We start from the raw sequence: 144,179 nt of genomic DNA, 5'->3' as shown, positions 1-144,179 counted from the left end.
AATAAGATCTCTTGAAGATGTTACTTCAGTTACAGTGATGTGGCCTAATTGCATCAGGTTGGACTTTTCTCAGGATTACTGAATCCTTTACAAATAGAATGAAATTTATACAGAGAGAGATAGAAGCCATGGGGAGCAGCCAGAGGCTAGGAATCAATGGAACCCAGAAGAGAATGTAAAAGAATGCTATCGTGCATTGCCATGAAAAATGCTAAGACCCCCAAAGACTGCCAGCCTACCAGAAGATATGAACCCTGGGAGGAAGCAAGCCTTCTAGTCTCTGAAACCATTAGCCAATAAATCCCTGTTGTTAAGCCAACCCATTGTATATTATTTGTTTAAACAGCCAGAAAACTAAAACACCAAGTTTCTTCTTTCTTGCTACTTCCTGTATTTCTGAATGTTATCTGAGATCCAAAGCAACTAGACATTGTTCATAGTTTCAAAAAGGTTCACTTGTCTTTCTAGACCTGACCCATCTATCTATCCTTCCCCATTTCTGTCTCCTGCAAGATACTTTCAAAACAGACTACTTTTGCTAATGTTCAGGTCAACTTGAAAACTTAATATGTTCTTGACCACTACTGGTTTATGCCTGGTAAAAATCTTTCCTCATATATGATTCTCATTTGCCAAGACTTGCATAATTCTTTTCTGTTCTGTCTTTCTTCACTGTTTTTTATTTCTTCTTTTTTTTGAGAAAATTGTTTTGCTTTTTCCTTTATCTATGGGTTTCACTGAAAACAGATGTTTGACTATATTTGGAACACGTTTATGGTAAGCAGTTTCAAATATACATTTCCTTCCAAAATTAATTTGTATAAATTATGCTTCCAAGACCATTTCATTTAAACTGTTCTTAAATCCTTTGTAGAATGAGGTAGAATCTAAATATTAATTCAAATTTAATTATTTTCAAAAACATACAAATGCATACTGCTTTTGATAATGGTGGTTTAGGTGTTTATCCTGAACTTCTCACTGAGGACAAATTGAAAATCAAAAAGAAAAAATCTGATTTAATGTCTCAAAGAACTAAAATGGTATTGAAGAATAAATGGGTCAGATTCCAGTAGACTAAAGGCCCAGGGATGTCTGTCCCAATCTGGGCTGTTTCTCATCCCCTCACCTGCCAGGTTGACTCTGGCAAATGGCTGAGAAGTGAAGAGGCTGAACAGTGCTTTAGACATCCTATATTACATAGGAGGACAGATGTTGGAATCCATTACAAACAAAGTGAGATGCTGATGAACGCTTCAATGTTTAGGTTAAGAACTGAAGGAGAAGCACTCTCAGAATAAATCAAAAGTAGATAATCCTTTGCTGGGGCAACTTGTGCTTTTCCATAGCTCAATCCCTAAAATTGTATTAAAGTGATCCCAGATTGCTATCATCCTCAAGTACCTGCCAGATGAAATATAAATCTTTTCAAATTATTTCTAAAACAAAGACATGAAAGGATATGAACCAAAAACTAGAAGAAGCAACAGACAATAGAAATACACTCCCAAGGAATTCAGACACTGACATATTTATTAGCTTACCATATTCAAGGACATAAAAGAAAATATTGATAATTCTAGTTGAGAATTACAGCATAAATATATAGCAAAAGGAACTTCTAGAACATAAAAACTAAATCATCTGTTTAACAACAGATAATTTGTAGCCAAAAAAAAAAAAAAAAAAAAAAAACAGAACTAGATAATTGAAAGAAAATATCTAAATAATGAAGATAAAAAGACAGAAAATGCTGGAGAGAAAATTAGTATTGAAAAGGAGAGAAAAAAAGGCAAAGACTATGTTTGAAGAGAAAACAGCTGAAAATTTTCCAAAAGTGTTGAAAGAGATATTAAGCCAGAGATTCAAGAAGGATCCCCTTTCCCTAAAAATGAAAAGAAATCCTATACAGGATCAGCAGGGAAAAAGTACTGGAAATGTAAAGACAAAGATAAAAATATTTAAAACAACTAAAGGAGGGGAAAATGTTAAAGTTATAAGGAGTTACTCAAAAACAAAAAGAAAAGCAACCCATTTTTTTTAAAAAAGGCAAAGGATTTGAATAGTCATTACTCCAAAGAAGATATGAAAATGATTAAAAAGCACAGGAAAAGATTTGAAACATTGTTCACTATTAGGGAAATGCAAATCATTACTATAATAATATACACATCACAGCACTAGGAAGACTATTAAAATAAATCATTAAAAAAGGAACATAAGTAACGGCTTGGATGTTAAATGTCTAAATAGGGAAGTGTAAGTCCTTCAATTTTGTTTTTCTTTTTGATTATTGTTTTGGCTATTCAAGACCCCTTGCAATATGAATTTGAGGATCAGCTTTCATATTTCTGCAAAGATGTTCACTGGAATTTTTATAGGGATTGCACTGAATCTCTAGATCACTTTGGGGAGTATTACCATCTTAACAACATTAAGTCCTCCAAGCCATGAACATGGGATATCTTCCATTCAATTAGATCTTCTTTAATTTCTTTCAGCAATGTTTTGTAATTTTCAGTGTACATTATTTTCACTTCCTTGGTTAAATTTATTCCTAAATATGTTATTCTTTTAGAAGCTATTATAAATGGAATTGTTGCCTTAATTTTCTTTTCAGATTGTTCATTGATGGTCTGTAGTAACACTACTGATTTTTGTATACTGATATTGTACCCTGAACCTTGGCCAAATTCATCTATAGTTCTATAACTTCTTGTGGATTCTTTTAGATTTTCTAAATGTAGAATTATGTCATCTGAAATTAAAGATAATTTTCCATGCCTTGTCCTTCTTTTTCTTGCCTAACTGCTCTGGCAAGGGCTTCCAGTACAATGTTGAATAGCAGTAGTAAAAACCAGCATCCTCACCTTGTTCCTGATCTTAGGGAAAAAGCTTTCAGTCTTTCAAAATTGTGTATGATTTTAGCTGAATGTTTTTGGTAAATGAACTTCTCATGTTAAGGAGATTACCTTTTATTCTAATTTGCTGAGTATTTTTGTAACAGAGTGTTATAAATGTTTTTCTGAATCTATTGAGGTAATCATCTGTTTCTTCATTCCTTAATTCTGTTAATAGTATATTGCATCAATTTGTTGTCTTATGTTGAAACACCCTTGCATTCCTAGGATAAATCCTACTTGGTCATGGTGTACAATGCTTTAATGTGCTATTGTGTTGTTTACTAGCATTTTGTTGAAGATTTTCTACATTCATAACACAATTTGTTCTGTGGTTTTCTTTTCTTATGGTGTCTTTGGCTTTGATATGAGATAATGCTGGTCATGTAGAATGTGTTAAGAATTGTTTCCTCCTCCTCTATTTTTTGGAAGAAATTTAGTTCTATTTTTGTTAATTCTTCTTTAAGTAATTGGTAGCATTCACCTTGGAAGCCATTTGATCCTGGACCTTTCTTTTTCAAGAGGTTTTGAAGACTGATTCAAGGTCTTTATTTGTTTCAGGTCTGTTGAGATTTTCAGTCTCCTCCTGTTTCAGTTTGGTGATTTCTGTGTTTCTAGACATTTGCCCATTCATCTAGACTATCTAATTTGTTGCTGTACAATTGTGCATAGTATTTTCTTATAATCCTTTTAATTTCTGTAAATTTGGTAGTAATGCCCAAATTTTATTTTCTGATTTTATTTATTTACCTCTACCCTCTTTTTTCTTGGTAGGTCTATCTAAAAGATTTTCAGATTTGTTGATCTTTCAAATAAACTACTTTTGATTTATTTGATTCTTTTTATTATTCTTTTATTCTTTGTTTCATTTATTTCTGCTCTAATGTTCATTATTTCCATCCTTCTGGCTTTGCAATTAACTTTCTATTCTTTTTCTAATTCCTTAAAGTGTAAAGTTAGGTTGTTTTTTTGGGCTCATTTTTCTTTTTCAATGTAGGCATTTGCAGTGATAAATTTCCTTTTGAGCTCTGCTTTCACCACATAGTATATGTTTTGGTATGTTGTATTTTTGTTTTCATTTGACTCAAAGTATTTCCTAATTTCTCTAATGAGTTCTTCTTTGACACATGGGTTTCCCATATATCTACTGACAGTCTCTTCAGAGAAATCTAGACTTTTTCTAACAATTGACTCAAAATTCTACTAGCCTTTACCCAATACATAGCTAGTTATACATTTTTAGGTATTTTCATTTGCAGCACCCCACTTTCTAGTGCTGTTTTAGTTCCCTAGGCTTTTAAGCAAATACAAATGCAATGGGTCAGCTTAAGTAATGGGAATTTAATAGCTTGCAGTGTTAAGGCTAAATGAGAGTCCAAATCAAATCATCATCAAGGTGATGCTTTCTTCCTGAAGACTGGTGTTTGGGGGCTGGCTGCCATCAATCCCTGGCCCTTGGCTCCTCCATCACATAGCAATACACATGGTGGCCTCCCTTGGCCTCTCTGTTCTCTTCAGGGTCCCACTGAATTTCAGCTTATTGCTCCCTGTGGCTTTCTCTCTCTTTATCTGAATTTCATTTTGCCTATACAGTACTCCAATAATAGGATTGAGACACATCCTGATCAATGTGGGCCCCACCTTAACTGAAGTAACTTCATCAAAATTCACACTCACAAGAATGGATTAAGTTTAAGAACATGTTTTACTGAGGTATATTCAGTTCCAAACCACCACAGGTATCAAATACTAAAACTCTTTTAGTTTGCCGTGCTGCTATAACAAATACCATATGCTGCTCTCTTGCTCCCAAGTGGTAGATAACAATTAGTTGACTGAATGGCCCCATGAGCCTATACTGATTTAAATTAATTACTAACAATTAATAATTTAAAGTTTGATATTTATGTAGTTTGAAAGCACACCCCCACACACATATTATTAATTTCTGAAGGAAATATAGAAACCGTCACTGAAAAAACCTGACAGACAACATCTTAATCAAGTAATCAATCAGAATGCATGAGTAATGGAAAAAAAATGAAAGCTTATGACACTTGATGGGATGCAATGAGTAGACTACAAAATTGTTTCTGTCATACTCATACTAAAGGTAGGTAATCTGAATCTAACCACAAGTAAACATCAAATAAATCTAAATGGAGGGACATTCTATAAAATAACTACTTTTTAGAAGTGCCTATAATTTCAAGTGTGTCAAGATCATGAAATTCTAGGAAAAACTAATGTTAATTAAACTGGGGTTTTAATTAACAAATGCAGACTGCTGAATACAAGCTACAAACCCCCAACAAGCAGGCAGAGGCTTTTAGTAATGACTGATCTTAAAAAAACAGAAAATTCAGCTGACCTGGGATGGGCAGCCCAGAAGGGCAGGTGTTACCTCTGACTGATAAGTGAATCTGGGGAGCGATGTACTGGCTCCAAAAGGGAGCTTTATCTCCTTTTTCCTCTATCTCAACATGAGGGGTTCAGAAGAGAGAAAGCTGCAGCCATTTTTAGTTCCCAGCACCCTGACCCAGACAGGTGTGGAGATAACAGAGTTGGAGAGACAACAATTCAAATGTAGATGAAAACTCCCAAGGGGCTTTATCTTCTCTAACAGTAAGGAGATGGAGACGAGCTTTCTCTTCAGAACCAGAACCCAGAGCCTGGGGAAAAACAGCCAAAACAGAAACTGAAGTGGCCTCCTTACACCAGTTGGAAGCAACAGGCTAACAGGCACCACCTGCTAGGCAGGTTAGGAAAAGCACAGTGACTGGAAATCTCACAGGAAGGTCTGTCATTCCTCTAAGGTACACCCTGAATATAACCCCATTCTGAGACCTGAACTCATTCTGGTCTGGGAAAATCTGTCTGGGGTAACCAAGGAAACAAGATGCTTAGACAACAGAAAACTACATTCTCTACTAGGAAAAATGAAGATATGGCCCAATCAAAGGAACAAACTTACACCTCAGTCAGATACAGTTGAGATATTGTTTCACTTTAATGAAACAATCTATTAAAGATTTTCAAAGAAATATGCTAAATGAAATAAAAAAACCAAATCAATGCATTCAGGGAAGATATAACAAAAGAGACAAAGGCTATAAAGAAAACACTGGGCAAACATAAGGTTGAAATTGAATGTTTGAAAAAACAACTGGCAGAATATATGGAAATGAAAGGCGCAATGCAAGAGATGAAAAACACAGTGGAGACATACAACAGCAGATCTTAAGGGGCAGAAGAAAACACTCAGGAACTGGAGAAAAAGACACCTGAAATTCTACACACAAAAGAACAGATAGGGAAAAGAATGGAAAAACATGAGCAACATCTCAGGGAATTGAAGGATAACAGAAAATGCATGAATGTACATGTGATGGGTGTCCCAGAAGGAGAAAAGAGGGAAAAGGGGCAGAAGCAATCATAGAGGAAATAATCAATGAAAATTTCCCATCTCCTATGAGAGACATAAAATTACAAATCTAAGACATGCAGCACACCCCAAACAGAATAGATCTAAATAGGCCTAGCCAAGACACTTAATAATCAGATTATCAAACTTCAAAGACAAAGAGAGTATCCTGAAAGCAGCAAGAGAAAAGTGATCCATCATAGACAAAGGAAGCTTGATAAGACTAGTGCAGATTTCTCAGAAGAAACCATGGAGGCAAGAAGGAAGTGTTGTGATATATTTAAGATACTAGTAGAGAAAAACCACAAACCAAGAATCCTATATCCAGCAAAACCATCCTTCAAATATGAGGGAGAGTTTAAAATATTCTCTGACAAACAGACACTGAGAGAGTTTGTGAACAAGATACTTGTGCTACAGGAAATACTAAAGGGAGCACTACAGGCAGAAAAGAAAAGACAGGAGTGAGAGGTTTGTAAAACAATTTGGGTGATGTTAGCACAACAATGTAAGTACACTGAACAAAGATGACTGTGAGTATGGTTGAAAGAGGAAGGTTAGGAGCATATGGGACACCAGAAGGAAAGAGGAAAGATAAAGACTGGGACTTTATAACTCAATGAAACCTAAAGTGCTCAACAGTTGTGATAAAATGTACAAATATGTTTTTGCATGAGGGAAAAAAAATGAATGTCAACCTTGCAAGGTGTTAAAAATAGGGTGGTAATGGGGAAAAATATAATCAATGCAAAGTAGAGACTATAGCTAACAGAAATTTGTATTACGCTTCCTTTAATGTAACAAAGGCAATATACTAAAGCTAAATGCCTATAAGAGTGGTACGTAAGGGAGAGGTATGGGACTCTTGGCATTGGCGATGTTGTCTGACTCTTATTCTACTTTAGTTTAATTCTATCTTTCTTTGCATTGCTTTTTAGCTGCCATGTTTTTATCCTTTTCTTTTTCTTTTGTCTCTCTATCTTCTTTGACTCTTCCTCCTTTTTTGTGTAAGAAATAGAGATGTCCTTATATAGACAGTGGTGATGGTGGTGAATACATAAATATGTAACTATACAGGGGACCATTGATTGTTTACTTAGGATGGAAAGTATGGTGGGTTAACAAAACCATCTTAAAAAAAAAGTTGATGAAGAAATCTTGAGGGCACTACACTGAGTGAAATAAGAAAAACACATGACAAATATTGCATGGTCTCACTGATATGAACTAATTTTAATACGTAAACACATAAGACATGAAATATAAGTTAACAGGATATGGGATGACGCTAAAGAATGGGGAGCGGTTGCTTATCGTGAGCAGAATGTTTAATTAGGGTGAACCTAAGTGTTTGGAAGTGGACAGAGGTGATGGTAGCACATTATTGTGAAAATAACTAATGGTGCTGAATGGTGTGTGAATGTGGTTCAAAGGATAAGCCCAGAGTCACATATGTCACCAGAAGGAAGGTTGAAGATAACAGATGGGAATGTATAAAACAGTAAATCTTATGGTGGATGATGTCTGTCGTTAACTTTTCAGACATTAGAAATATCTTTCATAAATTAGAACAAATGTATGACGACACTATAGCTAGAAGCTAATAATAGAGGTGTATATAGGGAAAAAATACAGCTATTGCTAACTATGTACTACAGTTAATGGTATTTTAACATTCTTTCATCCACAGTAACAAATGTACTATACCAATACTATGAGGTGATAATGGGGGGAGGTGGATAGGGATAGGGGAGGAAATCAGTTTTCTTTTTTCTCTTTATTTCTTTTCTGGAGTAATGAAAATGTTCTGAAAATTGGGAAAAAAATTAATTGTGGTGATGGATGCACAGCCGTATGATGGTACCACGGGCAACTGATTGTGCTCTTTGGATCTTTGGATAGTTGTATGGTATGTGAATGATCTCAATATATATATATATATATATATATATATATATATATATTTGCTTATATTTAAAAAAGGAATGATATACACAAACTATGACTCTGAACTGGCAAAATTTGAATGCCTTCTTAGAGTTGGTTGGAAGTAATGTATCAATATTAATTTCCAGATTTTGTCAATTGTGTTGTGATTATGTATAAAAATGTTTTACTGTAAGAAATACAAGGGGAAATCTTTAGGGCTGAAGGAGCATCATAGCAATTTACTTTTAAGTGGTTCAGAAAAAAATAAAGTTATTTGTATTTACTTGAAATTTTTCTGGGAAGCTGCAAATGGTTGTAAATAAAATAAATAAATAAATAAATAAATAAATAAATAAATAAATAAATATTACTAAGTCAGGCAAATAGTGATGACTAGTTTAAACACTTCTAATATATCATTTAGCATAGTCCCTATATTATATCTTAGTATGACAACCAAATACAGAGACAAAATGTGTGGATGGTATACGTAGGATACTATATTTAAAAACACTTCTTCAAAGTTTTCATTTAAAAGAACAGCTCAAAAAGTAAATTCAAGTTTTGCTCATATCAGTAGAATCTGATTATTTCTGCATGTAATGTGGTTAAGTTACATTACTAATTAATAGGATTAATTTCTTTCATATGGATACCACATGATGCTAGACTCTGTGCTAAGTGCTTTTCCTCAGAAAGCTTAAATAGCATAAAGGCAGGAAAAGTTTACATATAGTTCTTGTCTTTTGGCATTGTCACAAATATTGTTTCATTGAATTCTTTAAAAATTCCTGAAAATAAAAAACACATTTAGTTCCTTATTACAGATAATAAGTTGTAGGTTTTCCTTAAAATTGGCAAATAAAGTCAGGACCTAAAATGTGAGCTTTTTTAACTCTTGATTTGTTGGTCTTTCATTGGTTCAGCCAAACAATTAATATGATTTACCTGCACTCCAAAGCAAAGCACTTTGTTCATTTCTCCAGCATTAATAATGATAACTGTGGTGGAATGACTTTTTTACCCTAGTTTGGACAGGTTTTTGGTCTTGGTCCACATTCTGGTAAATAAGATCTCTTCAAGATGTTACTTCAGTTAAGGTACAGCCTAACTGAATCAGGTGGGGCTTTAATGGGGATTATTGGAAGTTAATTAACTTGGGGGATTAATTGGGACTTCTTTATAAACAGAGTGAAAGTCAGAAGGAGAGAGAAGCCACAGGGAGTAGCCAGAAACTGGAAGTCAAGGGAACTCAAAAGAGAAAGAAGAAGCTGTTATCATGTGCAGTGCCATGTGATGGAAGGCCAAGGAGCCCCAGCAATTGCAGCCATCCAGAAGATACTGACCCCAGGAGAAGCAACCCTTCTAGCTTCTGAAGTTGTGAGCCAATAAATTTCTGTTGTTAAACCATCCATGTTCTATGGTGTTTATTTTAGCAGCCAGAAAACCAAACCACTAACATTTGTAGAATACTTATTACTCACTAATCATGGAGTAACTGGAAAACCTCAGTCTCCTCATGGAGACAAATTCTGTCCCATGGCAGAGAAAACAGACCAGAGCACAAACTTTCTGTTGGCAGGGAAATATATTAAGAGAACCCAAATGGATTGAGCTTATCATGATCAATTTCTCATCTCAAACTCACCAATATGATAAGTCACTTTCTGTATCATTTGGAAGAATCACTGAGACTCCTAAAGTTCCAATAATGTAGCATTAACAAGGGTGTAGGACTTTTATTGTCTGAATATTAATATTTATCTATCATCTATCATCTATCAAACTCATATTTTTTCTATTTGCCTGACCTTGTACGTACTTCCAAATACTTACGAATTTGCAAATTGACCAGTAGCAGTTATGGCAAAAAACTTAGAATAATACTAATAGATTCTAAACTCTTCAAAGTCAAGGTATATCCCCAGGACCTGTACCTTCCTTTACCTATAGTAAATGTTTAATACATATTTGCTGACACAATATGTGATGGATGAACAAATGGACAGAAAAACTATATTCTGCCTATCTATTGCTGCATAGCAAAACACTTCAAAACTTAGCATTTTATTATGCTCACAGGTTTTGTTAGTGAGTATTTGGACAGGGCACTGAAGGTATGGTTTGTCTCTGATTCACAATACCTGGGGATTCCTGTGGGAAGACACAAATACTGGAGGCTGGTATAACCTGGAAGTTTCTTCACTTGCATGTCCAGCTTCTAGGCTGGGGTGACTTGAAAACTAAGCTGAGCTGGAACTGTTCAGCAGAGCATACACTCAGCTTCTCCATGTGGCATGGGCTTCTCACAGTACCACAGCAGGGTTCTGAGAGCTAATACCCAGAAGGTGAGTATTTGAAACAAACCAGATGGAGGATGCATGGCTTTTTCTGATCTAGGCTCAGAAATCAAACAGTAACACTTCCATTTTACTTTATTAGTCAAAGCAGTCACAAGGCCACCTGGATTCAAGATAAGGGAAATTAGTCTCTTCCTCTTGAGGAGGCATGGCCAGGTTACATCATAGAAGAGCATGTGGGATGGAAGATATTATTGTGGCCATCTTTGGAAAATACAATCTGCCACAGAAATTTTAAAAGTTAATAAATAATATGATATAATTTTACATAACAGTAGTGGGTGTCTCAAAGAATAATCATGGGTTGTATTTAGAGAAGAAATTCAGGGAAATCATTTCAGGAGAAGATACATGTAAACAGAGACATAGGTGATTAACAGGAATAGATAGCGCAACATTCTGGAAGAAGTACCTTCTAAAAGAGGAAATAGTTAGTGTAAAGACCCTAAAATGAGAAAACTCAGTCTGGTTGAGGAAGAGAAGGAAAGTGAAAGTGTCTGTAGAATAATGATAAAGAAAAAAGTAGGAAAGAAGGTGGCAGGAACTTTAACATTAAAAAAAGCCCACTAAATAATGATAAAACCTATGGACTTTATTATATTTTTAATCAAAAGTCATAGAATCCAAGTAACAGAGGTGGGTGACATGAAAAATGGGTTTAATGAAGGAGAAGGTAAGAATAGACCAAAAGGAGTCAGGGCAAGATGGCAGCATAGAAGGGTGTGGAATTTAGTTAGTCCTCTACAACAACTAGTAAATAGCCAGAAACAACTAGTAAATAGTCTGGAACAACTGTTAAGGGACATCTGTGACTGGACACACATTGTACACCAGTCTGGAATGGATGGAATGGCAGCACAGAACTATAAATACACCTCCCAACACTATGGAGCTGGTGCCCCTCCCAGATTAGCATGGTAGGCTGAGCTGAAACAATTCACTGTGGAAAAAAGCAGGCTACCTGGAGTGAGGGAAAGTAACTCAACCAAGCTTGAATTGCAGTTTTAATTAACAAATTTGGACTACTGAATACACGCTACAAGCACAGATAAACCCAGAACAAGCAGGAAGGGGACCCTGAGGTCTCTCCTGACAGAGAGGAAGCAGGGCTGACTGAAAAAATGATAAATCAAAACAGAGGCTTTTGGAAATGACTGAGCTCAGAATACTGCAAAATGGCTGTGTCCCAAGAAAAGGGGCACAGAGAATCAGGTACAAACATTAGTCAACCAGTGAAACTGGGGGGGTGGGGGGGCTGGGGACTGGCTCTGAAAAAGGGTTTTTCTTTTTCCTTTTTTTTTCTTTCATTCTAATTAGCTCATTAGAGAAAGCCTCAAGCATTTTCAATTGTCAGCTCTGAGCCAGGCAAGAGTCAGAGAGACAAAGGAGAAAATCAAATGTAGGAGATAACTCCCTAAAGGGTGTATCTTCCATGAGAAAAGGGGGCAGAGCCCAGCTCAAATGGCTGCCCTCCCTCAGAGAATTCAGATCCCAGGGCCTGGGGGTAATGGGAATAAAAAACAGAAACAATTTAAGTTTGACTTCTGACATCCTCAGGCCCTGGTCAGGACAGGGTCCCCTGAAAATTAAAGGTACCTCACTTCTTTACACCAGTGGGGAGCTGTGGGCTAAGTGCCACTTACTGGGAAGGATAGGAAAAGCACAAAGTCTAGAGGCCTAGCATGAAAGTCTGACAACCTTCTGGGTCTCAAACTCAGGGAAACTTGATATTGATTACACCTTCCTCCTGAGACCTGGGTCCATATTGTCTGGGAAGATCTGATTGGGGTAATCAAGGAAACCAGATGTCTAGACAAAAAAAATTACAAGTCACATTAGGAAAAGTGAAGATATAGCACAAAGAAACAAACTTACACTTTAAATGAGATACAGAAATTGAAACAACTAATTAAAGACCTTCAAACAAATATGCTAAATCAATCCAAAAATCAAATCAATGAGTTGAGGAAAGATATAGCCAAACAGATGTGGGATATAAAGAAGACATTGGACAAATACAAGGAAGAACTTGAAAGTTTGAAAAAAACAATTGGCAGAACTTATGGGAATGAAGGCACAATACAAGATATGAAAAACACAATGGAGCCATACAACAGCAGATTTCAAGAGGCAGGAGTAAAGATTCGTGAACTAGAAAACAGGACATCTGGAATCCTACACACAAAAGAACAGACAGAGAAAAGATTGGAAAAAAATATGAGCACGGTCTCAGGGAACTGGATGACAACATGAAGCACATGAATGTACATGTCATGAGTGTCCCAGAAGGAGAAGAGAAGAGAAAAGAGGCAGAAATAATAATGGAGGAAATAATCACTGGAAATTTCCCATCTCTTATGAAAGACATAAAATTACAGATCCAAGAATAGTTCCAAATAAATAAACCTATGTCAAGACACTTAATAATTAGATTATCAAATATCAAAGACATAGAGAGAATCCTGAAGGCAACAAGAGAAAAGTGATCCACCACATAAAGGGAAGCTTGATAAGACCATGTTCTTATTTCTCAGTAGAAACCATGGAGGAGGGAAGGCAGTAGTATGATATATTTAAGATACTCAATGAGAAAAACTGACAACCAAGAATTGTATATCTGACAAAACTGACCTTCAAAAATAAGGGAGGTCTATCTCTGCATTCTCAATTCAATTCCATTGATCAATATGTCTATCTTTGTACCAGTACCATGCTGTTTTGACTATTGTGGCTTTTTTAATAAGCTTCAAAGTCAGGGAGTGTAAGTCCTCCCACTTTTTTTTCTTTTTTGGAATGATTTTAGCAATTTGAGGCATCTTCCTTTCCCAAATAAATTTGAAAACTAGCTTTTCCAAGTCTGCAATATAGGAACCTTTACAATAAGCCTTCCCTGATAACTGATGCTATCAGACTCAATTCTCACAGTTTTCACATTATAGTTAGTCTTTATTAGTGAGGCATTATCGTTTTCATGACCATACAAATTCAATTATATAGTGTGTTACAAAAAATATAGATTTTGCACCTAATATACATCTCTTCCTTTGGTCTCACACAGAAGTTGAAGTTTTAAAAACACTGTCAATATTGTCCTTAACCCTTTAGTCTGATTTACCTTAGTCGTAACCAAGTCCATTTTGTTCTTACCTCTAATTGAAGTCTGATCTCTATTTTTAGACTCTCTAACATTTGCTGTATGGGGTAATGCTGACATTCATAACTGCCGAACTCTGGCTCTAAGTCTCAGGTGTCACACAGATACCCAAAGTTCCAGGGACTGACCAGGTTATACACAAACAACTCAGCATCTCAGAATTTAGAAATAGCCATTACAAATCAGGAATAGATGTAACTGCTTTAGGTGCTTATACGGTCAGTTTATTCAAACAACATAATTACAGGAATGTTGAATAGGGAGTCAAATCTGGTTGGTTTGTAAAGATTAGTGTGAAGCCCCAGGACATCACAGAGAAATCTGGGATGATGATAAAAATGTATTTGCAAAGCCCTATTGAGGAATTGGGGTAAAACATGGAAATATTAACTTTCCCTACCTGGGGAATTAATGATAGTCCCACAAGCATTGGGGGGCTACCAATATAGAAGGCTGAGCAGCCATCAATCTTGGGGCTTGTCCTTATGAAGCTTGTTACCACAAAGGAGAGGCTAATCCTACTTAAAATAGTGCCTAAGTGTCACCCCTAGAGAACCTCTTCTGTTGCTCAGATGTGGTCCCTCTCTCCAAACCAACTCTGCAGGTAAACTTGCTGCCCTCCCCACTACATGGGACATGACTTCCAGATTTGTAAATCTCCCTGGCCACATGGTACATGATTCATGCAGATGAGGTTGGCCCTGGCATCATAGAATTGAGAAATCCTTCCTGAACCACAAGGGGGAAGAGAAATGAAACAAAATGAAGTTTTCTGTGGCTGACAGACCTCAAATAGAGTTGACAGGTAGTTCTGGAGGTTATCTTATGCATTATATAGATTTCCCTTTTTAGTTTTTAGTTTATTGGAATAGCTAAAAGGAAATACCCGAAACTGTTAACTGCAACCCTGTAGCCTTTTTCCTTGGAGATGATTGTGTAATTATATAGCTTACACTATGTGATCGTGTGATTATGAAAAGTTTGTGGCTCCTACCCCCTTTATACAGTGTATGGACAGATGAATAGAAAAATGAGGACAAAAAGTAAATGCATAATAGGGATGGATGGGGGGTATGGGATGTTTTTAGTGTTCTTTTTACTTTAAATTTTATTCATTTTGTGTGTGGGTGTGGTAATGAAAAGTTAAAAAATTTGTGGATGAATGCGCAACTATATGTGCTGTGAACAATTGATTGTATACTGTGAATGACTGTATGGTATGTAACTATATCTCAATAAAACTGAATTAAAAAAAGAATAGTCCAAATGAAGATGTATATTTTTCATAGAGATGAGAGAATTTGTAAATTAATTGGAAGTGGCTTTAGAGAGAAAAGGAAGAATCAAGATGATTCCACAGTTTTGGGTAAGAGTTACTGGGTGAATTGTGCCATTAATTGTGAGACTGGGGGAATAGGAAACTTTGGGTAGGAAAGAAAGTAAGAGTTCTCTTTTGGATGGGTTAATTTGGACATACTCCTTTAAATATCCAACATTGCACAGGCAGTTGGATGTATCAGGAAGATTATTAGGGGAAGAATAAAAGTATGGTTTTCTTCAGTACCTAGTATACATGACTCCAAAATACATTAGCATCATGTAATGATTCACATTAAACCATTTATAATTCAGGAAAAATAACTTAGAAACATGGTCTTAGTTAAATGTTTATAATGTTTTCTACTAGAAGTTCATAAGGTTAGTTTTTCCTACTTAGTCCTGATCTCTCTCTAACAAATAAGAAATTACAAGATAAAAAAAAAATGTAGGCCATTGTGGGACTGTATTATTTAACACCAGATTCAGCCCCTTACAACATTTAAATTATTAACAGTATCATCAAAGTCAATATCCAGAGACTATATTCTACTCGCAACCTCATTTCAGTATTCAGCTCAATCCTACAAAAATGCTTCCAGCACAAAATGAACAGCCTAGATTAACTTTCTCCCAGGCCCCAAATCATCCCTTCCTGTGATCTCTAGCGTGTGTAAGAGAAGAGTGTTTGAGGTTGAGAATCTGTGTGCTTGCCACAGAGCATCTCGTAGTCAGTTAAATGACCCTGGAGAACCTGCCTCTTCCCTTCCAGAGGCACCTGGGCAGCAAGTTTTTCTTATGTACACTTCTCCCTTTCAGAAAGCAAACGAAAGAATGAAGAGTTACCTTGAGTGTTTTATTCCCAAACCAGATTTCTGTGCAAAAAAAAAAAAAAAAATTCTTCAGAGAATATCCTTCTTTACTCTAAAGATAGTGGAAAACAACATCAGAAAAAAGTGAAAACATCTGGTAAACAAAGATTCTTAAGATATTAATAAAGTCAGATTCAGTAATTCCCAGTAGTACAGAAACAATCTTTAGCAGTTTTAATTACATAGGTGTTATATTTTGATATTGTAGGTAATTTTTCACTGGAAAGGCAACTGAATGCAGTGGTTGTGAGCACAACAGACCCTGGAGTCAGGCACGCTGGGTTTGAATGCTGACTGTACCACCTCACAGCTATAAGACCTTGGCCGGTTTTTCAATTCTGTATGCCTCTGTTTCCATATTTGTAAAATTATCACTTTAATAAAAGCTTCCTCATAGGATTATTCGGAGTACTGAATAATTAAATAATTTAATAGAAGTAAAGCTAAGGCTATATATTAAAGCCTGTATATTAGCTGTTATTAATTCTCCTTCCCAAATTTATCCCTTAATTTCATCTCACTCAATAAAATAGCACTCATTGTAGTTTTAAATGATCAGTGTAGTTCCTGTAGCCTTCAAGATCAAGAATTCCTCAATTAGAGGCACAGAATAATTATATTTACTGTTGACAATGTAAATATATAGAATATTGGAGCAGATTAGGAAACAATATTTTTCTTTAGAAAAATAACAGTAGTCATTTTGCTACCTATTTCCCTGTAACGTGTTATACAACTATCAATCATTCAGTTCTCATAATGACCTTATAAGACATGTATTATTTACCTCATTTTATAAATAGTTTCAAGATGATAAATATTTGCCCTAAGTCACATAGACGGCAAATATGGGGTTGGGATTTGACTCCAAAATCCATGGCTGAATATGGCAGTAATAATGACAAAATATAAATGAAAGAAAATCACTTTATTTATTGCTATAATACAGTTTCTAGAATTATAGAAAATCAGTTGCTCACTTGGTTTGCAAATATGGAGATTATTTTTGATTTCATTTATTAAAGGAGAAAACTTAAGGTGAATGTAAGATAGAAAACAGTGTATTGCAGGACAAATGGCTCGAACTGAGGAACCAGTGACTTACTACTTATAAGAACTTGAGAATCATTCTTTTAAACATTAATTGGCTCAACTTTCTCAAATTTAAAGTAGGCATTTTTTTTATCTTTTAAAATGAAGTAAAATTCATATAACATAAAATTAACCATTAACCATTTTAAAGTGTGTAATGTGGTAGCATTTATTGCATTAACAATGCTGTATAGCCATCACCTCTATCTGGTTTTAAAATGTTTTCATTACCCCAAAAGGAAATCCCATATCCTCAATGCCCTATTCTCTTTATGTCTCTATGTATTTATTTATTTTGAATGTTTCATATAAATGAAATCATAGAGACATAGTTTTAAAAACTATCCTATATATGTACATGATGACACAGAAAGAGGAGTGAATGGATGTTTTACACTTTGATCCTGGATTTCTGTAAAACAGTTCTTTTAAAGAAAAGGTTGTGTTTAAGAAAATGGGCTTTGGATTAGATAATTTATATAAAGTCAACCACCTCTATCAGAAAACTTCTCTCTGTCTGATAAAATGTTAAGTTCTTTATGTTCATCTCAGAATTTTCACTGAAAACATGCAGGATATTATTTTCCCCATTTTCTCAAAAAGAAACTGAGGTTCATAGAAGCTGAATATCCAATGTAGAGAACTGATATACTGTAGAGCCAGGATTTAGTCTCAAGACTGTCAGAATCCACATTATTTCAACTACACTCATGGTGTCCTACTGCTGCTACTTAAAAAAGCATGAAGATTAACTTAATTTGAGATAATGCTATTGAAAAAATGAGGGTGTCCTTTAGAGGAAGAATCCTGAACAGGAACCCACTATTGTTTCACGGATAAACACATTGTTACATGTTGGAAATATCTATAAATATGCTGACTGTTCACAGCGTTTTCATTCCAATTGCTACTGTCCTTGTCATTTTCTTTTAGTAGTACTGAGCATAATCCTTTTGTCTGTTTATTTGCCATCTAAGGAAATTCCCTAAAATTCAATCTGCCGCATTTAGAAGACAATACAAAGACGGGCTATCAGATAAAGGTAAATAATGAAAGACTTGAACCCAGTCCCTGAAGTGGAAAAACTCCACATGAGCTATCATATGTATTTTGATCCTTCACGTATCTATTTACTCTGATGATAGCTAAGTCTGGTGTTCTCAGAGACATGACAATATGGTTAAGAGGATGTCATAGGTTTTCTAGTTTACAGAGATTTCTCCTCTCCATGCATGAGGGATTTTTTCTCCAACAATGATGACCGTATTCCTATTACTTAAAAAATTTACTGTCCTCTCACACAGAGGCAAAGGAAATGCAGAATGTTTTGGGGATTTTTAATAAGAAAAAGCAAACTTCTATTTATAAATTTGAAACAAAAATTATTGTTAACTACAGAATTAACTATTTTTGATTTGACCAACATTAGCAAAAATTCTTCTAAGAACCTATGTCATCTGTTAAACTTAGTAAGTCCTAGATCTTTTTTTTTCTAAAAGGAACCTCCGGGAATTTTGCACATATCCAATCTCATCTGACTACCTAAGTCCAAGACCACATTAAGCTTTTGAACAGTAAGTTAAATACCTCTGACAGTTAAAGTCAGAGTAAGAGAACCTAACTTTGGCCTTCTTGTTTGATACCAGAGCATCACATCCTTTAATCTGAGAGAAGATAAAGGATGTGAATGTTCTTGATAACTCTGTAAAGGTAAATCCCCAAAGTCACCTTAGAGATGGGTATGGAATTCCACGTACTTTCTCTATTTTGTTGGTCTTCTTTTCACGCTATCAGTTTTATACAAAGTGACTTCTCTTCAAATTCTCCACTTTATAACAAACTAATTTCCTCTCCCCTCTATTGTGTCCAAAACTAATGTTTGATATCTTTGAATGGTGAAAAATACTTTTAAAGTATTCGGCAAGTACTAAGATGTCAATCTTTTTAAAATTTGCATTGAAGTATGGAAGTTTTAAAACATTTAGAAATGTAATACATGTGCTTCTTTCTCATTTTCATTTTTTTTAATCCTAGAACTATCATCTTCATTTTTTTTTCTGAATGAAAAAGTACCCTCAATAGGGAAAAAGAGAAGAAAACGTATAACAGATAACTCATGGCAGGCAAAACCACACGGCTTCTCAAATGCCTCCCAGCCATGTCACTCTTCTTGCCTCTGTCTATTGCCTTCTCATGATGCCCTCCATTGTCCATCCACCCACCTTTCTTATCAGGTAGATACATATATCTTATGCCTGACCACTTAGGGAAAATTATGAATCTTGTCAACAATTGTCCCTTCTATGACCAATGTTTTTATCAGTAGCTTTCATTCAACTTTCAGGGGGGAAAAACTAACAGATCAGTCTAATTTGTTGCAAACTATTAAAAAATTTTATCTGTATTTCAAAACTCTAATCAACAATACTTAATGAGTTCTCAAAGCTACTTAGAAAAAAATTGAAAGCAAGGAAGAAAAGTTTGTCTTTATTGCTCCTCTGTCTTTCCACCTTTTTAGAAACAGAGCAATAGACAGAGAGTTTGAGAGAGAGAGGTTAAGAGTTACAATCTGCTGTCTTAATCCCAACTGCCTTGTTTGCGCTGTCTTAATCCCAACTGCCTTGTTTGCGCTGTCTTAATCCCAACTGCCTTGTTTGAGAGCACCAGTGAGTGGCAGGATCAAGCTGAGCAACTCTATGCACCTGGACAGATGAGGTAGCCAGAGGGAGTCATGTAATCATCATGGATAGTTGGATTGAAACTAGTCTAAGTTGCTGATACTTCTTAAGATGGTATTTGAATAGCTTCTGTGTTAGGGTTTACCAGAAAAACAGAACAAACAGAAGATACATATTGAGAGAGTTTATTTATGAAGATCTCTCTCTCTTTCTCTCTCTCTCTCTCTCTCTTCTATCTATATAAAGAGATATTTTAGGAATGGCTCATGCAAACATGGGGAATGGCAAATCAAAATCCCATAGTTCAACCTGACAATTGGAAACTCTAATGAAGTTGAACTACCCAGGAGAAGCTTGCTATCTGAGGTAGAGGCAGGAATTCTTCTTTGTAATTTCTGAAATCCCCTGTTCTGGCTTTAAGACATCCAACTGGTTGGATGAGGAGACTCCCCTCATTGCTGAGGTCAATCCCCTTTGTTGATTACAGATGCAATCAACCATAGATGTAAGCAATTGACTATAAAAGCAAATTCATCTGTGAAATAACCTCACAGTACTAATCGGGCCAGTGCTTTCTTGACCAAATGACTGGACACCATAACCTAACAAAGTTGACATGAAACTTAACCATCCCAGCTTGCATGGTTTTATCTTCTTCTACGTGTGTAGTTTGGATTTATGAAATGTCCTCCAGAAGCCTAAACACTCAGTCCCATATATGCGATTTTCTGCCCTGGAGGATCCCCTATAACCATCTTACTTGTATGGCTCAACATTGATAGGTGATTCTTAGTAAGAATAGCAGATATTTTTTCTCCGGGCACTAGCTCATGTCCCAGTTTATTATTAACATATTTAGCTGATATGCCATTATCATAGATAGTTTACAAAGAGGGAGACAGAGGGGGTTGGGATGGAAGGAAAGAAGGAAGGAAAGAAGGAAGGAAGGAAAAAAAAGAGTAGTTATAGTATATAGTCAAAGATGTCTATATCTGATTAATTCAAGGCCTCTCAATTTTGTAACTAAATACACACAATAATCCATACTCCTAAGTATAGAGGGAGCCCGACAACAAATAAGGTTATCCTCTCAAACTCCTCCCTAGCACAATATATTATTTTCCTAATTATATCAGTCATAAGGGACAGAATCTACTCTATATGGTCAAATAAAAATGGATTTATTTTAGGAATAAAATTGTCCACCACACTTACAGAAAGAGGTGAAACAAACTCTGGTATACACTTTCAGGGTTGACTCTCAAAACCATAATGCTGGGCCAGAAACCTAAAGAGGCTTCTAGCTCTGTGTCAATAAAGCTGCCATAATTAAGTAGCAATTTGCTGCCAGCTCCTGATGGATACCACTTCCATCATATTGAACTATAGCAAAAATTGGCATCCTGCTTCCTGACCCCCTCCATGTCATTTAATTCTCAAATTCAAGTTTCATACAAACTCACCTAATATGCAGAAACTAAACCATATTCAGAACTCTAGTTGAAAGGAGTCTGGGAAACAGAGTGTAGAGCTTTCTAGCCTCTGCTAGAAATGGATCAGAAGACATGCTGAACAATGTATCTTCCATACCATGTGTTTGCAAAGTTATTTGAAGTGATACAATCAAAAGCTTAGAATTCCAAACCACATAGCAAATGTTGATGAGACATTTTTGTGCAGACAAGTCTTTTCTTGTAGACAAGTCTTTGGATGGTAAGCAAACTTCTGCCTTCTTTAAAAACAATTTCTGTGTTGATTTAAAATAAATACAGCATAGTCCCTGCGGCTGATCAGTGAATGTTTTAGACAGTCACCCCAGGGATAACTGTTTTACTTCCATAGCAACAATTTAAAAAATATCCCTGTGTCAAGCTCAGTTATTCAGGGTTCTAGAGAAGGCAAAGGTGGTAAAGACTGTGCTTCTGCCTGTGTGTAGTCTTATTTACAATAGTGTGTGTTTGTGTGCATGTGTATAAAACACAAAAGATTTGTATGGTACATCTAAACAAGATATAATGGTCCTCAGAACACATCCATAACGTTCTACATTATAGAGCTACTCCAGCTTTGCTGTATTTCAGAAGGTTGCAAGAAGCAATTGCTAACATGGTGCCAGCAACAAATACAGGCCTTTGGATATAAAATTCCAGGGCTTGTTTCTCTGATCCAGAGAATGTAGCTGAGCTATGTATACCCTTCTGTATATAATGATTACACTGAATTTAATAATCATGTTTCAAATCAGAAAATGCTGTTTAATTGAAAAGAAGAATCTGTCTGAAAATTCTGTCAATGCATGCCCACCAATGACATTTGTCAATTGGGATCTTTTGCAAGTAAAAATTTCCGTGATGATGACTCTCCAGCAGCCATGATAGAACTATGCAACGTAGCCATTTCTAGGATGAAGGCTGTCCTTAATTTTGTGCATTAAAAATCTCATTTTGTCAGAAAAACAATTCATTAATTTAATCAAATATAATTACTACAAGACCACTACCTAAATACTGGCAAATGCTATCAATAAAGAAATGAATATGATACAACTCTGCCTTGAGTCCAGCAGTCTAGACATGTAAGATATTTAACAACTACCATAAAATGTCAGCACTGCCTTATGGGAAAATATAGGATTGTGTGTGTGTGTTTGTGGGTGTGAAAAGCTGGCAATTTTATTGGGTTCCTTTACCTTTAAAAATCTATTACTTGAGGGGGCGGGGCAAGATGGCGGAGTGGTGAGGTACAGAATTTCGCCTCTCCCCTAGAGCAGCTGGCAAATTACCCAAGAACTATATGAAACAGTGTTTTCAGGGTGTCCAGTAACCAGTCACACATTGGACGCAAGTTTAGAATTGGAGGAAAAGCTGAGATCGCAGGGAACATTGTCAGTTCCCTGGACCAGGGGTCTGGCGCCCGTCCCCACCCAGACCTCACAGACTGTCTTGCTGCTGGCTCCCTGAAAGAGGGGGAAAAAAAAAAACAAAAAACAGCAATCTGCTGAGGGCAAGAAGGGGGGCTCAACCTAGCCTCAGCTGCAGAATTGATTAACAAATTAACTAATTTTGGGAGCTGGGGGTGCTAAAGAAGGGCTGGGCTCTGAGGGGGTGGCACATAAAAGCCCAGACTTATTTCCAGGTTCCAAAAAAGCCATTTCTTTTCCCCTACATTTTGTCCCTTCTGGCTTCTCACTGACTCCTTATCTTTTTGCATTTCAATAGCCCCCAGCAGGGCTGGAATTGAAGCTGTTGGAGAGTAATTATCAGTCAATAGCTCAAAGCACATCTTTAATTCTCTGTTCTGACACTGACAAAACTTCCAGGCTGGGGAAAGACTTTTAAAAGGGGCTCCTTTTTTTTTTTTTTTTCTTTTCTATTTTTTTAAATCTAAAGTAACATATGTGGTTATTTTCTATCAGAAAGCCCAGGTTGAGGGACTAGGCTGGTCTTGGGGGGAGACAGAGTACCCACAGCATCTTTGAGTTCCGGATTCACTTCTGAAGAAGGTCTCCACCCCCGTCTTTAATTGGCAACTCAGACTGACCAAAGAATCTAGCTGGAGAAGCCCCAAAGAGGAGAGGGGAGAAGGGAATAGTGCCCCTGAGAGATAACTGGAGTTCTGAGGATTGGGAGGGTGGAGGGAGGTCCAGATCAATTTGGCAGTCCTCTTTCTGGGAACTCAGACCCCAGGGGCTGGAATTCAGATCCTGGCTTCAGTCAGCCATGTCCCTGACAGGATCAGAGTCACCAGGAGAACTAAAGTCTCCATACCTCCTTACACTGGTGGGGTAGCTGCAGGCTGGAAAGCACCACATGCTGGACAGGAGAGGAAAACACCAATTCTAAAGGCCTCATAGGAGGGTCTCATTCTCAGGAAAACCCCACACCCTCCCAATGAGACCTGGGCCTCTCTAGACTGGGAAAATCTGACTGGGGTTGACCATATCTGAGGAGACCCTCTCACAAAAAGGCTATAGAGGCAGGGCAAGAAACAGAAAAAAAAAGAGGTGAAAAATTCTGATCAACTAAATAGAACCTAAGTTAGAGGTCTAGAATAAGTTGAACTGAATAACAGAGGCCAGAGAACAAAGCCAACCAACAAGAAACACCTAGGTAAAAGATAGAAAACAAGCTCCAGAATAAACTAATCAAGAAAATCAGATGCTTAGAACAACTTAAGATAACAAGCCATACCAGGAAACATGAAAATATGGACCAGCCAAAGGAAAAAACTAATAGCTCAACTGAGATACAGAAGTTGAGGCAACTAATGCTAAATCAATTCAGTGAACTGAAGGAAGATATAGTGAAAGAGATGAAGGATATAAAAAAGACACTGGATGACCATAAAGAAGAATTTGTAAACTTGAAAAAACAAATGGCAGAACTCATAGGAATGAAAGCCACAATGGAGAAGATGAAAAACACAATGGAGGGACATAACAGTAGATTTGAACAGGAAGAAGAAAGGATCAGTGAACTGGAAGACAAGACATTTGAATTCATATACACAACAGAACACATGGTGAAAAAAATGGACAAATACGAGCAGGGTCTTAGGGAGCTGAGTGACAACATGAAATGCACAAATATTTGTGTTATGGGTATCCTAGAGGAGAAGAGAGGGAAAAAGGGGCAGAAAGAGTAATAGAAGAAATATTCACTGAAAATTTCCAACTCATAAAAGACAGAAAATTAGAGATTCAAGAAGTACAGCGTACCCCAAACAGAATAGATCCCAATAGACCTACTCTGAGACACTTACTGATCAGATTGTCCAATGTGAAAGACAAAGAGAGGATTCTGAAAGCAGCAAGAGAAAAGCAATCCAACACAGACAAGGGAAGGTTGATAAGACTATGTACAGATTTCTCCACAGAAACCATGGAGGCAAGAAGACAGTGGCATGATATATTTAAGATACTGAAAGACAAAAACTGCCAACCAATATTTCTATATCTGGCAAAACTTTCCTTCAAAAATGAGGGAGAGATTAAAATATTTTCAGACAAACAGACACTGAGAGAGATTGTGAATAAGAGACCAGCACTACAAGAAATACTAAAGGGAATGCTACAGGCTGATAGGAAAAGACAGGAGAGAGAGAGTTGGAGAAGAGTGCGGAAATGAAGATAATCAGGAAAGGTAAAAGGAGAGAGAGGAAAAAATAATATATGACATATAAATTCCAAAAGACAAAATGGTAGTAGAAAGTACTGCCTGTACAGTAATAACACTAAATGTAAATGGATTAAACTCCCCAATAAAGACACAGACTGGCAGAATGGATTAAAAAACAGGACCCATCCATATGCTGTCCACAAGAAACTCACTTTAGACACAAGGACAAAAATAGACTGAAAATGAAATGTGGGAAAAAGTTATTTCATGCAAATAACAACCAGAAAAAAGTGGGAGTAGCTATATTAATATCAGACAAATTAGACTTCAAAAGTAAAACAATTAAAAGAGACAAAGAAAGACACTATATATTAATAAAAGGGTCAATTCATCAAGAAAACATAGCAATCATAAATATTTATGCACCAAGCCAGAATGCCCCAAAATTCATGGAGCAAACACTGACATCACTGAAAAGAGAAGTAGACACCTCTACAATAATAGTTGGAGACTTCAATACACCACTCTCATCAATGGATAGAACATCTAGACAGAGGATCACTAAAGAAACAGAGATGTTGAATTGCAGGATAAATGAACCAGACTTGACAGACATTTATAGAACATTACATCTGATAACAGCAGGATAAACTTTTTCTCAAGTGCTCATGGAACGTTCTCTAGGATAGACCACAGGTTAGGTCACCAAGCAAGTCTCAACAAATTTAAAAATATTGATATTATACAAAACACTTTCTCAGACCATAATGGAATAAGTTGGAAATAAATAAAAGGCAGAAGTTCATAAAATTCACAAACATAAAGGGGCTAAACAACACCCTTTTAGAAATCCAGTGGGTAAAGGATAAAATTACAAGAGAAATTAGTAAATACATTGAGGCAAATGGCAATGAAAACACAACTTATCAAAACTTATGGGCTCCAGCAAAGGCAGTGCTGAGAGGGAAATTTATTGCCCTAAATGCCTATATTAAAAGAGAAGAGAGAGCAAAAACTGAAGAGTTAACTGTTCACCTAGAGGAATTAGAGAAAGAACAGCAAACTACCCCAAAGCAAACAGAAGGGAAGAAATAACAAAGATTAGAGCTGAAATAAATGCAATTTAGAACAGGAAAACAACAGAGAGAATTAAGAAAACCAGAAGTTGGTTCTTTGAGAAAATCAATAAAATTGATGGACTGCTGGCTAGGCTAACAAAAAAAAAAAAAAAGAGAGAGAGAGAGAGAGCAGATGCAAATAAATGCAATCAGAAATGGGAAAGGAAATATAACTACTGATCCTGCAGAAATTAAGGAGATAATGAGAAGATACTATGAGCAACTATATGCTATTAAACTAGACAACTTCGATGAAATGGACAACTTCCTAGAAAAGCATAAACAGCCAACACTGACTCAAGAAGAAATAGATGACCTCAACAAACCAATCACAAGTAAAGAGAATGAGCCAGTCATCAAAAAGCTGTCAAAAAGGAAAAACCAAGGACTAGATGGTTTCACATGTGAATTCTACCAAGCATTCAAGAAAGAATTAGTACCAATCCTGCTCAAACTCTTCCAAAAAAATTGAAGAAGAGGGAAAGCTACCTAATTCATTCTACGAAGCCAACATCACCCTAATAGCAAAATCAGACAAAGATGCTACAAAAAAAGAAAATTATAGACCAATTTCTTTAATGAATAGAGATGCAAAAATCCTCAACAAAATACTCATAAATGAAATCCAGCAACACATTAAAGAATTATACACCACAACCAGGTGGGATTTATTCCAGTTATGCAAGGCTGTTTCAACACAAGAAAATCAATTAATGTAATATATCACATCAATAAATCAAAAAGAAGAACCACATGATCATCTCGATCAATGCAGAAAAGGCATTTGACAAAATTCAACATCATTTCCTGATGAAAACACTTCAAAGGTTAGGAATAGAAGGGAACTTTTTCAATATGATAAAGGTGATATATGAAAAACCCACAGCTAACATCATACTCAATGTGGAGAGACTGAAAGCTTTTCCTCTAAGATCGGGAACAAGACAGGGATGCACCCTATCACCATTGTTATTCAACATTGTGCTGAAAGTTCTAGCTAGAGCAATTAGACAAGAAAAAGAAATAAAAGGCATCCAAATTGGAGAGGAAGAAGTAAAACTTTCACTATTTGCAGATGACATGATTTTATATGTAGGAAATCCAGAAAAATCTGCAGAAAAGCTACTAGAACTAGTCAATGAATACAGCAAAGTGGCAGGCTACAAGATCAACATGCAAAAATCTGTAGTGTTCCCATACACAAGTAATGTGCAACAAGAGGAGGAAATCAAGAAAAAAAATCCCATTTACAATAGCAACCAAAAGAATCAAGTATTTAGGAATAAACTTAACCAAGGACATGAAAGAACTTTACACAGAAAAAAATATAAGAAACTGATAAAAGAAATTGAACAAGACCTAAAAAAAAAATGGAAGAACATACCATGTTCATGGATTGGAAGACTAAATATAGTTAAGATGGCTATTTTACATAAACTAATTTATAATTCAATACAATACCAATTCAAATCCCAACAACTTACTTTACAGAATTAGAAAAACCAATAACCAAATTTATTTGGAAGGGCAAGTTGCCCCAAATAGCCAAAAATATTTTGAGAAAGAGGAACAAAGTGGGAGGTCTCACACTACCTGACTTTGAAGCATATTACAAAGCTACAGTGCTCAAAACAGCATGGTACTGGCATAAGGACAGATATACCAACCAATGGAATCGAATTGAATGTTCAGAAGTAGACCCTCACATCTACAGACAACTGATCTTTGATAAGGCAGACAAGCCATAGCAACTGGGAAAGAGCAGCCTCTTCAATAAATGGTGTTTGGAGAACTGGATATCCATTTCCAAAAGAACAAAAGAGGATGCCTATCTCACATCTTATACAAAAATTAACTTGAAATGGATCAAATACCTAAACATTAGCATCAAGACCATGAAACTCTTAGAAGAAAATGTAGGGCAATATCTTAAAGATCTTGTGACAGGACATGGTTTCTTAGACCTCACACCCAAGGCATGAGCAACCAAAGAACAAATAGACAAATGGGATCTCCTCAAAGTTAAACACTTTTGTACATCAAAGGACTTTGTCAGAAAAGTAAAAAGGTAACCTACACAATGGGAGATGATATTTGGAAACCACATCTCAGATAAGGATTTAATATCCCGAATATATAAAGGAATCCTACAACTCAATAACAGAAAGACAAACAATCCAATTTAAAAATGAGCAAAAGCCACGGACAGACATTTTTCTGAAGAGGAAATACAAATGGCTCAAAAACATATTAAAAAATGCTCAACTTCACTGGCTATTAAGGAAATGCAAATCAAAACCACAATGAGATATCATCTCACACCTACCAGAATGGCCATTATCCAAAAAACAGAAAATGACAAGTTCTGGAGAGGATGTGAAGAAAGAGGCATACTTATTCATTTTGGTGGGAATGTAGAATGGTGCAACCACTCTGGAAGACAGTGTGGAGGTTCCTCAGGAAGCTAAATATAGATTTGCTGTATGACCCAGCTATTCCATTGCTAGGTATATACTCAGAGTAACTGAAACTTAAGACACAAACAGACATTTGTAAACCGATGTTTATTGCAGCATTATTCACGATTGCCAAGAGATGGAAACAGCCCAAATGTCCATCAATGGATGAGTGGATAAACAAACTGTGGTATATACACATGATGGAATACTATGCAGCTGTAAGACAGAACAAAGACATGGATCATATAATAACATGGATGAACCTTGAGGATATTATGTTGAGTGAAGTTAGCCAGAAACAAAAGGACAGATTCTGTATCGTCTCACTAATATGAACAGACATTAATGAACAGACTTTGGGAGTTAAAAGCTGACAACACAGGTGACCAAAAGATAGAAAGAGGGTAGAGATCAGGCATTTGATGCTGAAGGACTACGGAATGTTTAGCAGGATTGATTGTATAGATCCAGAAATAGATAGCACAATACTGTGTGATGGTAGCACAGTATTGTAAGTACACCAAACAAAGATGTCTGTGAGTAAAGCTGAAAGAGGTGGGATAGGAGAATGTATAGCACCAGAGGTAAAGATAGATGATAAAGACTGGGACTGTATAACTTGGCAAAAACTGTAGTGGCCAATGACTGTTACTAAATATACAAATATAAAAATGTTTTTGCATGTGGGAGAATAAATGAATGTCAACCATGTAGACTGCTGAAAAAGGGATTGTATTTGGGAAAAAACATCAAAGCAAACTGGAGTCTATGGTCAACAGTAACATTGTAATATACCTCCATTAAATGTAACAAAGGCAATATGCCAATGCTAAGTGTATATGAGAGGGGGATATAGCGGAGGAATATGGGATTCTTGGTAGTGGTGTTATTTCCTGTCCTTACTATTGTATTGTATGACATGTTATTTTTCTTTTTATCATCTTTTTTATTATTGCTAAAAAAAAAATTTTTTTTCTTGTAGTAATCAATATGTTCAAGTGCTGATTGTGATGATAAATGTACAACTTTATGATGATACCATGAACAACTGATTGTATACTGTGGATAAATGTATGGTATGTGAATAGAACTCTATGAAATTGTAGGAAAAAATATATAGGAGTAAAAGTGTTGGAGAAAACATGGTGAGAGGGATGTACCTATCTACTGTTGATGAGCAGGTAGAATGGTGTAGCTTTTCTGAAGGTCAGAGTGGTGGTTGCACAAATAGTTAAGTATGTGGGGACCACAAGGTCCTGCAACCTCATTCTGGGGTATGTCATTTGAAGATCTGAGAGCAGAGACATGAATGGACATTTGCAAACTGGTGTTCATGGAGGCAGTAATCATGATTTGCAATGGGTGGAGGTGACCTAAGGGTACGTAGACTGAGGAACAGAATGGTGAATTGTGGTGTACGCATACAATGGAATATTGAGCAAGTATGAGAAGGAGTATAGCTGTGAGACACACAATGAGGTGAATGGATCCTGTACACAGTATTTCAGTGAAGTACGCCAGAAATAAAGGCAAACACTATAATGCCTCACCAATATGGACTAACTACAATGTGTAAACTCAGAATTGAATCTTAGAACATAGCCTAACATGGACATGGTTATTGTAATAGTCCCTAGATTGTAAGCTCTTACAGCAGTCAAATCTATTCCTGAATTTTAATGCATATCTCTAAGCTTTGAGATGCTGATCTCTTAGTGTATAACCTGATTGGTCTCTGGAACATTGGGTATCTGTGCGACACCTGAAACTCAGAGCTAGAGCTTGGCAGATACGAATGTCAGTATTAGTGCATATAGCAACTGTTTAAAAAAAGCTGAAAAAGAGCCCAGACTTCAATTAGTGATATGAATGAAGCAGATCTGGTTAAGACTAGGGCAAACCGGGCCAAAGGGTATAGGTTGAAACTGACTGTGTTTTAAAACTTCAACTTCCATGTGAGACCAAGGGAAGAGATGTCTATTTGGTGCAGGATCTATACTTTCTAAACAGTATACCTCTACAGTCAGTTTGTTCAAACACCACAATTACATGGAACTTTGAATAGGAAGTGAGATATGGTAGGTTAGTATAGGTTAGAGTGAAATAGTGACACATCCCAAAGTAATTTGGGCAGAGAACAAAACAGCCCCACCCCCACCCCCAAGGAGCTGGGGGGGGAAGGTGCAGAAGTGTTGGACTTCCTCACCTGGGACTGGTGTTGATGTTGTCACAAACACTGAGTCTGGCAGTTTGATGTGCTGAGCCCTCTATTGTGGGACTTGCCCTTATGAAGGTCATTACTGCAAAAGAGAGAGTAAACTTGCACATAATTGTGCCTAAGAGTCTCCCCCTGAGTACCTCTTTGTTGCTCAGATGTGGCCCTCTCTCTCTCTCTAAATGAGCCACCTCAGCAGGGGAGCTCACTGCCCTCCCCACTACGTGGGACCTGACCCCCAGGGGTGTAAACCTCCCTGGCAACACAGGATATGACTCCGGGGATGAATCCAGACCCAACATCATGGGACTGAGAATATCTTCTTGACCAAAACGGGGATGTAAAATGAGAAGAAATAAAGTTTCAGTGGCTGAGAGATATCAAATGGAGTTGAGAAGTCTCTCTGGTGGACACTCTTATGCACTATATAGATAACACCTCTTAGGTTTTAATGTATTGGAATAGCTAGAAGTAAATAACCTGAAACTACCAAACTCCAACCCAGTAGTCTGGACTCCTATAGACGACTGTATAACAATGTAGATTACAAGGGGTGACAGTATGATTGTGAAAACCTTGTGGATCACACTCCCTTTATCTTGTATATGGATGGATGAGTAGAAAAATGGGGACAAAAACTAAATGCCAAAAGGATGGGATGGAGGGGATGATTTGATTGTTCTTTTTTTACTTTTATTTTTTATTCTTATTCTGATTCTTTCTGATGTAAGGAAAATGTTCAGAAATAGATTGTGGTGATAAATGCATAACTATATAATCATCCTGTGAACAGCTGACTGTATACCATGGATGATTGCATGGTATGTGAATATATTTCAATAACTGCATTAAAAAAAAATCTATTACTTGGTCAAGGCTAATTTCTGGGTTCCATATTTTTTGCAGAGAAATTAAGGTAAACATTTTTATGTGGTCCTCTGTTACCTACTTTGTACTGCAGGAATTATATAACAAGGAATATTAGAGTAGTATTTCACCCATTATGGTATAATAACTGTCAGCACGGAAAAAAAATTCAGATCACTTTCACAAATTCAAACTAACAGGCACACCTAAAAACTATGTTTCTGCTTCATGTACATGCTCAGGGTCAGAGTTTTATACAGTAGGTAAATTCCCTCTCCACCTTGGAGACTGCTTTTCACAAAACCAAAAAGCAACATAAATAGAAGGAAACATGCAGGAATTTTCTAATCCTTCCAGCCATTTTTTTGAACCCTTAACACTTTTCTATCCCTAAGTACACCATGTACAAATACACAAAGAATGACTGACCTTGGTATTTAAAGGCCTTCTAATTAGTACAAAACATGTGATTATTTAAGTAAGCTGCTCTTTTTGATTGTGGGAGCAACTGTTGGCATGAAACACATGGGAGATAGGGCTAGGAAAGCCAAATTCCTCGGTCTATTAGAGTAGTCAAAATAAATCTGGTCTTACAAGTTGTTGAAGATGTCACAGACAGATAGAATTGGGTTGGTTCATGAGGCTTTGAGTAATGTTGCTTTTAAAAATAACCCCCTGTAGGCTGTTGAATTTCTTTAAGTAGCCGACACAAGGACTTGCACAAAGTAGGGGTCTAACAATTATTTTCCAATTGACTAGATTCATTCCCGGTCCAGAAAAGCAAAGATAAAGAGGATTATTTAACTTCATTGGAAAAACTTGGAAGTTTCTCTTATTTTAGTCTAAATAGGGAAATGACCTCTATGTTTACAAAAATTTGAAAGACTGTAGCAGTGAAGACTAGATCCCTCTCCCTCAAACTTCTTTCTTTTCCTCATTCTTAGCAATAAACTCTGTTAGCCGAATAAATGCCCAACCCAAATAAACTACATTTCCCAGTCTCCTGTGCCACTGATTACGGCCATGCATCCACATGCCAGTCAGTGGGATAGAATAAGAAGTGATATAAACAATTTCAAGAAGTATTTTGAAAGAGAAGGTGTAGGTAAGCTCTTCTTTGCTTTTTCCTTTGGGCTGCCTGGAATACAGGATGAATGGAACTTGAGAAAACTTTGTTCAAGAGAAGGAAGCATGCTGAGAAATATTGAAGGAACATAGGTCTTTTTTTTCTTTAAACTTTTAAAAAAACATTTTAATTATAGAGCGTATTAATCATATAAAATAATAGACAAAATAGTATTGTAAACATCATGTGTAACACTCACCAATGTACCCACCTATTCCTACCTCTCATTATTTGGAAGCAAATCCTAGACATCATAGGTGTTTTTTTGTTTGTTTGTTTGTTTTTAATTCAGTTTTATTGAGATATATTCATATACCATATAATCATCCATTGTGTACAATCAACTGTTCACAGTACCATCATATAGTTGTGTGTTCCCACCCCAATCTATTTTTGAACATTTTCTTAACACCAGAAAGAATCAGAATAAGAATAAAAAATAAAACTAAAAAAGAACATCCAAATCATCCCCCCCACCTCACCCTATTTTTCATGTAGATTTTGTCCTCATTTTTCTACTCACCCATCCATATACTGGATAAAGGGAGTGCAATCCACAGAGTTTTCACAATCACACTGTCACCTCTTGTAATCTACATTGTTATGCAATTGTCTTCAAGAGTCAAGGCTACTGGCTTGGAGTTTGGTAGCTTCAGGTATTTACTTCTAACTATTCCAATACATTAAAACCTAAAACTTGTTATCTATATAGTGTGTAAGAATGTCCACCAGAGTGACCTCTTGACTCCATTTGAAATCTCTCAGCCACTGAAGCTTTATTTCATTTCATTTTGCCTCCCCCTTTGGGTCAAGGAGATGGAACATAGGTTCTTAATAATGGTGGTGATACTATACTAGTACTAAACTCCTTATCTTTGGCCTTATTTTGCATAATTATTGCCCCATTTCATTTTTTATTTTTTCTTTTAAGATATATAAACCTTTTTAGGTATAATTTACATGCTATGAACCACAGCCATTTTAAACAAACAGTTTGATATGTTCTGACAAATGTTTACACTGCTGCTACTAACACTGAAATAAAGATATGGACAGTTACAATCACTCCCAAAAGTTTCATTGTGCTCTTTTGCATTCGGTCCTACAGCCTCTCCTGACAGACTTCAACCCCAAGCAACAACTTGTAAGGTTTTCCTCAAAGGTTATTGGTATTTATTTGCTAGAATTTTACGTAAAAGGATAAAGCAGTATATATTCTCGTTTGTCTCCTTTCACTCAGCATCATGCAGTTGCATGCATCAATAGTTCTTGGATGCTTCAGTTGAATATTTATTGCTGCTAAAGAGTATTTCATTGTATGGCTACACAGCAGTTTATCAATTCCTCCACTGACAAGCTAGTTGAATCTAGTTTTTAGCTATTTTAAATAAGCATACTGTGAATATTCTATGTACAAGTTTTGAGTAGACCTATGTTTTGTTTTTTCTTATCCAAGTAGGCGTGAAGTTGGTGGTTCATCTGGTCACTGTGTGCTTAATTTTTAAAGATCCTGCTAAATTGTTTTCTTAGGTGACTGTATTGTTTTGCATTCCATTAGCCATGTGTGCGTCACACTTGTTCCATATCCTTGCCAAAATTTGGAATTGTTAGTCTTTTTAATTTTAGCCATTCTAATGGTATCTCATTCTTGTATCAATTTAGCTATGCTAGTGGTTTCTCATTGTGATTTCCAATTGATTTCCTTGAGGACTAATGATGTTGAACATCCTTTCATATGTTTAGTGGCCCCTCATATATCTTCTTAGGTTAAGTTTTATTTTTCCCATTTTAAAAATTTATTATATTTCTTTATATTATTAGGTTGTAAAAGTCATTTGCTCTTTACGTAAATCTTTTTCAATTCTATGTAACACAAATATTTTCTCTAAACCTCTCTTTTTCAATTCTATGTAACACAAATATTTTCTCTAAACCTGTAACCTAACTTTATATTCACTTAACAGTATATTTCAAAGATAAATGTTTAATTTTGATGAAGTTTCATTTACCAATTTTTGTCATTTTTATGATTTGTGCTTTTTGCATCCTATGTAAGAAATCTTTGCCTACCACAAGGTTGCAAAATTTTTCTTCTTTATTTCCTTTTACAAATTTTAGCTTTTACATTTCTATCATTATTTTTATGCAATTTTACTGAGATAGATTCACATATCATACAATCATCCAAAGTGTAAAATCAGTTGTTCACAGTATCATCATATAGTTTTGTATTCATCACCACAATCAATTTTTTGAACATTTTCCTTACTCCAAAAAAAAAAAGAATAAAGAATAAAAATAAAAATAAAAGTAAAAAAGAGCACCTAAAACAACTCATACTTCTCCCACCTCCATTCTTCATTTACTTTTTGTCCCCCTTTTTTCTACTCATCAGTCCATACACAGGATAAAGGGAGTGGGAGGCACAATGTTTTCACAACCACACAGTCACACTATGTAAGCTATATAGTTCTACATTCTTCTTAAAGAATCAAGGCTACTGGGTTGCAGTTCAATAGTTTCAGGTATTTCTTTCTAGCTCTTCTAATACACTAAAAACTAAAAAGGAATATCACCATAATGCATACAAATAACCTCCAGAATGACCTCTTGACTCCATTTGAAATTTCTCAGCCACTGAAACTTTATTTTGCTTAATTTCTCTTCATCCTTTTGGTCCAAAATGCTTTCTCAATCCTACAATGCGTTTTCCGGGCTCATCCCCAGGAGTCATGTTCCACCTTGCCAGGGAGATTTGCACGCCTGGGAGTCATGTCCCATGTAGGGGGAGGGGAGTGACTCTACCTGCAGATGTGGCTTAGAGAAAGAGACCACATCTGAGCAATGAAAGAGGTTCTCTGGGAGTGACCCTTAGGCACAATTATAAGTAGGCTTAGCCTCTCCTTCGTACTAACAAGCTTCATAAGGGCAAGCCCCAAGATCAAGGGCTTGGCCTATTAAATAGTTAGTCCCAATGCTTGCAAGAATATCAGGAATTCCTCAGGTGGGGAAGTTTAATCTTTCCACATTTTTCCCCAGTCTTTGAAGGGTGCTTTGCAAATACTTTTAATTCTCTGCCCAAATTACTCTGGGATTTATTGGGGTTTCATGCTAACCTATACAAACCAACCAGCTCTCACCCCCTATTCAAGGTTCCATGTAATTATGGTGTTTGAATAAAGTGACCATACCAGTTAAATTATATAGCATGCTATAGAAAACACAGATTTTCCACCAAATAAACATCTCTTCCCTTGGTCTCACAAAGAAGTTGAAGTTTTAAAACACAGCCAATGTCATCCTTTTCCCTTTAGTCTGGTTTACCTTAGTCCTAACCAAGTCCATTTCATTCATATCTCTAATTGAAGTCTGATCTCTTTTTTAGCTTCTTTAACAGTTGCTGTATGGGGTAATGCTGACATTCATTGCTGCCAAAATTGGACTGTGAGTCTCAGGTGTCACACAGATACCTGAAGTTCCATGGACTGAACAGGTTATACACCAAGAGCTCAGCATCTCAGAATTTAGCAATAACCATTACAACGCATAAATAGTTGTGACTGCTGTGAGAGCTTACAATCTAGGAACCTTTACCATAAACCTTCCCCTGATAACCTATGCTCTCAGATTCAATTCTCAGAGTTTGCACATTTTAGTTAGTCGATGTTAGCAAGGTGTTATAATGTTTGTTTTTTGGATTCTGGCTTAGTTCACTCAACATACTATCTTCAAGGTCCATTCACTTAGCTGCATACCTCAAACTTCATTCCTTTTTGCTGCCATTCAGTATTCCGTTGTTTGTATACACCACAGTTCACCATTCCATTTACCAGTTGATGTTCCCTTAGGTCACCTCCTTCCATTGCAAATTGTGAATACTGCCACCATAAACACCAGTGCGTAATTTCCATTCCTGTCCCTGCTCTCAGTTCTTCCAAATATATACCCAATAACAGGGTTGCAGGGCCATATGGCAACCCTATATTTGGCCCCCTGTGAAACCACCACACTGCCCTCCAGATGGGTGGCACCATTCTATTTCTCCACCAACAGTCAACAGGTACCTTCCTCCCCCCACATTTTCTTCAGCACTTGTATCCTCTGTTTATTTTTCAAACAGTTTTATTAACACACCATACAATCCATCCTAAGTCAACAATGAATGATTCCCAGTATAATCACATAATTATGCATTCACCACCACAATCTAAATAAGGACATTTCCATTTTTGCACAAAGAGGAAGAGGAGATTAAAAAAAGAATAAAAATATAAAAGATAGAAGAAAAATAAAATACAATGAAAAGGTCAGACAACACAATCACCAAGAATCCCATATCACTCCCTTATATCCCCCTCTTATAGACATTTAGCTTTGGTATATTGCCTTTGTTACAATTAATGGAAGCATCTTACAATGTTACCATTAATTACAGACTCTAGTTTGCACAGATTGTATTTTTCCCCTATACTATCCAATTTTTTGACAACTTTCAATGTTGACATTCATTTTTTCTCCCTCATTTAAAACATTTTTATATTTGTACATTTAATCATCATCACTGACCACTCTAAGAGTGGCTAGGTTATACAATCTCAGGCTTCTATCTTTTCTTCTCATGTCATACATGCCCCTAGCCTTCCTCTTTCAACTGTGTTCACACTTATCTTTGTTTAGAGTGCTTACAACATTGTGCTACCATCACACACTATTATGCTATCCATTTTTGGTTCTATACATTCAATCCTATTGAACCTTCTGTACTCCTTCAGCATCAAATGCCCAATTTCTAACCTCTTTCTGTCTCCTGATAGCCTGTGTTCTCAAATTTAACTCTCAAATTCTGCTCATCGGTGTCAGCTCATATTATTGAGCCCATACAGTATCCATCCTTTTGATTCTGGCTAATTTCACTCAACATAATGTCTACTATCTATCATTTTGTCTTTTTGGTTTTATATGTCATATATTATTTTATTTTTATTTTTCTTCTCTCTCTCTCTTTTTAACCTTACTGATATTCTTCATTTCTTCTCCAAACCTCTCTCTCCCGTATTTTCCTGTCTGCTTGTAGTGCTCCCTTTAGTATTTCTTATAGAGTAGTCATCTTGTTCACAAACTCTCTCAGTGTCTGTTTGTCTGAAAATATTTTAAACTCTCCCTCATTTTTGAAAGATAGTTTTTCCAGATACAGAATTCTTGGTTGGCAGTTTTTTTCTTTCAGTATCTTAAATATATCATACCACTGCCTTCTCATTCCATGTTTCCTCCTGAGAAATCCACACATAATCTTACCGAGCTTCCCTTGCATGCAATGGATTGCTTTTCTTTTGCTGCTTTCAGAATTCTCTCTTTGTCTTTGACACTTGGTAATCTGATTATTAAGTGTCTTGAAATTGGCCTACTCAGATACATTCTGCTTAGGGTACACTTTGCTTCTTGGATCTTTAATTTTATGTATATCATAAGAGATGGGTAATTTTCAATGATTATTATTTCCTCCATTGTTTCTGCCCCTTTTCCCTTCTCTTATCCATCTGGGCACCCATGACATATATATTCACTTTCCTCTTATTGTTATTCAGTTTCCTGAGATGATGCTGGTACTTTTCCATTCTTTTCCCTGTGCATAGGATTTCAGGTGTCCTCTCCTCTAGTTTCTGAATCTTTTCTTCTGCCTCTGCAAATCTGCTATTGTATGACTCCATTGTGTTTTTCATCTCTTCTCTTGTGCCTCTCATTCCTGTAAGTTCTGCCACTTGTTTTTCAAACTTTTGAGTTCTTCCTTATGTTCACCTAATGTTTTTATATCCTTCATCTCTTTGGCTATATCTTCCCTCAACTCATTGATTTAATTTTTTAAGTGATTTAGTATATTTTAATATCTTTTATTAGTTGTCTCAACTCCTGTATCTCATTTGAAATGTAAGTTTGTTCCTTTGATTAGGCAATGTCTTCATTTTTTCTAGTATGACTCATAATTCTTTGTTGTCTAGGTATCTGGTTTCCTTGACTACCCCAGTCAGATTTTCCCAGATCAGACAGACCAGGTCTCAGGAGGAGAGTTTATTCATATCAGATTTCCCTGAGGTTGAGACCCAGAAGATTGTCAGACTTTCCCGTGAGGCCTCTAAATGTTGTGCTTTTCCTATTCTGCCCAACAGGTGGTGCTTGTCAGCCTGCAGCTCCCCATCACCTAAAGAGGTGTGGTGCCTTTAATTCCCAGCAGACCCTGTCCCTGCCAGGGTCCAAAGGTGTCAGAAGCCAAGTTTAATCTGTTTCTGTTTTTATTTTTTCCCCTAAATTCTCTGAGGAGGGTCATACACTTGAGCTGAGCCCTGCTACCCCCTTTCCTTAGGAAAGATAAGTTCTTTAGGGAATTATCTCCTACACTTGACTTCTTCCCTTGACTCTGAGTATCTTAACTCCATCCTTGCCTGGGTCAGTGCTGACTATTGAAAATGCCTGAGGCTTTCTCTGAGCTACTTAGAATGAGAGGAAAAAGGAAAAAAGAAAGAAATCCCCTTTTCAGATCCTGTCCCCAGCCCCACAGTTCACCAGTCAAGAAGCAGAGTTGGTTCCAAGTTCTATGTGCCCCTTTTCTTGGGACACAGCCTTTTCCAGTATTCTGAACTCAGCTAACTCCAAAAGCTTCTGTTTTTATTTATTCATGTATTTTTTTTTTTCCGTCAGCTCCACCTCCTCTCTGTTGGGAGAAATCTCTGGGTTCCTTTTGTGCTTTCTCCAGGTTTATCTATGCTCATAGCTTGTATTCATTTGTCCAAATTTGTTAATTAAGACCACAGCTGGAGCTTGGTTGAGATACTTTCCCCATTGAATTGCTCTGACATCTTTTTCAAAAATTATTTGACCCACTCATATATGAGTGGGATTATTTCTGGACTTTCTTTCCCATTGATCTACATGTACACCGTTCTGTAAATACTGCAATGACTTCATGTCAAACTACTATGTACTGTAGCTTTATGGTAAGTGTTAGTGTTAGTTCACCAAGATGGTTCTTTTGTTTCCAACATTGCTTTTGCTATTCTAGGTTATTTGCATTTCCATATGAATTTTGGTTTTCTTGTCAATTTCCTCTAGAAATGCTTGTAAATATTTTGATTACCACTTTATCTAAAGACCAAATTTTTGGGAAAATGATATGATAAAGATATTGTTTCTCTCAATCCAAGAATGGAAGAGAATGTTTCCATTTGTATGGGTCTTTAATTCTTTTAGCAGTATTTTGTAGTTATCAGTTTATTAGGTTCTGTGCATATTTTGCTAAATACATCCCTAAGTATTTCATGATCATAAATCCTACTATACATGGAAATGTATTCTTAAATTTCCTTTTATAGATTTTAATTCTAGTGAATAGACACAGAATTATTTCCATATATTGATCTTGTATCCTGTGATTTAGCTAAACTCAGTAATTAATTCAAGTAGCTTTTTTTTGTAGATTACTTAACATCTTCTAGGTATGAGCTCATGTTTATCTACAGCTAAAGACAGTTTTATTGCTACTCTACAATTTGAAATCCTTTTCTATAGTTTTATTTCCTTGTTGCATTGACTTGAATTTCCAGTACAGTTTTGAAAATAAGTTGATGAGAATGAACATGCTTAGCTTGTTCCTGATATTAGCAAAATTATTCATTTTTCATAAGTAACAATTATTACAGCTATGAATTCTTTTGTTGATGTTTTTAACAAGCTGAGGCTATATACTTCTATTTCTAATTTACTGAGAGTTTATCAGGAAAGTATGTTGAATTTTTTCAAAATTTCTGTGTATCTCCTGAGATGATCATCTAGCTTTCTGCATATTCTGTAAATATGGCAGATTACATTGATTTATTTTTCTCTTGTTAAAGTAGTATTTTATTCTTTTATCAGGATTTATTATCCTTTTTATATGTTATTGAATTCAACTTGTTAATATTTTATTAAGGATTTTTTATGTCTGTGTTCATGAGAAATATTGGTTTACTCTTTTCTTTCCCTTGTTTTGAATGTCCTTGGCTATTTTTTTATTAGATTAATACCAGCCTCATTAAATAAGTTGTGGAGCATTTTCTTCTCCTACATAGTCTCAAAGAGCTTATGTAGCATTGCTGCTATTTCTTCCTTAAAGTCTTAATACAACTCATCAGCAAGGCCATTTGAACTTGGATTTTCCTTTTTGGCAAAAATTTCTGTAACAAATGCAATTATCTCTATTCATATATTATTCCTTATCTCAATTTTAGTCACTTGTGATTTTTCTAATAATTGTCCATTTCATCAAAATTTATTGACATAGTGCTGTTTATAATATTTTCTTTTTATGTCTTTAATATTTCTAGGATGTGAAGTAGTATTTCCTTTTCTAATACTGGTATTGGTAATTTGATTCTTTTACATTTTATTATTTATCAGTATACCTAGAAACTTTTTAACCTTATTGATCTTTTCAAAAAACAGGTTTATTTTCATTTATTTTTCCTTGTGATTATCTATTTTCTCTTTCACCAATTTGCACTCTCATCTTCATTTATTTTCTTCTACATACTTGAAATTTAATTTACTTTTTTGTTATTTCTAACACCCATTTATGGAAGCTCAGATAATTGACTTTAGATTCTTCTTTTTTCTAATAAAAGAGTTTAAATTTAAAAGTTTCCTCTCAATAGTGCGTTAGCTTCATCTCAAAAAGTTTATACATGATTATTTCATTATTATTCAATTCAAGATATTTTGACTCATGGATTATTTTGCAGTAATTTGTTTAATTTCTAGTGTATATATATAATTATGCATATATAATATGATATATATTAATATATATTTAGATATATATCTAAATATATATATTAGATATATATAATTATATATAATTAATATAAATATAATTATAGATGTTTAATTCTAGTGAAGAGACAGAATTATTTTTGTATATTGATCTTATATCCTGTGATTTAGCTAAACTCTAATTAATTCAAGTAGCTTTTTTTGTAGATTATTTAACATCTTCATATAAGCATGTTCATTCTCATCAACTTATTTTCAAAACTGTACTGGAAATTCAAGTCAATGCAATAAGGAAATAAAACTATAGAAAAGGATTTCAAATTGTAAAGTAGTAATAAAACTGTCTTTAGCTGTAGAAAAACATGAGCTCATACCTAGAAGATGTTAGGTAATCTACCAAAAAAAGCTACTTGAATTAATTACTGAGTTTAACTAAATCACAGCATGTAAGATCAATATACAAAATAATTCTGTCTGTCACTAGAATTAAACATCTATATTATATACATATTAATTATGTATAATTATGTATATATCTTTAATTTATGACTTACTGTTTTTGGTTTCTAATTTAGTTTTGTTGTTCTTGAAGAAATTACAATAAATGAATTCAAACTTTTGAAACCTATTGAGATTGCATGTATTTCCTAACAGTGTCTATCTTGGTGAACTTTCCACATGAACTTGAGCAAAAATATGTTTACTGCAGCTGTTAGTTCTAATGTTCATAAATATCAATTTAAGTAGGTCAAGTTGGTTGACTGTATCATTGTAGATGTTGTGAATCTTTACTATTTTTGCCTAGATGTTCTATCAGTTACTGAGAGAGTTATGTTAAGTTTTCCAACCATGATTGTGTTTTTGTCTATTTCTGCCATTATTTTCTCAAGTTTTGGTTTATGTATTTTAAAACTATGTTATTAGGTAAGTCTACATTGATAATTGTTATATCTTCCTGATATGTTGAACCTTTATCATTATTAAATGTCACTTTTGTCTAATACTCCTTTCCTTGAAGACTACTTTTGGATTTTTCTCTCGCTTACCATCTGTAAAGCATGAAATTTTCCCTTTTCTTTACAGTCAAACTATTTGTGCCTTTGAATTTAAAATGCGTATCTTGTAGATAGCACATATGTGGTTCTCACTTTTTTTATCCAATCAGACAGTCTTTGTTTTTTGATCAGAGTCTTCAGTTCATTTACATTATTTTAAATATGTCTATGGCTGCATTTATGTCTAACATTTTGTTTTTGTGTTTCATTTAACCCATTTATTGTCTTTGTTGTTAGTGTTCTTCCATTCCCCCCTTTTCCTGCCTTTTTATGCTAATTAACATTATATTATACTATCTGGTTTCAACTACTGATTTTATACTTATATCTCTTTTTGTTTTTTTAGTAGTTGGTCTAGGGCAGCAGTTCTCCAAGTGTGGTTTTCAGGCTGCTGGGGTCCTGTGATTATTTCATGGTGTCCATGAAGTCAAAAGTATTTTCATAATAATGCTAATATGTTATTATCATTTTTCACTGTGTCAAAATTTGCATAGAAGTTGCAACAGCAAAGGTGGTAAAAATTGCTTGCTCTTTGGAATGAATCAAGGCTATTGCACATAACTCTGCTTGTAGTCATTTTATCCTTCATTACCACGATCTCACTGGAAAATAAAGCCAGTTTCACTTATGGTACTTCACAAAGCCAAAAGTTATTATTATATTAAATCTCCATCCTTAATTTTTTTCTCATTATTCTTCGTGAAAAATAGAAAGTATACAACAAATTTGTTTGTAATAGCCACAAATTGTAATCAGTCCAGATGTCCTTTTATAAGTAAATGATTAAACAAACCATGGTACATAAATATGATGGAAAACTACTAAACAATGTGAAGGAATGAATTATGCATATACATGGCAAATTGAATGACTCTCCTCGGAATTACATTAAGAAGCCAATCCCTAAAAGTTTATGATTCTATTTACATAACATTTTTAAATAACAAAATTTTAGAAATAAAAAACAGACTAGTGATTGCCAAATATTAGTGATGTAGGGGTATTTGGAAGGGAAATGGGTGTGATTATAACATTTCAATAAGAGGGATTCCTTTGTTGATAGTACTATTCATTATCTTGATTATCTAGACACATGATAAAATTTTGCAGAACTTAATGCACCTACACAACACAAATACAAACACAAACATAAAACACAGAAATGAGTACATGTAAAACAGAGGAAATCTTAATAAGGTCACTGGATTGTATCAATTTCAAAATCCTGATTGCGATATTTATTATATTTTTATAAAATGTTACCACTGGGGGAAATTGGGTAAAAGCAACATGAGAACTGGCTGTATTTTTTCTCTTACAACTGCATGTAAATATACAACTATCTCCACAAAAATTTTAGTTAAAAATATGAAGTATACATAAAGCATTTTTCCTGCATACAAATACATGATGTTTGTCTTCAGGAATAGTACTTGTATGGATATTTGAATTGCAAGCTTAGCTAGACACTTTTTTCCCACAAAACCCCATTTTTTACTTAAAATAATGAATGTTCATAATTTTGGTTATTCAAGTTAGGGTGTTTAACAGTCATTTACTAAAAAATGGATAATGTAAATGTGTCACTTCAAGGAAAATAAGTTATAGCATTTATTGCTAAAGATAAAGTTTTAGCTTCCACATGAAAATTAGATTTTGGAAAATGTATACCTGCCACTATGAAATTAACAGCTTTCCATTATTTAGGGATTTTACTGATGAGATCAATGGTGATATTAGTGCCTGTGGTTTTCTGATACAGTATAATAAAATGCGTCAATATTTGGAAAATTTGCATCACTCAATGACCCAATATTTTGCAGCTCACCAATATATAATGCTACAAAATCATGCATGGGTAAACTATTCATCCAGGGTACAAGATAGACCAATGGATTTTTAAAATTTCCTTGTTGTGGTTTCTATTTGACTTTGCAATAGGGCCTTAAGACACTATCACTTAGTGGTTTGTATCAAAGAACAGCCAAAATTATTTGAAAAGGGCTATTAAATTAGTCTTCACTTTCTAACTTTTTCTCTATGTGAGGCAAAATTTTCTTCATATGGTTCAAACAAAAAAAAAAAAACTGTTTGTAACAGCCTGAATGAAGTAGCACTTTTGAAAATCCAAGTGTCTTCTCTATTAAGAAAATTAGGAAAATGTAAACAATGCCATCTTACTATTTTTGTTTGTTGTAGAAACCTTAGTTACTCCTCATTTAAAAACTGTATTTTTATGTTAGCAAGTTATTTTATTATTATTCTTATTTTGAAGTGAATTGATAAGTAAATGTGCTTTAAATTTCTCAGTTTTAGTTTTAAATTTCTCAGGTAAATTTTATAGATTTAATCCACATAAATCCTTTTGCAGTTTCTCAATACTATTTAAGAGGGTAAATAGATCCTGAAGACAAAATGTATGAAAATGACTGGTCAAGATATTGGGATTATGTTTTATGATTATTACATTTTTATCCAGGCTCATGGTGTTACAGAGCCCAGGGTGCCCTTATTATTCATTCAACAGTTACTGAGTTGAAGGAACTTCCTGTGTCTAGAACTAACAAGTAAAGAAAACAGAAGCAAATCTGCCTGCAAACAGATTGTAGCTTGGGAAAAGAAAAACACATAAATAATTGTAATATTATAAAATAACTGATAAAATGAAATTTAAAAAGCAGTAATTCTGTCTAAGAATAATGGAAAGTTTTCTCATAGAACTTAGCATTTGATCTAAAATATGAAGGATATAGGGAGTTTACATCATCAACCAAAAGAGGCACTGTTAGATACAGTATATTCTTTTTATCATACTCACAAGCACACAATGTACAGCTGAATATGTGGGGTTTCTCTTTTATTTCCCACATTCATCATCCTCTCCATGGGTATCATAATTAATTCTGTTACAATTTTTAAATTGTGAATATTTTTTCTTATGCCAAGATACTTTGTTAATGCTTTAGAAATCACAAATCCACTCAAAGACAGTTTTGATGAGTTGGTGTGCAGCTGGCTAATATCACCCATTACACGTTGAGAAGGTGACATATTCTACATTCCAGGAATATTTATATTCTTAAAATCTGTGATACATCCTTCTTTCTTCAATTCAGTGTAAACTGTCTACTCTCTTAAATCCAAATATCTACCCAAAGAAAACATTTTTAAAATCAAAATTATTCTAACTTCCGAGATAATCTTTGGAGCCTTATTCTTCAAATAGATCTGTCTTTTTTCATATGGCTTGACAATAAAAGTTTTATGCATCTATTTCCAAATAACACTTTTTGGGGGTGATCAGATTTTCCCACGCTTCTCCCTCTTATCACACACCACACTCAGCAAGTGTTCTGCAATTTGTTCCTAAAGCAAATATAAGTCTTTGGACAGTAATTTAGAAAAAGTTTTAAATTATTTTACTATCTAACCCAAAACAGGCCAATACTTTTGCAAAGTGCTATGAATTAATTACTAGAAAAAATAGAATGCATCTAGATTATACAACAATGTCAAATTGCTATAAAAGTTTCTAAATGCTTACTTTAAATGTCAGTACCTAACTGATTGGCAAAACTTACAATGAGTAGCGCTAACTTGTGAATGGCCGCAAAATATAGTAAAAAAAAAAAAAAAAAAAAAAAAAAAAAAAAAAAAAAAACAGCTTTAGTCCCCATAATCTGTGCCATGTAGTGATTTTTTTCTAAAAGAGCTTTCATCTGGCATCCTGTCATATGGTCTGACTGTAACCAAAATTATCACTGAATTTGTTACTGTCCATCTGAAAGAGATGGTGTTAAATCAATCCAATTTCATCTTATAATTAGACTGCACTTTGAGGCTTGTTTTTATCTTCTGAGTGCTTGAGGAGTCTGTGGGAAATAATCATATATTTAGAAAATCAATGTGTGTATGGTTTGACTCTCATACTTATTAAGCATAGAGTAGTATTTTGCAGGGATATTTTATGATCACAGTATGGGAAACATTTCATTAAGCTATGTTTGCATTAATTTAGCAGTTAATGGCATCTCAAATCAAAATGCTAGATGAGCTGAGACCTCAAAGTTCCTTTTTCTCCCCCCATTAGCAATGACCTCTCCATTTCCTTTCTATAAACATTCACTACAGGAAAGTGTGTTCTCATTAAAATAAATATATCTTCCCCTCGGTTTCCAAGTTGGGATATGGAGGTTTATGAAAATAATTAATTTGGAATAATTCCCATAGTTCCTGTTACCATTGCACATTACTCAATGAAATGAAATCCTCTTCATTTCTGTAATGTGCAACCTCAAACCAAAATTGTTAGACGTTTCCTACCGTAAGTGCCTTAAAAACACTAGTGACAAATAACTTTACAGTTACAATTCAAAGTCCAGAGGTGACCTCAAAATGGCCATAAATTTTCAGTTCTGACCCAGGCACCTGGGCAAAATCCAGAGTAAATTTCTCATTTCAGTTACTATTAAGTAGTGAGTGTTTTGCCACCTTTGAATGAATTACAGGCATTCACTTGAAATTGCACAGACTAACCAAAGTGAAGATCAATTCTACTTCTCTAAGCTCCAAATTGTGATATGTACCCAATATCACCAACAAACCTTTGAAGAGCAAAAGCCAGAAGGGATAGTTTCAGTTTCTCATGTTTTACTTTTCCAAGGACTTATGACATGCAAAGCCTGAATATTATCACACATGGTTAGCTGATGCTAAATTTTAAGGTATGGAGTGGGGGTTGTCCTTGGTTCATTGATATGTTCTGTAGAATGTGCCTAGTATTTATGCACTAACTCCAGTACAGTTCATCTGCATGTGACTTAATATTTTGATATATTCTTTTCAATATGGGTAGGTTTAACTGCATTTCTTAGTGTGCATAGTTCTTTCAACAAATATTTATTGAGTGCCTAATTTGTACCAGGGACTGGAGACAAAACAGTGAACAAAAAAATGATAATGCTCCCTAAAGTGCTGCAGTAACAAATACCACAGACTAGTGGACACAAACAAAAGGAATTTATTATCTCACATTTTTTGGAGACTAGAAGGCTAAAATCATGCTTTATCTGAAATCTGTAGGGTTGTGGTGATAGCTTGCTGACAGTCCATACGCAATCACTTATGCTGTCCTACTCTGTGTCCAAATTCCTTCTGTTTATTAGGACTCCAGTCATGCTGGATTAAAGTCCACCATTGTTCAACTTTGTCTCACCTTAACTGATAACATCTTCCAAGATCCTTTAACAAATGGATCTATATCCACAGGACTGGGTGACAGGATTTGAACACGTCCTCGTAGGGAACATGATTCAATCCGTAACACCAGCACTCCCAATGGAGTTTGCTTTCTAGAAAAGATAATACACATATCAAACAAAGCAATATGTACTAAGGAGATAAATAATACAGTGAAGGAGAAATCATTGTGCTGGGTGTGAGGGGATATTTAAGCCATAAACATGTACAATTTTGAAATTCTGTTGACTATTCCCTCTTTATACTTGACCTGTCTCCAGTTTGTCCCGTCACTCTCAGACTTGGATGAAAATTTGCAATGGTCTTGGGACCTGTTTTCCTGAGCAGCCACCTAATGGTGGCTGAAAATATATGCCCCTTCTTGCCAAATTCAACTTTCTCTTCTCTTCTCACTTGAACCCACTCTAGAGTTAAACTCCCACCATTCTACCCACACCACTCTTGCCAGAAAGTCACAGTGGAAGTGGAAAATTAATGATGGAAACAGTAGGAAATAGTTGGAATTCATAACTCTCCTTTTCTGAAAGTCTCTGAAAATAAGATAAATTCTTGTCATTATGTGCTAATTAAGGAATTAGCCCCTGTGAAGATGAAAAGGTAACACGTGAATTCTAGTCTTTGCATAAAATAGACCAAGGCACAAATGAAGAAAAATTATTTTATTAATCATTCAGTTCACACAGCATTCATGCATCCAACTTCAATGACCATTCAAGTCTCATATTTTATTAGTCATTATACCTTCAAAAGGAAGGAATTCATTTCTGATACATTAAATCAGTAAGGCAAGAACATGTTATTTACTGGGTGATAAGCAGATAGTCAAATAATATGTGTAAAATAAAAAAGGATAGTAAATCAGGAATAATAGTAATAAAAATAGCTTATACTTACTGTTTCTAAATGTCAAGCATATATATTATATATATGAATATGTGTGTATATATACAAATAAATATACACACATGCACATATTTATATATATATGTATGCATGTGTGTGTGTATATGTATATATATATATATATATATATATATATATATATATATATATGTCCTCATGGTAAAACTTTTGAGGATTGCCACCATTTTGTACATGAAGTCACTGAGGCACAGAGAAGTCACATAGCCAGTAAGAGACATTATTTGTAAATTAATTGATGTTTCCTCTCAAGTCTCCATTTCGATTTAACATTTCTAAAGTACATAAAAGTATTTTACAATGTTACACCCTAACAACTACTAAATAGAATGGAGCATTGCTATCTTTTGCTAATTGAGAACAGTGCAATAGAATAAATTTAAATCCATTTCCAAAGGAATGTTGCATGTTAAAATCTTGTTCTTGTGTTCATATTTAGATTTGCTAACATTTTGATTACAATTTTCAAACTTGGCCTAACTGTATATTAATTGTTTTAATCACTGCAACTTCAAGTTATATGAACTACGTGTCCATAATTAAGCAATATAACATGACAAGCAGTTCCTTTCAGGATGATTATAGGATATTATAATTCCATAATAAACTCCAATGATGTTCTATCTTAATTATACACATTAATAGATTCTGTACACATTTAATTATCTGCTACATTGCTACTCCCATAACTTTTAAACAGTTCTGCTTGAATATAATCAGTACTCAAACATAAATTCATTAATGGGGCATAACGAACAACTTATCTCCATACTTTAGGATGGAAACCACACACTTATATATACAATTTCTCATAGCTATACCAGCATTTAAATGATTAAATCTTATAGATACCTAAAGACACATGTTTATATGGGTTTAAAAGATAAATTCTCTTCTACTTCAGCAATCTGTCAAATATTTAAGTTGGATTGTGAAGGAAATAATTATGTATAAATAATAAAATGTATTTTATTTGCCTTTTTTTTCTGAGAATTGTCTACTTATTTGGGCTATAAAGCCTGCATTAAAAGGTTTATTTATTTATTTAATTTATTTGTTTGTTTGTTTATTTATTTATTTTTGTGGAGAAGAAAAGAATTTATTCACGATCTTGCAAGAACAGGCACCCAACCAAAATGGGGGAGGGTGGGAAGGTTGGCACACAGAACAACAGACCCAGCAGTATTTATTCCCTACACCTAAAAGCAAGTCCCTCCCCTGTTTCTCCATCGGCTGGATACTTCCGAGGTTACGTTCTATTTGACAAGCCTAACTAGCCCACACAAATTTGAAACATGCAACCTGCCCAAATTGGAAACATTTGAAAAAAAAGTCTCCTGTGCAAACTTGGAACATTTGAAACAAGTCTCCACCCCTCTTTTCTTTGTTCTTAAACTGCAGAGCCAGTCTGAGATAGTTTGGTAACAACTTATGAAGCTGTGTAAGGAACATCTACCCCCTCCCCCAGTCTTCACCTTGCAAAGACAGTGGGCGGATAAACAGGAGGACCGGCCATCGATTACAGCTTGGCTTCTTGACCCTCTGCCATTCCCCTGAGCTGCCCCCACCCTGTGTGAAAGCTAAACTTAATCTAATTCTCACACCATCAAAATACACCAGACAGGAATAGGCAAGCATTTTTCTTCATTCTTTAGACTCCCTTCTAATTTTTATCAAATCATGTACTATTTAGGTAATTTTTTTTCAAAACCACATTCCCTGCAAACTAAATTTATTATTATTATTTTTAGAATTTTTATAGTTTTGTTTATTCAAGTTAGATCTCAGAGTTATCTAGAATTAACACAGAGATGTGATCAAACATGGATCTAATTTTATTTTACTCGTAAAAACCCACCATGAGGACAAATACAAGGAAGTAGAATTTTTATAGACATAGCACAGCCTCCTTGCTCATAATTCCAGATTCATGAAAAATCTTGTAGTAGGAGAATTTGGGGTAGGGTAATTTATGATTAAGGACTTTAAGGCCTTTTCAAAGAAATTGTCTAAAAAGGTTTATTTAATTGTAGAAGATATTTGTCCTAAAAATTTTGACTGTAGCAAGTTTTAAAAAACTTTCATGTTAAAAATCTTTTTCATTGTCATAAATTCTCCTTAGACATTAATTCTCTATAAAACATATCCAGAAACTTATATCAAGCTTTCAGATCTCTCTAGTAAGAGAAATTTTAAAAGATGAAATCTTTATTTCACTAAATACATTTTTCAAAGTTAGAATGATAGACCTCTTTCCTTTTAAAATCATTTCTCATTCCCCTCTCCTATTCCAAATATTCATCAGTCCCATAAAGTTTTTGTTGTTAAAAATGTGACATAGCAACATTATTCACAATATCCGAATGGTGGAAGTAACCCAAGTGTCCATTGACAGATGAATGGATAAATGAAATGTGGTATGTCTACATAAGGGAATATATTTATTCATAAACAGGAACAAAGTGCTGATGTATGGTATAACTTGAATGAACCTTGAAAACATTATGCAAAGTAAAATAATCCAGATACAAATGGACAAATACTGTATGATTCCATTTATATTAAATATCTAGAATAAGCAAATGAGTAGAGACAGATAGTAGAATAGAGGCTACTAGGGGCTGGGGGCTAGGGAGTAATTGCTTAATTGGTAAAGACTGTCTACTTGGGGTGTTGAATGTTTCAGTAACTGGAAAGTGGTAATGGTAGCACAATGTTATGAAAGTAAATAATGCCACTGAATTGTACACTTAAAATGGTAAATTTTGTTTTATATATATGTTACCATGATAAAAAATGGAAAATATTCAACTTTGGGGTTTTCCTTCCCCATTTTCACTGCCATATTAGTAGTTCAAATTTTTCAAAAGTTTCTTTTACAATTTATTGTTTGCAGTAATCTGGGAGCAAAGGACCATTGGGCACCGTTGGCCTTCCTTCTTGTTGATGCCTTAATTTGGACAGTTTCATTGCCTTTGAACTATAAATTTGTAACCTAATAATCCCCCTTTATAAAAGCCAATCCATTTCTTGTATTTTGCATAATGGCAGCTGTAGCCAACTGGAACAACTTTCATGAAATTTAACAAAGGCAATATAGAAAAGCTAAATGTCAATAGGAGGGGAATATAAGGGAAGAATATGGGATACTTGGTGTTATTGTTGCTTCTCCTTTTTATTTTATATTTTGTTTTTTTAAGTTTTTTCCTCTTCTTCTTTCTTTGCAGAAGAAATGGAAATGTCATCATATAGATTGTGGTGGTGAATACATAACTATGTGATTATACCAGGAACCATTGATTGTTTTCTTAGGATGGATTGTACAGTGTATGAATATAACTGTGTAAAAAATAAACAGAAAGATACAAGTGCTGGAGAAAATGTGCAAGGAGAGATGTACCTATTTACTGTTGGTAGGGAAGAATAATGGTGCAGCCCGTCTGGAAAGCAGTGTGGTGGCTCCACAAGAAGCCAAGTATAGGGTTTCCATATGATCGACAACCCTGTTATTAAATATGTACTTGGAAAGACTGAGAACAGGGACATGAATGGACATTTGCACACTAGTATTTATGGCAGCAGTATTCATAGTTTGCAATGGATGGAGGTGGCCTAAGGATACATAGATTGATGGAAGGAATGGCAAACTGTGGTGTATGCATACAATGGAATATTGTGTGGCTGCAAGAAGGAATGAAGTTGAAAGGCATGCAACTAGATGAATGAAACTTGAGGACAGTAAATTCAGTGAAATAAGCCAGAAATGAAGACTAATATTATAATGACTCACTAATATAGAATAAGTATAATGTGCATACTCTGAGAATTGAATTCAAGAGCATAGGCTATCAGGGGAAGTCTTATTGTAAAGTGTCCTAGATTTTAAGCTCTTACAGCAGTCACATCTATTCCTGAGTTTTAAAACATTTCTAAATTCTGAGATGCTGGGCTTTTTGTGTAGAACCTGGTCATTCCTTGGAAATTTAGGTATCTGTGTGACACCTGAGACAGAGAGCTAGAGTTCTGCAGCTATGAAAGTCAGTATTACCCTATACAGCAACTGTTAAAAAAGCTGAAAAAGAGTTCAGACTTCAATTAAAAATATGAATGAAGCTGATCTGGTTAGAACTATGGCAAATCAGACTAAAGGATAAAGGATAATATTAACATTGTTTTAAAACTTCGATTTCTGCATAAGACCAAAGGAAGAGATGTTTATTTGGTGCAAAATTTTTGTCTTCTGTATCACACCATCTAATTTAAGTTGTATGTTCAGTTCATTTGAACACCATAATTACATGGAACTTTGAATAAGGTGTGAGATTTTGCTGGTTTGCACAGGTTAGTGTGATACCCCAATTCATCCCAGAGTAATTTTGGCAGAGAATACAAAGCATTTTCAATGTCCACTTGAGGGACTGGGGAATTCCTGATATTCTCACAAGCATCAGGGACTAACAATTTAATAGGCAAAGCCCTCAGTGTTGGGGCTTGCCCTTATGAAACATATTCCTGCAAAGGAGAAGCTATTCCTACATATAATTATGCCTAAGAATCACCTGAAGTGAACCTCTTTTGTTGCTCAGATGTGGCATGTCTCTCTAAGCTAACTCTGCAGGTAAACTCACTGCCTTCCCCCTATGTGGGACATGATTCCCAGGGATATAAGTCTCCCTGGCAACTTAGGACATGACTCCTGGGGATAAGCCTGGACTTGGTGTCATGGGATTGAGAAAGCCTTCTTGGATAAAAGGAGAAAGAGAAATGAAACAAAATAGAGTTTCAGAGGGTAAGAGATTTCAAGTAGAGTTGAGAGCTCATTCTGGAGGTTTTTCTTAGGCATTATATTGATATCCCTTTGTAGTTTTTAATGTATTGAAATAGCTAGAAGGAAATTCCTGAAACTGTTGAAGTGTACTTCGGTAGCCTTGATTCTCAAAGATAATTGTATTACTACGTAACTCATAAGGTGTGACTGGGTAATTGTGAAAATCTTGCAACTGACACTCCCTTTATCCAGTGTATGGACAGATAAATAAGAAAACAAAGATAGTAAATAAATCAGTAATGTGGTGGGTTAGGGGTAAGAGATATTTTGGGTGTTCATTTTTTATTTTCGCTCTTTTTTTTTTTTGAGTAATGAGAATGTTCAAAAATTGTGGTGATGAATGCAAGACTATAAACCATTCATTGTACATTTTGGATGATTATCTGGTATGTTAATATATCTCAAAATTGCATTAAAAAGTGTCCTTTATTATGTTTAAAGGCTCTTAATTTAAATTCTGTGTTGTTTTATATAAAGATCACAAGTCCTGCGTTTTTATTGTTTCCATTTGTTTGGTATGGCTTGCTCACTTTACTTTTTTGTAAAGTGCTATCAAAACTTTATAATCAATCTACATGAGTATAAAGTTTAAGAGGGAATAGAATAAAAGTACTTTACACATGCACATACATAAGCAACTTTATTGAAATATAATTCACATCCCATCCTTTTAAAGTACAATTCAGTGTTTTTAGTAAATTCAAAAATTAAATTATGCAATCAACATAAACATTAATTCCACAGTATTTTATCCCCCTAGAAAGAAATCCATACCCATCAGCAGTCACTTCTCATTCCCTCCACCTCCTAGACCCTTTCAACTACTAATCTGTTTCCTATCTCTGTGGATTTGCCTGTTCTGGACATTTCACATTAAAAGAAATTTACAACATGTGGCCTTTTGTGTCTGCCTTCTTTCATTCAGCATAATATATTCAAGGTTCACCCATGTCGTAGTTGTAGTATATACCAATAGTTCATTTGTTTTAATGGCTGAATATTATTTCACTGTACACATATACCACTTTGTTTTTTAAACATTCATCAGTTTACGGACATTTAGTTTATATCCACTTTTAGGCTATTATGAACAACATTCATGTGCAAGTTTTTGATTGGTCATGTGTATTAAATTTTCTTGGGTATGTCCTAGGAGTGGAATTCCTGGGTCATATGACTTATCAAGGAACTGCCAAAATATTTTCCAAAGCAGCATCACCATTTTACATTCCCACTAGTAACACATGATTAACATTTCCACATCCTCATCAACACTTGTTATTGTATGTCATTTTCATTATAGCAATCCTGTGGGTGTGAAAGTACATCTCATTATGGCTTAATTTTAATTTCCCTAATCATTTGTGATTTAACTATTACTTCATGTGTTTAGTGGTTATTTGTATATCTTTTTAGAGGATGTCAATTCAAATCCTCTGACCATATTTTAATTGTTTTTTTTAATTTACTTGTAAGAGTTCTTTACATATTCTGGATAAAAGTCCCTTATAAAACATAAGATTTGCAAAGATTTTATCCTATTCTTTGAATTGTCTTTTTACTTCTTTAAGCTGTACTTTGAAGCACAAAGGTTTTTAATTTTGATGATGTTCAATTTATCTATTTTTTCTTTTGACACTGGAGCTTTTGTGCCATATCTAATAAACATGATTTATTTTTAAACTTTCTGAATCATTTTGTTTTCAGTGTGTCTGTGTGTCTCACACCAGATAACTGGCTATTAATTATTAAGTCAAATGAAAATAGTTGAGTTAAGTCTATTTGCATTTATAAATATAATATATATTTACCTCAACCCCATCATATTATTTATGCTGAATTATGTGTATTATGTTATAGTGTTCTTTTACATATATTACTTGAATTGTTTTCTTGTTTAAATTCCTTTTGACATGTATAAGGTCTACAGTTTTGCCTATTGCTATCTGTATTGTTTTAACTTGTATCTTTATAACTTTAATGCCCTTTTACTCCTTATTTTTCTCTATTTGATCATTTTACTATCTAGTTTATCATTATTTAATGGTATCTTTTGCTTCCCATCTATTGCCTTTATAAACATCAATAAATGTATTCCACTTTACATTTTTCCTCTCCATTCTCTCATTATTAATAGCATTTTTCCACTTAGACAAAGCATATAAGTCATAACTTATACCACATTATTCTTTCACCCGAATCTTCATCAATATTCTTTTCTTATATCTAAAATTAATTATAATAAATCTTACCATCTTTATATTCTCCCAAATTTCCCTATTCTGTCTTGATTGGCTAAAATTAATCCTCTAGTAGATTGTTTAATTTAAGCTCATATTGGTTTAATTTTAAATATTAGTCATATGCTATGGTTTTTCTCTGTAGTGCCAATTATATATAAATTAGATCTTATTTGCCTAATTCCTTTTTAAAACTTTATCTGTGACCCTTTCTACTTTTTTCTCTAACCTATTTAATTGTCTTGGTTGTTTTATCTGCATTTCATTAATACCATTTGTTTTTTTTAAGTTTCCTTTCAAATTCATTCTTGCTTGGCAGCTTTTCATTTAATCTTTTTTACTCATATTATTTTGTCTTTTCATTTAATTTCTTTCCTAAATTAAACTTTCTTTCATTTTATTTCTTTTTGGTGTTAATTTATTTCTTTTCTCTATTTTTGAATATATGATTTACCATGTTTGTAAAATATCCTGAATAATATGTTAGAAGATATTTGCTTCAGTTCAGAGTGTTGATAAACAGTTTTCTTCTGTTTTGCTGGTTTTGGAAGAATGATTTCTATCACTTTGAATGGCTTAGTTCCAACCTTTGTTTTCTTTGCATAATATATTGTATAGATGAAGCTTGCTTGAACCTAAGCATTTGAGAGCATAGGATGGATAGATTGGGGTGATTTGTAGGATTTCTAGTTTAAGTATGTCTTTTTCTGTTAATTTGGTGAAGCATGTTTTCTGTATGTGATTGCTTTGGAAAAGAGTGTGGGATAAAGATCCTAGTCTTTTAGCTTTATTCTTGTAGGCTCCTAAATGACCACCCTCCCTTCTTTCCTGTCACTGTACAATTTCCAGAGGGCTTTTCTCCAATTCTTTCTACACTCTTCTTTTTAATTCCATTCCTTGTAATCTCCTATGACTGATCAGAACTTTAAACAATATTTACTAATAATTATAATATTAAGAATTTAAAAATATTTTCATTCTCACAATAGATTTCTTTTTCTAGTAATGATTTTAGATCTGCTGTAATTGCCTTTTCTACTTCCCATATAGTACTTTCTGAACTGCCCTTTATAAGAAAAATTGCAATGCATAAGCAATAACTCACTAGGATTTGATGTTTGTTCTAATTATTGTGGATAATTAGAAGTTTGGATTATTTCTGTCTTTTAGTCATGGTGACAGCATAGGTTTTGTGTATTTTTAGTTGTTTTTCTTGATGTTTATTTATTGGGAGGATACATTGGGTCATTTGGATTTATATATCTGACATTACCTCAGCTACACAGTGCTCACTCACAGGACCAATTTTAATCATTATTGCAAGTATATATGCATTTACTTTCAAACAAACAGCTGAAATACAAAACTGGATACAATGATGAATAATATGCTCCATCTGTTTTTGAGAAGTTCAAAACTAATCAGTAGCTATGAAATCAACTATTATAATATATGTGGTAGTAAATAAAAGATGCAAATAAAGGACAGGATAATACAAAAGATGGGACTATTACTTTTCTCTGGAAATATAAGAAAACCTGACAAATAATCTTTGACCTGATATTTATTAGTATCAATCTATCTGTCCTACTTTATCCCCCACTATTCCCCTACCTGTTAAACAAACTAGACAATTTACCATTTCTGTGAACTTACCTAAATTTATGCAATATAGGAAAGTATATGGATATTTATGCAAACCCTCTAATCTATCCAACCAGAAAATTAGTTCTCAGTTTTTGTTTATTCCTTCAATCTTTGTTCTGGATAACTAGGCAAACAGAAAGAGAAATGAGAGAGTGAGAGTGAGTGTGAGAGAGAGAGAGAAAAGAAGAGAGAAAGAAAGAAGGAAAGACTTTCAAAAACAAAATTGGTATGTATATAATTTTATAGCATGTATTTTCCTTTACTGTTTTGTGAAAAGTTTCTCATTGTTGACAGCTTATAGGGGGCTCCAGAAATGGATCTATTAGGGTTAGCTTGGTTCAAGTGATGGGGTCTGTTTTTCTCACGTAAGGAGGAATTCACAAGCTGTTCAAGGATGTTTTCAAGTACCTGACTCTGCTCCAAAATCTCTAGTTTACTGATCTTCAAGGCTTAATGCCCACATTTCTGCAGAAATAAAGGGTGAATGGATAAATAGTGAAGGGCACAGTGAGGCTGTCTTTGCCTTTTAAAACTTTTCCCAGAGGCTCTGGTCTGTAAACTCAGCTGGCATCACCTTTATTTGAACTGAGTCATACAATGGCTCCTAGATACTAGGGGTAGGGATGTGTTCCAGTTTGCTAATGCTGCCATTATGCAAAATACCAGAAATGGATTGTCTTTTATAAAGGGGACTTATTTTGTTACAAATTTACAGTCTTAAGGTCATAAAGTGTCCAAAGTAAGGCATCAATAATCAGGTACCTTCACTAGAGAAGACCATTGGCATCCAGAAAACCTCTGCTAGCTGGGAAGGCACGTGGATGACATCTGCTTCCTCCCAGGTTATGTTTCTAAATGGCATTCTTCAAATGTCAGCTTTCAGTGGCTATCTTCAAAATGTCTCTCTCAGTTGCTCTCCAAAATGTCACTCACAGCTGCACTCCAGAATGTCACTCACAGCTGCTCTGCTCTGCATCTAGGCCTGTGTGGCTCCTTTTAAAATACTCCAGGGATCCAATAAGGACTCACCTAGAATGGGTGGGGCAACACCTCCATGGAAATAATCCCATAACAGGTCTCACCCAAGAAAGCCAGGAACTGCATGGACCAGACACTGCAGAGCAATTTGACTTTGGGCATACTTCATACAACACTCATGAACGTGTGGAACTGCTGAGATCAGTGAAATCTGTAAGATTTTGTAGCCAGGGGACCCGCACCCCTCCCTGCCAGGCTCAGTCCCATGGGAGGAGGGGTCGTCAGCTCTGGGAATGAGAAGGGAGAACTGCAAATGTGGCCCTTATCGGAAACTCATTCTACTGATCAAAACTCCAATCATAGATAGACTGAGATGAGACACCAGAGAATCCAGGAGCAATCAGCCTGGTGGAGAGAAGATAGGGATACAAAAACAGTAAGAAAACCCCAAAAATAAAAGCAGAGGCTTTTTGGAATTCTGGTGAACATAGAACGGGGAAGGGCAGAGCTCAGGCAGAGTCAGGCCCATATGCAAATCCAGAAGAAAAACCAGTTTCTCTGCCCCCTGGACTGCTCCTTAATGGCCCTAATTGCCTTGTCTCTTAGCATTTCAATAAACCATTAGATCTACAAGGAGGGCCTTTCCATTTTTTTTTTTTTTTATATCTTTTTCTCTTTTTCTAAAACAATTACTCTAAGAAGCCCAATACAGGAATCCTTAAAGACTTGCAATTTGGGCAAGTCAAGAAAAGAGCAGAACTAAGAGACCTCTGAGACACAAGGCAATAAGTCCAGTGGCTGAGAAATTTACTAAACACCACAACTTCCCAAGAAAATGGGGGTGTCTTCTCACAGCCATCTTCCCAATGGACAGGGAACACTCCTGCCCATCACTGGCCCCATAGCCCAGAACTGCCCAAGACAACCCAGTGTGATGGGAAGTGCTTCCAATAACACACACACACACCACAAATTCAGGTGTGAACATTAGCCTTCCCTGCACCCTCAGCTGGTTGTCCCAGAGATGGGAAGGTGGAGCAGTGTGAATTAACATGCCCCATTCAGCCATACTTTCAGCAGACTGGGAGCCTCCCTACACAGCTTTGCAGCCCAGAACCACCCTGGGGGGACAGTGCTCATCTGTGACATAGCACAGTCATCCCTCAACAGAGGACCTGGGGGTGCACAGGCTAGAAGAAGGACCCACTTGCAAGTCTCAGGGACCATACACCAATACCAAGGACTTGTGGGTCAGTGGCAGAGACAGACTGCGGCAGGATTGAACTGAAGAATTAGACTATTGCAGCAGCTTTAAATCTCCATGAATACCAGGGAGATTTGATTGTTAGAGCCACCCCCTCCCTGACTGCCAAGACACATGTCCCATATATAAGGTGGGCAACACCAACTGCACGCATAAGCTTGGTATACCAATTGGATCCACAAGACTCACACTCCCACTCACCACAAAGACAAAGTGGGGGAGAACTGGCTTGAGGGGAATAGGTGGCTCATGGATGCCACCTGCTGGTTAAAGAAAGTGTACTCCAAGAAGCTATAGATCTGACAAATTGGAGATAAGGGTTTTAATTGGTCTACAAATCCTAGAATAACCCTATCAAGTTAAGCAAATGCCAAGAGGCCAAAAAGAACAGAAAATTTTAAAGCATATGAAAAAACCAGATGATATGGATAACCCAAGCCTAAGCACCCAAATCAAAAGATCAGAGGAGACACAGTACTTGGAGCAATTAATCAAAGAACTAAAGATGAACAATAAGACAGGATATAAACGACATTGAGAAGACCCTACAAGAGTCTAAAGAAGAAATTTCAAGAGTAAATAAAAAAATAGATGATCTTATGGAAGTTAAAGAAGCTGTTGAACAAATGAAAAAGACTCTGGATACTCATAGTACAAGACTAGAGGAAGTCGAACAATGAATCAGTGACCTGGAAGATGACAGAATGGAAAATGAAACAACAAAAGAAAGAATGGGGAAAAAATCAAAAAGCTCAAAATGGACCTCAGGGATATGATAGATAATAAAAAATGTCCAAATATAAGACTCATTGGTGTTCCAGAAGGGGAAGAGGTCTAGGAAGAGGTTTCAAAGAAATTGTTGGGGAAAACTTCCCAAATCTTCTAAACACCATAAATACACAAATCATAAATGCCCAGCAAACTCCAAATAGAATGAATCCAAATAAACCCGCTCCAAGACATATTCTGATCACACTGTCGAATACGGAAGAGAAGGAGCAAGTTCTGAAAGCAGCAAGAGAAAAGCAATTTACCGCATACAAAGGAAACAGCATAAGACCAAGTAGCGACTAGTCAGCAGCCACCATGGAGGCGAGAAGGCAGTAGCATGACATATTTAAAATTCTGAGAGAAAAAAATTACCAACCAAGAACTCTTTATCCAGCAAAGCTCTCCTTCAAATATGAGGGACAGCTGGAAATTTTCACAGACAAACAAACACTGAGAGAATTTGCTAACAAGAGACCTGCCCTACCGGAGATACTAAAGGGAGCCCTACCAACAGAGAAACAAAGAAAGGAAAGAGAGACATGGAGAAACGTTCAGTACTAAGGAGATTCAGTACGGGTACATTAAAGGACATCAGTAGAGAGAGGGAAAAAATATATATGACAAACATAAACCAAAGATAAGATGGCTGATTCAAGAAATATCTTCACGGTTATAACATTGAATGTAAATGGATTAAAGTCCCCAATGAAAAGACATAGATTCCTAGAATGGATCAAAAAAAAATGAACCATCAATATGTGGCATATAAGAGACTCATCTTAGACACAGGGACACAAAGAAATTGAAAGTGAAAGATGGAAAAAAATATTTCATGCAAGCTACAGCTAAAAGAAAGCAGGAGCAATATTAATCCCAGATAAAATAGACTTTAAGTGCAAGGATGTTTTGAGAGACAAAGAAGGCTACTACATACTAATAAAAGGGGCAATTCAACAAAAAGAAATGATTGTAAATGTTTACATACCCAAACAAGGTGCTACAGAATATATGAGAGAAACACTGGCAAAACTAAAGGAAGCAATTGATGTTTCCACAGTAATTGTGGAAGACTTCAACACATCACTCTCTCCTATAGGTAGATCAACTAGACAGGAGACCAATAAGGAAATTAAAAACTTAAACAATCTGATAAATGAATTGGATTTAACAGGCATATACAGAACATTACATCCCATATCACCAGGATACACATTCTTCTCTAGTGCTCATGGAACTTTCTCCAGAATAAATCATATGCTAGTATATAAAACTAGCCTCAATAAATTTAAAAAAATTGAAATTATTCAAAGCACATTTTCTGACCATAATGGAATACAATTAGAAATCAATAACAATCAGAGACTTAGAAAATTCACAAATACCTGGAGGTTAAACAACACATTCCTAAACAATCAGTGGGTTAAAGAAGAAATAGCAAGAGAAATTGCTAAATATACAGAGATGAATGAAAATGAGAACACAACGTACCAAAACCTATGGGATGAAGCAAAAGTGGCACTGAGGAGAAAATTTAAGCACTAAACACATATATTAAATAGGAAGAAAGAGCCAAAATCAAAGAACTAATGGATCATCTGAAGAAGCTAGAAAATGAACAGCAAACCAATACTAAACCAACTAGAAGAAAAGAAATAACAAGGATTAAAGGAGAAATAAATGACATGGAGAACAAAAAGCAATAGAGAGGATAAATAACACCAAAAATTGGTTCTCTGAAAGATCAACAAGATTGACAAGCCCCTAACTAGACTAACAAAATCAAAAAGAGAGAAGACCCATATAAACAAAATAATGAATGAGAAAGGTGACATTACTGTGGATCCTGAGGAAATTAAAATAAATATAAGAGGATACTATGAACAACTGCATGCCAACAAACTGAGTAATGCAGAGGAAATGGACAATTTCCTGGAAACATATGAACAGCCTAGACTGACCAGGGAAGAAACAGAAGACCTCAACCAACCAATCACAAGCAAAGAGATTAAATCTTTCATCAAAAAGCTTCCCACAAATAAATATCCAGAGCCAGATGGCTTCACAGGGGAATTTCTACCAAACTTTCCAAAAAGAACTGACACCAATCTTACTTAAACTCTTTAAAAACATCAAAGAAAATGGAATACTATCTAACTCATTTTATGAAGCTAACATCAACCTAATGCTAAATCCAGGCAAAGATGCTACAAATAAGGAAAACTACAGGCCTAGCTCCTAATGAATACAGATGCAAAAAATCTTAACAAAATACTTGCAAATCGAATCCAAAGACACATTAAAAAAATCATACACCATGACCAAGTAGGGTTCATTCCAAGTATGCAAGGATGGTTCAACATAAGAAAATCAATCAGTGTGTTACAACACATTAACAAATCAAAAGAGAAAAATCAAATGATCATCTGAATATATGCTGAAAAAACATTCGACAAAATCCAACACCCCTTTTTGATAAAAACACTTCAAAAGATAGGAATTGAAGGAAACTTCCTCAATATGATAAAGAGCATATATGAAAAAGACACAGCCAGCATACTACACAATGGTGAGAGACTGAAAGCCTTCCCTCAAAGATCAGGAACAAGACAAAGATGCCCGGTATCACCACTGTCATTCAGCATTGTGCTGGAAGTTCAAGCCAGGGCAATCCAGCAAGACAAAGAAATAAAAGGCATCCAAATTGGAAAGGAAGAAGTAAAATTGTCATTGTAGATGATATGATCTTATATCTGGAAAACCATGAGAAATTGACAATACAGCTACTAGAGCTAATAAACAAATTTAGCAAAGTAACAGGATACAAGATTAATGCACATAAGTCAGTAATCTTTCTATATGATAGAAATGAACTAACTGAAGAGACACTCAAGAAAAAGATGCCATTTTCAATAGCAACTAAAAAAATCAAGTACCTAGGGATAAACTTAACCAAAGATGTAAAAGACCTATACAAAGAAAACTACATAACTCTACTAAAAGAAATAGAAGGATCTTAAAAGATGGAAAAAGATTCCATGTTCATGGATAGGAAGGCTAAATGCCATTAAGATGTCAATTCTACCCAAACTCATCTATAGATTCAATGCAATCCCAATCAAAATTCCAACAACCTACTTTGCAGACTTGGAAAAGCTAGTAATCAAATTTATTTGGAAAGGGAAGATGCCTCAAATTGCTAAAGACACTCTAAAAAAGAAAAACGAAGTGGGAGGACTTACACTTGCTGACTTTGGAACTTATTATAAAGCCACAGTTGTCAAAACAGCATGGTACTGGCACAAAGATAGACACTGATCAGTGGAATCAAATTGAGAATTTGGAGATAGACCCCCAGATCTATGGCTCACTGATCTTTGATAAGGCCCCCAAAGTCACTGAACTGGATCATAACAGTCTTTTCAACAAATGGGGCTGGGAGAGTTGGATATCCATATCCAAAAGAATGAAAGAGGTCCCTACTCATACCGTTCACAAAAATTAACTCAAAATGGATAAAAGATCTCAATATAAAAGACAGTACCATAAAACTCCTAGATGATAATGTAGGGAAACATCTTCAAGACCTTGTATTAGGTGGCCACTTCCTAGACTTTACACCCAAAGCACAAGCAACAAAAGAAAAAAATAGATAAATGGGAACTCCTCAAGCTTAGAAGTTTCTGTACCTCAAAGGAATTTCTCAAAAAGGTAAAGCGGCAGCCAACTCAATGGGAAAAAAATTTGGAAACCATCTATCTGACAAAAGACTGATATCCTGTGTATATAAAGAAATCCTACAACTCAATGACAATAATACAGACAGTCCAATTATAAAATGGACAAAAGATATGAAAAGACAGTTCTCTGAAGAGGAAACACAAATGGCCAAGAAACACATGAAAAAATGTCTGGCTTCACTACCTATTAGAGAGTTGCCAATTAAGACCACAATGAGATACCATCTCACATCAGTTAGAATGGCTGCCATTAAACAAACAGGAAACTTCAAAAGGATGTGGAGAAATTGGAACTCTTATTCATTGTTGGTGAGACTGTATAATGGTTCAGCCACTCTGGAAGTCAGTCTGGCAGTTCCTTAGAAAACTAGATATAGAGTTACCCTTCAATCCAGTGATTGCACTTCTCAGTATATACCCAGACGATCTGAAAGCAGTGACACAAACAGATATCTGCATGCCAATGTTCATAGCAGCATTATTCACAATTGCCAAGAGATGGAAACAACCCAAATGTCCTTCAACAGATGAGTGGATAAATAAAATGTGGTATATACACACGATGGAATACTACACAGCAGTAAGAAGGAATGATGTCGTGAAACACATGACAACATGGATGAAACTTGAAGACATAATGCTGAGTGAAATAAGCCAGGCACAAAAAGAGAAATATTACATGCTACCACTAATGTGAACTTTGAAAAATGTAAAACAAATGGTTTATAATGTAGAATATAGGGGAACTAGTGATAGAGAGCAATTAAGGAAGGGGGAATGATAATCCAATAAGAACAGATAAACTATTGTGGGTAAATTTAACGTTCTGGGAATGCCCAGGAATGACTATGGTATGTTAATTTTTGATGGGTATAGTAAGAACAAGTTCACAGAAATGTTGCTATATTAGGTTACTTTCTTGGGTTACAGTAGGAACATGTTGGAAGTAAAATAGTTACCTTAGGTTAGTTGTCTTTTTGTTACTCCCTTGTTATGGTCTGTTTGAAATGTTTTTTTTTATTGTATGTTTTTTTTATTTTTTATATAGTTGATTTTTAAAAAAAGAAGTAGTTTAAAAAAATGAAACAAGGAAAAAATATGCAGAGGCCCCTTGAGGAGCTGTTGGAGAATGCAGGGGTATTGGCCTTCTCCACCTCGATGGTTTGCTACTGTGCTCACAGACATAGGGGACTGGTGGTTTGAAGGGTTGAGCCCTCTACCATAGGACTTGCCCTTGGGAAGACTGTAGCTGCAAAGGAGAGGCTAGGACTCTGTATAATTGTGCCTAAGAGCCTCCTCCTGAGTGCCTCTTTGTTGTTCAGATATGGCCCTCTCTCTCTAGCTAAGCCAACTTGGCAGATGAAATCACTGCCCTCCCCACTATGTGGGATCATACACCCAGAGGAGTGAATCTCCCTGGCAACATGGAATATGACTCCCGGGGAAGAATGTAGACCCGGCATCATGGGATGGAGAACATCTTCTTGACCAAAAGGGGGAAGTGAAAGGAAATGAAATAAGCTTCAGTGGCAGAGAGATTCCAAAATGAGCCTAGAGGTCACTCTGGTGGGCACTCTTATGCACAATATAGACAACCCTTTCCAGATTCTAATGAATTGGGGTAGCTGGTGGTAGATACCTGAAACTATCAAACTACAACCTAGAACCCACAAATCTTGAAGATGATTGTATAAAAATGTAGCTTATGAGGGGTGACAATGGGATTGGGAAAGCCATATGGATGACACTCCCCTTTGTCTAGTTTATGGATGGATGAATAAAAAAATGGGGGAAGGAAGAAAACAAAGAAACAAGCAAAGGCACCCAGTGTTCTTTTTTACTTTAATTGCTCTTTTTCACTTTAATTATTTTTCTTGTTATTTTTGTCTGTGTCATAATGAAGGTGTCAGGGATTGATTTTGGTGATGAGCACACAACAACATAATGGTACTGTGAACAATCGAATGTATGATTTGTTTTGTATGACTGCATGGCATGTGAATATATCTCAATAAAATGAATTTAAAAAAAAAAAAGGTCTCACCCACAGTTGATTCAGTTACATCTCCATGGAAACACTGAACCAATAGCCTCCAACCTAATCAACACTAGTACATCTGCCCCCACAAAGACTGCATCAAAGAACATGGAGTTTAGGGGGATATAATACATTCAAACTGGCACAGGATGCAATAGAAATTTGTTTTTTTTGCCTAGGCATACTTTCTCCCTGGAAATATAAATTGGATTTATTTGGTTATGATGAAGTGGAAAATGGTGTTTTATAGACAACCAGCAGTACCTGACACAAAGAGATTCAGCGATTTAGAAGGAGGTTAATTCAAGGCTGGTCTCTTCTAGGAACACTAAAATACCAATATTTTAAAATTATTTCATTTTTCTTTACCTAAACAATACTATTACTCATTTTCAATATCATCTATATGGCAATTACCATTTAGAAACTTTCATTGTGATTTGGGTATTAAGGTGAATTTTGTATCTTCCCCACCTGAATATAGCAATGCTAATATTAGAAAATGGACTACAAAACAAAGTCACATGTACCTAATTTCCCATCTAGTGATACTTCTACATCCAACAAAAAGAGCTGGCTCCCTTTCCTTCTTTCTTTTTTTTAAACCTTTTTTTAAATTTTTTTCCACAATTTTATTGAGATATAATCACATATCATAAAATTTCCCAAAGTGTAAAATCAATTGTTCAAAGTATCATCATATAGTTGTATATTCATCACCACAATCAATTATTTAACATTTTCCTCACTGCATAAGAAAGTAATAAAAATAAAAATAGGAATAACAATAAAAATAAAAGTAAAAAGAACACCCAAAACACCCCATTCCCCCATCCCTGCTATTATTCATTAACTTTTTTGTCCCAATTTTTCCACTTATCTATCCATAAACTGGATAAAGGGAGTATAAGCCACAAGGTTTTCATAATCACATGGTTACATCATATAATCCGTATAGTTATACACTCATCTTCAAGAATCAAGGCTACTGGATTGCAGTTCAACAGTTTCAGGTATTTCCTTCTAGTTATTCTAATACAATAAAAACTAAAACAGAATATCTATGTAATGCATAAAAGTAACCTACAGAATGACCTCTCAACTTTGTAATATGATTTAAAGTCAGTTAGTTTGAGACCTCCCACTTCACACCTCTTTCTCAAGATATTTTCGGCTATTTTGCCTTCCAAATAAATTTGGTTATTGGTTTTCTATTTCTGCAAAGTAAATTGGGGATTTTTATTGGTATTGCATTGAATCTATACGTCAATTGGGGATTGATTAGATAGATGTCTAACTATCTAGTAGAACTGACATCTTAACTATATTTAGTCTTCCAATCCATGAACTCAGTATGTCCTTCTATACATTTAGGTCCTCTGTGATTTCTTTTAGCAGTTTCTTGTAGTTTTCTGTATATAGGTCTTTTATATACTAGGTTAAATTTATTCCCAAATATTTGATTCCTTTGGTTGCTATTGTAAATGGAATTTTTGTCTTGATTTCCCCCTCAGATTACTCTTTACTAGTGTACAGAAACACTACTGGTTTTTGTCTGTTGATCTTGTACCCTGACACTTTGCTTTATTCATTTATTAGTTCTAGTAGCTTTCCTGTAGATTTTTCTGGATTTTCTACAATTGTCATATGCAAACAATGAAAGTTTTACTTCTTCTTCTCCAATTTAGATATCTTATTTCTTTTCCTTGCCTAATTGCTGTAGCTAGAACTTCCAGCACAATGCTGAATAACAATGGTGACAGTGGGGATCCCTGTCTTATTCCTGATATTAGAGGGAAATGTTTCTGTCTTTCCCCACTGAGTTTGATGTTATCTATGGGTTTTTCATATATTGCCTTTATCAGATTGAGGAAGTTTCCTTCTACTCCTATCCTATTGAGTGTTTTCATCAAGAAAGGATGTTGAATTTTGTCAAATGCCTTTTCTGCATCAATCAAGATGTTCATGTGGTTTTTCTGCTTTGATTTAGTGATGTGGTGTATTAAATTAATTGATTTTCTTGTGTTGAACCAGCCTTGCATACCTGGAATAATTTCCACTTGGTCATGGTGTATAATTCTTTTATGTGCTGCTGGATTCAATTTGTGAGTACTGTGTTGAGGATTTTTGCATCTAGATTCATTAAAGAGGTTGATCTATAATTTTCTTTTCCTGTAGTGTGTTTATCTGGTTTTTGTATTAGGGTAATGTTGGTTTCAAAGAATGAGCTAGATAGCTTCCCCTTCTCCTCATTTTTTTTTGAAGAGTTTGAGCAGGATTGGAACTAATATTTTTTTCTTGAATGCTTCGTAGAAGTCACATGTGAAGTCATCTGGCTCCAGACTTTCCTTTTTTGGGAGCTTTCTGATGACTGATTCAATATCTTTACTTGTGATTGGTCTGTTGAGGTCATTTATTTCTTCTTGAATCAATGTTGCTTATTCATGCTTTTCTAGGAAGTTGTCCATTTCATCAAAGTTGTCCAATTTATTATTATATAGTTGCTCATGGTATCCTCCCATTATCTCCTTTATTTCTGAGATGTCAGTGATTATGTCCCTTCCCATTTCTGATTTTATTTGCATCCTTCACCCCTCTCTCCATCTTTCTTTCTCTCTCTCTATCTCTCTCTCTCTCTCTCTCTCTCTCTCTTTCTCTCCCCCCCCCCTTGCTCTCTCTCCTTCTCCTGCTCCCTCTCCCTCTCCCTTTCTTTTTTTGTTATCCTAGCTAAGGTCCATCAATTTTAATGATTTTTTCCAAGAACCAGCTTCTGTGTGGGAAACTGAGTCTTCCATGTTGCCTGAGGCATATCTAGGGTGGTGGCTTAGAATGCTGAGCCACAGGCCTGCATAGAATGCCATGCAGGCCCACCCTGTAAAGATGTGTAACTTGTGACTATGACGGTCCTGATATATGACGATATACACCTGATGTAAGTCTTGTGATTATGACGTTCCTGATGTAAACAAGATGTACACACCTGATGTAACTACACCTGATGTACCTCGAGCATATGCACGTGATCTGCTCTAATAAATAGCTGGAGCAAAGATGCATTGGCGTCCATTCGCCCTAGAGGCGAGTGGGCCCTCTGCTCCCTTAACTCTTAGCTTTGTGTCCGTGTCTCATTCCTGCGTCACCCTGTCAGCAATAAGTGGTGCCCTAACAGGGACTTAAGAACTGGATCTGGTTCCTGACAGAAGAATCACTTGAACAAAGGAGGTACAACGGCGCAGGAACTCAGGTGGAGGTAGCGGCCGTGCATTTGCGTTCCATTGTAGAACAACTCCCGAGCATTAAGCAGAGTAATGGGTAATGCTGAAGGATACAATAAACAGGTTTCTTATATTTCCCTCTTATGGCAGCAGCTGCAGGCCAGTGGTGTTAAGGTGGGGAAATCACAGATTTTGGACATGATCTTTGGTTGAGTCTGTTCTTGAAGCTTTGGAGGCTGAGGATGATGAGGAAGAATGAGTCTGATGACGATACTGGTCCCAATCCTCTTTCTGATGATCATAAGGGTAAAAAAGATCCAGTGAAATCTCAGGTTTTTTGTTCTTGTCGGTGTTCCGGACCTCCTTCTGCACCTTGCTGTGGGGAATGGCCTCCGCCTTTCCCCCCCCTCCTCTTCCTGTGCCTGGCGGCGCTCCGCTGACCAGGCCAGCTGGTTTGTCGGGTGTTCAGCAGGGTCTTGCGGAGGTGAAACGGCGTGGAAATTTGGAGGCTATGAGTTGTCCTCTTGCTTTCCCAGTCATGGTTACTGAGGAAGTGCCTCCTGGCCAAGATGCTGATCAATTTTAGACTTGGTAAATGGAATATATTGAAATACAGGCTGTTAATCGACAAAGTGATGTAAACAGATCAATTGGGCAATTACTGAAAACTGACATTTATTCTACCATTGATGATAATCTGGACATTGAACAAGTTTGGTGGTGGTGTTTAAAAGCTTGGAATAGAATTGAGGCTAAAGGGAAATGGAAAATGTTAACTAATATACGGAGTGTCAACTGTTTCTTTTCCATCCCTTTAGCAAATCAAGATAAAACAAAAATTTACATCCACTAAATTTGCAGCTTTTACGGCTGCTTGGCAGATTTATCACACCACTGGTATTCCGTATAATGAATGGACAATGCTTACTTTATTAACATGGGGAAGAGGTTATGCTTGTTTCCCCAGGAAACAGACGAGCACCGCTTTGGATACCAGCTCGATGACTGAAGCTGTACCATGAACCCAGCAAAGAAAAGAAAATTCCTATGGGACATCAAGCCACCAGTGATGCAGTTCCAGGGTCTGACACTGAAGACAACAGTGATCGGGCCAACACCCCGAACTAGAGAAGCCCGATATCCAACTTGGGGGCAGATAAAGACATTATGTCAGGACACTTAAAAACAAGTCCAACAAGATAAGCTGCCCATGACAGGTTCTAATCTAATGGCAGCAATGTAAGCTCTTATTGCTATTGCTGTGAGTAAAAACAGTTCGTTCAGTTTTCCCTCCTCCTTATTTTGGCTGCCTGGGTCCAAACCATTGTTGGGCATGAAGGCCATGGGGCATGGGCTGTCAAGGAGACAGAGCTGACCCTCTTGGGGGCGTTGCCCTTCCCTTACATCACCCTGTATGGCCCCAGAGGATGGCTGGTTAGCCAGAGACGGGTAAGATTCCTCAGGGAAGGAACAACCTAAGACAGGCACACTCGCAGAGGGGCCATCAGGAGAAAACTTGGGGGCCAACAGAGGTGGGGCACAGAACCTCACCCCCCCCCCCAGCTTTGCAAGGGTCTGAACCGTCACCCCTTTTAATGGAGGTCTCCTGCTCTCGTGGCTACTTTGTTGCCCATGCCCAGCTCAGATCAGAGCCCAAGTGGCAGACAGATCTGGCCAGCAGCTAAAATAAAAAGGGGGATATGTGGGAAACTGAGTCTTCCATGTTGCCTGAGGCATATCTAGGGTGGTGGCTTAGAACGCTGAGCCGCAGGCCTGCATAGAATGCCATGCAGGCCCGCCCTGTAAAGATGTGTAACTTGTGACTATGACGGTCCTGATGTATGACGATATACACCTGATGTAAGTCTTGTGATTATGACGTTCCTGATGTAAACAAGATGTACACACCTGATGTAACTACACCTGATGTACCTCGAGCATATGCATGTGATCTGCCCTAATAAATAGCTGGAGCAAAGATGCATTGGCGTCCATTCGCCCTAGAGGCGAGTGGGCCCCCTGCTCCCTTAACTCTTAGCTTTGTGTCTGTGTCTCATTCCTGCATCGCCCTGTCAGCAATACTTCTGGTTTTGTTGATTCCCTCTATTGTTCTCACATTCTCAATTTCATTTATTTCTGCTCTAATCTTTGTTATTTCTTTCTTTCTGACTGCTTTGGGGTTAGCTTGTTCTTCTTTCTCTAATTCGTCCAGGTGAGCAGTTAATTCCTCCTTTTTGCTCTTTCTTTTTTAATATAGGCAATTAGAGAAGTAAATTTCCCTCTCAGCACCAACTTTGCTGCACCCCATAAGTTTTGATATGTTGTGTTTTTGTTTTAATCTGCCTCAAGATATTTACTAATTTCTCTTGTAATTTTTTCCTTGACTCACTGGTTGTTTAAGAATGTGTTGCTTAGTCTCCATATATTTGTCAATTTTCTGTTCTTCTGCATTGTTATTGATTTCCAACTTCATTCCATTATGATCTGAGAAAGTGTTTTGTATAGTACCAATATTTTTTAATTTATTGAGACTTGCTTTGTGACCCAACATGTGGTCTATCCTGGAGAATTATCCATGTGCACTTCAGAAAAATGTTTATCCTGCTGTTGTAGGGTGTAGTGTTCTACTAATGTCTGTTAAGTCTAGTACATGTATTGTACTATTCAACATCTCTGTTTACTTATTGATCCTCTGTCTACATGTTCTATCCAATTATGACAGTGATGTGTTGAAATCTCCAGCTATTACTGTAGAGGTGTTTACTTCTCCCTTCAGTTTTGCTAGTGTTTACCTCATGTATTTTGGAGCACTGGCTCAGTGCATAATTATTTATGACTTTTATGTCTTCTTAATGAATTGTCCCTTTCATTAATATTTAGTTTCCTTGCTTGTCTTTTTTAATTGTTTACATTTGAAGTCTAATTTGTCTGGTATTAGTGTAGCTACCCCTGCTCTTTTCTGGTTGTTGTTTGCATGAAATATCCTTTTCCAGTCTCATTTTCAACCTATTTTTGTCCTTGTGTCTAAAGTGGGTCTCTTGTAGACAGCATATAGTTAGGTCCTGTTTTGTAATCCATTCTGCCAGTCTATGTCATTTTATTGGGGAGTTTAATCCGTTAACATTTAATGTTATTATTGTAATGGCAGTACCTTACCATTTTGTCTTTTGGATTTCATATGCCATATCTTATTTTTTTCTCTCTTTCCTTTTACCTTTCTTCATAGTCTTAATCTTTACAGTCTTCTCCAAACCTCTCTCTCCTGTCTTTTCCTATCAGCCTGCAGAACTCCCTTCAGTTTTTCTTGTTGAGCAGATCTCTTGTTCACAAACTCTCTGGTGTCTGTTTGTCTGAAAATATTTTAAACTCTTCCTCATTTTTGAGGACAGTTTTGCCAGTTATAGAATTCTTGGTTGGCAGTTTTTCTCTTTCAGTATCTTAACTATATCATGTCACTGCCTTCTGACCTCCATGGTTTCTGTTGAGAAACCTGCAGTTTTATCAAGCTGCCATTGTGTATGATGGATTGCTTTACTCTTGCTTCTTTCAGAATACTCTTTTTGTCTTTGACACTTGACAATCTGATTGGTAAGTGTCTTTGAGTAAGTCTCTTCAGATCTGTTCTGTTTGGGGTATGCTGAGCTTCTTGGATTTGTAATTTTATGTCTTTCATAAGAGATGTGAAAGTTTCAGTGATTATTTCCTTCATTATTATTTCTGCCCCTTTTCCCCTCTCCTCTCCTTCTACAATACTCATGAAATGTATATTCATGTCCTTAATGTTATCATTCAAGTCCCTGAGACCTTGCTCATATTTTTCCACTCTTTTCCATATCTGTTCCTTTGTGTGTAGGATTTCAAATGTCCTGGCCTCTAGTACACTAATCCTTTCTTTTGCCTCTTCAAATCTGCTGTTGTAAATCTCCATTGTGTTTTTAATCTCTTCTATTGTACCTTTTATTCCCATAACTTCTACCATTTGTTTTTTCAGTTTTGGGTTCTTCATTATGTTCAACTAATGTCTTCTTTATATCCTTCATCTCTTTTGCCATATCTTCCCTCAATCACTGATCTGATTTTTAAATTGACTTAGCATGTTTGTTTGAACATCTTTAGTTAGTTGTTTCAACTCTTGTATCTCACTTGAAGTGTTAGTTTGTTCCTCTGGCTGGGCCATATCTTCATTTTTCCTAGTGTGTCTCATAATTTTTTGCTGATGTCTAGGCATCTGGTTTCCTTGATTAGTTCACTCTAGAAGTCATTTTCACTCTTTTAATTTGGGTTTTCTTGTTAGTTGGCTTTGTTCTCTATCTGTTTTTGGTGTTCGGTTCAACTTATTCTAGATCTCTAACATAGCTTCTGTTTAACTGATCAGAATTTTTTAGCTCTTGTTATTCTGTTTCTTGCCCTGCCTATATGCTTCTCTTACTGGCCAGTTGTCAGATTAGCTCTGCTCCCCATCTCCCTCTAAAACTAGTCACCTACAACAGCCTGCCTCTGTGGGTGTAGGCACTGGGCACCATAGCCTGTTCTCTGTGTGTGATAATACAACTCTGCTAGCTCCCAGTGTTTTTCTGTTTCTTGCTGGCCAGCAAGCCCTTAGGTTGTTTTAGAGCACTGCTTAACTGTTGGGTTGTCCATATTTCTCAACTTAAATAGGGTCTGTTTCCCATGCAGGGGGAGTAGACCAACTCCAGTGAGCCTGAGATAAGGTCTGGAGAGGTTCTGAGATGTCCTAAAATTCCCATGCTCTTTCCAGTCTGCCCAGCAGATGGTGCTGTTTGGTGACTTAATTGTCCTCAGAAGGTGTTTACTTTCTGAACCTGAGGTTGTGTCTGACCAGGCCAGGCTGAATTAACTCTTGAAGTCTGGCTGACTCTGGCTAAGCAGGGCTGAATTACCTCTTACAGCCCAGCTGAGTCTGGCTGAGTGGGGCTGAATTACCTCTTGGAGCTCTGCTGATTCCAGATGGGTGGGGCTGAATTATCTCTTGGAGCCTGGCTGAGTCTGGCTGGGCAGAGCTGAATTACCTCTTAGAGCCCAGCTGATTCTGGTTAGGTGGCTCTGAATTGTCTCCTGGTGTCCCCCATCTAACTGGGCAGGGCTAAAGCTGTGTGTTTGCTGCACCCTCACTTTGCCGGCCAAAGTCTAACTGAATGTGGGGTTATATCCTCCACTCTCTATGTGGCAGAGGACTCCCCCAGCTGCCACAGTTTTCAGCCATCACCCAGGCAAGTATTGGGCCACCAGATATTATTTTCCTCAGTGGCTGGGGAAGTCTATGAGACCCAGAGTTGGAAATAGTCTCTGCCCACATTTTCCCTGATTCTTCATCCCTCACTGATCTGAGCCTTGAAATGTCCTCCCCTATCCCCCTGATCTGCAAAAAAATGGGGATCTGTCTCACTGAAAAGGATTTTACAGTCTGTGTCCCTAGTGGGAGGTGAGAGGAATCCCTACTTCAGATTGTGTTCCTTCCATGCTGCACAAGCCCAACTGAGGGGGAGAGGAGAGGACCAGCCAGCCTGGAATGGAGTTCTCCTGCCTAATGTCTCTCTTCTTCTTCAATTCCACATCTATAGGGTCCTTCTCCCATCCATACCTTCCTCCAGAGTTCTGAACAAGTCAGGACTATCCCCTTTTGTTGTTGAATATCTGTGGAGAAGTTTTTGGTAACTGTTTACATTGCTATGTTGATGATGTCACCTCTTCTTTCTTAAGCAGAGAGAGTAGGTTGCTTGAGAAAAGCCATGGCTCCTGGACTGGTGTGGCAAAGAGTTTGTACAAGACCAGGGCTGATGCCTTTTTGTGGACCTGACATTCTCAGGCTAGTAGGTTTCCCTCATTGGCTTCTCAAGGATTGCTCCTCTATATTCATCTTCCTGAGTTTGAAAGAAGATTTATGTAAGGGAGAGGCCAAAACCAAAAGAACTAGGCATTGCCTTTACTTCCTCAAGTGAGGGACGCAGCATCTAAAAAACAAAACAAGCAACAACAAGAGAAATAAACACAGTTCTAAAGTCTCTCACTTCAGACACAGACACAAAGGACCGCATAATCAAAGGGCCAGGATGTAAGAAATTGATTGTAGTAAGTTTCAACATTTAGGTTGAGCCCGGTAAGGATATTTCTGTCATCAGTGACTGGTACAGTGCCTCACAGATAGTAAGTGATCAACAAATATTTCTTTGATAGTAATATAAAGTGAGGATTAATGGTACTCTTTCATGCTGGTCATTTTAAGTATTAAGTAATATTTTAGATTGAAAAACAAGTATTGGCTAACAGAAAGATTCAATGGGGAAATCTGTTATATAGGAGGAGAAAGTCATCAGGAATTGTATTCGTTCCATTAGAAAGAATTGTTGAGGTTGATGAAACCTAATAACAGAAAGTCAAACTTTATGAAAAGAGAAACACAAACAAGGAAAGAGTATAGGCAGAACTGTAAAATAATTTGCTGTTTTTTAAACCACCAAGGTGAGGGGAAACAGAAACACTGATTCAGTCTCATTAAGTGGCTTAAATAAATATAGCACTGCTAGCACTGCACTGCCCCTATGTTGCTCTGACAAGTGGTTCTCCCTCTTACAGTAATAAGCATGGTTATTACAGTAGGTGGAATTCTGAGATGGCTCCCAAAGTTCTCATCACCTGGTGTACATGCCCTGTATAATCCCCTCCCTTTGACTGTGGGTGGGCCCTATGAATACTTTGGAATATCACTCTCATGATTAGATTACATTGTATGGGAAAAGGAATTGTACAGATGTAATTAAGTCCCCAAATTAGTTGACTTTAGGTTCATCAAAAGGAGCAAGGTCTGGGCAGGTCTGACCTGATCAGACAAGGCTTTAAAGCATACAGGAAGCAGAATGTTGCAGAAAGGTCCATGTAGCAGGGAACAGCGAGCAGCCTCCTGAGACTGAGATTGGCCCTTGGCTGCAGGTGAGAAATATAGTGGAGAACTCAGTTCTACAAGTGCAAGAAACTGAATTCTAACAACAACCAGCATGGAGAAGGACCCTGGGCCTTAGATGAGATTGCAGTCCCAGGTGACGCATTGATTTCAGCCAAGTGAGACTCTGAGAACCCATCTAGTCTGTGCCTAGAATTCTGATCTACAGAAGTATGAGATAAATTTATGTCATTTTAAGCTGCTAAGTTAGTGGTAATTTTTTACACTGCAGTAGAAAACTGTTGAATAAGGTAAAAATGACCACCCACACTGGGAGTTTCCAGAAGCAATCCACTTTCAAAAAAAAATGGCAGAGATTCAGGGACAGGACTCTGAAAGTGAAGCACTCCCAATAAAGTTGTGATTTTTGCAACATTTAATGAAAATCTGGTCTCAGTTCAGCAGGGGTAGCCTAATTGAAAGTGGACAAATATGCTATACCAATCAAAGTATATCTGTTCCCTGCTTTGTAAGATTCTCCTATGTAATGAATAACATAAATGTCAACTAATTATTGTAATATCCCACTTGGAAATTTCCTCATTGCCTTTATAGCCTCTATAACTGCTCACCATCTTAAGACTCACTCTCCCGGGTTGGAGATCTCCCTGCTCAAGCAGTTTCTCTTTCATTTAACCTGCACTTTTGATTATATTGATGACTTTGTTTCTTTTGACAGACCTGATGCAATAATGAAGACAGGCCCCATTAGAATAAAATAAAACATAATTAGAGCTGGACCTCATATGCCCCTTTATTTCTAATGTAAGAAAAGGTATAAAGAAAATTTAGAAAGGGATAGTATCATAAAAGAGTAAGCTTTTGAAGGGGAAGAATTAACTTTTATGTGAAAGGGGTAACTTTGTGCACCCATTAGAACATCCAAGCTCATCCTAAGCATTATGTCTTCCATCATACCTTATAAGGTCAGTATAGTTGAAACATCTTACAGTTGCATCTCTCTATCATTTTGCCTGTTCTCACTAGCATCTTTACCTAGATGGTAGAGAAAAGGTACAAGCTCTCACTTACAAAATACTGTGTATATTGGTCTGGGTTTAGCCACCCAGAGGGCTATTTATAGTGCTCTCCCATTTATGCTTCTCCCAAGAAGTTTGAGGGTAGGGCAGAGTAAATGTATAATGTATACTGATACATGCATGAGCACACACACACACACACACACACACATATCAATATCATTGAAAATATAAAGTGTTACGAGTGCATAGAAATTTGTATTAAGAATAGAGTTGAATTCCCCACCCCCCTCTCTTGCTCTCATGATTTGATTAAGAATCATCTGTTTCCTCAGATTTATATCACATTATTGATACAGGGCAGACCCCTTTCTTTAACAAGAGATTCAGAAAGTATTTCTTCTTGTCAGTAATAAATCTAATATATTCTTTAAATTTTCAACAATTTGATTGAATGTGTAGAGGAAATTCATTGTGAAAATTTCAGGAAAAATATAAATTTATGGTTTATTAACTAAATCATTGGCTTGCTTTCTTGCCTCAATTATTACAACTACCTTGTAAATTTATATTCCCCAATTTGTTTCAAGCCACAGCCTTTTGTCTGCAACCATATCACCCCAACAGTATGAACTCTGGAGCAAGACTCCAGGCTCAGATCTCATATACATTATATATTTTGTTTGTAATTCTGGGTGAGTTTCTTAACCTCTTTGCTAATAACACTTAGGTCTTAGATTGTTGTGAGAAATATATATAATAATATCCGATTTTAGAACAAGGTCTGACAGCTAACAAATATCTAACATCCAGCAAGAATAAATATGTCTATTTCAACCATGCTTTCAGAACTTGGAAAATAATCATAGGATCAACTTTGAGAAATACAATTCCCATTGAGTGACCAATTTGAGCAAAAATTCCACTGACTACATCAACTTTGAAAACCCCTACTTTGACCATAAGTCAAACACAATGGTGTTTTATATTTCCCGGAATTAGTCAGTTTAGAGACAGGGTTCAACAATCCCCCCCTCCAAAGTCTGATTATTTTCACATCCCCAGTGTACAATCAACTTGGTAAATGGCTACAGTTCTTTTGGGGGGAGGGAAGGAGAAACAAATTACACATTTGTGGTTGTGTAGCATGGTCCTTCCTCAAAGGGATGAGCTTCCCCTTCACTCAAAAGGCTATGGGTCTGGGAAGTGGCTCAAGTGTGGGAATTGCTATGAATCAAGTCAAACTTCTGTTTACTAGATCTGGAGTGCTCCCACTTACACACATGCACCCCTATTTCAACTGAAGGGGATCATAGTCAATCAACCAATACTAAAGATTGCTGCAGATCAAACTATTCCCATAACTCTGCCATCTCTCCTGCCCATTACAGTAACCATGATGCCACCTGGTCCCTGACATCTAGGATCACATCAGCCTCACTGAATTCAAAGAACTGAGTTCTGTCATTCCTAACCTATAAAGAATATATACACAGAGCTACTCACTGATTCTGGAGACCACCCCCATAATTTGTTTCTCACAGCCTTGGTGAAAGGAATTTTCTCTTGACCTCTTTGGGTTCATACTTGGGGTAAATGATGTGTCTTTTGTGATAAATCCTCTCTAGCATTCCAACTGTCCTAAGCCATTTGATGCATTTCTCTACACCAATAAACTGTTGGCATCTTAACCTCCTTTATTGTAACCCCCCTTTTGGGTTCAGCTTTTAATCAACGAAGCAAGAAACTTTTAGAGACACTTGAGATTTCAGTTTGAATCTAAAAGCTCTGCTTTAGTGCATCCATATCAATAAATTCAACTTGATCCAACATTATATTCCTTCCAACCTGATCCAGTACCCATAGGAGTCCATTCTTACACATGTTCCCCAAGTTTCTGACAATACCAATTGGCAAAATTTGCAATTATTTTAGTAGGAACCCACCTCCACAAGGCTATACTTTTTACCTTACCTGCTCAGACAAATCTGGTTGTGGGTCTAAAGGTAATGAGAGGTAACAAGTGTAGGTCCTGAAGAGAATCAGCAATAACCAGAAATTCATCCACCTCAGGAGAGGCCATTATAAGTTCATCAGTTAGTAGAAGAGTAACCTTTTTCAAATTGAGGAAGAAAGGCTGTTTCTACAGGCCAAGGAGGCTCAGCAGAAATTAGAGATGCTGTTCCTCAGCTTCATTAGAATCTTTCCTATAAAATCCTATCCATAGCTTCAGGTCCCAACTCCTCAATCAATGTCCTAACTTTAATATCATAGACACTGTGAGATTGTAAATTTAAAACTTTTTAAATTCAGCCACCATCAGGATTAGACTTTGGGTTTGGTTTTCAGAAATTTTGGTCCTGTGGCTACATGAGATAAAGGTTTATTTGGGGCAGAGTTAACAGCTTTCTCCTCTCTTATGCTTGAGCTGGAAACTTTAAACTCTGATCTAATTGGTGACTTTTCCCAAGTCCTCTCAGAAGCAACCAGCTAAACACATTCTGCTTCTTATTTTTACTAAAATATTCTGGGGTAGAAATTATTTGGTCATCCAAAACTTTCCTTCTTTCGACACTTGATTAAAGGTAGCTATCTATGGGTGCAATTTAACTAACCACATTGCCATGGACTAACACTGTCTACACTACATTGTCCATGGAATTATTAAAGTTTTGAAACATAGTTAGATGAAATAATCAATTCTAGAAAGCCCAGAGTCATTTCAGAGAACACTTTCAAAAGGTTTTGCTTCCCTGGATATCTTTCTGATATGAATTTCCATTTCATGTAGGACTCACTCAGGGAAGCAGAACCATTCTTAGTGGTATAATAAAGGGCTTATTTTAGAGAATAGGCCTTATGCAATCGCAGGTGCTATGGAGAGTTGTTCCATAGAAATTGATGCTCTTCACTTGACCCGTTTTTTGAAGAAATCTAGGAGAAGATCCAGTTCAAACTGGAGTTTCTGCAGTCCTAACCGATGTTCCACACCATCTTCTGAGACAGAAGATAAGTGACAAAGTATGTCAGCTGTAGTGGTGATTGCCTCATACACTGATTTTCAGAGCGTGATGGCTGCTGCTTCACTTTTGCATTGCAAACCTCAAACAAGTCTTGCCTGTTGCAAACACTAACCCATAAAGGGAATTTTGCGAGGGGTAATTTTAACTTAACTGATGTAATAATGTATAAAACTGTCAGAGCAGATTGGTGTCATTATTTTAAGCTAAAGAATTCAACAACTCTTGGAAGATTTCTGAAATCAATTGTATTATAACTTGATTATTCTGTTTTGACTCATCATCTTCAATTTTTTTTTTAGGGTTATGCTGCATTTTGATCTGTTGCTTAGGACTTTTGAAAATTCATACCTTATATGTGTATTTAATCCCCATTAAGTGTATTATTTATCTTGATCAGGTCCAATAGTTTCTATTTTCAGTAACATGTTTGCATGCACATAATAGAATCTAAATGCATAGAAATTGTGCAAGAAGGAAATAGATCAAAAATAAAAATACAGGCCATACAATTTACTGATAATTTTACTAATGTCAATTAAGTTTGAGGATTAGGAATTTGCATCCTTGGTACTCAATGACTCATCTCCAGAATAACTAACAACCTATGGGGTCTGACTAAATTTGGGGATCTTTCCATATTCTTGCAGAGCCTGAAAGATCTATTATTAGAAAAAGTTTTTAAAATAGAAAACACACATTACCTAAATGCCAAAAGTAAGTGATGTAAAAAATGACATTTAAGCACTTGGTCTGCTGCTTTGATTTGCATAAAAAGACAAAAAATAATGTAGCAGGGGACAGTGTCTTTCTTATATGTCACACAACAAAGAAGCTGTCCTTTAAAGGAAGCCATATCTTGTTTCAATTTTTATCAATGGTTCCTGCCAGTATTACATATCCAGTATTCTGAACACTTCCATTTAATGCAAGCAGCATGATGTTGCTGACTCCAAAATGCTAATTAAATATTTATAGAATGTCCAATCAGTCATATAAAAAGTCTGTTATACGCTGGTCTAATGAGTTTAAATTCTGTGTCTATTTCAACCTGCATTTCACATGATTGAACAGGTATTAACGCACAATTAACAAATGAACTAAAATAATATATCACTCAAAAAAGTTGTTGATTGATGCCAAAGTATTATCCCAGAAGCATGTTAGAAAAAATGTCAGAATCTTTACATTAATTGCAGTAAGGCTTTTTTCCATATCTGATGAGTCATCAAATTCTTCCTAGAACAAGAATAAAACAGAATTCTAAAGGACATCCTATCAAAATGTTCAATTTCAGTTATATTTTTAAGAATCTTTAAAAATATTTCCTAGTAAGGCTCTTTCATCCATCTTTTTATTTCCATTTTTTTTTCTTTTAGGTATTTTTTTCTCCTTTGCTCGCTTTCATTCACTCTTTTTTCATTCATTTTATTTCTATTTTCAATTGACAATATCCTAATAGCAGTATTCTTTGACTCTGAGCATTATTATTCAACTCCAGGTAAAAGTGAACATTTTTTGGTTGTTTTTTTTCCACTGTACAATGTACAGTTCCATGATAGTCTGTATAATATTTTATTCCTCTTATTTACTTATGTGTCTATCACCTCCTACTACCGTGGAAGCACCCCATGGACAGAGATTGTGTTTACTTTACATTCAAAATGTCAAGCACAGTGCCAGTTTAAGCAGAAAGTTAGTGAGTATTTATTTGACTGAGGGAGGCATGAGGACATGAGTAAGTAAAAAATCAAAGTGCCTTAGTAATCAGACTGTTTTTTTCCATGCAGATAGAATGATATATATTTGGAAAGATACATTTGGGAAGGCATGAATCCCAAGTAAAGCCAGGTTCATATAATCATCAAAAGTAAGCTGTAAGGACATGATGATTCTGCAAGATCAGTGTTGTTAGTGCCCTGGCATTGTGAAGCAGAGGAACAGCAAGCAGCTTGAATAGGCACGTTTTAGTAGGGCTAATTTAATACCTATCATTTTCAGCTCTTCCCTTATGTTGACTGGCAAGGAGAAATCTCCACTTTGAATTATGGAAAAAATCCTATAAAAGGTTAAAAATCACTGCTATGTGGTTAAAAAGGAAACATAGGTTAAACTATAAGTAAAATACCCATGAGAACAATTTTACTACTCATTGTTCATGGCTTCGTCTGGCTACTGCTCCCAAGGCTAATGGATCTAGATGTCAGAGTAGGGGAGGAATGATATGGAGCACACACAGTTCTCTTTGGTCTCTCCAGGCTCTTTGGTGAGACCTTCAGACGCAGACATGGCAAGAGTGTATGAATGATGGTTTCTCCCAATTACTTTCCAGAATAGCCGAGATTACAAAGTTTTAGGTCATTTTTCCTCTTTTTGTTTTTCTATGCATAAGTATATTGAGAAATACATTAAGAAAGTCTTATTTTCTTCATCCACTCTTTAGTATTATGAAACCAAGTTGGCCTCAGAGCTGGTCATTGATGAAAACAACATTTCTTGGTTTCGTATTTTTAATTTAATGTTACTGTTTTCTTTCCCCTGGATATTTTTACATATCACTTGAAAAGCTGAGGGACTATAGTCTGCTTGTTAACTTTAGAGGTGGAGCAAGCTGACCCAAAATATATGTTTTCTGTTACCCTAGAAGCATATCTAAAATTAAAATTGACTTGGCAGGGGGAAGAATGGCTCCAAGGGGACTCTTATCTGTCATTACGTGGAAGAGGATTAAATATGTGTACGTATGTATATATGCACATATATATACATACATATATAATTTACGTAATTTATAATTTCATTTTTTCCCAAGAAATAAGAGATAAAATTTCAGATATTATGAATGAGGCAGGAATAATGAAGCTTAAAAAAACATAGTATAAAAATAAATATATGATTCCTAGCCCCATCTCCCTCAGTACTTGCAGAATCAATGCATCTGTTGTGTGCTACTTGATTTTGTAACCATCTCAGTCCTAAAGATCATGTGAATAAATGATTTCATACTGGCTTCAATGTCCATTCTTCAAATCGTTTCCATAGAGAAACACTATTATGATGAAGTCCTTTGGGTACAAAGCCCGTTTAGACTGAGGCTAAGGTAAATCTATTTTAAGGGGAATTCTGTTCTATTGAGAATGTGTTACTCTGAGGTTACTATGCATTTTTAATTAAAAAAAATCATTTTCAAATTTTATGATATCCCTGGAGTGCTATAAAAGCAGGGTTTGTAATCACCAAGATAGACAGTTTACCACATGGTTTCACAGAGTATTGTGGCTTTGTAACTATCAGTTTTAACTTTAAGAATATGTGTGTCAAATATACTGGAAGGACACTATGTGATTTTTTGGTTTAAAGAAAGAAAAAAGATGATAATTCAACATTTTTACTTATTGGTATCGTTTCTTCTAATCCCTGATCCTCATTAATGGAATGCCCGGGGGGACACTTAAGTGCAGCTAAGCATCACTTGTAAATGCGTTATGACTTTATTTTCGTCCCAGAAAATAGAGACTTGATCCATTTCCATCCTTATAAATTATAAACTGCCACTGCCTGTTGCTGAGGTTTTAACTGCACTGAGGCAGAGTTTTCGGCTTGTCGGGTATTAATAATGGCTCTGCCTGTCTCCCTTCAGCTGAGACATTAAACTGAGGTCTCCTTCGCTTGCCTCTAGTGGGTGCTCAAGTGGAGTTAAAGATTGCATCACGCTTTTCTGAAAGATGACGGGGCACCCTCAGAGCACTGACCTTCATTTTCAAAACATGTAAGGTACAAGTAAGTTATTGCTTCACTTCTAAAGCTGCCAACTTGATTTCCATGGGCTGTGGAATCATCAGAATCTAAACAATGATTTCAAGATTATAATAAATAATGTAATCTTTATTCATTCTATTTTCCTGTGCTGTAAGGGGAATAGGTATAATTGTAATTTGATGAGAAATAACTTTGCTGGTATAGCTGAATGTTAGTCATCTACAAAAAATGCCTTTTAAGGACCTAAGTAACATAAGGGTATTTTAGGGAGGGAGCAGTGCTGCTCCCACTGGTCAGAGACCTGGTCTATAGTTAATATACCCCAATAGATCAGGAATCCTTAGGAAGTGGCAGGATGGTGAAAATTCACAGGAATGTTCTCATATTGCTTCAACTGAATTTTGATTATTTGAACACTTCTAGAAGCAAGCAAGTGAACCCATTTAATGTTTACTTGAATATGCCGTATTGTCCAGTGTAAAAGCAAATGAAATAGACAACTTGTATTTAAAAATTTGGGTGAAATAGGAATTATCAAGATAACTCAAAGCACACTCATGTGGATTACATAAAGAAAATCACACCTTCCCAGAATATAAATTTGTTTTAATTGGCTTACTTTGACTACCATAACTAAGAAATTAAATGGTATCACATATAGTTGATGACATAAACCAGAAATGGGAGTAATCACCAACTATTTCTAGTTTGCAAGTGGATAGCTATAGATAAATATCTTGAAATCAGGCTCTTTCCATTTCATTCTGTTTCTCCCAGTACCTAACAAAGTACCTACCATATATTGAGTACTCAAGGATGTTAGATGTACTCAGGAATGAATGAAAGAGAAATACTATCATTTACAAAGGAATGATTCTAGATTTTTAAAGAGGACTCTCTTTCAAATAAAACTCCAAAGATTCAGAATCATAAAACCAAAGAAAAATAGATTTCTCTAAATATTCATTATCTCAATAAAGAGATTCCATCAGAGTCTTTGAGGTATCTGAGGAGAAGGCCCTGAGGCTACCTCAACAATTGCAGATCACCTTCTTTAGGTATCTGTAATAAGAGTAGCATCACTTTTAAACCATTTATATCACATATTATATTACACTTTGCCTTGTTATCTAGTGCAACAAAAAGTAGAAAACATGTTTTCAACTTTATAGAACAACGTGCTTTAAGAATTTCTTCCATGTTAACACCACTCTCCTTACCAGGACTTGGTAAAGAGTTCAACCCGTTTTAAATTTATGACTCAGGGGGACAACTAGGCCACTTCATTAAGCCCTATTATACTACCTTGCAAGAAACAGCTGTCACTGGAACTGTAGACTTGTAAAGAAGTCTAAAGTAAGGTTGAAATCATACAAAGAAAATAGATACAGGAGGAAGGAAGAGATTTATACAATCTATCATCTCTGGTTTCTCTAGATTTGCATAATGCTTGATTTGGAAACAATTGGATTGAATTCTTTCAGCTCCTGTGTTAAGATTATATAATTAGGGGTCCAATAGCATGTTTTCTGTTCTCCAGGCACCAAACCAGGTTGACTGAGCTGAAAGTAGGAAATGATTAATCAAACATTTTTAGAATAATTTCCTCATGGGGGAAGGGTAGAAGAAGGATACGGTAAGACCACCTCTGAAAAACTTGGGCTTAACTTCTACAATTGAAGTGATAACTTTGACAGCCAGGTAGCTATTTCCAGTACATCACAGCTCTTCATAAAACTCCTGGTGTAACTGTTCAAGGTGAGAGCTGAATTAAAAGCTACAGGAGAAATAAAGCTGGGAGAAAAGAAAAAAATATTTCTCTACAAATGCATTTTAAGTATACTTATTAGGGCAAAACAATTTTTACTGTAAATATTTCATGCTGAGTAAGACTTTTCCAATATATGATCTCCTACCTGGAAATGAATTAGGAATTTTGGAAAACGGCATGAAAATTTTCAAACCACTAGCATAAAATAAGTTAATGATACCTTAAGAGATTGAACACAAACAGATTTCATAAATATCTAATTCAGGGTAGGCATCCAAAATGCCAATATTAACTAGTTAATTCAATCATCTGGTAAAAACAAAGGAAGAATCGGTTACATTTCTAAAACATTTTTTAAAGTAAAATCATTCAGTTATTATGTAACCAAATGCATTAGCAAATAGATAAAATGTCGTGTTTTCCCTGAATTACAAAGTTTCAAAGACTTGAAGAAAAATTTTGGAAATGTGCTATACCTGTAATATACACAAATACAAAAATACATACATCAAAACTAATATGGTGACAATCACCCCAAAAGTGTATGGAAATATGGAAATTCTGGTGTCACCAAGTTAATTAATAAAGGAAAAATTAACATAGTATTTTTCCCAGAATACCATTATTATAAGAGATGACGCATATGATGTTAGGCACTTCCTTTTTCTCTTTGAATACATGATAGTAAAAATAATAGACAGGTGTATTGATTAATTACAATTGTAGTGCTTCACTGAGTCTTTAGCAGAGACCAAAGCACAGATATTTCCATTGCTTTGCTGGAAATCAGGAATCTAATAACTGGCAGAACATGGATTTGAGCATGAGTTGTCTGAAACTAGAGCCTGTGCTCTGAGCTTTTATTCTATCCCTAGGAGACAGCTCTGAAAACATGAAACTAGGTTCATAAAGAATTTGAAATGCATTTAACTCAAGTTCCTAACTGGCTCAAAGTGATGTGGCTTATTATTCAAATATTGCTCTTTTCATATTTTCCAGGACTTTATTTGAAAAATTTATAAATTTAAATATGCAGTGTAAGTGATTAGGATTTAGTTTTTTAGTGATTGAGGATATTTAGAATGAGGTCTCCATCTCAGACAAGTCAGGAACCAAATTCTATTCAAATTCCAAAATATAGATAGAAACTTTAAAGTTCTTTTTAAAAAGTGTTTAATGGGAGCATAGTGCCTCAAACTCAGCCTGTAGCCATGGTAGCCACGAATCTCTAAAGCTTTGTCATTAAGGGGTAACATGAGAAATGATCTTGAAAAAAGAACAAACCCAGCCTGCACCCTGGGACCCAGGAACGTCCTATATAGTAAACTTTATATTAAATTCAAACCAGATTGACCTTTTTCTATTCTTCATTTTCTCACAGTCCTCATTGCCTTATTCTTCCCAAGTCCTATAGCAGCCAAAAATAAAAACTTTGAGGCCTATATCCTGAAGTATAATAAAATGGGAAAGAATTGGATAGAAATAAATTAAAAACCCAAATTTTGTTCTTGATTTCACCACCATTGATGTTTGATACCTTGGGGAAATCTTTTAATTTCTCTGAGATCTTCTTTTTATAATGACAGTCATTATGCCTGCTCTTGAGTTTTGTGAGAATCAAATGAGATAATGCATATGAAAATGCTTTGTGGATTATCCAAATGTAAGTTGCTCTTTTTGGTGAAGTTAGTAACCAAACCCTACTCAATATGATTTTAAATCAAAAAAAAACCTGAAACCTTTTTAAAGATAATACATTTTTTACCTTTTTGATCTTATTCTCAGTCTAAGAAAGTTGTGAACCAAATCGATGGCCACCAGAAAGACATACACAGAGAAGGTTTGTTTCCAATATGGGGAGAATGAGTCCTGAGCCCAGAAGGAAGAGGGTTAATGAGGGCAGAATTCCTTGTGGGAACATGGAATCATCAGACCTGGCCAACATGTCAGCAGTTTTCAAACAGATACACTCTTTCTTCATTTAAAAAAAAAGAAAAGAAAAAGAAAACTGATCTGAATTTCTGGCATGTCAGATAATTGCATATTTCATTATGCACTTTAAAAGATAAATTTGAATGATTTGAGTAGATTAGCCACTGACTTTTATACTATTGTAATATGTTATGTATAAATATGAGCATGCTAAAAAAAACCTTCCTTCTATAGCAATCATTCAGAGGAGTTATATATGCATATAAAAGAAATACAATTTCGCATACACAACCTTTGCATAACTATCTAAGCAACATTAAAAAAAAGAACCTCAGAGTTTTTTTCATTGATGACTTAGATTTCTTCCTGAAACATGCTTAAGTGAGCTGATGTTAGAGAATGTCACCAAAACCTGTGTAAAAACATAGAAAAACAGAAAACAGTAAGAGCAGCTCATACACAGATTTACCTAGCAATCATGTTTAACACTCCTCTAAGAATTATGAACAAGGAACATTAGAAAAAATTCTGGCTTTACAAAAGGCCTACATGTGAATAATCATTTTACTCTTATCAATTAGTCGGGGTTTGGCTAGTGTTATGTTAGAAAGGAAAGACATACTATCCATGACATAGATTTTAAAAAGGGGCAAAATGAGAAAAATATAGAGCAGTTAAACAAAGATTGGGAGAATTAGAGCTGTGATTCCATATTTCATTTTCAAAAAGAGAAAACCGAATATCCTTTCATGTTTCTTTCCCTTAGAGTCTTAGAAATAGAGCACTGTTGAAATCAGCAGGTCATGCACAAGAAGATGGTTTAACTGCTAATTAACACTAGATGATATACTGAGAATTACATGCTAATTGATTCTCTGTGGGGCCAAATGCCCTTCCTTTTATGTCATTTTCAATGAACATATTGATATGAAGGCTAAGGTAACATGTTTGTCACATGAATTAGTAATCAATGAAAAGTGTGTCAGAAGTTAGATGTATAAAGAAAGTTTTAAAGTAGAGGTGATTGAAGTACAGGAAATTATTTACTGAAGGCAATTCACAGACACACATAAGAAATGCAAAGCGGATATTTTGAAAAATATGAAAGTATCACACACACACTGTCCCCTCAAAAAGGAGGGCAAAAGGGAGAAAGACATTCAAATACTAAAGTATCCCTTCTTGTAAACCGTAATTTAACAGTTGGAAATGTCTAGAGTTTAAGGACATTGTATCAATGTGACCCAACCTCATCTTGGTGAGTGGTTTCATAAAATCTTTTTCAAAGTGCTTCCTACTGCAGTTTTTTAGGAGCACTCTCAGAGTTGCAGACAGTGATGCGGCAGAACACGCTTGACTGTTGGAAGAACACAATTTCCCCTGGGGTAAGTGTGCCTACAGATAAGTTGGGTTTTGGGGGTTAGCCAGAGGTTGAGTAGTTTCACTATGTATTCCTTCCAGAAAGCTCAATGTTTTTAATTGTGGTTCACTTGTCTCACTGATTTGCTAATATCCTTCATTGTGGCTTCCTCTGAACTTTTTGAGGGCAGTGAGGTCCACCTGTTTAAGACTCTCTCTACCACAAATAAAAACTATCAAACCAATTTAAAAACCTCTGTGGTCGATCCTGTTGTAAAAGCCCTACAATTTGTCTGTCTATAGATGTGATTTGTCTGCTTATTTATTTATTGCTTTCATGCATTATTCTATTTGGTCTCCAACATTTAAAAAATACCTAAATATTTCCCAATCATTAAAGCTGGCTAGAGAGCTTTAAGAAACAATGTTGCAAAAAAGAGTTTCTAGCAAAAGGCTCCCTTTTGGTGATATAAGGTTGAAATGTGACTGAATGTAACAATTATAATTTTTCACTCACAAAATAATTCATCTCTTGAGTAAACATTAGCTGTGCATAATTTTTTAATAAGGAGAAAATATGCATAGCAACTCAGAAATGATAATGTGTACCCAATAATGCATATCACACTTGGGAATGTCTTTGTTTTGCTTTATATTGACAAGTGGTCTTTAAAAAAACAACAATTTCATGCAATTTCATTTAGAAAGAACAAATTAACGCCCTGCAAATGAGAAAATAATGTTTGTTTTTTTTAACTAACAGAATTGGTGTGTTTCTAAGTCAAAGATGAATTTTCATTGATAATACGTATTAAAAGAGTCAAAGTGGCATATTGAAAAAAGTACTTTGAAGGTTGTAGGAGTGGGGTTTGAATCCTAATACTACAATATAATCGCTTTATTATCTTGCATAAGTTTTTCAACTTCTGTCCTCTGGTTTCTGCATATATAAAATTGATATAGCAATACTGATATTATAGCAGTCTTGTGAGAATTACATGAGAAAACATAAGTAATTTACTCAGTGTATTGTGGGGTATATAAAAAACAGTAAATGGTAGACAACTATTATAATAAAAAAGCATATTCTTAATTTAATTAGATGTTCCATATATTTAACTTAAAATTAGTTTTGACCTGTGGTACCTACTGAAAAGTAAGTAAATAAATAAAGAAATAGCACTAACATACAAGGCTAGTGCCATATAAAGAATCACGGATCCTGGTTAATACCCATGAGTATCAATCAAAGTTTGATACAGTTAATTATGGCTAAGGAATCTGAGTTTAGTCCTCGTATTCCATTAAGTAGCACAGTCTTTTTACATCTTGGGGTATTTATTCCCTCAGAGTTAAGAAAATGCTAGTGGTTAAATTCATAGCTTTTTGGGGAGCCAGACTGTCAGTTCTAATCCTGGTTCTAACCTTGGCAGTGGTATAAGCTGACCTCAGTTTCCGCATCTGTGAAAGAATGGTAATAGTATTACCTACTTTATGGGATTTGTATGAAGTAAGTAGTTGATTATTATTATCTTTAAAATAAAAGTTAGCAGTAGATATAAAAAGTTTCTTCAAATCCTTAGATTCTAAAATAATATGATCTGAATTTTATTCTTTACACTTATTTACTAACATGAATTTGTCCTAACCTGATAATCCTTTTCATTTTATTAATTTTCCTTATTATTCTTTCTCTAAATCTGTGGATAAGCATGTAGTGACAAATATATATATTTACCTGCTTATGTATATGCTATGCTTTGAAACTGCAATGACTTAGATAAAAAAATGGCCTACTAAGTATCGCTTCCATGACCATAAAATTTAAATATGATCCTACTAGAAAAATAGAAACAATATACCATTCTTGTCTCTGTAGCATTGAATTAACTAGCTTGGAATCAAGGGCAAGTGTGCTGGAGATGTTTGAAGAGACTTAATTACACCCTAAAGTATATATATGTCCCTTAAATTTCTTAATATTCCCTTTATGTGTATGTTTCTTTAAAATGTCTTTACTTATCCATTTTCTCTTCTTCATTCTGAAAATTCTTTCATCCTTGAAATGTGAATTTACACATAGGGTATATGGTAGGGCAAATTATGTACCTTAAATAACACATAGTCTTAATCTTACTGTGCATGCCTTTGAGTGTGAACCTTTTGTAAATAGGACTTGTTGCAGATGTTATTTTTACTTAATCTGTAGTGAATGGTTTACTGAAGACCCTACAACAGACCTGAAGTCACTGAAGCAAGAAATGAGAGGACATGGCCATGTCACATGAGGCAGAAATACAAGTCAAGGAACCACAAGGACTGCCAGCAGCCAGCACCAGAACACTACAGAATTTGGAGAGAAAGCCTGGCCTTGCTGATGCCATGATTTTGGACATATTCTTGCTTCTGAAACCATGGGCAAAGAAATTCCTGTTGTTTGGCCTTGCTGATGCCATGATTTTGGACATATTCTTGCTTCTGAAACCATCAGCAAACGAATTCCTGTTGTTTAGCCAAAACCAGTTTGTGGTATTTGTCATAGCAGCTCTGGCAAACTAAGTCAGGGGACATAGAGGATTTTTAAGAGAAATCTGGGATCATTATGAATATGAGATAGAGGAGTGATATTTGGGACACCCTTACTAGTTACATAGCATCAGCAGTAGAGACTACAAATTTACCAAATATATTAAACATTTTCCTATCAGTGATTGATCAAGTCGCAATTTTATACTCCTATTTAGTAACCATTGGCATCAAGATTCCTCCTTGGTGACCCATTTCTTATCCTTTGTCCAAATACTTGCTGACATATACCAAGTTATATAACTTATTATCTCCAGAACACAGGTCACAAACCATGCTCCTATGAATTGTCATTAACTAGTTTACAAAAATAAAAGAAGAAAAATAGTGGAGTGTTTTTATTTAAGTCAGATGACACAGGCACTCATGCCCATGTATACATGGCTCTAATTACATGTCCTGTGTATATATTATTGTACATTTAGTTATCTTATCTGCACAAAGCATACACCTCAGCATTAAAAAAAAATGTAAGTACAAAATTGATTTCCTATATTCCTCTTCTAAAAAATTCCACTAGCCTAATAGTAAAGGCAAAAATAAATCAATTAACCAATAAATATATCCACAAGGAAAAGAAAAAGAGAACAGGAAAAAAATAAACCAGTGGATAAAATAGTTCGAGAAAAGTTCTAGGGTAGATAGCAGATGGAGGAATGAAAAATGCCTTACCAGAAAGTTGGAAGCTGAACTGCCTATTGAGGAATATATAAGCAAGAAATGAATCAATTTGCAGCCTAGATCCCTGGTGAGGCAAGGAATAGGTATGAAGCTCAAACCTGAGAAACCTGGTTGAAAATGTGGATAGAGAGGTAGTTAAAGTTCCCTGTACCCCTACACACACACAAACACACACACACACACACACACACAAACACACACACACACACACACACACACTGTGCTGGTTTGAGTCTGCTATGTACCCCATAAAAGATTGTTCTTTTTATCCAATCTTGTGGATGCAGACTTGTTGTGGGTAGGATCTTTTAGTTAGGTTGTTTCCATGGAGATGTGACACACCCAATTGTGGGTTAGGGACCTTTTGATAATATTATTTCCATGGAGATATGACCCCACCCATTCAAGGTGGGTCTTAATTGATTTAATGGCATCCTCTATGAGAAAATAAAAGGCAGAGATATTTTGAAGAGATCTCAGAGGTGCTTAGAGAGAAAACATACAGAGGCATTTTGGAGACAGCCATTGAAACCAGAACCAGGTGAGAAGTTAAGAGATGAAATCCAGAGTTTGTCCCAGAGAAGCAAAGAGAGGACCCTGAGATGCTTACATACAAATGCCCCTGGAGGAACAAGAGAGAAGCTAAGAGAGCCAGAAGCTCAGAGACATTTTGGAGAGAAGGGCTAGCAGTCATGGCCACGTGCCTTCCCATGTGACAGAGGAAACGCAGAAGCCATTGGCCTTTCTTCAGTCAAGGTACCTTTCTCCGGATGCCTTAATTTGGACATTTTCATGGCCTTACAACTGTAAATTTGTGAACTGGTAAACCACAATTGCAAAGGCCAATCCATTTCTGGTATTTTGCATTTTGGCAGCTTTAGCAAACCAGAACACACACACACACACACACACACACACAATGTGGTGTTAAGTTTCTGAAGAAGTAATACTGGCATATTTTAGCATCAAGTATATTAGGCTCAGTATAGAGTTGGGTTACAGGGCAAAAAACAAAAGAATTCATTAAAGTTGCAGTATTGGACAATGGAACTGCTAGCCCCTGTCTACCTTCTATCATAACTACCAGAAAACCTGCATCAAGATTTATAACATCAGGTGGGAGACCAGGAGACTGAAAAGCTAGTCTCTGCCAAAAGTTAATTATTCTAGAGAAAAGACTCCCAGATACTGACGTTGGAGATTTACTTTAATGATAACATTTGCTCATCCCTTGGTCATCCTACAGTGAAACACAGTCAACTAGCCTTTCTCATACATGCTGAGCATGCTTCACTCTTAAATGTGACCAACTAAGACATTCAAGGAAAAACTTCAGCTTGAAAACAGAGACCAAAGTACACAAGTGAAAGGAAGAAACTTTGAGGAAATAGAAACAAGGCAGGGAGAAGAAGAAAGACTTAAATCCCTAATTAATATCCAAAAAGAAATATGAAGACATTCTATCAATTAAACAAATGCAGAGGGCTATAAAGTTAAAAGGAATAACCAGGTAGATGGCAGAAAGAAATGTTTCAGAGCCCCTTTCTCACAGAAGCTTTGAACAACTATCAAGAACTGGAAGAAACATCAGTCTGAAGGCTCTGGAAAACACTTAAAGAACTGCAGTAACAAGGTGAGCACAGAATTAAGAAAAAAGCATCTGAAAAGTGAGAGGATCTTGTGGTGCCATGGCTGGATCATTCCCCACATCTCACTGGCTTTGCCTTGAGACAGCCTACACTCCCAGTGCAGGTACCTGGTCCCCATACTAGCGGGAACAAAGAAACCCTCAGGTACACACTGGGAGCATGTACATCTGGCCCAGTCAGTCTGGTGGTAGTCTGAGGGATTCACCATCCCAGAATTTGCACTGCATGTAGAAGGTAGGTCACTGAACTCTCTTACAGAACACTGTGAGAACAGTCAAGTCGTGCTGCTTGGGGCAAAGGATTATTGGATGTAGGATGTACAGTGCAGTGGCCAGTATCATGAGGTAACTCTTTCCTAGGGAAGAGAAGATATTTGTAAACAAGTAAATGGAGGAATTACTAGGGCAACAGGTTCATACCCCAGACCAGATGCATGTGCAGAAAGGATTAGAGAGAACCAAACATTTTGGCCTGGGGCTATTTTTGTAGAACTCATTGTATGGATAGGCCCTGGAGGAGAGCACTTGCGGAAGTCAATCTATGAAGTCTGGGAAAGGTGTTTCCTCCTCTTCCTCCTCCTCTTCCTCCTCCTCTTCCTCCTCATCTTCCTCTTCTTCCTCCTCCTCCTCTTCCTCATCTTCATCCTCCTCTTCCTCCTCCTTCTCTTCTTTTTGTTAGCTCCTGGCATTCAAGGAAAACTTGGTCATGAAATTAGTTGGACACAAGTTTAAGGAACAGACACTGCAGTGTAAATTTCAGCAATAACACATTAAAATATCAAAATGTCCAGGTTTCAATGGAAGGTTACAAAACTTACAAAGAAACAGAAAGTGATTGACCAGGCAGAAGAGAAGGTTAAAGCTTTAGAAACTATCAGCAAAGAGGATCAGACCTGGGAAATACCAGACAAAGACTTTTAACACCTGGTCCTAAATATGCTGAAAAAGCTAAAGGGAAACATGGACAAAGAAATAAAGGAAATCAGGAAAATGATAGATGAACACAAAGCGTATATCAATAGTAAGATGGAAATCATGAAATGGAAACAAACAGCCCTGAAAAACCACAGTAAGAGAAGTTAAAAATTCCCTGAGGGATTCAACAGCAGATTGGAGCTGACAGAACAAAATGAATCAGTGAACTTGAAGATAAAATCACTGAATTAATTCCAACTGAGGAGCAGGAAGAAGAAAGAATGGAAAAAAATTGAAAAGTGCCTGAGGATCCTGTGGGACACCATCAAGCATGCTAATATGTACATTGTGGGAGTCCCAGAAGGAGAAGAGAGAGAGAAGGAGACAGAAAGAATATTCAAGGAAATAATGACTGAAAACTTCCCAAATTTAATGAAAGACATGAATATGTAATCCAAGATGCTCAATAAACTACGAAGTGGATAAACCAAAATAAACTCAGGCTGTGGCATATTGTAATCATATTGTCAATTGCCAAAAAGGAAGCCACAATGAAGCAACACGTCATATACAAGGGAGTCTTAATAAGATTAAGTGCTGATTTCTCATTGGAAACCATGGAGGCAAGGAGGCAGTGTGAAGACATATTTAAAATGCTGAAAACAAAAAAAAATCTACCTAGGAATTCTCTGTCAAAACTGTCTTTCAAAACTTAGGGAGAGATTTAGATATTCTCAGATAAACAAAACGGAGAGAGTTTGTCATCACTAAACCATCCCTACAAGAGATGCTAAACAGAGTTATGCAGGTTGAAAGGAAAGGACAATAGTCAATAGATAGAAGCCACATGGAGAAATAAGGATCTCTGGTGAGGATAATGACATGGCTAAATATAAATGCCAGTACAATTGTATTTTGGGCTTGTAATTCCACTTTGTACTTCCTATAGGATCTAAAGGCAAATGCATAAAGCATAATGATAGGCCAATGATAATGATATGTATAAACATGTAATTTGTTACAAGAACTACATAAAGGTGGGGAGATTGTGTGTGTAAACTATTGAAGTTAAGTTGGTATCAAAGCTAACAAGATTGTTTTAGATTTAGTAGGTCAAATTTAAGCCTCATAGTAACTACAAAGAAAATATTGGAGATATGCAAAGTCATAGAGGCAGAAATTAGAGTTCAGGTCACCAGGGACAGCGGGTAAGAGGAATGAGGAGTCAATGTATAATTTGTGTAGGGTTTGCGGTTGGGGAAATGGGGAAGTTTTGATAATGCAAGATGGTAAGGGTACCAAAAATTGTGAATGTGATTAATACCATTCAATGTTACACTTGGGAATGGTTGAGATGGGAAAGTCTTTATTATACATATGTTCCCACAATTAAAAAAAAAAAGTGACTGAAGAAACAATGACAATTAAATGCAATACATAATTCTGGATGGGATCTGGTAAGGGAAGAGATAAGGCTCAAAGGGACATTATTGGAACATATGAATAAATTGGAATATAGACTGTAAGCCTTATATCAATTTTAAACTGCTTGGATTGATAACTGGACTTAAGATGGTTACGTAAGTGAATAGCCCTGTTCTTAGAAAATGCACATGGCAATATTAAGTATTCAAGGAGCATGATATATACAACATACACTCAAGTGTTCACAAATTGGACTGATAAATATTTGAATAGATAGAAAGAAGAAAGATAGAAAGAAAGATAGATGATATGATGGATGGATATAGAGAAATGGATGGAACAATAGCAAATGTGGCAAAAAGTTATAATTGGTAGATCTGGGTATCTGGAGGAGGGTAGAGGTATGTTGGAGTTCTCTATATGGAATTTATATTATTTTTGCACCTGCCCTGTAAGTTTGAAAAAGAGGACTTGAGCTGAAAGATTCTCCTGCTGGCCTTGAAGAAGTAAGCTTCTTTGATGTGAACTGGGCCCTGAGGCAGGGACAGGAGGCTTCTAAAGGCCCTCGCTCCTATAATCACAAGGAACTGAATTCTGCCAACAACTCAATGAACTTGGCAGCAGATTCTTCCCTAATTGAGCCTCTGGATGCGAATGTAGCCTATCCAATACCTACTGCAGCCTGCTGAGACTCTGAATAGAGGATCCAACCAAGCTGGGCCTGAACTTCCGGCCATGGAAACTCTAAGAGTTAAATGTGTGTTGTTTTAAGCCACTAGAAAAAAAGAAGAAGAAATGAAAAGAAAGGAAAAGTAAAGGAATAACTAGCATACAGGAAATGATCCTCATAAATTAAAAACAGGATCACTGAAATCAAATACTATTATTACTACTAATAGCAATAGAAAGGCTGGAAGATAATGTTCATGGAATTTCTGGAAAAGAAGGATAAAAACCTAAAATAAAAAGATAAAAGCAAAAAAAAAATTATAAATAGAAGTTTAATCAAGAATATCCAAAATCCAACTAATAGAATAAATAAAACAGAGAAAAACAATAACACAGCAAAAATTTTCCATAACTGAGGGATATTTCCACCATTTAGCAGTTGCATGAACTTGGATAAGACATTTGACCTCTTAGTTTTCAGTTTCCTTATACCAAATGGGAAAGGTATTGATAATATCTACCTCCTAAGGTCATTGTGAAAATCAAATTATTAACATTTTGTAGTAAGTCAAGAACTGGTTGTTCTTAATCATGAAAACTGGTAGTTTGAAGCTGTATGTACCTCAGTAACACGTGTTATTAAATTTAATCCATTCCTGTGGGTGTGAACCAATTGGATGTAAGACTGTTCGACGAGATTACTTCAGTTAAGGTGTGACCCATCCTCATTGACAATATGTCTTAATCCTATTACTGGAGTCCTTTTTAAGAAGAATGAAATTCAGGCAGAGAGAAAGTCACAGGAAGCAAGAAGCTGAAAATCACTGGAACATAGGAAAGAAAGGAGAGACCAGGAGACACCACCATGTGCCTTGCCATGTGACAAGACAAAGAATCGCTGCCAGCCAGCCCCAGAATGCTGCAGTCTTCAAGAAGGAAGCATCACCTTGATGACACCTTGATTTGGACTTTCTCCCAGACTCACACCATGAGTGAATAAATTCCCATTGTTTAACCTGACCCATTTCATGGTATTTGCTGGAGCATCCTAAGAAACTAAAACAAAAGCTTTGGTGGTGGGGAGACAACAGTTTACATATAAATCATAAAGAATTGTCAAGGTATCAAATTTTTTAAACATTGGTAGACACTAGAATGAAAAGTAAAATAATGCCTTTGTAAAATTGAGGTGAAAATATTTTAATAGAATTCTTTATCCAGCCAAACTAATATTCAAGTTGAGGGTAGAATGAAGATATTTTTAGAACCACAGAATTATCAAGAGTTTGTTTGTTTATTCATTCATTCATTCATTCATTTTTAACCACCCATGCATCCTTTCTCAAGAAACTCCTGTAGGATCACACAGGTAGGTCATCCTTCCTTTCAAATAGATGAAGAAACAAGAACGTTTGGGTTACTAGAATCAAGAGCTCCAACAGTGGAGAACAAATGAGGGCCCAGGATAATAGCTGTGCATCAGGCCTAAACAGACACTAGTGTAAGTTGATGAGGAGGTTTATAGGGAGCGGTTCGTAAGAAGGAGATTATTAGAAAAGACAATCAGTAAAAGAAAGAGAACTGATAAATCATTTGATGCATTGGGCCGTTTAGAAAATATTACTGAGAAGAATTTAAGCCATGAATGAATAAAAATAACACAGTTATTAACCATAGGAAAAACAGTAACATGAAAGAAAAAATAATCATACTGTATTACTTGGCTCAGGAGTGAATGATATTTACAAAATCATTTAAAAAGTATACGCTGAGTATTTAACTCAAATTCAAGCTATAACTCTCCAAGGGAGGAGGAAGTGATGGAAACTGCCATCTCCCATAATATGTTGTTGTCCAACACTTATAAGCCAAGAAAGCAGTAAAAGTTTAGTATTTAGAAACAGGATGCTAAACCATAGAAGAAAAGACTAAACAAGTTAAAAATGATTGCTGGAGAGTATGACAGCAGTCAGTGAGAATGGAAATCGACTCTTAAGAGGCTTTATGGTATGACTGTTAATTTTAAAATATGGCCATTAGTTAAATGGAAAAATATACATTAATTTAAAAAATAACATTTCATTAAAACCTTCAGACTCTGGAACCCTTTCATCTTAGCTAAATATATCATATGTTAGGTTTACCACCTCTTTCCCTGGCCAGCTTTTAGGCTTCTTCTCTTTTAAATTTTCTTTTCTTTTATTTCTGGACCTGCCAAAGACCCTGTGGGTTATAACAGCAGGTCTTTCCTATTAATGTTTCTGGCAGAGATGCCCAAAATATTCCTGATTGATTGAAGCCTACTTTGCTAGTCCCTCACTTTGGGGAACACTAAATTCCTTTGCAAATTAAAAACAAACACAGCTTAACTATCTTATGTTTAATTTAGCCTAGCCCAGACTAATGGAACTTCAGGCACTTTGGAACCCAGAGAAACTTTTCTGGGGTAATAATAAGAGCTGTACATATTGGTAGCAACATCTATTATTGAACTCATTATCCTAAACACCACATTTTTTAAGCCCAAGATGCTAGGTTTTTAGAGTGTGTCTGTGTTTCTATGGTTGGTTGTCTGGGTGGTGGGGTGGAGAATGGAGTAGAGATATAGAAAGCATAATTGGATTATTGTCATAAAAGAGCCCCCACTACCAAAAAAATTACACAGATTTGCTTATGCTTTTTGTCACAGATAACCATTGACACAGTGCATATATAGTGCAGCTGAAATGATTCTCTCTGCCCTCTCCTCCATTAAACACCTGTAAAGGCATTCCTTTGGTTCTGAAGCTACAGCTGCAATGAGCAGTCTGTTTTTTTGGATCTGGCAGTGTTTCAGACTGACTGTTTAATACAATCTGCCCCATGCCTTTGCACAAGAAGAAAACAAAAAATAAAAACAAAAGCAAAACCCTCACCCTATTTTATCACACTTATTACAACGTGGTCTGGGGAACTATTACAGTCTCCGACAGTTAGTGCCACTATCACAAATAACTTTGTAATATTTCTTTGGATCTGCAATTTAGTTGTTGTTTTTTAATATTAGTTCTCTTTGTTGTAGCTATTAGCTTCTTCTGCCATCAAGTATTCTCAAAAAACTGTCCAGTGGAAGATTAGCCACAAGTATTGCCTCAAAGATTTTTGTATTCTATGTTCCCCATTATTTGCAGGGTGCCCTATGCCCCTATTTGCATGGGAGAGTCTGAGTTTATATGTGTCAAGCAAAATTAAACACAGCAATCAATTTCACTCGCAAGATTTCCTGATTTAGGTTTTGGGAGATGTTGCATATCTAAGTGGTAGTGGATCAAAGTCAGGTCCTTCATTTTTAAAGGGTGAAATGTTACTATTCTAGATCCCAGCAGGGAGAACAATCTAGAATTTTGAAAAGTTCAAAGAAACAAGCATTTTATGTGAATGTAGGTAAGTAAACACAGTTCAAATGCAATGAGGTTAGAGAATTTTTTGAAACATGTGGGCTAATATGAATGCACTAACAAACTGGGTCCTAACATCTGACTTAGACAAAAGACATTTTCAGCCTGATTTGTGACTCTTCATTTGAAATTTGGAGATATCAGACTTCTGTGACTCCTACATAACCAAACAGCAACAAGAATCTAACCTCATAGGCCACTTTGTGCAAGGATCTTGTAAGAGCTGAGAAACTATAACCACTCAGACCTCTGCTTTGGTTGTCAACTTGAACCCTGTTGGCATCACATTCAGCATTCAACAACCACAGAATACGCTCTAGGAATACAGAGGAGGGAGAGAGTAACTCTTGCTAGAATGGAGCCAACAGTAAAGGAAGGTTTTATGAGGAGATAATATTTTATGTGGATATTTAAAGATATGTAAAAATTTGCCATGTCAGGGAGGGGAGAAGTCAAAGGCTATTCCAAACCTATCCTAGTCCAAGACTATGGTTAGGCAGGTGCTACATGGCTTATTAAACCAGGTCCAGGGCACAACAAATATCACAATCCTAATTTAATATACACATTTTTTTCTCCTAAACTATTACACTCCACTTCAGTAACAGAACTACAGGTTTTCTTCTAATATCCATTTCCCACATGTTCTTTAATTTTTAAAAAAATAACTGGGCACATGGCTTTTCAGTTTCCAGTGCCAAGACTCTTTTACCACTAGCTGTAGGCATATGATTTGATATGAATGGAAGTGCCAAGTTGTTCAGTAGTAAGTCTGTGAAGTTTCCTCCTTAAAAGGTAAGGGACAGATGTGGGCCCAGCAGTCTGTGTTTTAAGAAGCCATCCAGTATGTTTTAGTTACTCCTCCAGGAAAGTAGGTAAAAAGCCAGGAGCTGTGTGGACTGGACACCGCAGAGCAATCTGTCTTTGGGCATGCTTCATACAACACTCATGGAGGCGTGGAACTGCTGAGATCACCGGAATCTGTGGGTTTTTGCGGCCAGGGGACCCGCGCCCCTCCCTGCCAGGCTCGGTCCCGGGGGAGGAGGGGCTGTCGGCTCCAGGAGGGAGAGGGGAGAGTTGCAGTGGCTGCTCTCATCGGAGACTCATTCTACTGATTCGAACTCCAGCCATGGATGGACTGAGGCCGGACACCAGAGACTCTGGGAGCGGCCAGCCCGGCAGAGAGGAGACGGGCATAGAAGGAAAACAACACGAGAAGCTCCAGAGTAGAAGCAGAGGATTTTTGGAGTTCTGGTGAACACAGAAAGGGGAAGGGCGGAGATCAGGCCTTGAGGCGCATATGCAAATCCCGAAGCAAGGCTGATCTCTCTGCCCAGGGCACCTTTCCTTAATGGCCCTGGTTGCTTTGTCTATTAGCATTTCAATAACCCATTAGTTCTCTGAGGTGGGCCGTTTTTTTTTTTTTTTTTTTTTTTTTTAAATCCTTTTTGCTTTTTCTAAAACAATTACTCTAAGAAGCTCAATACAGAAAGCTTCAAAGAATTGAAATTTGGGCACGTCAAGTCAAGAGCAGAAATAAGAGAGCTCTGAGACAAAAGGCAATAATCCAGTGGCTGAGAAAATTCACTAAACAACACAACTTCCCAAGAAAAGGGGGGTGTCCGCTCACAGCCACCATCCTGGTGGACAGGAAACACTCCTGCCCATCGCCAGCCCCATAGCCCAGAGCTGCCCCAGACAACCCAGTGTGACGGAAGTGCTTCAAATAACAGGCACACACCACAAAACTGGGCGTGGACATTAGCCTTCCCTGCAACCTCAGCTGATTGTCCCAGAGCTGGGAAGGGGGAGCAGTGTGAATTAACAGAGCCCCATTCAGCCATCATTTGAGCAGACTGGGAGCCTCCCAACACAGCCCAGCAGCCCAGAACTGCCCTGGGGGGACGGCACTCACCTGTGACATAGCACAGTCATCCCTCAACAGAGGACCCGGGGTGCACAGCCTGGAAGAGGGGCCCACTTGCAAGTCTCAGGAGCCATACGCCAATACCAAAGACTTGTGGGTCAGTGGCAGAGACAAACTGTGGCAGGACTGAACTGAAGGATTAGACTATTGCAGTAGCTTTAAAACTCTAGGATCATCAGGGAGATTTGATTGTTAGGGCCACCCCCCCTCCCCGACTGCCCAGAAACACGCCCCACATACAGGGCAGGCAACACCAACTACACACGCAAGCTTGGGACACCAATTGGGCCCCACAAGACTCACTCCCCCACTCACCAAAAAGGCTAAGCAGGGGAGATCTGGCTTGTGGAGAACAGGTGGCTCGTGGACGCCACCTGCTGGTTAGTTAGAGAAAGTGTACTCCACGAAGCTGTAGATCTGATAAATTAGAGATAAGGACTTCAACTGGTCTACAAACCCTAAAAGACCCCTATCAAGGACAGCAAATGCCACGAGGCCAAAAACAACAGAAAATTATAAAGCATATGAAAAAACCAGACGATATGGATAACCCAAGCCCAAGCACCCAAATCAAAAGACCAGAAGAGACACACCTAGAGCAGCTACTCAAAGAACTAAAGATGAACAATGAGACCCTAGTACGGGATATGAAGGAAATCAAGAAGACCCTAGAAGAGCATAAAGAAGACATTGCAAGACTAAATAAAAAAATGGATGATCTTATGGAAATTAAAGAAACTGTTGACCAAATTAAAAAGATTCTGGACACTCATAGTACAAGACTAGAGGAAGTTGAACAACGAATCAGTGACCTGGAAGATGACAGAATGGAAAATGAAAGCATAAAAGAAAGAATGGGGAAAAAAATTGAAAAACTCGAAATGGACCTCAGGGATATGATAGATAATATGAAGCGTCCGAATATAAGACTCATTGGTGTCCCAGAAGGGGAAGAAAAGGGTAAAGGTCTAGGAAGAGTATTCAAAGAAATTGTTGGGGAAAACTTCCCAAATCTTCTAAACAACATAAATACACAAATCATAAATGCTCAGCGAACTCCAAATAGAATAAATCCAAAAAAACCCACTCCGAGACATATACTGATCACACTGTCAAACATAGAAGAGAAGGAGCAAGTTCTGAAAGCAGCAAGAGAAAAGCAATTCACCACATACAAAGGAAACAGCATAAGACTAAGTAGTGACTACTCAGCAGCCACCATGGAGGCAAGAAGGCAGTGGCACGATATATTTAAAATTCTGAGTGAGAGGAATTTCCAGCCAAGAATACTTTATCCAGCAAAGCTCTCCTTCAAATTTGAGGGAGAGCTTAAATTTTTCACAGACAAACAAATGCTGAGAGAATTTGCTAACAAGAGACCTGCCCTACTGGAGATACTAAAGGGAGCCCTACAGACAGAGAAACAAAGACAGGACAGAGAGACTTGGAGAAAGGTTCAGTACTAAAGAGATTCGGTATGGGTACAATAAAGGATATTAATAGAGAGAGGGAAAAATATGGCAAACATAATCCAAAGGATAAGATGGCCGATTCAAGAAATGCCTTCACGGTTTTAACGTTGAATGTAAATGGATTAAACTCCCCAATTAAAAGATATAGATTCGCAGAATGGATCAAAAAAAATGAACCATCAATATGTTGCATACAAGAGACTCATCTTAGACACAGGGACACAAAGAAATTGAAAGTGAAAGGATGGAAAAAAATATTTCATGCAAGCCACAGCCAAAAGAAAGCAGGTGTAGCAATATTAATCTCAGATAAAATAGACTTCAAATGCAGGGATGTTTTGAGAGACAAAGAAGGCCACTACATACTAATAAAAGGGGCAATTCAGCAAGAAGAAATAACAATCGTAAATGTCTATGCACCCAATCAAGGTGCCACAAAATACATGAGAGAAACATTGGCAAAACTAAAGGAAGCAATTGATGTTTCCACAATAATTGTGGGAGACTTCAACACATCACTCTCTCCTATAGATAGATCAACCAGACAGAAGACCAATAAGGAAATTGAAAACCTAAACAATCTGATAAATGAATTAGATTTAACAGACATCTACAGGACATTACATCCCAAATCACCAGGATACACATACTTTTCTAGTGCTCACGGAACTTTCTCCAGAATAGATCATATGCTGGGACATAAAACAAGCCTCAATAAATTTAAAAAGATTGAAATCATTCAAAGCACATTCTCTGACCACAATGGAATACAATTAGAAGTCAATAACCATCAGAGACTTAGAAAATTCACAAATACCTGGAGGTTAAACAACACACTCCTAAACAATCAGTGGGTTAAAGAAGAAATAGCAAGAGAAATTGCTAAATATATAGAGACGAATGAAAATGAGAACACAACATACCAAAACCTATGGGATGCAGCAAAAGCAGTGCTAAGGGGGAAATTTATAGCACTAAACGCATATATTAAAAAGGAAGAAAGAGCCAAAATCAAAGAACTAATGGATCAACTGAAGAAGCTAGAAAATGAACAGCAAACCAATCCTAAACCAAGTAGAAGAAAAGAAATAACAAGGATTAAAGCAGAAATAAATGACATAGAGAACAAAAAAACAATAGAAAGGATAAATATCACCAAAAGTTGGTTCTTTGAGAAGATCAACAAGATTGACAAGCCCCTAGCTAGACTGACAAAATCAAAAAGAGAGAAGACCCATATAAACAAAATAATGAATGAAAAAGGTGACATAACTGCAGATCCTGAAGAAATTAAAAAAATTATAAGAGGATATTATGAACAACTGTATGGCAACAAACTGGATAATGTAGAAGAAATGGACAATTTCCTGGAAACATATGAACAACCTAGACTGACCAGAGAAGAAATAGAAGACCTCAACCAACCCATCACAAGCAAAGAGATCCAATCAGTCATCAAAAATCTTCCCACAAATAAATGCCCAGGGCCAGATGGCTTCACAGGGGAATTCTACCAAACTTTCCAGAAAGAACTGACACCAATCTTACTCAAACTCTTTCAAAACATTGAAAAAAATGGAACAATACCTAACTCATTTTATGAAGCTAACATCAATCTAATACCAAAACCAGGCAAAGATGCTACAAAAAAGGAAAACTACCGGCCAATCTCCCTAATGAATATAGATGCAAAAATCCTCAACAAAATACTTGCAAATCGAATCCAAAGACACATTAAAAAAATCATACACCATGACCAAGTGGGGTTCATTCCAGGCATGCAAGGATGGTTCAACATAAGAAAAACAATCAATGTATTACAACACATTAAAAACTCGAAAGGGAAAAATCAATTGATCATCTCAATAGATGCTGAAAAAGCATTTGACAAAATCCAACATCCCTTTTTGATAAAAACACTTCAAAAGGTAGGAATTGAAGGAAACTTCCTCAACATGATAAAGAGCATATATGAAAAACCCACAGCCAGCATAGTACTCAATGGTGAGAGACTGAAAGCCTTCCCTCTAAGATCAGGAACAAGACAAGGATGCCCGCTGTCACCACTGTTATTCAACATTGTGCTGGAAGTGCTAGCCAGGGCAATCCGGCAAGACAAAGAAATAAAAGGCATCCAAATTGGAAAAGAAGAAGTAAAACTGTCATTGTTTGCAGATGATATGATCTTATATCTAGAAAACCCTGAGAAATCAACGATACACCTACTAGAGCTAATAAACAAATTTAGCAAAGTAGCGGGATACAAGATTAATGCACATAAGTCAGTAATGTTTCTATATGCTAGAAATGAACAAACTGAAGAGACACTCAAGAAAAAGATACCATTTTCAATAGCAACTAAAAAAATCAAGTACCTAGGAATCAACTTAACCAAAGATGTAAAAGACCTATACAAAGAAAACTACATAACTCTACTAAAAGAAATAGAAGGGGACCTTAAAAGATGGAAAAATATTCCATGTTCATGGATAGGAAGGCTAAATGTCATTAAGATGTCAATTCTACCCAAACTCATCTACAGATTCAATGCAATCCCAATCAAAATTCCAACAACCTACTTTGCAGACTTGGAAAAGCTAGTTATCAAATTTATTTGGAAAGGGAAGATGCCTCGAATTGCTAAAGACACTCTAAAAAAGAAAAACGAAGTGGGAGGACTTACACTCCCTGACTTTGAAGCTTATTATAAAGCCACAGTTGCCAAGACAGCATGGTACTGGCACAAAGATAGACATATAGATCAATGGAATCGAATTGAGAATTCAGAGATAGACCCTCAGATCTATGGCCGACTGATCTTTGATAAGGCCCCCAAAGTCACCGAACTGAGCCATAATGGTCTTTTCAACAAATGGGGCTGGGAGAGTTGGATATCCATATCCAAAAGAATGAAAGAGGACCCCTACCTCACCCCCTACACAAATATTAACTCAAAATGGACCAAAGATCTCAATATAAAAGAAAGTACCATAAAACTCCTAGAAGATAATGTAGGAAAACATCTTCAAGACCTTGTATTAGGAGGCCACTTCCTAGACTTTACACCCAAAGCACAAGCAACAAAAGAGAAAATAGATAAATGGGAACTCCTCAAGCTTAGAAGTTTCTGCACCTCAAAGGAATTTCTCAAAAAGGTAAAGAGGCAGCCAACTCAATGGGAAAAAATTTTTGGAAACCATGTATCTGACAAAAGACTGATATCTTGCATATACAAAGAAATCCTACAACTCAATGACAATAGTACAGACAGCCCAATTATAAAATGGGCAAAAGATATGAAAAGACAGTTCTCTGAAGAGGAAATACAAATGACCAAGAAACACATGAAAAAATGTTCAGCTTCACTAGCTATTAGAGAGATGCAAATTAAGACCACAATGAGATACCATCTAACACCGGTTAGAATGGCTGCCATTAAACAAACAGGAAACTACAAATGCTGGAGGGGATGTGGAGAAATTGGAACTCTTATTCATTGTTGGTGGGACTGTATAATGGTTCAGCCACTCTGGAAGTCAGTCTGGCAGTTCCTTAGAAAACTAGATATAGAGCTACCATTCGATCCAGCGATTGCACTCCTCGGTATATACCCGGAAGATCGGAGAGCAGTGACACGAACAGATATCTGCACGCCAATGTTCATAGCAGCATTATTCACAATTGCCAAGAGATGGAAACAACCCAAATGTCCTTCAACAGATGAGTGGATAAATAAAATGTGGTATATACACACGATGGAATACTACGCGGCAGTAAGAAGGAACGATCTGGTGAAACATATGACAACATGGATGAACCTTGAAGACATAATGCTGAGCGAAATAAGCCAGGCACAAAAAGAGAAATATTATATGCTACCACTAATGTGAACTTTGAAAAATGTAAAACAAATGGTTTATAATGTAGAATGTAGGGGAACTAGCAGTAGAGAGCAATTAAGGAAGGGGGAACAATAATCCAGGAAGAACAGATAAGCTATTTAACGTTCTGGGGATGCCCAGAAATGACTATGATCTGTTAATTTCTGATGGTTGTAGTAGGAACAAGTTCACTGAAATGTTGCTATATTATGTAACTTTCTTGGGGTAAAGTAGGAACATGTTGGAAGTTAAGCAGTTATCTTAGGTTAGTTGTCTTTTTCTTACTCCCTTGCTATGGTCTCTTTGAAATGCTCTTTTATTGTATGTTTGTTTTCTTTTTAACTTTTTTTTTCATACAGGTGATTTGAAAAAAGAAGGGAAAGTTAAAAAAAAAAAAAAAAAAAAAAAAAAAAAGAAAGAAATAAAAACAAGGAAAAAAAAATGATGTGGTGCCCCCTTGAGGAGTCTGTGGAGGGTGCGGGGGTGTTCGCCTGCCCCACCTCCATGGTTGCTGGCATGACCACAGACATGGGGGACTGGTGGTTTGATGGGTTGAGCCCTCTACCATAGGTTTTACCCTTGGGAAGACGGTTGCTGCGAGGGAGAGGCTGGGCCTCCCTGTGTTTGTGCCTGGGAGTCTCCTCCTGAATGCCTCTTTGTTGCTCAGATGTGGCCCTCTCTCTCTGGCTAAGCCAACTTGAAAGGTGAAATCACTGCCCTCCCCCCTACGTGGGATCAGACACCCAGGGAAGTGAATCTCCCTGGCAACGTGGAATATGACTCCCAGGGAGGAATGTAGACCTGGCACCGTGGGACGGAGAACATCTTCTTGACCAAAAGGGGGATGTGAAAGGAAATGAAATAAGCTTCAGTGGCAGAGAGATTCCAAAAGGAGCCGAGAGGTCACTCTGGTGGGCACTCTTATGCACACTTTAGACAACCCTTTTTAGGTTCTAAAGAATTGGGGTAGCTGGTGGTGGATACCTGAAACTATCAAACTACAACCCAGAACCCATGAATCTCGAAGACAGTTGTATAAAAATGTAGCTTATGAGGGGTGACAATGGGATTGGGAAAGCCATAAGGACCAAACACCACTTTGTCTAGTTTATGGATGGATGTGTAGAAAAGTAGGGGAGGGAAACAGACAGACAAAGGTACCCAGTGTTCTTTTTTACTTCAATTGCTCTTTTTCACTCTAATTATTATTCTTGTTATTTTTGTGTGTGTGCTAATGAAGGTGTCAGGGATTGATTTAGGTGATGAATGTACAACTATGTAATGGTACTGTAAACAATCGAAAGTACAATTTGTTTTGTATGACTGCGTGGTATGTGAATATATCTCAATAAAATGATGATTTAAAAAAAAAAAAAAAAAAAAAAAAAAAAAAAAAAACAGATCCAGTCACTGGAAGATCAAGAGGATTTGGATTTGTGCTTTTCAAAGATGCTGCTAGTGTTGATAAGGTTTTGGAACTGAAAGAACACAAACTGGATGGCAAATTGATAGACCCCAAAGGGAGAAGGCTTTAAAGGGAAAGAACCCCCTAAAAAAGTTTCTGTGGGTGGACTGAGCTCAGATACTTCTGAAGAGCAAATAAAAGAATATTTTGGAGCATTTGGAGAGATTGAAAATATTGAACTTCCCAAGGATACAAAAACAAATGAAAGAAGAGGATTTTGTTTTATCACAGATACAGATGAAGAGCCAGTAAAGAAATTATTAGGAAGCAGATACCATCAAATTGGTTCTGGGAAGTGTGAAATCAAAGTTGCACAACCCAAAGAGGTATATAGGCAGCAACAGCAACAGCAGAAAGGAGGAAGAGGAGCTGCAGCTGCCGGACGAGGTGGTACAAGGAGTCGAGGACGAAGTCAGGGCCAAAACCGGAACCAAGGATTTAATAACTATTATGATCAAGGATGCGGAAATTACAATAGTGCCTATGGTGATGATCAGAACTATAGTGGCTATGGCGGATATGATTATACTGGGTATAACTATGGGAACTATGGATACGGACAGGGATATACAGACTACAGCGGCCAACAGAGCACATATGGCAAGGCATCTCGAGGGGGTGGCAATCACCAAAACAATTACCAGCCACACTAAAAGAGGACCTTGGAGAAAAGAGGAGGAAATACTAAAGTAACCCATCTTGCAGGACAGTGTTGAAGATTGGTCTTCTGTTGATCTAAGACGATTATCTTGTAAAAGACTTTCTAGTGTACAAGACACAACTGTCCAACTGTATATAGCTGCCAATTACCTTTCTTTGTTTTTACTTTGTCCTTTGCTATCTGTGTTATGCCTTGGTGTGGATTTGTGTTTATACAAATTTTATTTGTATGACTTCATGTTAAACCTCAAATAAATGCTTCCTTATATGAAAAAAAAAAAAGAAGAAATAGATGAAATAAACTTTAACCGTATATTCCATTTAACCCAATAAATCCAAAGGATTATCATTTCAACATGTAATCAATATTTTAAAAAACTATCATTAGCATAATACTATGTGATGGTAGCACAATATTGTAAGTACACTGAACAAAGATGTCCGTGAGTAAAGCTGAAAGGGGTGGGCTAGAAGTATATATGACACCTGAAGTAAAGATAGAAGATAAAGACTGGGACTGTTTAACTTAGCAAAAACTGGAGTGGTCAATGATTGTGACTAAATGTACAAATATAAAAATGTTCTTCCATGTGGGAAAACAAATGAATGTCAACCATATGGAGTGTTGAAAAAGGGATGGTATTGGGGAAAAAAGTCTATGGTCAACAGTAACATTGTAATATGCTTCCATTAAATGTACAAAGGCAATATACCAAAGCTAAATGTGTATGAGAGGGGAATATAAGGGAGGGATATGGGATTCTTGGTAGTGGTATTGTTGTCTGACCCTACTACTATATTGTATGATATTTTATTTTTCTTTTTATTATCTATTTTATTATTCATTTTAAAAAAGCTTTTTTTTTCGTAGTAATCAATATGTTCAAGTGCTGACTGGTGATAAATGCGCAACCATATGATGATACCATGAACAACTGATTGTACACTATGGATAATTGTATGGTATGTGACTTCAGCTTTATAAAATTGTAGAAAAAAATGTAAGTAGGGATAAAAGCGCTGGAGAAGACATGGAAAGAGGGATGTATGTGTTTATTGTTGGTAAGGAGGCAGAATGGTGCATGTAGCATTTCTGGAGGACAGTTTTGTGGTTCCATAAAAAGCTAAGTATGTGGGTGCCATAAGGTCCTGCAACCTCCTTAGGGGGCATTTACTTGGAAGATCTGAGAGCAGGGACATGAATGGACACTTGCACACTGGTGTTTATGGAGCTAGTATTCATGATTTGCAATGAATGGAGGTGGCCTAAAGGAACATGACTGAGGAACAGAATGGTGAACTGTGGTGTATGCATAACAGCAGAATACTGAGCAACTACAAGAAGGAGTGAAGCTGTGAGACACGCATCAAGGTGAATGGATCCTGTAGACAGCATCTTGAGTGAACTACACCAGAAACAAAGGCAAACACTATAATGCCTCATCAATATGGACTAACTACAATGTGTAAACTCAGAATTGAATCTTAGAGCACAGCTTATCAGGGGAAAACTTATTATAAAGGTCCCTAGATTGTCAGCTCTTACAGCAGTCACATCTATTCCTGAACTGTAATGGCTATCTTCAGATTCCAAGATGCTGATCCCTTTGTGTATAACCTGATCGATCCCTGGAACTTTGGGTATCTGTGTGACACCTGAAACTCAGAACTAGAGCTTGGCAGATATGAATGTCAGTATTAGCACATACAGCAACTGTTAAAAAAGCTGAAAAAGAGTTCAGACTTCAATTAGAGATATGAATGAAGCAGATCTGGTTAGGACTAAGGCAAATTGGGACAAAGGGTAAAGGACGATACTGAATGTGTTCTAAATCTTCAACTTCCATGTGAGACCAAGGGAAGAGATGTTTATTTGATGCAGGATCTCTATTTCCTAAACAATTTAACTCATACAATTTGTTCAAACACCATAATTAGAAGTGAGACCTGGTAGGTTTGCATAGGTTAGTGTGAAATAGCAACACATCCCAAAGTAATTTGGGCAGAGAATAAACATATATATGCAGGGCTCCCCTGAGGAGCTGGGAGAAAATGCTGAAGTGTTAGACTTCCTCGCCAGGACTGTTGCTGATGTTCTCACAAACATTGAGGACTGGTTATTTGGTATGCCAAGCCCTCTATCTTGGGGCCTGCCCTTACGAAGCTCATTACTGCAAAGGAGAGGCTAAACCTGCTTATAAGCACAAACCTGCTTCTAAGTACAACAAAGAGCACCTCTTTGTTGCTCAGATGTGGCCCTCTCTCTCTCTCTCTAGCGAACCCAACTTGGCAGGTGAACTCACTGCCCTCTTCCCTACGTGGGGCCTGACTCCCAGAGGTGTAAATCTCCCTGGCAACACAGGATATGACTCCCAGGGATGAATCTAGACCCGACATCATGGGATTGAGAACATCTCCTTGACCAAAAGGGGAATGTAAACTGGAACGAAATAAAGTTTCAGTGGCTGAGGGATTTCAAATGGAGTCGAGGGGTCACTCTGGTAGACATTGTTATGCACTATATAGATAACTCTTTTTAGATTTTAATGTATTGGAATAGCTCGTAGTAAATACCTGAAACTATCAAACTCCAACCCAGTAAACTTGACTCTTGAAGATGATTGTATAACAATGTAGCTTACAAGGGGTGACAGTGTGATTGTGAAAACCTTGTGGATCACACTCCCTTTATCCAGTGTATGGATGGATGAGTAGAAAAATGGGGACAAAAACTAAATGAAAAATAGGGTGTGGGGGGGATGATTTGGGTGTTCTTCCTTAATTTTATTTTTTATTCTTGTTTTTTTCTTTTTCTGGTATAAGGAAAATGTTCAAAAAATGCATTGGGGTGATGAATGCACAACTATAGGAAGGTATTGTGAACAGTTGATTGTACACCACGGATGATTGTATGATATGTGAATGTATCTCAATAAAACTGAATTTGAAAGAAAAAGCAAAAAAAAAAAAAAAAAAAAAAAGGTAAGGGACACATCCTTTTCTACTTCCATTTCTCCATCTGCTACTTGGAGTGTGGTTGGGAGATTGAAGTTCTATAGCCAATTAGAACCAGGAGAATAGGGACCACATACAGGTATGGTGGAGCAAAGAGCTGGAAGTTTGCTTCTGAATGCTATTTGGATTCATTCTACCCATCCTGGACTCCCTATCCCTGGAATTATTTAAAACAAAAGACAAATAAATGCCTCTCTTTTAAGGCACTGTGGTATTAACCAATCCTAATCTCAACTGATACACCTTAAGAATTACCAACTATTTAGGGATATTATACCTATAAATGGCTGGACTCACACTGGTTTCAGTTCATCCATAAAAGTTGTACCTGAAAATTGAGTTATACTGAACTAAAAATATTTTGACTATGTTTTCTATTAAGCAGTTGTATTTTAAAGCACATGACTCCCCATTTTCAGGCAAGCTAAATATTCAGCTTTGTTAAAGAGTATATTTTAGGAAGAAAATCATTTAAAAGCCTTTGTGTTTAATGATACAAACAGAAATCACCTTTAAAAGATGTATTAGGGGAGGCTAGAGTTTAAATCAAAACAACAATGTCATTTCAAGCAGGGATGGACAAGCCTCAGAAGGATTAGGATTTGGATTCTAATTTGCAAACGGGGATTGTGTTTGGATTGGATTTGACTCCAATTTCACTTTATGGATTTAGGTAAAGCTTTTATTAATCACTCATCCTAAAGAGTGGCTTGAGTCTGTGAGGCATGGAACAATAGATATATTTTTATTTAATACACTCAAACAAATGAAACCTAACTGAGTGATTCCAGCTGTTACACCTGAGCTTTCTGCCTCTTAGACTCCAACTGTTGTTAAAGAAAGTTATGTTATTACTTAGGAGCCCATGATTCAATTTTTAGAATTCATATAGATTCATTACTTTGCAAATAATGATGTCCATGTTGAAATTATTTGGGTGGAGAAGGATTTGTTTTTTAATCAAATTTCTTAAATGCATGTGTATGTGCATGTGTGTGTGTGTGTGTGTGTGTGTGTGTGTGTGTGTGTAGATATGAGATAATTAAATAGAGAATACAGACAGGCAAAATTCTCTACAATAGAATTACAGTGAAACCCTAAAATAACACACACGTGATAATCCAAATTCTCATATAATGGTCGATTCAGATATTAGGCCGTAAGCAGTTGATGCCTAAACTTTCCCCAGCCCACTTTCTCAAATGACGGCATTCTTAACTTCTTATCTTCTATGGATTGAAATGGAGAGTTGAGTCGTATCTATAGGGAAAGGATAGGTAACCCTGTCTTGGGGAAGCTTGGTGTTCAAGGACAAGGATGGTAGGACCTGGCTTTCTTCATTTTCTCTCTGCAGTATTCTTGAATGAGCTATGAATCCCAGCTACCCTGGAGTTTTCATATGAATGTCTGCTACTGTCCAGGAACTTTCCTCCAGCCCAAAACCTTGATGATCCCCCCAATAATGGCAGGGCAAAAAAAAGACCCTGGAAGTCATTGAATAACCATGATTTGAATAAACCTTGATTGAACTCAGGAATTCCAGCAGGTCAGCTATACAAGATAGTTCCTGATTGTCATTTCATTCACCTTTTGGTAAGTGATTGAATTTTTAGACCACATTTATTGTATTAAGATGGAGGTTTTTAATGTACAGAGAAGAAAGGCAAAGTTCCTATGAGTTATTCACAGTCTACAACATATAAATCAGTACTTAGGACATAGGTCGGAATCTTCTGTGAGATATTTGTAAATACACATGCCTGAGTCTGTCTCAGAAAATTCTGATCAGTGTATCCTAAAGGAGACCAGTCATTCTCCCCCACTAATTCTAATGCTCATCTACATGTAGAACCACTAGTGTAAATAATTACTTGTAGGGAAATGTCTTCTCAACAAGATGGTTAATCCCTTAAGGCCTTAGGATGGGCCTTTAAATTTCCCTCTATTACTCAAAAGTAACTGAGACAATGTTGATCTCCTAGTGCTATTTTAACAATTGTAATTTAGCAAGTTTATCTCTATCCTGAAAGTTATCTTCCAACATAGCCATCTACCCCTGAGTACCTCTCTGTGCTGAAACAGAGAATACTGTGAGATAAACTAAATGTAAATCTATTATATATTAATAATATTTACAGCACTATATTGTTACATTAAACTACATATTATTAATATATATTTATATTTATATATTTATTTATATTTCTATATCAAAGGCATAAGCAGCTCTGCTTTATTGCTCCTGCCTAAGAGAACTGGGCACAATGAAGACAGTTTTCTACAAGCCAGGGAGAGAAATGAGCCTTGGAATCACAAGTTGTTGCTGTAGAAAAAGTCATGTCTTACGATCCAGGTGGTATTAAAAGTAGAAGGTGGGAAGGAACTTAGGAATCATGGATTTTAGTCATAGAGTAGAGCTCAGAAAATGGCATAACAAGTGGCCCAAGATGAACAGAAACACAGCAGACGATAAAGCAATAGCTAGAGCAGGAAGATGAAAAAGAGTAGCAAAGGCTGAGCACAGGTGAGGCACCTTACATCCCAGGGAGTCCCAGAGAGATGCAGGGCATAAATCCTGCTGTCTTAGAAGAAAACTGAATACTGTCCTTACCCAGGATCACAAAGCCGATGAGGTCCAAGGAATGTCAAACTATATACATGAACACACCTGGGGATTCTTACAAGTATTTGTGGATGATCACTCCTAAAGTGATGGGTATCTTCTATTGCCCATGGGGTGCTGGCAGATATTGAGAGTTGGGAAATAATGTGAATGTGACTATAATTATATTCAATAGTTAAAAATTACTGGCATATTAATGACATATTGTTTGTTGAATTAATTTTTTTTCCTTAAAAGAAACATGGAATAAAATTATTTGCTTCCTTTTTGTCCTGCTTTGTATTTAAAAGGAACCATGGATTAAAAATAATATTGTACAGGGACAAAGCCATTTCTTTATGTTTAAAAATATTTGTTCATTCAGCTGTTATGCTTTGAGATATCTTAGTCTGTACTGATAAGAAACTAAATTTACAATTTAATGAGTCATACAGAGCACTTTAGTGACCTGATTTTTCAAGTTGAACAAAGACTCCATTTATCTGTTTCCCTCTCTGTCATTTTGGGCAGGTTTTCCCTGTTGTGTTTTCCTTCCATTCAATATAAAAAATTATGGACCCTCCTGCTGTTGTCATGTTGTGTTTGTTGAACCACTGAACTTATCTTTAAACATTTGACCCTAACTTGTTTCATGCAAATCACATGGAATTTTAATAACATGTTTGTTTTGTATAAAATAATGGTGCTTCCCGTATGCCTACTATTCTTCATTTTAATTGCAAATGATATCACCAATAACAATGGATTATCTCCTTTTCTTTTCTTAAATATACCAGCCTATATATATTTTGGAAAAATCTCTAAATGGTGTAGAAAGGAACTGTCATATTGCCTGCTGATTTTTAAAGAAAAAGTGCCACTACATTGTGAATATAATTGACGCACTGAATTATATATTTGAATGTTGTTAAAGGTGAAATTTTAGGTTGTATGTTTGTTAGCAGAATAAAAATTAAAACAAAAAACAAATATAGGACCGTACAACACTAACAGTGAAGGAAACATTGTTGAAATGAAATTCAACTGTATATTGCAATATGTAAGTTATGCTAGGCTAATTGCTATTTCATATAAAAGATAAAATTCTCCATTGTTATTTTGCATAAAAGAAAAATATTCGATTGAATAGAGGTGTATAAAGAGAAATAATAATGGTATCCACCTCATGAAACATTGTGTTCATCACCAAATACAGCATCTAGTGCACAATTCACAGTCAGCAAAGGGCAGCGATACTATCCCACCATCATCATCATTATCATTTTAATTATTATAGTCATGGATTTATCACTTTGGAAAATTTTAGATTAGAGTTTTTCAATGATGAGCTTGAAGATTGGAGGCAGATTATTAATATTGGAAGGGAGGTTAGATTACATCACCATATTCCCTTCCAGAACTTAGATTTGATTACTATAATTACTCCTTTATTTATAATTGATGTGATATTGTAGAAATGTCTCACAGGAAATGAGGGAAATTTTGGATAGCCACTTCTCACCCTTTCTTGACACTCTTTGAAGGAATAGCTAACCCAAAGAGAAATGACAACAAAATGGGGCTAGAGATAAGAGATGCAACAGAGATGTTTTTATTTTTATTTGGTTGGCCACATATTGCGCTGCACAAAAGGTTGATTCATGTGTTTTTTATGCTCTTTCTGCCATGTGGGTGGTAAGAGTCACTATGGCCACCCAGGACCTGACTCAGTCAATCCATCCTCGCCCTCCAGGCACCCATGGATACTGAACCTTAGTCCCATCTTAATAAATTGAGGCTCTCAGCACTCTACTATGATACAACAGCTACTCTCACTAACTCTTGCTAAAGCAATACAGGTTTAATATTCCAGGATAACAGAATTTAATTTAACAAGTCTTTTCAATCTTATACCAAACTGAATATCAATGGTAGAAATTCCAGGAAAAGCTGGGGGGGGGGGGGTGGGGAGGCAGGTGTTAGGTAAGGCTGGGGGCATGTTTTTGTGTTTTTGTTATAATTCAGTTTTATTGAAATATCTTCACATACCATACAATCATTCATGGTATACAATCAACTGTTCACAGTACGATCATATAGTTATGCATTCATCACTACAATCTATTTCTGAACATTTTCCTTACATCAGAAAGAATCAGAATAAGAATAAAAAAGAGTAAAAAAAGAACACCCAAACCATCCCCCCCATCCCACCCTATTTGTCATTTAGTTTTTGTCCCCACTTTTCTACCCATCTATCCACACACTAGACAAAGGGAGTGTGATCCACAAGTCCTTCACAATCACACTATCACCCCTTGCAATCTACATTAGTATACAATCGTCTTCAGGAGTCTAGACTACTGGGTTGGAGTTTGGTAGTTTCAGGTATTTACTTCTAGCTATTCCAATACATTAAAACCTAGGAGGTGTTATCTATATAGTGCATAAGAATGTCCACCAGAGTGACCTCTCAACTCCACTTGAAATCTCTCAGCCACCAAAAGTATTTCGTCTCATTTTGCATCCCCCTTTTGGTCAAGAAGATATTCTCCATCCCACGATGCCAGGTCCACATTCATCCCCGGGAGTCATATCCTGCGTTGCCAGGGAGATTTACACCCCTGGGAGTCGGCTCCCATGTAGGCGGGAGGGCAGTGAGTTCACCTGCTGAGGTGGCTCAGTTAGAGAGAGAGGGCCACATCTGAGCAACAAAGAGGTACTCAGGGGGAGACTCTTAGGCACAATTATATGCAAGTTTAGCTGGAGGCATGTTCTAATGCTGGATATAAAATTATGTATTTATAGAGGAAAAAAATGACTTGGGGATCATGGCAAGTTATGTTAAGAATCAAATTAAATAAGGTGCTGTTGGTGGCCAAATAATATTGAACAGCCCCATTTAGGTATATTTAATACTGTATCAGCACAGGCCAAGCCTACAGTCAATTTGTTTTGCTTTTCAATTGGTGCTGTGTATTTCTCTACCCTTCCATCTCTTAGGTGCATCTTTAGCACTTAGCATATCAATGATTTTCACTATAGGCAGAAGTTGTATCAATAAGACAACATCACACAGGCTCAATTTTGAATCCTCATCTGTCTGACAAGGACTTGATACGGTTTCTGAGTAATGGGAACATATCTGGAACACATTGGACTCTTACCTTTGCAGAAATAAAGACCTTACAGCTTTTATTATCTCAAGACAGACTCCCCAAAGCCATCCTATGCAAAGTTGATAACTGATCACTTTCAGTAGTTCTTGGCGTAGATAGTAGATGTCTATGCTTGATTTATAGGGCATTTTGAGGGTCTGAGAAGGATAAGGTTGTTATACATAATTTCTCTTCAATTTTACTGGAACATCAAATTTCAGGACAGTCTCTTTCATTCAATGACATGGAAATCTCCTTTTATACTAATTATCCAATGCTTTAATAGAGAAGTAACAATGTAGAGAAGTAACAATTTAATAGAGAAGTAACAATTGCCTAAAGTTATCTCAAAATATAATTTCACTCAAGAACAAAAAAATGAGGACATTTTACTAATGAATAAATATAATAGAACAAAAGATCATCGTACTGAGAATTGCTTAATAAATTATTCCTAAAGAAAAACCCAAGGCAATTAATAGCATAAGCTATATTTTTTAGGTTGTAAAAACTATTTACTCTAGTTTTTATGCCATCAGTTGCTAAGATTGGAAAAAAAGAGTTTAAAAAAACAAAGGGGGTAGTGTTTATAACGGAGCACATATTCAAGGGACTGATGAGAAGTTTCAAGCAATTAAAGTAGGTGTGGGGCGGAGGGGTTCTTTTTCTGAAAATATCAAAGGCATTTAGGGTTAAATCTTTCGAATAGGTAATTAAGATTTCTTCACAGCTGGATACCTTGACAGGTAGGTTGGAAGAGTTAACATAAATCTTTTACACTGGTTAGAGCAATTGTAGTCAGGTGGGACCTATCATTACTAAAGCCCCCACTGCCACAATCTACTCGCGAATACGTGCTCCAGCTACTTGGCCAAGACTCAAAGTTGTAGTGAGTTTTAGAAATGAAACATGGGTGATTGCTACTAAAATAATTGCTATCAGAATATGTCCAAATTAAGTAGAAAAAAAATTTAGTATATCCCTTAGGATTTGTTGTGATTTTTAGCCATCACCATCCACTTTTTATTTCTCTGGTCTTACAGTCAGATGAATTCCCTTTAATTTTTATGTTTTTGTTTTAGTTTCATAAAAGTTTGAAGTCGTTCTTTGGAGGTGCAGTGGTATAAGAATTGTTTAAGCACTTTAATGTCCTTAAGAATGTCAAGCTTGCCTTCCATTTAAGTCAATTACTGAAGCAGATGTATATGAGCTTGACTGGCTACTTCAAATGTTCACACTCAAAATTCTTGCCAGTAGACATAAACTGCTGTATCTTATGACTCAATTCTTACTAAAAGAAAACTCAGGGACTGCCTGAAGAATTTAAAAACTACTTGGATCTCTAAATCAGTGTTCTGTGTTCTTTGTTGCTATGACAAAGTAGAAGGGTATTTAAATAATTTATTTTTAATAAAGTGATGAAACTTGCAAATTATTTTTTTACAAAATTTGGAGGCTTCATTAAGCTAAACAATTGGAGATAAACACTAATTCAACATTATTTAATTGTTCTTTTACCTTCCAGAATTGCTTTTGCTCAACTACATTGTGCCATCAGTTTTATTTGAGAAGAAGAATTTATTAAAGAGGTACTATTTTATATACTGAAAATGTTGTCAAATACATCACATTCTATCCTTTATATGAGGACCCAAGGGAACAAGTTCTTTAAGGCATCATTTTCAAGGAAATCTGAACTTCTGGTTTTCCGACGTGTTGTAAAAAGGATAAAAATAATTACATTTACTCCTTGCATTGACCAAATAGGAAATTTAAAATTAAGGTTTTGGCGTCATTTTTATTAAACATTTCTTTATGGAAAATTTCAAATATATATACAAAGTAAATATAATAGTGATTGATCTCCATGTACCTACCACCAACTTCAACAATCAAGTGTCCAATTTTTGTTTCGTCTAAAACATCCCCCGTTGCCACTTACCATATTATCATTATAGTCACAGACATTTTTATATAAAATTTACAGACCTTGGACTGAACAAATCATAACTATCCAATTTTGACACCACCATGTGACTCAGAGCTCTATCATGCTATAGAACATTTCCATCTCCCCAAAAAGTGCTCTCACATCCCTTTCTAGGCAATCCCAGTGTGCCTCACTTTTAACTGGTGGATGCATCCTTATGGTATTTAATTTACTTGACAAGCGTCTTCCCTGTATTTTAATTAGTTCTTCTTCACTCAGATATCTTCTACTTATTTTACTTTTTTTATACTATATATATTTCTTCAGTCTTATATTGTCTGGAGTAAAGTGGGTAAATAAATGAAAAAAAAAAAGGGATTTTTCAATAGCTTATCTCCAAATCGTTACAGATTCATGTATCTCTAAATAAAATTATTTTTAAAACAGCTATACAAGCTCGAACAAAAATGAATATGTAGGAGGAAGGTAGGCACATATCTTCCAGGAAAGCTGAAAAGAACTTATGGAAATATGTTCCGTAAGTAAAAGATTATTACTATGTTCAAAATGAATTTAAGCTACTTTATGGAACAGTTAGACCTAAATTAATGACATTAATAGACAAACAAATTTCTAAAACTATGAACTTTTAAGTAACTAGCATATGCTAGGATCATTTACTTACATATTTAGCAGTTTGCTCTTTGATCTCAAAATTTGTTTTTGGAATAATGACTAAATCCTTTCAGAATAAGGCTTGTTTCCTAAGATTAGATAATACTTTCTAACTAAGGGAATAGATTACTTTGGTTTACTAGTTTGTTTTTTTATAGACCTATGTTGGTTTTTAAAATTTTTATTCCAGTAACATATATGCCACCTAAAATTTTCCCTTTTAACCACATTCAAATATGTAATTCAGTGCTGTTAACTACATTCACAATATTGTGCTACCTTCACAACCATCCATTACGAAAATTGTTCCATCGCACCAAATAGAAATTCTGTCTCAATAGGGCATTAACTCCCTATTCTCTATCACCACCCCAACCCCTGGTAACATGTATTCTAATTTCTGATTCTATGAATTTGCTTATTCTAATTATTTTGTATCAGTGAGATTATACAATATTTGTCCTTTTGTTTCTGGCTTCATTCAACATGATGTGTTTAAGTTTCATCCAGGTTGTCACATGTATTAGAACTTTATTCCTTTTTATGGCTGAATAATATTCCACTGTCTGTATATACCACATTTTGTTTATCCATTCATTGGGTGATGGACACTTGGGTTGCTTCCATCTTTTGGCAATTGTGAATAATGTTGGTTTGAGTCCCTGCTTTCAATTCCCTTAAAGTGGGTTTGACGGATTATATGGTAATTCTATAATTTTCTGAGGAACTGCCAAATTCTGTTCCACAGTGGCTACACAATTTTACATTCCTACCAACAATTAAACAGTGTTCCTATTTCTCTACATCCTCTTCAAAACTTGTTATTTTCTGTTTTTTAAATAGTAGCCATTCTAGTTGTGTGAAATAATATCTCCTTATGGTTTTTATTTGCATTGCCCTAATGACTAATGATTTTGACCATTTTTCATGTGTTTTTTGGTCACTTGCATAACTTCTCTGGAGAAATGTCTATTACAACCTTTTGTCCATTAAAATTTTTTTTTCTTTTTATTGTTGAGTTGTAGGATTTCCTTATATATTCTATTTAGCAAACCCTTTTTAGAATGTGGTTTCAAATTTTTTCTCCCATTCTGTAGGATTTTTTTTTTTTTTTTACTTTCATGATGAAGTCTTTTAATGGCAAAAGTTTTTGTTTTTTTTTTTTTTTAATTTTAATAAAATCACATCTATCTTTTTTGTGTGTGTGCTTTCTGTGTACATTCTAAGAAACCATTGAATAATACAAGGTTCTGAAGATGCTTCCCTTTATTTTCTTCTAGGAGTTTTATAGTTTTGGTTCTTGTATTTAGGTCTTTAATCCATTTTGAGTTGATTTTTGTATATGGTGAGAGGTAGGGCCACCTTCATTCTTTTGTACATGGAGATCCAGTTTTCCCAGCCCATTTGTTGATGAGACTATTCTTTCCCCATTGAGTGGACTTGGCATCCTTGTCAAAACTCAGTTGGCCATAGATGTAAAGGCTTATATTTAAACTCTTAATTTGATTTCATTTCTCTTTATATCTGTCCTTCTGCCAGTACCATGTTGTTTTAATTTCTGTGGCTTTGTAATAAGTTTTAAGAAAGGAAAGTATGAGACCTCCAACTTCATTCTTCTTTCTCTATTCAGGACCTCTTATCCTTCCAAATAAATTTGATGATTGTTTTTTCCATTTCTCCACAGAAGGCTATTAGGATTTTGATTAGGGTTGCATTGAAACTGTCAAATTGCTTTGGATAGACTTGACATCTTAACAATATTTTTTCTTACAGTCCATGAACATGAATGTCTAGTGACATTTATCCCAGGTATGCAAGGGTGGTTCAAAATAAGAAAATCAATTAATGTAATAACACCAAATTAACAGACCAAAGGAAATAAACCACCTGATCATCTCAACTAATACAGGAAAGGCATTTGACAAAATCTAGCACCCTTCTTGAAAAAAACACTTAGAAAACTAGGAATAGAAGGGAATGTCCTCAATAAGACAAGGACATATATGAAAATCCACCATCAACATCAACTTAATGTAAAAGACTAAAAGCTTTCCCTCAAAGATCAGGAAAAGACAAGGATGTTTAATGTTACTACTGTTATTCAGCATGTGCTAGAAATTCCAGCCAGAGCAATTAGGCAAGAAAAAGAAACAAAATTGAAAAGGAAGAAGTAAAACTTTCCCTGTGTGCAAATGACATGATCTTACATAGAGAAAATCCTGAAAAATCCACATTGAAGCTACTAGAGTTAATAAACAAATGCTGCAGTGTCAGGATAAAAGATCAGCATGCAAAATTCAGTTATGTTTCTACATACTAGCAACAAACAATTGGAAGAGGAAATCAAGAAAAACATTCTATTACAATAGTAACTAAAATAGTCAAATATCTAGGCATAAGTTTAACAAAGGATGTAAAAGCTTGTGTATGAAAACTATAAAACATTACTAAAAGAAGTCAAAGCCCTAAGTAACTGGTTCATTACTTTTAATAGCTTTCTTTTTTTTTTTTTTTTTTTGGTAAAATCAACTTCATCTCTTTATTTATAACTTTAAGATACGTAGATCAGAATTAAAAAGTGATTCTTAAAATATGGTTGCTTAAAATATTTGTTTGTATTGATTAATAATAATGAAAATAAAATACAAGGTAACTTATATAGCAATTCCTATATGCCAGACTCCATTCTAATTGCTTAATATATAATGACTTATTAAATTCTCAAACAATTTGGTCAATACATAAAATTATTATCTCCATTTTATACTGGAAATATTCCCTATGGTGCTGAGAGTTCAAGCACTTCATCTCTGGATGTTTACAGCATGTGTTTGAGTTTCAGCACCAACTATGTGACATTACCAGCCATGTGGCATTAGTCAGGTTCTCTTAGTATCCAAAGCTGTGTAACTGTATAAAAAAACAAGTAGATAACACCCCCCCCTTTCTCTCTTTGCATATTGTATCTCTTCCTACAGGGCTTTTCCATGTAGCTTGGGCTTCACATGTCATGTCTTTTGACTTAGATATCTCTATGCCCCACAATATGATCTTTGTCTTTCTTTGTCTTCAGTATTTTGCACCATTACTACCTACCATCATCTAATCTTCCTTGTTAAATTTTGTATTATTTTTTAAAATACATTATTTTAAGGGGTCATTTTTTGAAAGTTGAAATTTCTGTTTTGATTCTTTGAATGAGAAAAGCCTAACATTTTAATGTTCAAATATCCAATGATAATATATGTTCTAGTTTGCTAATGCTGTGGAATGCAAAACACCAGAGACGGATTGGCTTTTATAAAAAGGGAGTTTATTTGGCTATACAGTTACAGACTTCAGGCTATAAAGTGCCCAAGGTAACATATCAGTAATCTGGTACCTTCACTGGAGGATGGCCAATGGTGTCTGGAAAACCTCTGTTAGCTGGGAAGGCACGTAGCTGGCGTCTGCTCCAAAGTTCTGGTTTCAAAATGGCTTTCTCCCAGGACGTTCCTCTCTAGCAAGCTTGCTCCTCTTCAAAACGTCACTCACAGCTGCACTGAGTTCCTTCTCTTTGAGTCAGCTCATTTATATGGCTTCACTGATCAAGGCCCACCCTGAATGGGTGGGGCCACACCTCCATGGGAATATCCCACCATAGTCACCACCCACAGCTGGGTGGGGCACATTCCAAGCAAATCTAATCAGCACCAAAACATCTGCCCCACAAGACTACATCAAAGATAATAGCGTTTGGGGGACACAATACATTCAAACCGGCACATTCCACCCCCGGACCCCAAAATGACATTATCTTTCCATATACAAAATACATTCATCCCACAACAATATCACAGAAACTTACATCATTTCAGTAACAATAGTTAAGTACAAAATCCCATCAAAATCAATTTAGGCATGGTCAGTCCTAAGGCATAATTCCCCTCTAGCTGTGGACCTGTGAACTTAGAACAAGTTACATGCTTCCAATATACAAAGGAGGGACATTCATAGGATAAACATTCCCATTGCCATAAGGAAAAACTGAAAAGAAAACAGGGTTCACAGGACCAAAACAGTTCCTATAACCTGCAGGACAAACTCCATTAGATTTCAAAGTCTGAGAGTCATTTACAGAATGATGTTGCATCCTTGGGGCTTGAGACAGCGGGAGTCTAACCCTTCCTAAGGACCTTTCTGGCAGCCCTTTCCTCTCCAAATGCTTAGGTGAGTGCTCCAACATATCCACACATTAGGGAGACCACCTTCTCTGCCCCACCCTCCTCAAACATCAGGGCAGCTCCCGGATTCCCTTCCGTCTCCGGGGTACATGCTCAACCCCTTCAGAACAGTGTGGTGGCAGCCAGGCTATCCCCAATTCCCTGGAAATGTGTTCCACCCTCTTTGGGACCTGAGGCAGCAAAACTCTTCCAGAGCATCGAGGCGGAAAGCCCGCCCTCTACCTCCAGAGCAAACTCACCCTTTCCATGCGTGTGGGCTGCTCTGCTCTCCCAGCCCGAGACCTCTTGACTCCAGACCTCAACCTCCATGGCTCTGTCTTTGAAGAAATTTTTCCTTCAGTTTGTTCCTTGTCTGTCTTCTCCATTCCAGACTGGCAACGGCTCTGTCTATAAAGATCTCGCAAAAATTCTGTTGGCTTCGCATGAAGCATACAGAGGTCAAAGCCATCAGACAATAGGACTTTGCACAAATCCTTTCTGGATAATTCCATCTCCAATCTTAGCTTGTACTGAAATGGTGTCTGGGTTCCATGTTTGGTAACATCCTCACATTGGGCTGTAGCTTCTGGGATTCCACCCCCTGGAAGCTCATGATTTTCCAAGCCATCAGCTTCTGGTTTCTTTGAACCCAAGAGTTCAGTTCTAAGTTTATCTCTCTCCACTTGCATTTTACTATAAGCTGCAAGAAGAAGCCAGGGTACATCCTCCACACGTAGTCTGGAGATCTCCTCAGCTAAATATTCCAGGTTGTCACTTTCAAATTCTTCCTTCCATCTGACACCAGGACTCAATTTTGCCAAATTCTGTGCCACTTTAAAACAAGGATCACCTTTCTTCCAGTTTACAACAACATATTCATCATTTCTGTTCAAGGCCTCATCAGAAGTATCTTTAGAGTCCATATTTCCACAAACAGTCTCTTCAAAGCAGTTTAGGCCTTTTCTATCAAGCTCCTCACAATTCTTCCAGAATCTTCCCCTTATCCATTTAAAAAGCCATTCCAACACAAGCGCTTCCTCGCGGAGAGGTTGGAGTTGCTGCAGGTCGCAGGCCTGGGCCGTCCCTTCTCTGCCTCCTCTTTCGCTTCCTCAGGGCTCCTCGGTCCGCTCGCCCTCCGACGCCGCCTAGTTACTCCTCCAGGAAAGTAGGTAAAAAGCCAGGAACTGCGTGGACTGGACACCACAGAGCAATCTGTCTTTGGGCATACTTCATACAACACTCATGAAAACGTGGAACTGCTGAGATCAGCGAAATCTGTAAGTTTTTGCGGCCAGGGGACCCGCGCCCCTCCCTGCCAGGCTCAGTCCCGGGGGAGGAGGGGCTGTCAGCTCCAGGAAGGAGAAGGGAGAATTGCAGTGGCTGCTCTCATCGGAAACTCATTCTACTGATTCAAACTCCAACCATAGATAGACTGAGGCCAGACACCAGAGACTCTGAGAGCAGCCAGCCCAGCAGAGAGGAGACGGGCATAGAAGGAAAACAACACGAGAAGCTCCAAAGTAAAAGCAGAGGATTTTTGGAGTTCTGGTGAACACAGAAAGGGGAAGGGCGGAGATCAGGCCTTGAGGCGCATATGCAAATCCCGAAGCAAGGCTGATCTCTCTGCCCTGGGCACCTTTCCTTAATGGCCCTGGTTGCTTTGTCTATTAGCATTTCAATAACCCATTAGATCTCTGAGGAGGGCCGTTTTTTTTTTTTTTTTTTTTAAATCCTTTTTGCTTTTTCTAAAACAATTACTCTAAGAAGCTCAATACAGAAAGCTTCAAAGAATTGAAATTTGGGCACGTCAAGTCAAGAGCAGAAATAAGAGAGCTCTGAGACAAAAGGCAATAATCCAGTGGCTGAGAAAATTCACTAAACAACACAACTTCCCAAGAAAAGGGGGGTGTCCGCTCACAGCCACCATCCTGGTGGACAGGAAACACTCCTGCCCATCGCCAGCCCCATAGCCCAGAGCTGCCCCAGACAACCCAGTGTGACGGAAGTGCTTCAAATAACAGGCACACACCACAAAACTGGGCGTGGACATTAGCCTTCCCTGCAACCTCAGCTGAATGTCCCAGAGCTGGGAAGGGGGAGCAGTGTGAATTAACAGAGCCCCATTCAGCCATCATTTGAGCAGACTGGGAGCCTCCCAACACAGCCCAGCAGCCCAGAACTGCCCTGGGGGGACGGCACTCACCTGTGACATAGCACAGTCATCCCTCAACAGAGGACCCGGGGTGCACAGCCTGGAAGAGGGGCCCACTTGCAAGTCTCAGGAGCCATACGCCAATACCAAAGACTTGTGGGTCAGTGGCAGAGACAAACTGTGGCAGGACTGAACTGAAGGATTAGACTATTGCAGTAGCTTTAAAACTCTAGGATCATCAGGGAGATTTGATTGTTAGGGCCACCCCCCCTCCCCGACTGCCCAGAAACACGCCCCACATACAGGGCAGGCAACACCAACTACACACGCAAGCTTGGGACACCAATTGGGCCCCACAAGACTCACTCCCCCACTCACCAAAAAGGCTAAGCAGGGGAGATCTGGCTTGTGGAGAACAGGTGGCTCGTGGACGCCACCTGCTGGTTAGTTAGAGAAAGTGTACTCCACGAAGCTGTAGATCTGATAAATTAGAGATAAGGACTTCAACTGGTCTACAAACCCTAAAAGAACCCTATCAAGGACAGCAAATGCCACGAAGCCAAAAACAACAGAAAATTATAAAGCATATCAAAAAACCAGACGATATGGATAACCCAAGCCCAAGCACCCAAATCAAAAGACCAGAAGAGACACACCTAGAGCAGCTACTCAAAGAACTAAAGATGAACAATGAGACCCTAGTACGGGATATGAAGGAAATCAAGAAGACCCTAGAAGAGCATAAAGAAGACATTGCAAGACTAAATAAAAAAATGGATGATCTTATGGAAATTAAAGAAACTGTTGACCAAATTAAAAAGATTCTGAACACTCATAGTACAAGACTAGAGGAAGTTGAACAACGAATCAGTGACCTGGAAGATGACAGAATGGAAAATGAAAGCATAAAAGAAAGAATGGGGAAAAAAATTGAAAAACTCGAAATGGACCTCAGGGATATGATAGATAATATGAAGCGTCTGAATATAAGACTCATTGGTGTCCCAGAAGGGGAAGAAAAGGGTAAAGGTCTAGGAAGAGTATTCAAAGAAATTGTTGGGGAAAACTTCCCAAATCTTCTAAACAACATAAATACACAAATCATAAATGCTCAGCGAACTCCAAATAGAATAAATCCAAAAAAACCCACTCCGAGACATATACTGATCACACTGTCAAACATAGAAGAGAAGGAGCAAGTTCTGAAAGCAGCAAGAGAAAAGCAATTCACCACATACAAAGGAAACAGCATAAGACTAAGTAGTGACTACTCAGCAGCCACCATGGAGGCGAGAAGGCAATGGCACGATATATTTAAAATTCTGAGAGAGAGGAATTTCCAGCCAAGAATACTTTATCCAGCAAAGCTCTCCTTCAAATTTGAGGGAGAGCTTAAATTTTTCACAGACAAAGAAATGCTGAGAGAATTTGCTAACAAGAGACCTGCCCTACTGGAGATACTAAAGGGAGCCCTACAGACAGAGAAACAAAGACAGGACAGAGAGACTTGGAGAAAGGTTCAGTACTAAAGAGATTCGGTATGGGTACAATAAAGGATATTAATAGAGAGAGGGAAAAATATGGCAAACATAATCCAAAGGATAAGATGGCCGATTCAAGAAATGCCTTCACGGTTTTAACGTTGAATGTAAATGGATTAAACTCCCCAATTAAAAGATATAGATTCACAGAATGGATCAAAAAAAATGAACCATCAATATGTTGCATACAAGAGACTCATCTTAGACACAGGGACACAAAGAAATTGAAAGTGAAAGGATGGAAAAAAATATTTCATGCAAGCTACAGCCAAAAGAAAGCAGGTGTAGCAATATTAATCTCAGATAAAATAGACTTCAAATGCAGGGATGTTTTGAGAGACAAAGAAGGCCACTACATACTAATAAAAGGGGCAATTCAGCAAGAAGAAATAACAATCGTAAATGTCTATGCACCCAATCAAGGTGCCACAAAATACATGAGAGAAACATTGGCAAAACTAAAGGAAGCAATTGATGTTTCCACAATAATTGTGGGAGACTTCAACACATCACTCTCTCCTATAGATAGATCAACCAGACAGAAGACCAATAAGGAAATTGAAAACCTAAACAATCTGATAAATGAATTAGATTTAACAGACATCTACAGGACATTACATCCCAAATCACCAGGATACACATACTTTTCTAGTGCTCACGGAACTTTCTCCAGAATAGATCATATGCTGGGACATAAAACAAGCCTCAATAAATTTAAAAAGATTGAAATCATTCAAAGCACATTCTCTGACCACAATGGAATACAATTAGAAGTCAATAACCATCAGAGACTTAGAAAATTCACAAATACCTGGAGGTTAAACAACACACTCCTAAACAATCAGTGGGTTAAAGAAGAAATAGCAAGAGAAATTGCTAAATATATAGAGACGAATGAAAATGAGAACACAACATACCAAAACCTATGGGATGCAGCAAAAGCAGTGCTAAGGGGGAAATTTATAACACTAAACGCATATATTAAAAAGGAAGAAAGAGCCAAAATCAAAGAACTAATGGATCAACTGAAGAAGCTAGAAAATGAACAGCAAACCAATCCTAAACCAAGTAGAAGAAAAGAAATAACAAGGATTAAAGCAGAAATAAATGACATAGAGAACAAAAAAACAATAGAAAGGATAAATATCACCAAAAGTTGGTTCTTTGAGAAGATCAACAAGATTGACAAGCCCCTAGCTAGACTGACAAAATCAAAAAGAGAGAAGACCCATATAAACAAAATAATGAATGAAAAAGGTGACATAACTGCAGATCCTGAAGAAATTAAAAAAATTATAAGAGGATATTATGAACAACTGTATGGCAACAAACTGGATAATGTAGAAGAAATGGACAATTTCCTGGAAACATATGAACAACCTAGACTGACCAGAGAAGAAATAGAAGACCTCAACCAACCCATCACAAGCAAAGAGATCCAATCAGTCATCAAAAATCTTCCCACAAATAAATGCCCAGGGCCAGATGGCTTCACAGGGGAATTCTACCAAACTTTCCAGAAAGAACTGACACCAATCTTACTCAAACTCTTTCAAAACATTGAAAAAAATGGAACACTACCTAACTCATTTTATGAAGCTAACATCAATCTAATACCAAAACCAGGCAAAGATGCTACAAAAAAGGAAAACTACCGGCCAATCTCCCTAATGAATATAGATGCAAAAATCCTCAACAAAATACTTGCAAATCGAATCCAAAGACACATTAAAAAAATCATACACCATGACCAAGTGGGGTTCATTCCAGGCATGCAAGGATGGTTCAACATCAGAAAAACAATCAATGTATTACAACACATTAAAAACTCGAAAGGGAAAAATCAATTGATCATCTCAATAGATGCTGAAAAAGCATTTGACAAAATCCAACATCCCTTTTTGATAAAAACACTTCAAAAGGTAGGAATTGAAGGAAACTTCCTCAACATGATAAAGAGCATATATGAAAAACCCACAGCCAGCATAGTACTCAATGGTGAGAGACTGAAAGCCTTCCCTCTAAGATCAGGAACAAGACAAGGATGCCCGCTGTCACCACTGTTATTCAACATTGTGCTGGAAGTGCTAGCCAGGGCAATCCGGCAAGACAAAGAAATAAAAGGCATCCAAATTGGAAAAGAAGAAGTAAAACTGTCATTGTTTGCAGATGATATGATCTTATATCTAGAAAACCCTGAGAAATCAACGATACACCTACTAGAGCTAATAAACAAATTTAGCAAAGTAGCGGGATACAAGATTAATGCACATAAGTCAGTAATGTTTCTATATGCTAGAAATGAACAAACTGAAGAGACACTCAAGAAAAAGATACCATTTTCAATAGCAACTAAAAAAATCAAGTACCTAGGAATCAACTTAACCAAAGATGTAAAAGACCTATACAAAGAAAACTACATAACTCTACTAAAAGAAATAGAAGGGGACCTTAAAAGATGGAAAAATATTCCATGTTCATGGATAGGAAGGCTAAATGTCATTAAGATGTCAATTCTACCCAAACTCATCTACAGATTCAATGCAATCCCAATCAAAATTCCAACAACCTACTTTGCAGACTTGGAAAAGCTAGTTATCAAATTTATTTGGAAAGGGAAGATGCCTCGAATTGCTAAAGACACTCTAAAAAAGAAAAACGAAGTGGGAGGACTTACACTCCCTGACTTTGAAGCTTATTATAAAGCCACAGTTGCCAAGACAGCATGGTACTGGCACAAAGATAGACATATAGATCAATGGAATCGAATTGAGAATTCAGAGATAGACCCTCAGATCTATGGCCGACTGATCTTTGATAAGGCCCCCAAAGTCACCGAACTGAGCCATAATGGTCTTTTCAACAAATGGGGCTGGGAGAGTTGGATATCCATATCCAAAAGAATGAAAGAGGACCCCTACCTCACCCCCTACACAAAAATTAACTCAAAATGGACCAAAGATCTCAATATAAAAGAAAGTACCATAAAACTCCTAGAAGATAATGTAGGAAAACATCTTCAAGACCTTGTATTAGGAGGCCACTTCCTAGACTTTACACCCAAAGCACAAGCAACAAAAGAGAAAATAGATAAATGGGAACTCCTCAAGCTTAGAAGTTTCTGCACCTCAAAGGAATTTCTCAAAAAGGTAAAGAGGCAGCCAACTCAATGGGAAAAAATTTTTGGAAACCATGTATCTGATAAAAGACTGATATCTTGCATATACAAAGAAATCCTACAACTCAATGACAATAGTACAGACAGCCCAATTATAAAATGGGCAAAAGATATGAAAAGACAGTTCTCTGAAGAGGAAATACAAATGACCAAGAAACACATGAAAAAATGTTCAGCTTCACTAGCTATTAGAGAGATGCAAATTAAGACCACAATGAGATACCATCTAACACCGGTTAGAATGGCTGCCATTAAACAAACAGGAAACTACAAATGCTGGAGGGGATGTGGAGAAATTGGAACTCTTATTCATTGTTGGTGGGACTGTATAATGGTTCAGCCACTCTGGAAGTCAGTCTGGCAGTTCCTTAGAAAACTAGATATAGAGCTACCATTCGATCCAGCGATTGCACTCCTCGGTATATACCCGGAAGATCGGAAAGCAGTGACACGAACAGATATCTGCACGCCAATGTTCATAGCAGCATTATTCACAATTGCCAAGAGATGGAAACAACCCAAATGTCCTTCAACAGATGAGTGGATAAATAAAATGTGGTATATACACACGATGGAATACTACGCGGCAGTAAGAAGGAACGATCTGGTGAAACATATGACAACATGGATGAACCTTGAAGACATAATGCTGAGCGAAATAAGCCAGGCACAAAAAGAGAAATATTATATGCTACCACTAATGTGAACTTTGAAAAATGTAAAACAAATGGTTTATAATGTAGAATGTAGGGGAACTAGCAGTAGAGAGCAATTAAGGAAGGGGGAACAATAATCCAGGAAGAACAGATAAGCTATTTAACGTTCTGGGGATGCCCAGAAATGACTATGGTCTGTTAATTTCTGATGGTTGTAGTAGGAACAAGTTCACTGAAATGTTGCTATATTATGTAACTTTCTTGGGGTAAAGTAGGAACATGTTGGAAGTTAAGCAGTTATCTTAGGTTAGTTGTCTTTTTCTTACTCCCTTGCTATGGTCTCTTTGAAATGCTCTTTTATTGTATGTTTGTTTTCTTTTTAACTTTTTTTTTCATACAGGTGATTTGAAAAAAGAAGGGAAAGTTAAAAAAAAAAAAAAAAAGAGAAAAAAGAAAAAAGACAAACAAGGGGAAAAAAAAAAAAAAAAAAAAGATGTAGTGCCCCCTTGAGGAGCCTGTGGAGAATGCAGGGGTATTCGCCTACCCCACCTCCATGGTTGCTAACATGACCACAGACATAGGGGACTGGTGGTTTGATGGGTTGAGCCCTCTACCATAAGTTTTACCCTTGGGAAGACGGTTGCTGCAAAGGAGAGGCTAGGCCTCCCTGTATTTGTGCCTAAGAGTCTCCTCCTGAATGCCTCTTTGTTGCTCAGATGTGGCCCTCTCTCTCTGGCTAAGCCAACTTGAAAGGTGAAATCACTGCCCTCCCCCCTACGTGGGATCAGACACCCAAGGGAGTGAATCTCCCTGGCGACGTGGAATATGACTCCCAGGGAGGAATGTAGACCTGGCACCGTGGGACGGAGAACATCTTCTTGACCAAAAGGGGGATGTGAAAGGAAATGAAATAAGCTTCAGTGGCAGAGAGATTCCAAAACGAGCCGAGAGGTCACTCTGGTGGGCACTCTTATGCACACTTTAGACAACCCTTTTTAGGTTCTAAAGAATTGGGGTAGCTGGTGGTGGATACCTGAAACTATCAAACTACAACCCAGAACCCATGAATCTCGAAGACAGTTGTATAAAAATGTAGCTTATGAGGGGTGACAATGGGATTGGGAAAGCCATAAGGACCAAACACCACTTTGTCTAGTTTATGGATGGATGTGTAGAAAAGTAGGGGAGGGAAACAGACAGACAAAGGTACCCAGTGTTCTTTTTTACTTCAATTGCTCTTTTTCACTGTAATTATTATTCTTGTTATTTTTGTGTGTGTGCTAATGAAGGTGTCAGGGATTGATTTAGGTGATGAATGTACAACTATGTAATGGTACTGTAAACAATCGAAAGTACAATTTGTTTTGTATGACTGCGTGGTATGTGAATATATCTCAATAAAATGATGATTTAAAAAAAAAAAAAAAAAAAAAAAAAAAAAAGCCATTCCAACATGTTTGGCATTTGCAAACTCAGCAGCAAAAACACCCCACTTCCGGTACCAAAGTCTGTTCTAGTTTGCTAATGCTGCGGAATGCAAAACACCAGAGATGGATTGGCTTTTATAAAAAGGGGGTTTATTTGGCGATACAGTTACAGTCTTCAGGCCATAAAGTGTCCAAGGTAACACATCAGTAATCAGGTACCTTCACTGGAGGATGGCCAATGGCATCCGGAAAACCTCTGTTAGCTGGGAAGGCACGTGGCTGGCGTCTGCTCCAAAGTTCTGGTTTCAAAATGGCTTTCTCCCAGGATGTTCCTCTCTAGCAAGCTTGCTCCTCTTCAAAACATCACTCACAGCTGCACTGAGTTCCTTCTCTTTGAGTCAGCTCATTTATATGGCTCCACTGATCAAGGTCCACCCTGAATGGGTGGGGCCATGCCTCCATGGGAATATCTCATCAGAGTCATCACCCACAGCTGGGTGGGGCACATTCCAAGCAAATCTAATCAGCCCCAAAACGTCTGCCCCACAAGACTACATCAAAGATAATGGCATTTGGGGGACACAATACATTCAAACTGGCACAATATATTTTATGGTTTCTCTGATAAGTATAGACTCTCTGCTTCAATATGCTATATAAGTAAAACATTACAGAAGTATATTTACTTAAAAATTAATTCAATGAACCTGTATGTGTAGATGGCTGAAAACAGTAATAATTAAAAACCAGAAATAGATGTTAAAAGAAAGGACCAATTTAAAATAAGAAGAAATTTTCATGGTTCTTTCTAAAGCCGTTGAGTGAGTAACAGTATTTCAGGGATACAAAAATCCAGGTTAGGTATGGCCACCTTAATTTGGGTATCAAGAAAAGCAAATCAGGGACACCACAGTTCAGACTTCTGGGAATTGGGTGTTTCCTGGACATTAAAGTGGTAGGACAAGAATATGAAGGATGAAAAATTTGCAGATAAAGTATGAGGGAAATATGGGGTTATTTAGTTGCCACAATATGTCACAAAGTGCACTTAGTGGGTGGCATGGGCCATTATTCACAGAAAAGACACTGTGCTAACACCAGGAAGAGAAAGGTTTCTCTATCTTATTGCTCATTGTTAAGAACTCCCCTGAGGTTTACTCATTTTAAACATTTTATTCTGTAGCTTCAGAGTCTTTCGGTCTTCAGAGTGAATGGTATGGGAATAATATATTTAAACATATATTTAAAACAGTATATGAAGCCCTTAGCTTCTCCATTTGGATTTACTCAAAGAACTTCTAAATGGAAAATTGCCATCCTTTTAAAGTCCTTCATCCATACTGGGAAAATCATAGACAACTAATCTCCTCTTGCCTACACTGGTGGAGAGTATGGTAAAGGCAAACTCCTCACCCTACTTATGTTCCCCAATCTGAAGATACTGATTTTTCTTTGGAGCAGTCTGATCTGGTGTCTAAGACTGTCAACAGTCTTCTAAAAGTAAATTATGCACCCTTAATTTAATCTTATACTTAAGAAAAAAAAAAACAGTAGCATCTTTTCCTTTATTCATGTACAAATTATAATAACTGAGTGTTGCTTATATTAAAATTAGCAAAATATATCCTACTCAAAATATTCTAGGGGTTTACATAGATAGCCTGAGTAGTACCACGTGACCCTACCCTCACCTTAGGATCTACTACACTATTACCCTCTTTGCTTACTTTGTCAAGATTCTTTAAAAACAATAGTGCAATTTCACCAGATGTTCCCTATTAAAATGCCAATTGTTAGCTGGAAATAAAGTTTGAATTTTTAGAAAATCTTCCCTAATATATTAGTGCAAAAGAGTTTATTTCTAAAAGAGTAATAAAACATCCTGCATAGAAAGATTCTGCCTCAGGCATAAGTAGTGAAGATGAAATACATTTAAAAAAAAAAATGTAGCTGCAATGTCCTCTAATCTATGGGTACAAATGAAGTCACATTAATGTTAATACCCAAACTGCCATGACTCTAAGCATTCCAGCACATGGCTGCAAACCTCAAAGTTGGCAGTTGGTTTTGAAAGGAGAGCCATTAGGTAACTTCACATGCCAGTAGGAGAACCAGCTGACACCCCAACTCCATAACTATCTAATGGGCTTTAGAAATACAGATTTATAGATAAAGAAAATGACCCTAGAGCAGTCAAATATTTTTTCAATCTTATACACGTTAGCCAAAGACAGAGTCCAATGTCATCTTTACTCTGCTTGATCCCCTTGTATAAAGAAATTCACATGAAGAGTACGAAGTAAAACAAGAACAAGGCTATATGTGGATTAGTTCTTAAAAAGGAACCAGCAATTGATTGTGAAGTCAGCTTCTTAAAAACAGAGAGAGAAAGCAGCAAATGGAAGAAAAACCATACCAACTTACAGAAATTTTTAAAAGATGTCCAGTAACCTAAGTGGTATGTCAAGGACACAAAATAGAAATATTTCTTTTCCTTAAAAAATTTACCAGTAAGTAAGTATAGGTACAATGATTTCATTTACAATATTCCAAAACATACGTTTAACTTTGTAATGGTACCTAATCTAAACATAATTAGGGCCAAAGTCTGACCTCCATTGTTCACATGTCAAAATTCATTCTAAAGAAATAGAATATGCATTCTTGACCATGTTTATTTTTGCAGGATCTTTATTACGTTTTATTTCAGTCTTTTTCTTTCACACTTTTGTCCTGAGCTTCTGCTTTCTCCGAGCCTGTATAAATGTGCTGGATAAGCAGATGTACTGTCGATGGTAACTAAAAGTATTTCCAGGGACCCATTCAAAGGAAAAGGCAAACAGCACAAAGTCATGATCCACATGCCTGTTTTGACAGAGAGGAAGAAATAATCCATTCAAAAAACTGGTTACACAATAAAAATGATGATAAAACAAGCTTGCACTCATGTTAGATAGCCCACTTTTCTGACAATGTGATACTGTGGGTTGAGAATGGCTGAGAGCAACAGCGAAAGGATTAAATGAGCATTTATTTAAAAGTTCTTTCATATATTAGTGGCCACCTTGTCACCACAGTGAGCTAGCTTCTCCACCTCCACAAAATATGAATTTATATTTTCACCTGGAATTGCACTGTCATTGTTACTGATAGAAATGTGCTCAAGGGTTATAGACTGAAACACAATATCAATATTTTTATGGAGGCAAAAAGTCTGACTTTTTAAAAATTTTCTAATCAAACTATATTATAATTTGATTAAGATATTATTCTGCCATCTTTCCTTTTTTATTGAATTTTTTATTAACTTTAAAGTAAATTACACTAATTCATGAAATATCTGATTTTAAAATCAGGTGAAATAACTAAAGAAAGGAAAATAAATGTGTCTAAGTCTTTATTTAGACATTACTTGCATACACATTTCTAAATACAATTGTGTATATATACACATATATGTATATCTCCTACATGTCTATGTACAAATATAAACACAAGAATGGATACAATTATATGGTTATGAAACAGTAAAACATTCAGCGCACATTATACTTTGTGGAATATATTTTGTCTGGATGAGTTAAGACAGCTTGTATAATAAAATGAACATGGCAAAAGTGGGTTTTAAGTCAGGAAATGGAACAGTAAAGCAATTTTCTGAGTTATTTAAATGCTTTCAAATAGAAATATCATTACATACTTGTGTTACACTGCCATATAATTGCATGGGCATCACAAATAACAATGCCTTATTAAGAACAGCAGAAGTTAATATAGAAAAAATTATTTCCCACCATAAACCTTCATTTTAAGCTCAGGTAAATACGCATAAAAAGGGATTTGCATTTTATCAAAATTAATTCTAGTCATTAAATCATCAATTATGATGACTCAAGAAAGTATGTTTGTAATTACATTTTAAAAAATCTTCCTGAATCTCAGTAATACTGTTTATTAAATATGAGATAACAATAATTGGTTACTTGGAGTTAAATTCAATTAATATTTTTATTTTAAATTATGCTAATTGTAAAGAAGGTATTTAACCATGGGTTGCATTTTAAATACTTTCATCCATTGTTCTTTGTTTTAAAATTAGATATGTGCTTTAATTACAAGGAATTTGTTCTAGAGATATAAATGTTTTAAGATGTAAAAAGTCACAAGAGAATATTGACCCTACCCTAATGATGAGGAAAAGTCAGTTAGGCCACAAAATCATGTTATTTGAATCTATTAGGGAGCTGAGGTCACTTGGTAACCAGAAGAACTAAATTCCAAAAGGTGATGAGCCCATCCAAGTAAAGACAAAGGATATGAACTGTTTTACATTTTAGAAGGGTATAGGAGGAATGAGTGGTGCTCATAAAAGTGGATGAGAAGAAAATAACTGATTTTAATTGATTCTTAAAATAGCATCTATAGGCAAGAGTATCTCTTCAGAATTCTTGGGAGCCCTGATATAAAATACACTCATACCCAATCACCATCTTCATTTCCATTTGTCTACACTGGGTGATCACAAGAAAGATTTTGTGCAGGGTAAAGACCCAGGGAGGTCCAGCATCTCAGTGATGCACAGTCAAAAAACTCTACCTGCCTGAAGAAGCTATCTGACCCTGAAGAAAATAAAGGGGACACCTTTGGCCCAAAGTCCCAAGCAAAGATTCACTGCTATTGGAGAAGTAGCAGCAGAAGCAAAAATCACCTGCTCCCAGGGACAGGGAGAAAATTTTCTTGCAACCTGCTCCCAAGCAAAGATTGGCTGCTACCAGAGGAGAGGTGAAAGGAAAAAGCCATCCACTACTAGGGGAATGTCAGGAAACTCATGTGGGCTTAGGACTTTCCACCAATACAAAGTTGAACATTGGCTCATACCAGATACAAGGCAGAGTCTGGCTGCTGATGAGGAGAAGTGTGTAAGGGAAAGGAATGCTGAGAAAAATCCTTCCCCTGACACTGGGACAAGAGCAAGAGAATCAACTCCCAACTCCCACCCTGACTATGAGCCTGGTACTGAATAAAAGGCAACAGAAATAGACTCCAGCAGAGGGTTTAAGAGTAATGAGAGAGATTCCATCTTTTGTGCATGAGCACAGAGCCTGCCAAAACTTGAGGATCAAGCAGATAAAGTAAAACCCCTGCAGGACTCCAGAACTCATATTATATACAATGTAGCACAACCCAACCACTGGAAGAATTTAAAATCTGAAATGCAATACCAATAATTACAGCAAACCCAGTTCAACAACTGATTACATTGACTTTGACCCAACAAAAATGTCCTGATTGAAGAACAGAAAAGGCATGCCCATTTCTGGGCATATGTATACTTTATCTCTGTCTCTAATGTCTGTTATGCCCAAGATCCAACATCCAATAAAAAAAAAAAAAAAAATATTATGAGACACACAAAATAACCACAAAAATGATCCATGGTCAAAAGAAAAAATAGTCAACCGAAAGAGAAAAAGACATGGCTCAGAAGTTAGAACTATAAGATAAATACTTTAAAATGACAATAATAAATATGTTCAAGATTCTGTTGGGAAAGGTGATCAACATGATGGAACAGTAGCGAATTTTAATAAAGAGGTGAAAACTGAAAAAAGATGGAATGGAAATGGTAACAAATTTTGATATAGGAGAAAAAATTCCTTTAATGAGCCTAAGAGTAAATTAGATATAACAGAAAAAAATGAGTAAAACTGAGAATAAATAAATATAAACTATACAATTAAAACATGGAGAGAACAAAAGAAAGTAAAAAACAGAAATAGGCTTCTCTATCAGTGAGACAATTCAAACAGTCTAAAATGCATGTGAAGGGAGTCCCAGAAAGAGAAAAAAAAATAGGTAACAGACAAAAGAAATGTTTGCATAGATAATTGCTGATAATTTTTCAAAGTTAATTAAAAAAAACAAACAAAAACACCACAGATTCAAGAATTTCAGAGAACCTCAGACAGTAAAAAGAGAAAGAAAAGCACATACAGTCTAAAATGAAAAGAAAAAATCTTAAGGCATTAGGAGGAAAAATAAATATTATTTATAGGGAAACAAAGTTAAGAATTTCATCAGGCATCTCATCAAAAACAAGGTGACATCTTGAAAGTAGTAAAAGAAAATACAAAGTGACATATTTTAAAAATAAAAGTAAAACTGTCAACCTATAATTGTATACCCCACAAATAAATCTTTCAGAAATAAAGGCAAAATAATTTTTTTCAGGAAAGAAAAGCTGAGAGAATTTATTGTTAGCCAATATGAATTAGAAGAAATATTAAAAGTTTTTCAGGCAAAAATAATATAACATGGAAATGTGGATCTACCTAAAGAAATAAAAAAAATCAAGAAACAATAAAAATGTGGGCAAATATGAACAATATTATGTTAATATTATGTTACTATCTTTAAAAGAGAATTGTATGAAGAAAAATAATAATATGGGGAATGTATAAGCAGTTACAAATAACATATAAGGAAAATAACACAAAGGATGGGATAAGAAGTGTAATATATACTGTTATAAATGAGAGAAGTTAATGTTGGATATTGTCTTTATCAAAGAAAAGCTTTAAAATGATATAACTAATAAATTAATAGTGGTGATAAAAAGGAAACATAAAATACTAGGTTGACCTCCAGTTTCGGCTCTGACATGAGAAGAGTCTGGAAGTTGTGTCTCCTGTCTTTATGACAAGGAAATGCTGGACAAATTGAAATTCGATGACTTTTCTTGGGCCCATCAAGAACTGAATTTGCAGGGCAAACTGCCACCCTAAACCTGGGGAGACAGGTGAATCCATAGAGTCACAGCCAACGTTTGCTTACCTGGAGCAGAAGCTGCTGGAACACATATATTGTAACAAAGAATTGCTGGTGGCTGATTGTGGACTGTGTGGGAGTGAGAAACTCCTGGGGGCCACAGTTTTAGGGAGACTACCCACTTTTGTGGGCTTATCTCCAGGAGTCTCACCAGCTTCTTACGAGGAAGATGTGAGAAGTATCCCCTTGCGACACTGGGAAGGAGAGAGTAATCCTTATGAAAAAGGCCCAATAAATGATCAAGGCCAAAAAGGAAAAGAGAAATATCAGAAAGAAAAGAGGGGATTTTGCCATAGTTTCTACAGACTTTAAAAATGATAATTAGGGAGTATTAAGAATATTATGAATAATTTTTGCTAATAAATTTGATATGCTAAATGAACAAAAATTTTTAAATAAGAAAATTACCAAAGCTCAATCTCAATTAGATAAGCTGAGTAGCTCAAATCTCTATTAAAACAATTTAATATATCAACTGAATTTTAAATTTAAAAACTTTCCCACAAAGAAAACCTCAGTTCCATATCATTTAAATGGTGAATTCTACCAAATGTTTAAGGAAAATAAATCTACAAGACTGTTCCAGGAAGTAGCAGTACAGGTAATACTTCCCAGTTCATTTTATGAAGCTAGCATAACCTTGAAATCAAACCAAAGATATTACAAGAAAAGAAAACTAAAGACCAATATCCTTCATGAACACAGAAACAAAATCCTTGGCAACATATCAATGCATTTGATATATCACGACAAAGTGGAGTTTACTCTAGAACTTCAAGGCTAATTCAAGATTCATAAAGCAATCAATGTAAATCAGAATATTAACAAAGTAAATAAGAAAATATATGCTTATATGAATAAATTTTGAAAAAACATTCTACAAAATCTAGCAACAATTCATGATAAAAATTCTCAGCAAACTAGATATAGGAGAAAATGTCTTCAACCTAATATAAAACCTACAGTTAACCTCATAACCTCATCCTTTTTAGGGAAAGGCTAAATTAATTCTCCCTAAGATCAGGAACAAGTTAATTTCTGATCTCATCACTCCTATTCAACATTTTACTGTAAGTCCTAGAAAGTTCAATAGAAGAAGAAAAGGGAATAAAATTTATATAGATTGAAAAGGATGAAGTAAAATGCCTTTAACTGCAGACAGCATTATTATATGAACTAATATATGTTATATATGAATGTATATATGAATATATGAATATATGAACTATAAAGAACTAATAAGGTTGGTTAGCAAGATTTCAGGGTTCAATGTCAATTTAAAAACGCCATTCTATTTTTATATATTAACAATGAACAATTAGAATTGAAATTTTAAAGCTTAATTTATAATAGCATAAAAATTATGATGATTTTGGATAACTTTGGCAAAATAACATGTTAAGAACCATACAGTGAAAACTACAAAACCTTGCCGAGAGAAATTAATGACGAGCTAATTGAATGGAGAGATTTATCATGTTCATAGATTGAAATATTCCATATTTTAAGACATCAATATTCTCTCAGTTGACCTATAGATTTAATGCAATTCCAATTCTACTGAATTATTTCATTTTTGCAAGTCATCAAATCAGATTATATTTTTAGAAGTTTTGTGTTAGAAGTCAGGATAGTGGTTACTCTGTGGTTATTTAGTGACTAAAATAGGGCACAAAGCAGACTTCTAACTTGCTGGTAATATTTTTTTCTTTAATCTGGTTCTGTTTACATGAGTACATTCACTTTGAAAAATTCATCAAGCATGACACTTAAGATTTGTATGTATATTATTTTCAAAAAAAACCTCTCTTTAAAAATGAAAGAAAACGAGAAAAAGGAACGACAAAGCAGGCTGGTAAGATGCTTGATTAGCAATAGCAGTTTCTGAAACAAAATTATTAGAGCTGAAAGACACATTAGGCAACAACTCTTTCATCTCTCTCTAATTTAATCTACGAGAAAACAGAAACTTGCAGTCTTTAGGTCATAATACCAGTGATACATGAAAACTAAAATCTTATCTTCCAAATCTGTGATGTTCTTGTTATCATGGCTACTTTAGAACTAATATATGGGAGTGATTAGCACAATAGTAGTTTCTCATTCAATATTTGCAATTATTATTATTCTAACTCCAAACATGCCACAGACTGGTGAGTCACTTAGACAATCCTTCATATCATTCTTTGCTTCAAGCTTTCTGAGATGATGCTCATGAGGTTTATTTTTCAGAAACAAGTGGGGAGAAATTTTGAGACTTGGTCATATTTGCAATTTATTTAATATTCTGCATCTAATTAACGGCAGATAGGATTTCAACCTGGGTGTCTACACATTTGGGCAAGAATTAATGTCAGGCAAAGAGGGCCTTAATTCCGAAATCTATACTATTTTTCAAACCTTATCCCCACTTTGGGCACAATTATTTTAAATATTTGCTCTGATCATGAAGAAAGCTTCTCATAAGTGAGATTCAACTTAAATAAGGCTTTATCTTTGGTAATAAACAGTAAGTAAACATTAAAATGGGAAAATGACATGGGACAATCTTTAAGAGATATTTGAACATGGATTACATAGTTTTCTGGAACAAAATTGTTATAATTCATGTTTGTCTGTAGTAAACATATTGGTCACCATTATTATAATTTAGGCAAGAGAAATAATTTTAAATGATTACATTAATTGCCTCAGTTCAATTTCTAGGGCATAGACCTTGCAATACTGGTTATGCAAATAAGGAGTCATTAGAGTTATCAAAGTAGAAAATTTTCATTTTTGAGGATTTCATTAAAATAAGGTGTAAAATAAATGTAGATGGCATTTAGTTTTTTAAATAGATATACAGATATCCTCCCCTTGTTCCTATGCTCTTTCTCAAACAATCCTC

General features: G+C 36.3%; 1 pseudogene; it reads left to right on the top strand.

Moving 5' to 3' along the window:
* The first annotated feature begins 32,525 nt into the window (after positions 1 to 32,525).
* On the top strand, positions 32,526 to 110,091 carry LOC119513363 (annotated as a pseudogene).
* The last annotated feature ends 34,088 nt before the right edge of the window (positions 110,092 to 144,179 follow it).

The sequence above is a fragment of the Choloepus didactylus genome, chromosome 2 (assembly GCF_015220235.1).
Source record: "Choloepus didactylus isolate mChoDid1 chromosome 2, mChoDid1.pri, whole genome shotgun sequence".
Lineage (NCBI taxonomy): Eukaryota > Metazoa > Chordata > Mammalia > Pilosa > Megalonychidae > Choloepus > Choloepus didactylus.
The sequence above is the reverse complement of the archived record's forward strand: the minus strand, read 5'-3'. Positions and strand labels throughout refer to the sequence as shown.